Source organism: Pelodiscus sinensis, chromosome 3 (genome assembly GCF_049634645.1).
Source record: "Pelodiscus sinensis isolate JC-2024 chromosome 3, ASM4963464v1, whole genome shotgun sequence".
NCBI classification, from domain to species: Eukaryota; Metazoa; Chordata; order Testudines; family Trionychidae; genus Pelodiscus; species Pelodiscus sinensis.
Window position 1 is genome coordinate 176,766,043 of NC_134713.1, and position 144,179 is coordinate 176,910,221.

Genomic DNA, 144,179 nt, shown 5'->3' on the forward strand with positions numbered 1-144,179 from the left:
ATTTTCTTAGCCAATGTTCGAATCTCTTGAAACCGGCTCTTATCCAGTTGGCGGTAAAAGTTCACAAGAGAGAGCTGTTGGTGACGACTGCGTAACTCGCTGTCACAATGCAGCTCAATGAGCTCGAGCTGCAGCTGATCTGGAGCATCATCGGGGTCAACAGAGAATGGAGAGGAGAAAAGGCTGATCTCCTTTTCAATAGCTGCAAAATCCTGAAAGCGCCGTTTAAACTCCCCAGCCAGAGATGCAATGTCTGCTGCATACCTGCTCGTTTGCGCACTGATATTGTCCTGTGGAAAACTGTTCATTATTTCCTGCAACGCTGAAAAATGTATGGTATTGGGCTGTGTTTGTGACAACTGCCTTATGAAAAGTTGCAGCTTTGTCCCAAAGGCTTTGAGGTGTGAATAAAGCTGGTTCACCGCTGCATCTTTCCCCTGAAGACTCGTGTTCAGTACATTCAGATGCTTTGTTATGTCAACTAGAAACCCCAAATCAGCCAGCCAAATAGGATCAGATAGTTCTCGCATTGGTTGTCCCTTTGTTTCCAAGAATTCTCCGATTTCCTTTCTGAGAGAGTAGAAACGCTGCAGTGCAGACCCCCGACTGAGCCATCTTACATCGTTGTGATATAAAACATCTTCGTATTCAGCCTGGATGTCCAGTAGAAACTGTTTAAACTGGAGGTGGCACAGGGCTTTAGAGCGAATAAAATTAATAGTCTTTAGCACCGGTTTCATAACATGATCATATTTGAGATGTTTAGCACAGAGAACTTGTTGATGAATGATACAATGGAGTTTAATAGCTTTGCCTCCTTCTTCGATCACCTTGTTACAGATTAGGGTAGATAATCCACTTCGTTCACCAACCATGGCAGGTGCCCCATCAGTAATAATCCCAGTAACTTTGTTCCAAGGCAGTTTCATGTCATCTATGGAGGAACTAACAGAAACAAATAAATCTTTTCCTCTTGTTTGGTCCGTAAGGCTCTGAAGGTCAAGTAGCTCTTCAGTCACATTCATTTCATCGTCCACCCCTCTCATAAAAATCAGCAACTGAGCTGTGTCAGATAGGTCCGTGCTTTCATCACAGGCTATTGAAAAGAAGTCAAAATCCACTCCTTTGGACGTCAACTGTCTCTTAATATCTGATGAAATCTCTTCAATTCTCCTTGCTACAGTGTTACGAGTCAGGCAAATGTTGGCAAACTCTTGCTTCTTCTCGGGACAGATATTCTCAACCATTTTCATAACTCATTCTTTGATAAAGTCACCCTCAGCAAAAGATTTGCAATTTTTAGCAATTAACGTTGCCACCTCATAGCTCGCCCTTGTGGCATTTTCATTTGACTCACGGGCTCTTATGAAAAATTGCTGTTGTGACATTAAAACAGCTTCAAGTTGCTTCAACTTTTCACTGCGGTCGCGCCCTGTTAGCTTGTCGTATGTGCTATGTCTCGACTGGTAGTGTCTCTTGACATTAAATTCCTTATAAACAGCCACAGTCTCTTGGCATATCAGACAAACACAGTGATTCTGTTTTTCAGTGAAGAAATATTCCACTTTCCACCTGTCCTGGAAGCGGCGGCCCTCACTGTCAACTTTCCTTCTCTTATTTACAGTCGCCATTTTTTTAAATTGACCAGGAGGGGAAGGGATCATGTGAGCGCAGTGCCAGAGGTTTAATACACTGCCCAAGTAATACACTGCACTAATACACTGCCCAACAAGAATTCTCTTGCCTTTGTGGCTGTTTGTGGTGAAGTGTCTAATGATGAGCTCGGGCGTGTTCGCAGCTCCACGTGCCTGAGCCCGCCAGGAAGCTGACAGTGCGCAGGGCCAATCACAGATACTGAGATATTTCCTGATCTCAGCAGCTGCGGAGTCCGTCCCCGCACTCTCAGCCCCAAGGCAGAGGGCCCACCGGGTCGGAGGCGGGTGGAGAGCGCAGGGCACGCCGGCCTCACGGCGGCACGGGGGCAGGGCGAACCCGCAGCCAAGCAGGGGAGCGGGGCTGCGGAAGTGCCCTACAGGGCAGGCTTTAGGACTGTGGCGGCCGCCATGGACGGCGGCGGCGCGGCCGGAAGCGGCGCGCTGCGCGTGCCAGTTCAGAGGCGCACCGGGGAGCCAGGAGAGGGGGAGGAAGCGGGGGCTGTCCCCGCACTCTCAGCCCCAAAGCGGAGGGCCCGCGGGGTTGGAGAGCGCAGGGCACGCCGGCCTCACGGCGGCCCAGGGGCAGGGTGAACCCGCAGTCAAGTGGGGGAGCGGGGCTGCGGACGTGCCCTACAGGGCAGGGTTTAGGACCGCAGCGGCGGCGGCAGCGCGGCCCGATGCGGCGCGCTGCGCGCGCCAGTTCAAAGGAACATCGGGGAGCCAGGAGAAGGGGGAGAAACGGGGGCCATATTAAATCCAAACGCGGGCTGCAATTGGCCCGCGGGCTGGACTTTGGACATGCCTGCTGTAACAGAACCAAGCACAATTTAAAAGAACTTCAGCCCGTCATAAGGGAAAGATATAGGAAGAGCTGGGGCATTTGGATCGTGTCGCTTCCAGAGGACAGATCCGTAGGGGCATCTCTCAGTCTTCCCTAGGCTGCCCGCTGTGAAGGGATCCTGTATCCTAGCAGTTAACATCTGAGATGTAATAAGCTCTTCCTATAAACTCTGGGGCATCTGTCAGCCTATTGGCTGCCCTCCGCGAAGGGATCCCGATCCTAGCGGACAAAGACATGGATGTTAAACTCCTCGGGGTGCCCGTCAGTCTCTCCTAGATTGCCCACTGCGACGGGATCTTGTGTCCCAGCAGTTGAAGACTCGGGTGTAACACACACACGCACTGCCCTGACCATCGGCTGACAAGATATAAAAGGGAGCATCTCAAGTCAGTTGAGGCAGATGTCTGTGTGAGGAGAGGACAGCTCATTCCAGGCAATCCTCAGCAAACTCCCAGGCTGACTTTTGCCATCTTCTGGGCATATGAGTCCTCAGGACATCCCTGTACCACACCTATCCCTGTACCACAACCAACAAACCGTGCAGGACTTTGCAACTCTGGCAGCTCCCTTGACAGACTTAAGAAGGACATTGAAACTGCAGAAAGGCCAGTGGTCAAGGGAACGTGAGGCAGGCTTTCAGGCCTTAAAAGAATGGCTGACCCAAGAACCAATCTTGGCTCACCCCAACTTCCAGAAACCCTTCCTCCTACAGATGTATGAATCCAAGGTTAAAATTGGAGCCATGCTATGCCAGGGAGGGGCTGGAGAAGGGCAGCTGATAGTATATGTGAGTTGAAAATTGTTCCCTAGACCAGTGGTTCCCAACTGTTGGCCCATGAACCGCTGTCTACTGGGCTGTGGCACATTGCCAGGCCACATCCCCAGCTTTTATTTAGCTTTGCTCACTGGGGTTCCCAGAGAATTCCCTTCCTGCCCACTTCCCCACTTCCAGTTTCTTTCCTGCTGGCAACAGTTCTATCTTCTTTTTATTATAGTCCATAGTCTGTTTATTATTTTCTGTCCTTTCCCCCATGTGTTTCTCCCTCTTCTTGTCCACCCATCTCCTTTCTCTCTCTCCAGGGTTTCTCTTCTCCATGTACCCACAGAAACCCACTCGGTACCTTCCAACAGGGCTGCTCCATAGCCTTCTTTCTTGGCAGAAACTGTGTTTGAGATGGTGATGAGTGCAAGACTTCAGAGTCTTATTTCTCCAACTCAGGAACAGCTTTCCGGCAAGTGCCTAATAGCTCTCTCTTGTAAGGGAAATGTTTTCCAGAGAGTGAAGGTTTATTCAATCTCTCTACCTGGAATGATGGCCAGCAACCTTAATGGGTATTGGATCCCTCTTCAAAGCAGCTCCAGTGGCAGTACATCCCCTGGTAGGCACCAAGGGACCACACTTCCCTGAACCTCATACATCTATGTTAGAACCTGGGTCTGCAGCCAGACTAGAGAAGTGGTCTCTGTGGTAGAACATGTTTGTTAATATGTAAACAGCCATGCTCACCTCAGTGAGACCACATGCTGTGTTTGGCCTACTGAAGCCACAAATCATGTTTTCCTTTTCTTTATTAGAAATTTTAACAAGAAAATACATTAATCTGTCCTTCTAAGACTACAGTTTAGGGAGGGTAAATGGGCCTGTGATGGGGAAAGGGTTGCCAACTTTCTAATCACAAAACCAAACACCCCTACCCCACTTCTTCCACCTGCCCTTGCCCCTGCCCTGTCTTTTCTTCAAGGCTTTGCCCTCAACTTGCTCTTTCCCACCCTCACTCACTTTCACTGGGCTGGAGCAGCTGGGCCAGCCCACAACATTTTGGCACCTGAGGCGGGGAGCTCAAATGATGCCCCATGCCCCCCCTCACTTGGGCCAAAACTTTGAAAGGTCTTACTTCTGCCTTCTTCCTGTTCTACTCCTCTCATGGTAATGCAGAGAGAATACATATGCACCAGCAGCAGACACAATTTTCTACACTCTGGGTCCTAGTGGTGCCCCGCCACTCCCCCCCCCCCCCAGTCTGGCATCTGAGGTGCCTCAGTTCGCCTCATGGTAAGGCCAGCCCTGTGGAGCAGGCAGTATAGGTGCAGGAGATGTGTGAGGGCTATGGCTGGGGGTGCAGGTTCTGGGCTGGAGCTGAGGATATGGCCCCTTGACGCCACTCCTTCTGCTCGAGGCTCTTTCTTTCACGGGGGGGGGGGGGGGCAGAGCCAGACTCCCCCACCTCCTACCCCCGGGCCTGCAGTGGCTGTTGGCCTGGCTGCAGACACCTGGCACAACGGTATGTGAGGTGTCCATCCCACACAAGGCCTGGAAGGGTTAAAATTGTGTATTAATTGCTCTGGCTGCACCTGGAGAAGGAGACAGGGAGTGGTTATTTAGTTAGCAGATGCTCAGCTCGGCAGGAAGAGGCAGAGCATTGGTAAGCCAGGAAGTTGACAACAGAAGGGTCTGGAGGGAAGGAGTCTTTAGTCTTTCCTTGGGAGGAGCAGGGAGTGGGTTAGGGCTGCCAGGAATTAGGCTGTAGTTACTCCCTGAGAGGAGTGAGTTGGGAGGCTGGTGAACCTGGGTGTGGGGGAGAGGGAAGCCTGGAAAGAAGGCCAACTCAGGCCCTGGCTGATGATCAGAGGGATCTTAGGCTGGAATCTGAAGTAGTGGGTGGTCCCAGGTTTCATTACCAGCCACAGGGAATGTGGCACAGGCCAGGCAGAGGATAGCTGACAGCTTGGGAATCCTGGAAAGACTATGTTACACCTACCCCAAAAAGGGGGAGCACATCTGGTGACTAGGAGGGAGGGTTGAGTCACAAAGAGGTGGCGGCAGTTACGGGAGGACGCATTGCTAGGCAGAGATAATCTGCAGGATAGCCAGGAGGAGGGCACCACTAGCAGTGAGTGAAACCTGTGACAAGGGCTGAGTAATTTTAAAATATTCCTTTAGAGCTAGCAGTGATGGAAATTATAATCACAGTGCCATAGCATTTTTTTTTTAAAATCTATGTATGTATCAAGCCATTTTACATAAAAGAACATATTTCTCCTGGATTGAGTAAATGTTTGCTGTGGGCAAATCTTTTTTCTCCCCAAAAAGCAGATTTGGGACAATGGAAGCATTTCATGAATTCATGACACATTTGTCAAACATTCCAGCCAAAAGAATGTGTTGTTTTATTATTATAGAAATGAAATATTCCAATATTTGATTCATAACAACTTGCTAATTTTGCTTTATTTTTTTTAAAGAAACTCCCCATTGAAAATGAAATATACAGTTTTGTTGACCTGAACCCGGTTTTTGTTTTTGGGTTTTGTTGTTGTTGTTGTTGTTGTGGGATTTCTTTTTTTTACTTCTTTGGTTCATCAAAAACAAATAATGCTTTATATTGACCCAAAATGAATTTTCCACATTGAGTTTTTGGTGTGGCCTGCAATAAAATATGAACAAAACAGCCCCTCCCACCGACACAGTTATTTGCAAAGCTCCAGTTCTAGTGCATAGTGCTTTTGTGGTGCTTAAAAAGCTACAGCTAGGGTTGGATTTAATTCATTAATCACACTGTATTTGTGGCATAAGACACATTTGAAAGAATAATGCAGAAAGCTAAGACCAGGCCATTATTAGTTTCCCTGTAAAAATAACGATTAATTAGGTGGAGCAGATCAACAATGTCCCAACTTCAGGAAATAATTCTTAGTGTCTAGCTGAGTAAGTACCACAACCACAGAGTCAGGAGAATCTTCTTTAATTGACATTAAGAAATTGTTATGACAAAAAAGTAATGCAGTCAAGGAAAATCATATGGACATGGAAGAGTATAAACTGGATTTATTGGGAAAATATTTTATTAGAAGAAAGCTGCTGACTTTCCTAGAAAGAAATGAAGATCCAACACACATTTTCTTCACTGAAATATAGTTTTATTTGCCATATGAACAACTTAAAAATCTGAATGAAATGTTTATTGCTAGTTAACATATGAGATAGTGCATCTTGTATTACTGAGCATTTGAAGGGCTAAAAATCTTATACATTTCCCAGTAGTAATTTTCTAAAAGCTGTGCATCTCAGAACTGCTAGACACTCTCAATAATTTCAGCCATTCTAATTCAAGAGGCTTTTGCATGTTGTGTTTTAATTTAGAGCTATTACCAAATATAGATAATTACTCACAGGTAATTTGGAAGTTTCAAGCTATCAGTTGTTTATTGGACTGGACCAATGAAGTACTAAAAGCTAAATTCTATGACATGTTAAATATTAATGAAAGACATGAGGAAAGAAATTGCTTCTCTTGCCAACACTGTGGTCAACAGCAGTGCCCTGACCTGATTACTTAAGATGATGTTTTTCCTAAATCTGACATGAATCAGTAATTATCGCATTTTGCAATACTCAGTGATTCTCTTGTGAATAGCAAAAAGATGTGTTCTTATACGTTGGGATGTTCTACAAAAAGGCATTCAGGCTTTTGTAAATGCAAACTATATAAAATAGATTTTGCTTTTCCCCTCCCTGCACACTGTGGAATGCTGCATAAAATCCACTGAAGACCTTCAGAAAATGTGAGGAAAAATTCAGTATGGGCTAATCTGGAAATGACCTGATGGATGTCTTTTAAATTAAACTGTTTTTGTTGTGCTTTTTCCATTAATCACTGGAAGATATCCAGATTAAGTATGAACAGTTTGATTTGTAAGGGGTTTTAGCAGAAGAAGGAACTTGTACAGCATAGTGTTATTAGCAGTGATGTGCTCAGGGCCGGCCCGAGCCCTTTTGGTGCCCTGGGCCTGGGCACGCAGCGCTGCCCCCGGGCGCATGGAGCATGCATGGGCCGCCTGTGGAGTGCGGGCCCACCCTCCCCCAGGGTGCACAGGCCCACCCCCCCCAGGGTGCGCGGGCCTGCCCCCAGGGCTCATGGCGCATGTGTGGGCCGGCCACGGCCTCTGGCGCGCAGCCCGGGGCCCACCCCCGGGGTGCACAGCGCATGCGTGGACCAGCCACGGCCGCTGGCACGCAACCCGGGGCCAACCCCGGGTTGCACAGCACATGCACTGCCCAGCCCGGTCCAGCCAGCGCTGCTGGCGCATGTGCCGGGGCGTGCAGGGCCCCACGGCCATGGGGAGGAGGGTGCTGCTGGCGCTGCGGGAGCTGGGCACGCGGTGCCTGATCACAGCTGTAAGGGACGCCGCATGCCCCTTACAGCTGCCATCAGGCGTCCCCCATGGGTTGGTGCCCTGGGCAGCTGCCTGGCTCGCCCATGCCTCAGTCCGGCCCTGGATGTGCTGCAGAATATTTAACAAAGTACTAGTGCAAGTTTTTCTCCTTTTCGCTCTGAAAAACCCAGTTGATAGAGGGGTGCACTGTGGAGAAGCAGGGGTGAGGAATTGGGGTCTCTGTAAGACTCTGTAAGGGAAATCATCCCAAACTCCCTTCAGTTTGGTGACATAACATGAACGACTGGCTCCTGGGAGTTCCAAGTTGTCCCTCTAGCACAGAACCGAGCTAGTTGTAATGATATTAGAGTACTTTGGATCACTGCTATGATCCCTTGGGTCTCGGACAAAAAGACTGTTCTTTAAGAAAAAAAAATCAGGGACTAAAAAACCAAACTTAGGAGGGACCTCTCAATTAAAGAGAACTACAGATGCACTAGTACGTGCGTGGTCAGTGCAAAAATAGAATATCTGATGTGACCACAGAGCCTCTCCAGAGATTACTTAACATGGCTCCCTAGAAAGGATGTACTTTTGATTTATGTTCTCAAAGTTCCATGCTTAGAGCTCTGACTTTGCTGTAACTCCCTCAACTGCTGGGGAGCCTGCCCTACCCCTATGCTTATATAAAGAATGCAGCTGACTATGATGTCAGTGGGACTGCACTCAACATGTGGGAGAGTTCTTGCATGCTGATTGACAGCAATCATTGGTTGGCTCAGCATGGTAGAGCCTTAGAGAAGAAAATACACAGACAAACAAACCTAAATGAAAATATTGATTGAAGGCATGGTCTGATGCTGGAGAAGATACACTCAAATGGCACAAGACTTGATAGCAAAAAAAAAAAAAAGTAGTAGCAGTAGTTTTAATCAGTCTGTTCCTTTCTGTTGAATGCTGACTAAAATAGATCTCTGGTTTTAAATGTAAGTGTGCCTTTAAGTTATAATGATTGTTTAAAAAGACTTTTGGTAAGGTGTCATCATGGTCATTTCAGAGTTCTTTCTTAACAAACAGCAAAAGTGTGATAAGGATGAGGAGGAAAAGGAAGATGCATGATTAATAAAAATAAAGAGAATTTTTGAAAAAACATAAGTTTCCTTGTTCAGTGGTTGCCATAAAAAGTAAAAACACCATAGTTACTTTCCAAGTTTTTATATAGGGCTGTTACTTGTGTGCCAGAGAGCATGATGCAGTAACTGTAGACTTTTAATGGCAACCACTGCAGTTAGCTGTTAAACAATGAAGGGTATTTTGGAATACTGACCTTAAAATGTCAGGGATTTTAGGGATTACATCAAACGCTCTGCTTTGAGTTATCAGAAAGGATATAAAAATGTGACAGCTACCTCCTAGTGGCAAAATGGCAGTACTGTCTGTTTTTGTATCTCACAATAATGCTGTTTGAAAGGTAGCAAATTTACTGTCAGGCTAATTAAAACATATAGTAACTTTAAGATGTGGCTTTACCTCTGACCTTTCCCAAAGTTTGGAAATATGACTGCTTTGTTTTATTTAGTTTGGCCTCTGCTATGTCATATGGAACAAGCCTTTCTTAACAGAAGCATAGTCTAGATCAGTCATGCCCAACCTTATTATACAGGAGTGCCACAGAAATCTAAGAACAATCTTGTGTAGGATAGATTCGACATATTTTAATAAGATTTAAGGTCACCTCTATTGATTTATATTTTAAGTTTACCTTTTTTATATGTAACTAGGTTGTTTCTATGTACACTATTGTTTATTTACATACTTGTGTAAATGAAAACGATGTAAACAAGACGATGAAATGTTAATGAATTCATATATTATATTAAAGGAGGTTGTCGGCCTTATGAAATGCTGTAGTGTGCTGTGATGAATATTCTATGTGATGGTGAAAGGAACTTTCATGAATAACTTGAGCCAGAACTGATGGGTTCAACTGGAAAGAACAAAAGAAGGCTGTATCTTTTAGGTAGTGACTGCCTACCATAACATAATGCCTACACTGGGCTTCATTTTCCTCTCACTTCATGTAAATAAACAATGACATCATTTAAGTCAATTTACCAAAGTAATATTGGCACAAATAAGAAGAAAGTCAGTCAGAATGATTTGGGGAGATATAAATGAGCTACTCTATATAAATAGAAAATTTCTTTTGTGAGGCTTCATTTATCAAAGCTGTTGACTCATCTTCTTGTTGTGCTGGCAATACTGGTGACTGCATGCATTGCAAACCCTCTCTGAGATGGGGTGTGAGTATTCTCTTCATTTAATGTAATTGTAAAGAAAAGTTAATCACAAATCTAAGGCAAAAAGGGGTTTCAAAACCACTCAGGAGTTTTGAACAGAGTGGGAAAAGGGTTTGACTGAGGATTTGTTGTGGGGGTGAGAGAGAGATAGAAAGAAGGCAGGACATGCAAAATGAGACACACACAGGGCCAGATCAAGAGCCAAGCAGCAGCCTGCAAGGACAGTGTGACCTTGGAGAACAGCGGGGACATGTCTTGAGTGGGTGGTGCTCACTAACCAAAGCATGGGCCTCTTAGCTAAGACATTGCTCCTTTTGATTTTGGTCCCTCAAGTGTTCAGAAAAGCCAGACTTTGTACATTCCTTGTAAATAAAACTAATCAAAGGAAAAACAGACTTCATTCGCTATTTCTGCTTGCAACTGGGACATCCCTAGGGGTCTGAACTTTGACTAACTAGTCAGATCAAAAAGGGTAACACTATAATCTTACAGTTACTCAGAAATATGTGGTCAGTTTCCATGATCGTAATGAAAACTATCATTGCACACAGTGTTAGAAAAAGCTCTGGTGAGGTTAGTTGGTAAAGATGGAGATTTCCTGGGTTGGCTTGGTATTTTCTGAAGCTGCTACAATACCTACATGTGATATTTATTGCACTTTGATTAAACAGAAGGCTGGATAGGTGAGTGATTCTAAACAAAAATTGAATCCTTCCCAGTTTGGCAGGGCCAGGAACCCTGAGCCCAAAGATTTGTCTTAAGGTTCAGGCTCTGGGAATAACAGAACATTTCAAGATCATGAAGGGTACCAGAGGAGGGAACATGGGAGTGGCTGAATTGCTCAGTGTATTTTTGAGATGACAAGAGGCAGGGGTGCTGGAAATATTTGTATAATGGGGGTGCTGAGAACCATTGAAACAAGCTGTGAACCCTGTACATAATGGAAACCACTTCAAGCCAGGGGATGCAGCAACACTCCCCAAACCCCTCAGGCCCACCGACAGTGGGGGGAGTGATTGGGGGGGGGGAGGGAGCAGTTGCTCTAGGGCCCAGTGATTCAATGGGATCTGGGGCTCATAGTCACTGCTGCTACTAATGTAGCAGAAGTGGCGACCGGAGCCCTGGTCCCTTTAAATCACCACTGGAGCATGGTGTGGCACTCTCCTGGCAGTGCTAAGGGTTGGGGGGAAGGGGAGAGAGCTGCACTCCAGGCGGTGCCGAGGGCTGCCTTTGGGCCAGCCTATCATGCTCTAGGTGAGTTACCTCCAGCCTGGCCCCTTCAATCTGAACCAGCCCCTTCCCAGAGCAGGAGCTGCCCCCCTTCTGTGAATGGGAGCTGCCCCCCCCCATACACCTTGCCCAGGGACCCGTGGAGGCTGTTGGTGCCCCTGACACCCTTAGTTCTAGCACTGTGACAAAGGGGTGTGTGTGTGTGTGTGTGTGTGTGTGTGTACAGGGAGAATCTTTTAGAAACATATTTTTAATTTCTTTTATTATTTTTGTAAGGTATTTTATCTTGTACTAATGCTGATTTTAAAATGTGTGGAAACAGAAAATAAAGAATATAGATAAAAAGCACAATTTATGTCACCCTTCTTTACCCATGTAAGGGTATGTCTACACTACAGCGTTATTTCGAATATCTTATTTCGAAATAGTTATTTTGAAATAGCTTATTTCGAAATAACGCGCCTAGACACAAAATGCATTTCGAAATAGCGTTTTGCTATTTTGAAATAGCGCATCCACACTGATAGGACGCTGAATTGCATTTAAGGCTGTCTGGAACCGGTTCTGGCAGGGCATCAGGTCATGAGTAATCTTGTGTGACTGCTGCCTGAGGCTATCTGAGACCTGTGCTTAAAGGGACCCCCCCCCGGACAGCTGGTTCAAAGGTTTCCCTCCTTGCTTGCCGACCTCGCTGAGGGACAGCAAAGCATTTTTTTCTCTCCGTGCTCTGGTTGTCCTCACTCAGGACACCACAGCACTCTGCAGCATGTAGCCAGAGCCGCCCCTGGGCACTCTGGTGCTTCTCCTGGACGTGTTGCTGTGAGCCTGGCAGCACGTTCTGCAGGCAGTAACAGTCTCCCTGGTGAGCCCCACTGGGGGCTTGTGCCTCATTCCTCCCTCACATCCTTCCACTTACCCCTTCCTAACCCCCCCTTCCTGCTGTACAATAAAAGACACATGTGTTCATTTCAACAAAGCCTCTTTACTGAACACAACTGGGGTGTGTGTGGGGGGGAATGAACTGAGGTGAGACTGGGGAAAGAAGGTGGGAGAGGGGAGGAGGAAGGGTGGGAGAGCTGAGGGGGAAACCTGGGAGGAGGAAGCTGGCAGGGGGAGATAAGGGGAAGAAGGGGGAGGAGAAGCTCAGGGCTCAGGGTTGGGGGGGGGGGTCTAGCCGGCTCAACAGTCTCCCAGCACTGTGGGTACAGGGGCCTTGGAGTCTCTGGGGATGTGGAGAGGGTGGGGAGGAAGAAGCAGGAGGGGGAGAAGGAGTGGGAGGAGGAGCGGTAGCTGGGGAGGCAGCAGGGACTGGAGCAGCAGGGGGCAGCAAGCTCTTCCCTACGGTAGATGACCACCTGCTGGGCACAGACAATCCTACCCTCCAGGATGCGGCCCACGGCAAGTGCAGTCGGTCTGATGGCTGAGTGGTGTGATGTGCCCAGTGTGGGTACTCTGGGCACTCCAAGCCAGGACTGCTTTGCAAGCGGGGCACCCAGAGAACTGTCTGTCTGGGGTGGGAGTCAGGACCCTTTAAGCACAGCCCTCGGCTAGCCTGAGACAGCATCTCCACTCTCTAAGTCCTCATCTGATGCCCTGCCGGCACTGCTTCCAGCCATCCTCAAGCCTGGTTCAGGGTCCACTTAATGTGGACGCGCTAGTTCGAATTAGCAAAACGCTAATTCGAACTAGTTTTTTAGTCTAGATCCGTTAGTTCGAATTAGCTTAGTTCAAATTAGCTAATTCGAACTAAGTTAGTTCGAATTAACGTTGTAGTGTAGACATACCCTAACATATTATCCCTGGGTAGTACAGAAGTCCCCTGTTATCTATTCAACATATGTAGCAGTAATACAAGCTTCCAGAGAGCCTCCTCCACTTCCCTCCCTGAAACTTGTAGAGGTACTTATAGGAATCTGGGTGTGACACTGAGGCTATGTCCAGACTCAGGGTTTTTTTCGAAAAAAGTATCCTTTTTTCGAAAAAACTTCACCTGCGTCTAGACTGCAGCCACATTCTTTCGAAATTAAATCGAAAGAACACGGCTTTTCTTTTGATGGCGGTAAACCTCATTTCACGAGGAAGAACACCTTTTTTCGAAAGTGCTCTTTTGAAAAAAGGCATTCTTGAATGCCAACAGGGCTTTTTAGAAAGAGAGCATCCAGACTCACTCGCTGCTTTCTTTCGAAAAAGCGGCTTGCTTTTTCGAAAGTACTGCTTGCAGTCTAAACGCTCTTTTTCGAAAGAGGCTTGCAGTCTAGACATAGCCTGAAAGAGGGGAAAGCGGATGTGTGGACTGTGGGGGAAGTGGATGGACCAGTGGAAATACACATCATCCCCATGCCCCATGAACCATACATACTTAGACACAGTACAGACAATATAGCTTAAGGTTTTCTTAAGGACTTCCAGGACTAAGGAAACCTTGCCTACAGTGTAACTGCCCTGCCAGGGAGCTATGGGTAGACCACCGGGGGACATGGTCTATGTGGTGACATGGGCTTCTGCCCAAATGCCCTTGACTTCCACCCTCTTCTCAAAGGGAGGAAACCTTTCCTCATGGAGATTTCCTTCTCCAAATCTCTGTCCCATGGCTTTTAATGCAATAGTGGGCAATTTGGCCCAATATTATTAGTTTAGTGATCGTGGCTGTTCCTGAGACAACTAAACAGGTGCCATTTAATAGGGGATGGTGATTTTGTAATGTGGATGCACAAATGGAGTGAGACTGCCAGATTTCACTAATGCCACCAAACTGCCCTCAGATGGCTGCAGTGGCAGATTTTGCAATCTCATGCAAAATCTTTGGCAGAGTCAGTCTTATGGGTGGTCGAGCCGGGTGGTCACCCAGGACTGCCATTTTCAAGGCGCCACAGACAGAGCCAGTCATAGGGGTGGGCCGCGACTGCATTTCGGCCTGACCTCCCGAAACTTCCCCCGCTGGTTTCCCTGGGTTTTTTGCTTGACAAATTTTTGTCCAGTATTTTTTTTGAAACCATCTGGCAACCGGGTCAGGGCCGCCAATTGGTTAGGACCGGCCCTGATCCTTGGGTCCCTACTATATTAAATGGGTTAGGGATAGTGTGTTTTATTCCATGTGGGAGGGTGCTGCACTTCCTACATGAACTAAAAACAGTGTGTGTTGTGGGGAGTAATTAAGGGGAATTGATGAGCCCAAGCAAACCTAGACAGTTTGCCTGTACTGGTTCAAACCCAGTTTTCCAGGACATGTCTACATTAGGAGATTATTTCTAATTTACTAAGTTTGACTTCTGGTCACCTGATTTTACAAATTCGAAGTTCTGTGTCCTCACTACAGGGAAGAATCAAATGTAGTCCGAAGCAGGATCCATTAATGTGGACATGCTACCTTGGAGTCAGAGGCCCAGGAAGCACTCTGGGGAGCTGTGAGAGGCCTCCTGGAGGCCAATCAGTCCAAATTAATGCCACTGGAGCATCCACGCAAATGTTATTTTGAACGTAAAAGTTCAGAAATAGCGTTATTACTGATGAAAAGCAGGACTACAGTGTTCAAATTCCTTGGCCCCTTATTCCGGTATAATAGGATTGGTAGTGTGGACACATCACTTACAAATTCAACCATGTGGGGCTAATTTTGAACTAAGTTCCTAGTGTAGACCAGACCCCAGAGACCAACAGATAAAGAAAGGGATGAGCTTGAACCAGGGCCTTCTTTCTGATCTAGCAAACAGACAGGACCCTTTGTTCAGAATGGGCCCCAACTCTTCCCTCCTTGTAGAATGCCCATGCTTCCACTTGCCTTGTGATATCATCTGGGAGGGGGATATGTTTTGGTTTGCTCTTTTCCCTTTGTTCCAGTGTCTACAATGAATCAGCTACTTTTGCTGCTAATGGTGGAGAGGATGGGTTCTGCATCTCTCATTAAGTAATTAGGGATAAAGGCCAAATCAGTCTGTTGTGGGCAATTAGATCTTGAACTAAGGATCAAATTTACCTTTTATCAAAGCTTTGGGAGCAGCCATGAGGTTGGAACTATTCCCTACCCTAATCAGGTTCCTGCTGTGTTGGTGCCTTTGTACCTTGTGTGAGATGCCTAAGGTAGGCCATAATCATTGCCATGCTACTTGTGAAAAGAGATCCACAAACAGGTTTATCATATACTTTGGACACATGGTTGAAACTGCAATGTTTGAAATCTCTAGAGAGAGTGTGCATTCAGCTACGTTGCTAAAAGTTCTTGTACTTTTCATGGACTGTGAAATTTATATTCTCTTCCACAAACCCAGCCAAGAATATAACTCGTATGCAATTCCCAGCACTGTATCCTATGCAATGGACCTCACTGTAGTTCCAGCAGTTAAAAGTTGTAAATGTCATGAACTGTAATTAGTTTTTCAAAGGACTTGGCAAATTTCCATGAACACTAGGTATTTGTCTAACTGAATGTACAAGTTCCTGCCTTGAGGAGTTTGTAAGTTCCTTGATCCTAGCTCCTGGTTTCATGGGAGTCATGTGAGGTGGCTGTTCCATCAGCAGAGATGGAAGTCTCAGAGTAATAGATATTGGATTCACAAAAATTAGAAGCTACAGTAGCTTGAACTGATAATATCTTTGAGTTCTATGAGCTGAAGCTCCAACTGTGAAGCTGATAAAAGACTTTCAGACAAACAACTATGGTTTGTGGGAATTACAAGATCTGCTAGCACAGTATATAAGTGGGACTCCTGAATTACAAATGTTCCTGGTTTCCTAGCAGTGCTTGTAACCTGTATGAGCCTTGATTTTAAACATTTTCAGCAAATGTTCTCCGTTTATTGTAGAAGATACTACACTACAGGATCCCTTGGATAATGTGCTTGCAACTACATTTATAAAAGTTCTTGTACTTTTCATGGACTGTTAAATTAATCATTAATCACCAGGGCCTGATGAAATGCATCCTAGAATACTCAAGGAGCAGAGAGAGGAGGTATCTGAGCCTTTAGCTATCATCTTTGAAAAATCATGGCGGACAGGAGAGATTCCAGAAGACTGGAAATGGACAAATATAGTGCCCATCTATAAAAGGGAAATAAGAACAACCCAGGAAATTACGGGCCAGTCAGTTTAACTTATGTGCCAGGAAAGATAATGAAGCAAGTAATTAAGGAATTAATCTCCAAACACCTGGAAGATAATAAGCTGATAGGTAACAGCCAGCATGGATTTGTAAAGAACAAATTATGTCAAACCAATCTGATAGCTTTCTTTGATAGGATAATGAGTCTTGTGGATAAGGGAGAAGCAGTGGACATGGTATACCTAGACTTTAGTAAGGCATTTGATAAGATCTCACATGATCATATTATCAATAAACTAGTCAAATACAACTTAGATGGGGCTACTATAATGTGGGTGCATAACTGGCTGGATAACCATTCACAGAGTAGTTATTAATGATTTAAGGTCATGCTGGAAGGGCACAACAAGTGGAGTTCTTCAGGGGTTTGTTTTGGGGCCAGTTCTGTTCAATATCTTCATCAATGATTTAGATGAAGCACAAAGAGTATGCTTATTAAGTTTGCAGATGATACCAAGCTGTGAGGGTATGTCTACACTACCACCCTAGTTCGAACTAGGGTGGTAATGTAGGCAACCGGAGTTGCAAATGAAGCCCAGGATTTGAATTTCCTGGGCTTCATTTGCATCTCGCCAGGCGCCGCCATTTTTAAATGTCCGCTAGCGCGGACTCCGTGCCGCGCGGCCACACGCGGCACGGACTAGGTAGTTCGGACTAGGCTTCCTAATCTGAACTACCGTTACTCCTCGAGGAGTTCACGAGGAGTTCACGAATTCACGAGGTAGTTCATGAGTTCATGAGTTCACGAGGTAGTTCACGAGGAGTAACGGTAGTTCGGAATAGGAAGCCTAGTCCGAACTACCTAGTCCGTGCCGCGTGTAGCCACGCGGCACGGAGTCTGCACTAGTGGACATTTAAAAATGGCGGCGCCCGGCAAGATGCAAATGAAGCCCGGGAAATTCAAATCCCGGGCTTCATTTGCAACTCCGGTTGCCTACATTACCACCCTAGTTCGAACTAGGGTGGTAGTATAGACATACCCTGAGGGTTTGCAAGTGCTTTGGAGGATAGGGTCATAATTCAAAATGATCTGGACAAACTGGAGAAATGGTCTGAGGTAAATAGGATGAATTTTAATAAGGACAAATTCAAAATGCCCTACTTAGGAAGGAACAATCAGTTTCACACATACAGAATGGGAACTGACGTCTAAGATAGAGTACTGCAGAAAGGAATCTAGGGGTCATAGTGGACCACAAGCTAAATATGAGTCAACAGTGTGACACTGTTGCAAAAAAAAGCAAACTTGGTTCTGGGATGTATTAACAGGAGTTTTGTGAGCAAGACACGAGAAGTCATTCTTCTGTTCTACTCTGCGCTGATTAGGCCTCAATTGGAGTATTGTGACCAGTTCTGGGCACCACATTTCAAGAAAGATGTGGAGAAATTGGAGAAGGTCCAGAGAAGAGCAACAAGAATGATTAAAGGTCTAGAGAACATGACCTATGAAGGAAGACAGAAAGAACTGGGCGTGTTTAGTTTGGAAAGGAGAAGACTGAGAGGGGACATGATAGCAGTTTTCAGGTATCTAAAAGGGTGTCACAAGGAGAAGGTAGAAAAATTGTTCTCCTTAGCCTCTGAGGATAGGACAAGAGGCAGTGGGCTTAAACTGCAGCAAGGGAGGTTTAGGCAGGACAATAGGAAAAACTTCCTAACTGTCAGGTTGTTTAAACACTAGAATAAGTTGCCTAGGGAGGTTATGGAATCTCCATCTCTGTAGCTATTTAAGAGCAGGTTAGATGGTAGTGGTTCCTGCCATGAGGGCAGGGAACTGGATTTGATGACCTCTCAAGGTCCCTTCCAATTGTAGAGTTCTATGATTAAAAATTCAACCCATTTTCTGACAGAGCTGGAAAACCCTGTAAATTCTGACAGGAAGGATAACTGGAAATTATGAAGTCAGCTCTCCATTGGTGGGTATTGTGAACTCTGAGTCCTAAACATGATTTAGATGTCAAATTTGCCAGCTGGCCTGTGATTCTAGGGAGTTGCAGGAGCCCTGAATGGAGTTGCTCATGAATGTCATTATTTCCCTCTACTTTCCCAAAGAATGTCTACATTTGAGTCATGAAACAAAAGAATAATTCAATAATATATTTACATTAGAGATGTTACCTTTTGGTTCTTTCAAGGCTTTCAGACAGAGACAGGGCCTTGCAAGGGGCATTACTTAAGGCATTACTCCTGTCCACAGAAATCAGTAGTGGTCAGAAAGGAATGTAGTATTTAAATGCTGTAGGGCAGGGCTGGGCAAAAGGGCCGCTGTGGACTGGATCTGTCGGATCCGGCTTGCGGAGGCCCTGCTGCTCCCCTGTTCCCAGGTCAATTAGGACCTGGGGGCAGGGAGCATCCGAAGCCTTCTTTGCTCTGCCCCTGCCCTGCTCTTAGGGTGGGAGGGGGGGGGGGAAGAGCAGAGGAGGCTTTGCACGCTCCCCTGCCCCCAGGCCAATCAGGGCCTGGGGACGGGGGAGTTGTGTGAAGCTTCCTTCGACCTGCCCCATCCCTGCGAGGAGCCCACCACATTTCAAAGTGCCATGTGCTTCTCTCAGGGTGGGAGGAGGCTTCCTGCGCTCCCCCACCACTATGCCCTGATTGGCCTGGGGGTGGGGGAGCATGCCAAGCCTCTTCCAGGGCATGGGTACCTAGTGGAAAGGGGGAGCAAAGGGGAGTAGCCCCTCCCCTCTCCATTTAGGCTTCACCCCTTCCTGTTTAGACCCCACCCCTTACGGTGAGCCCGGGGCTACTTTAAAAATTTTTTAAGTGGCCCCTGGGCAAAAATTATCACCCTCCCCTGTTGAAGGGAATGCTTCTAGATTATGTTACCAAATTTGCAAACTCCGTGTCAGTGGGCAGAAAATTCAGAAAGCCCACAAGCTAATCCTGCAAAGTTTTTATAGGACAGGCTGTACTTGCAGTCCTTGTAAACTCTGTAGTAATAATCTTGCAGACTACATATGAATAAATTAATTAACAAATAAATTAATTTTACATGCTTTTTCAACTCTGTAATGAAGGTGAATTTTGAATGTTTTGTAGTAGTAAATTGCTACAGTATTTCAATCGAAGGTTGTTGGCTGCCATACTTTTGCTAGTTGTATCTGCAATCCTTCTACAGTTTTTTCCCCAAACTATTTGGAGTATAGCATTTACATACTATAGATTTTTTTTCTGTAGTTTTAATCTCCACAAATTAAAACTCTTTGGTATATAGCAGCAATGACTAGGCTTAAACTGATGCCCCAATTTCAAACATTCATAAGTTTTGTAGCGGTTGAGGTTCAGAATCCAAAAGTGGATTTATGGTTAAATTTCATTGCTATCTCCTCTTCTATGACAGGTGGAAATAAGGCTTGAATTCTAACACCTCTGAATTTTGGAGATCTGGATGCAAATTTTGTAGTTTAGGGCCATCTTTAGATAATGGAGGTTACAAGCATAGTGGTCTATACAGTTTATAAACACCACAACTCCAGTTAAAAGTTTATAAACTCCACTGGGATCTCATGAAATTCTCTTAGATTTGAATATTCACAAAAATTACCCAGCCATCCTTCAATAAAATACAGTCCTAAGCACTTAGACATCACCGTAATTTCTATAACAAGTTTGAGAGATGATGTTCCAAAGAATGCTAAAAAACTGTTCTTAAACTTTTTCTACTCCCCCACTAACTCATGTAAGTCATAAAGCCTTGTCAGATTTCCCCAGTAAACTCCTTTGCCAAGAGACTACACATGCCACGTTTCAGATGGAAAGGTTTTATTTTATTTTTAGAAAGTTAGAAGCGGGTAAAAAATAGACATACAGTGGAAACTTTCTGTCTTACCCTAGTTTATTGTCTTACAGATCTTAGAAATACAGGAGACACTCTCATATGAATATCACTTAAGTATTATAAAAAAGAACTTGAATCTCACAGTTCTACTATCATACCTGCTACTGAAGAATCCCATGCAACTTGGGGTAAGTCTACACTACACCTTTTTCTGATTTTTTCTTGGAAGAGGCTTTTCTGAAATTTGGCCCCTCTCCACTGGGCCAAATTTCGGAAAATCCCCCTCTTTTGGAAGATCCCTTCTTCCTTGTAGAACAAAGAACACTGGGCTCCTGAAAGAGAGTGTTTGCTCTTCTGCAAAAAAAAAGCAGAAAAGCATCCCTGGATGCGGCGGAGTTTTTCTGTGATACCGGAGGTATCCCGGAAACCCCCCACAGTCTAGACATACTCTGGGTGGCAAAATACTGACCCTCTCTCACAACCAAACTGGTTTCAATGTTACAGTGGAGTCTTAGAGCAGAAACTGATTCTGAAATCCTATTCCTGACTTCTTTTCCCTCCATGTCCCATGAAGGCACAGTAGAAAAGAAACAAAACACAACAAAGAATGTATTTAAAAAAAAATCAAAAGTGCATGGTAAGCACAACTTTAATCCAGGCAGTTCCTGAATGTTGAGTGCTTGACTTTGCAACCTTAGCATTCCTTTAATATAGCTTTGTGTACAATTTCATATATAATATATATAATACAAAATAAGAGCACATATAACCTTATGGTATATATATCTAGAGTAGATCTACCAAAATAGCACAGACAACGAAAGGAATAAAAAGAACAGGCACTCAGGAGTAGGAGATGGTTATAAAAAGAAAGAAGAGATCCTGTTTTATATCTGAGAAAGACTTGCCTAGGTCATGATTTCTCAAACCTTTTTAACTGTATCCTTTGGTATATATGGTTGTGACAATTTTCTTCCACTATTTGATCTGAGGAAGTGGGTCTGGCCCACGAAAGCTATTAAACCATCTTGTTAGTCTTTAAAGTGCTACACAGTCCTGTTTTTTCTTTTGCTATCAGTCTTTTGAAGTCCAGAAAGCCACTCAGCACCTCTCCTGATGCAGGTATTTTTTTAAAATGCTGGGGATAAACATTTCTCTTTTTCCCCTCCCTCACCCGCTACTCCCTGAAGAAAATGTATGTCCCATTTTAGCTGTACTTATTTGTAAGTGCACCATTTATTGCTGAAGGTTGTAAGGAGAATAACAACAACAAAAGTAAATGTAGCTACAGGCCAGTGACATAAAGCTTTCAATAAACAAATCTTCCCTTCTGGTGGACTCATTTCTACTTAGAAATCAGCAGTAGCTTTGAGATGTGTGTCAGTTGTCCTGTATGTGCTTAGGCTAGTTTCATGGTGCAGAAAACAATAGCTGAATTATATAGATAGGCTACGTCTATATTGGCAAGATTTTGCACTAATACTCTTTGCGTTAGAGTATTTGAGCAAGGGTACGTCTAGACTACCGGGTTTTGTCGACAGAAGTTTTGTTGACAGTATCTGTCGACAAAACTTCTGTCGACAAAGAGCATCCAGACACATTGAGTTCTGTCGACAAAGCAAGCTGCTTTGTCGACAGAACCCTGTAGTCTAGATGCAACCCTACAGGCAATAACACCTTCTGTCGACAGAACTCTGTCGACAGAAGGTGTTGTGCCTCGTAAAATGAGGTATACCAGCGTCGACAAAACTGCTGAGTTCTGTCGACGTTATGTCGACAGAACGCAGCGGTAGTGTAGACGCTGGTATAGTTTTATCGACAAAAGTCCACTTTTGTCGACAAAACTCAGTAGTCTAGACACACCCTAAGAGAGCATCTATACTGGCATGTGCCTTTGAGCAAAAGATGTGCTTTTGCGCAAGAGCATCCGTGCCAGTGTAGATGCTCTCTTGTGCAAGAAAGCTCCGATGTCCATTTTAAACATTGGGCTTTCTTGAGCAAGAAATTGATGTTGCCTGTCTATACTGGCCTCTTGTGCAAGAACAGTTGCGCAAGACAGCTTATCCCTGAGTGGGAGCATCAGAGTATTTGCGCCAGAAGCACTGATTTTATACATTAGAACATCAATGTTCTTGCACAAGTACTCGCGACCAGTGTAGACAGGTGGCAAGATTTTGTGCAAAAGCAGCCACTTTTGCGCAAAATCTTGCCAATGTAGACGGAGCCATAGTGTACAGAATGTTATATAAGTAATGCCAGTGGGCTAAACCATTGCCACCAGACAGAGCTTTGAGCAAAGGATGATGCATAAGCGGCATGACTCAGAAGTATTCTTGCAAAGTATTGTGACTCTGAGATGCCCCTCAGAAATAAAACTCTACTCTCTGCACTCTCCTAGCTCCAGGTTTGAAGTGGTTAGCTCACACAGAAGTATAAAGGAGGCATTATTTCTCCATTGCTCTCTTGCATTGGCATGTAGGTCAAGGCTCCAACCCATAGTGCATAGCCCTACTGAAGTTGATAAGGTCTGCATGGCTGCTGCAATCTGCCTGCACACTCTGCATTGCAGGGTTGGGGCCTGTAATATCCTAGACAATATCTGGATATAACATTTTTTTCACTAAGAAGCAAATAGTTAAGTTAGCAAAACAGTTTTGTTTATACAGGGAGACCATATTTCCCAATGGTGAATATGTCACACCTAGTAAAATTAATATTCAGGTAAGTTCAAAGGCAATCACACAAACATTCAAATTAACACAGTCCTAGTTAAAAAGAAATGCTGCGTAGTTGGATTCTTTTTATTTACTTTCTTATCTTTAAGGCTTTAGGGTTCAAACAGGAATGAGGAATACACACACACTCCCTTACACCTCTCTCACATAGGAGGGTGACTGACTGACCCAACCCTTCCTGCTTGGTGTTCTTTGCCTTCCACACCTGGCTGGGCTCCCAGAATGAACCCACCTCTCCTGGTACCTGGCACATCTTCTTCCTGGGACAACATGGGGGTTGGGTCATGCAGAGTCACATGCTGCCTCCCTGATTTCTGCCAGGGTGTGGCACTGTGCAGGAGGGAGGTGTTGGAAGCTGCTTCCAGCTGCAAGAGAGGAGGATGGGAGCAAGGGATGATCTGGCAGAACTCATCTCTCCCCCGTTCACTGCTCCCATGTGGCTGGAAGCTGCTTGTCCCTTCTTGCTCATACAGTGTTAAAAGGCAGCTAACAATTCAAGGCTGCTGTTGGCCACCAACATACCCAGCCACCTCCTGTCCCCTGGCCACAGCATGAGCAGGAAGGAGTTAAGCCCTAAGGCTGCATTGTACACTGTGCCCAGGGAACTTGACTGCAGGGGTTTCAGCAAACCCAGACAGAGTGGTGGCTCATCAGAGGATGGAGCCTAGGGGAATGGAGCAGCCCCATATTCCCTGGGAGCAGGGGAACAGGGGGAGGTGAAGAGGGTGCTGAGTCTCTGTTCTGGGAGCTGCTGTAGATCCTGCAGGTTTGGAGTGTGAATAGGCTGGAATTTGCCTCCACCCATTATTCCAGAGGTTAGCTGAAGAGCAGAGGGTTCCCTGTGCCAGGACAGTGCGGGGCTTTGGTGCATGCAGGGCCCAGCTCTTCCTGGCCAGTGCCCTGGACAAGAGGGTCTTGGGATTTCCCATCCCAGCTAGAGGCAGTGGAGGGAAGGAAGGAATCTGCTGGCCAGGTAGTTAGGGAGCTCAGTGGTCCAGTCAGGGGCTGGTTCTCTATGCAGTGCTGGGAGTGGGAAGTGCCTTCTGCCCTATGGGGGGCAAAGGGGTTATGGAGGAGCAGTGGGGTGTGGGTGGGGTAGGAAGGGGCAAAGCAAGGAGAGGACAGCAAGAGAGGAAGAAAGTAAAGGGCTGATGAGTAGGCAGCACAGGTGAGACATAACCAGCCGCTGCCTGACACTTGCCTCACTCAGCAACTACTGTGGCCAGTGCCAGCTAGAAATGGATCGGGGGGTGGGCCTCAACTGGCCAAGTTCCAGCCTGCAGCAGGGACTGTGCTGACAGACCAGCAGGGGGAGCAGTCAGCCCTACATCTTCACTCTACCACCAGCCTTGCACATCCATCACTGGCCACTGGACACTCTTCCCTGCACTGCTGGTGGGTAGGCAGCTGGCAGGCTCCCATTACTGATGCAGGGGAGTCAGAAAATAGGGATTTTTTTTTAAATACTTTTTAGAAAAACTCAGGACACCTGGAGGAGGCTTAAATATGGTAACCCTACAGTTATGAGCCCTTGTATTTGTCCCTTCACAACTTTCTTGGATGAAACTTTTCATGCTTGATCTGTGTTCACAAGTGACATTTTTGGAAATTTTGAGCAAATCTATTATGCTATTTTAAATCATGCATGTGTGCATGAAAAATAATGTTCCCTATGGTAAAAAATGTCCAGTCTTTTCCCTTCACCCCAAAACAGGTATTTAAAAAAGACTGAATTGTTCAATTTGGAACTTGTCATGGATATAGGCCTCAAAGAAGAATGTGTCCATTCATAAGTTAGAAAATATTGCTTGAAAATGAATGATGTTTTGAATGTTGGAAAATTGCCTATGATGACGAGAGCATACAAAATGGCACTAACTCTGACAAACCACTATTCTAGAGAGGTGTATTGCATATGCATACATTTCTAAAAGGTGTATGCCTTTTAGGGCATGACAACAGGCACAAGCTGACATAAACAGATTTTAAATGCTTATGCCACTAAAGAACTGAGGCTAATTAAGTACTTATATCAACTTGAGGCCTTGAGGCATCTTATGGGTTTCTTCCCCCTGGAGGAAACTTGGTTTCTGTTCAGAGTGTAAATTGGATTTTTCACACTCGTTTTCTTTTCTTTTTATTAAAAAAACAACCTAGGAACCCCTGTGCTAAGGCAATGTTTAGCTTGCATGGTTAGATTAAAAAAAGTCAAGAAATGCAAGAGTTTAGTTTTTAGTAGCAGCTTGAATTAACAGTCTCTCTCTCTCTCTCTCTCTCTCTCTCTTTCTCCCTCTGTCTAATGAACAGGCTAGGTTCTCAAATTAAAGATGGTGACCCTGCAGCAGATCATGAGGTTATTATGTTGGGGTTGTGAGCTATCACACTCCACTTCCAAACCTGCTTAACTTCCAGGATTTATAAGAGTATTAAATATTAAGACCATCTTATCAATAAACTAGGAAAATACAATTTAGATGGGGCTTCTATAAGTTGGGTGCATAACTGGCTGGATAACTGTTCTCAGAGAGTAGTTGTTAATGGTTCACAACCATGCTGGAAGGGCTTAACCCGTGGGGTTCCACAGGGGTCTGTTTTGGGGCTGGTTCTGTTCAATATCTTCATCAATGATTTACATGATGGCATAGAGAGTATGATTATTAAGTTTGCAGATGATACCAAGTAGGGTGGGGTTGCAAGTGCTTTGGAGGACAGGGTCATAATTCAAATATGAGTCAAAAGTGTGACACTGTTGCAAATGAAAGCAAACATAATTCTGGGAGCAAAATGCAGGACAATGTAGCACTTTAAAGACTAACAAGATGGTTTATTAGATGATGAGCTTTCGTGGGCCAGACCCACTTCCTCAGATCAAGTACAAGGTCTTGATCTGAGGAAGTGGGTCTGGCCCACAAAAGCTCATCATCTAATAAACCATCTTGTTAGTCTTTAAAGTGCTACATTGTCCTGCATTTTGCTTCAACTACCCCAGACTAACACGGCTACATTTCTATCACTATAATTCTGGGATGCAGGGCCAGACCGAGCCATTCCGGCACCCTGGGCAGACAGGTTAATTGCACCCCAGGTTGGAGGAGGGCGCATGCGTGGCCCCGCCCCCACCTGGCGCGGCAGGGAGGGCGCGCGGAGCTGGCAGTGGCAGGACGCACGTACCCAGCCTGGCTACCACCGCTGGTGTGCAGCCCGGGGCAGGCCGAGCCTGGCCATGCAGGGCCCCGTCACCACAGGGGGAAGTGCGCTGCTGGCCGGCGCTGCAGGGGTTAATGCGGCTCCGCCCCTGGCGGCTGCTGCAGGGTGGCCACTGGGAGCTGCTGCAGCCTGCAATCTGGGAGCCGGGCGCATGATGCCTAATGGTAGCTGTAAGGGGAACTGCCATCAGGCGCCCCCCATAGGTTGGTGCCCCGGGCAGCTGCCGGGCTAGCCCATGCCTTAATCCAGCCCTGCTGGGTTGCATTAATAGGAGTGTTGTGAGCAAGACACAATCAAGTTCACAGCCCCTAGGCAGATTCCCCTGCTTGCCCCAACCCTGCATACTGCTCAGAAAACCAGCTGCGGGGCAGTTTGTTTTTCACAAATTGTAAGCTGAGAGGGGAGGGGAAAGCGATGCTTCATGGCTGCCCATGTCCCCAGCACATTCCCATTGGCCCATTTCTGGCCAATGGAAGTGGCCTGTTTCAAGTACAGGCAGCATGCGAAGCACCAATCCCTGCTTCCCTCAGGCTCTTATTCACAGAGCACATGGCCATGCAGCCTGTGCAAGGGCGGGGCAGCCCTGTGGGAAATGTGCTGAGTAGCTGGCCTGGAGTCTCACTAATAAGTCTCCTGGCCAGGGCCTGCCTCTGGCACCCTGCCTCTCCTTTACCTCCCCCTGCAGCCCTCTGTCCCCCACCCCAACATAACCCGAACCCTCTGCCCCCCCTCCTGAGCCCATACTCCATCACAGACTCTGCACCCTAAACCTCTGCCCCAGATCACAGCCCCCTCCTGCCCTAGGTCACAATACAAACTCCCATACCCCAATCCCGTGCCTCGGGTCACAACTGTCTCCTTCACCCAAACTCAGTGGCCCCCGACCCAAAAATGGTTCCTCACTCATGCCATAAATAAAGACAAAGTTGAAATGTTTTGTGTTGGACATAATATTTTACTTTATTTAAAAAAGAAGCCTGGCCAACAAGCCCACAATTGGGACCTAGCCCCCATCTGGCCGCAGCATCACAACACTCCTGCATCCCCCTCACACTCTAGCCATGAACCCATCAAACACCTGAACCCCCTGCCTTGAATCCCTCATACTTCCACATCCCCAACCCCCTGCCATAACACTTCTGCACCCCCACATAAGAACAACCATGCTGAGTCACACCAAAGGTCCATCTAGCCCAGTATCCTGGCCGACAGTGGCTAATACCAGATGCCCAGAGGGAGGGAACACATCAGGTAATCATCACATAATCCCTCTCCGGTCATCCATTTCCAGACAAACACAGGCTAGGGACACCATTCCTAATAGCCATTGATGGACCTAAGCTCCATGAATCTATCTAGCACTTTTTTGAACACTGTTAAACTCCTAGGCTAGGTCTAGACTGCATCCCTTTTTCGTAAAAGGGATGTAAATTAGACGTATCGCAATTGCTAATGAAGCGGGGATTTAAATCTCTCCCGCTTCATTAGCATAAAAATGGCTGCCGCTTTTTTTCGGCACAGAGCTTTGCCGGAAAAAAGCGCCAGTCTAGACGCTGACTTGCGGAAAATAAAGCCTTTTCCGAAAGATCCCTTATCCCTCTCTGAAATAAGGGATAAGGGATCTTTCGGAAAAGGTTTTATTTTCCGCAAGATCAGCGTCTAGACTGGCGCTTTTTTCCGGCAAAGCTCCATGCCGAAAAAAAGCGGCAGCCATTTTTATGCTAATGAAGCGGGGGAATTTTAAATCCCTGCTTCATTAGCAATTGCGATACGTCTAATTTACATCCCTTTTATGAAAAAGGGATGTAGTCTAGATGTAGCCCTTGTCTTCACAACATCTTCTGGCAAGGAGTTCCACAGGTTGACTGTGTGCTGAGCAAAGAAAAACTTATTTTTGTTTGTTTTAAACCGGCAGCCTATTCATTTCATTTGGTGACCCCTAGATCTTATATTGTGGGAATAAGAAAATAACTTTTCCTTATTCACTTTTTCCACACCAGTCATGATTTTATAGACCTCTATCATATCCCCTCTTAGTCTCCTCTTTTCTAAGATGAAAAGCCCCAGTCTTTTTAATCTCTCTTCATATGGGACCTGTTCCAAACCCCTAATCATTTTTGTTGCCCTTTTCTGAACCTTTTCCAGTGGCAATATATCTTTTTTGAGATGAGGCAACCACATCTATACGCAGTATTCAAAATGTGGACATACCATGATTTTATATAGAGGCAATAAGATATTCTCTGTCTTATTCTCTGTCTCACACACCCCAACTGTGTGCCCTGAGCCAAACATATATCCAAGCCCTGTGCCCTAAGCCCCTCATATACCTCAACCCAGATTCCTGCACCCCCACATCTCCAGCCCCCATCATAAGATTTTATCCCATTTACCTCAGACCATTTCTCCAGTTTGTCTAGATAATTTTGAATTATAATCCTATCCTCCAAAACACTTGTAACCCTTCCCATATTGATATCGTCTGCAAACTTTGTAAGTGTACTCTATGCCATTATCTAAATAATTGAAGATATTGACTGGAACTGGTCCCAAAACTGATCTGGATAGAACCCCACTTGTTATGCCCTTCCATCATGACTGTGAACCACTGATAACTACTCTCTAGGAATGGTTATCCAACTAGTTATGCACCCACCTTATAGTAGCCCCATCTAGGTTACATATCCCTAGTTTATTATTGAGAAATTCATGTGAAACTTTACCAAATGTCTTATTGAAGCCCATAGGGTATATCTACACTACCCTCCTAGTTCGAACTAGGAGGGTAATGTAGGCATACCACACTTGCAAATGAAGCCCGGGATTTGAATTTCCCAGGCTTCATTTGCATAAGCGGGGAGCCGCCATTTTTAAAACCCCGCTGGTTCGAACCCCGTGCAGCGAGGTGTACCGGTAGTTCGGAATAGGAATCCTAGTTCGAACTACCTAGTTTGAGCCCCGCGTAGCCGCGCTGCATGGGGTTCGAACCAGCGGGGTTTTAAAAATGGCGGCTCCCCGCTTATGCAAATGAAGCCTGGGAAATTCAAATCCCGGGCTTCATTTGCAAGTGCGGTATGCTTACATTACCCTCCTAGTTCGAACTAGCGGGGTAGTGTAGACATACCCCTCTATATATCTACTGCTTCCTCCTCATCCACAAGGCTTGTTATCCTATCAAAGAAAGCTATCAGGTTGGTTTGACATGATTTATTTTTGGCAAATCCATGCTGACTGTTAAATATTACTTTATTATCTTCTAGATGTTTGCAAATTAATTCCTTAATTATTTGCTTCCCTATCTTTCCTGGTACAGAAGTTAAGCTGACTGGTCTGTAGTTTCCTAGATTGTCCTTGTCCTTATTTCCCTATTTATAGATGGGCGCTGTATGTGCCCTTTTCTAGTCTTCTGGAATATTTCCTGTATTCCATGACTTTTCAAAGATAATCACTAATGGCTTAGATATCTCTTCAGTCAGTCTTTGAGTATTCTAGGGTGCTTTTCAGCAGGCCCTAGTGACTTGACATTTTCTAAGTAATTTTTAACTTGTTCTTTTCCTATGTTAGCCTCTGAACATACCCCATGTTTACTGACATTCACTATGTTATATGTCCCATCACCACCAACCTTCTTGGTGATGGTGAAAACTGAAACAAAGAACTCATTAAGCACCTCTGCCATTTCCACCTTTTCTGTTTTTTTCCCTGTTGAGTGATGGGCCTACCCTGTCCTTGATCTAAATTTCTGAACAGTGCTGGTTTCTTAATGATGTGTCATGCACCTTCCCTGACCAGCCAAAGGTGATGTTGGTTGGTGATCCACCAGCACTTGCATAACCATAGAAAAGTAGCTACAAATACTGCAGAATCATGCATCCTGAGCTTTCTATGCTCATGATAGTAAAGCAAAGCTGCAATGGTTCAGTGCTTCTGTCACAGATGGTAGACCAGAAGAAGGCCTGCATGAGTTTGTTGGGTTTTTTTTAAGTGTGAAAATTATGGGATGTCACACAGGTGTGAGTAGTCACTGGGCCGCGTATCCCCATCCACTGTCAAATATGACTCTCAGCAGGGCCGGCTTAAGGAAGTGCAGGGCCCAATTTGAACCATTTCGACGGGGCTCCAGCAGGCAGGGCAGAGTCCCACCTTCCCACCAATCCCAGGGGCCAACTCCCCCTCCTGCGGCGCAGAGAAATCCCTGGCACGCCAGCACACTTCCGGATTTAGGGCACGGGGACTTCTTGCTTTAGGGCGCGGGGCCCGATTCGGGGGAATCGGGCGAATCGGCCTAAAGCCGGCCCTGACTCTCAGCCAGCAGGTAGAAGAGAAGATTTATGAGTGGACAGGGATACAGTGTAGAGCAGAATTGTTAGCACAGAAACCACAAGCAGTCAGTACAATCCATGTTAAGGAGAGGGGGGCCCCAAGCCAAGGTCCCCCAGCCCCCAACACCCCTTCAAGCTAGAGTGACTAACTCACACACTCAGCAGCCGGTCTTCCCCTGCAGCCAGTCCCGCTTCCAGTCATTGTCCAGCTTCCTGTGCAAAAGGTGTCATCTGGTCACACCTCCCTTCCTAGGCTCAGAGTACAGAAAGCATCAGCCATTGTGTACAGGGGGGAGTCTGTCACACTCAAATTCCCATAACCATCGCTATTGATGCAGTGCGCAGGGAAACTGAGGCACACACACAGGATTACTACAGGATAGTAGAAATCACATGCAACATAACAAAATGAACAGAGCAAATACAATTCCCTGGTCACATGGGATATAGATGGTATGGGATGGATAATTGCACGCTGAGAAATTGACCTTTTTCTCCCACTCACTTTTGCATGACTCTCCACCATGCATTGCCAAAACTTCCCAAAATACAATGTGCTATATAAAGGCAGGTTGCACAATAGGGGCCTGTCTACAGCGAGCATCTACACTAATAGACCTGTTATTTTGAAATAATGGGCTTGTTATTTTGAAATAATAACTCCTGCTTGTGAAGAGGAATAAGTTTATTTCAAAATAGCTATTTTGGGAGTTTTTTCTAAATAACCTGGTAGTGTAGACATAACCTAGGAGTTTGTAATGTAGACAAGGCCTTAGTCACTGTCTGCTAACTATCTGGTTCTATATTTTTATTCTCATTCCCTGGGTTCTTTTTAAAACAATTGGGTATTGTTGCTGTGGTGGGGAGGTGGGGGTAGGAGGATTGTGGGGAAGGGCAAAGAAAATGATCAGGGATATGAAAAATCCTAGTAATGCTTTCCAACAACAGATCTGTCTTCTATTGGCTGACACAAGGGCTGTTAATCTTTCTCTGGTACAGAGAATGTGGTAATATATCTTTTTTTGTCAGAGCAGCTTTTTGTGTCAATAGCGTGCATTAGATTATTTCAGTTGTGTGCCAATTACATCTTCTGTGGCCTTCTGTTCTGAGGTAACTCCTCCAAATGCTGTGGGCATTCTTCTTCTGGGTGGCTACTTTGCACATGTTTTTCTCATTAAATTAATAGTAAATTCAGTTGGCAGTTGTGAATCTTCTTTTCTGATTTGCAACTCTCATTCTCTTTCACAATTAGAGATTGCATGGAATTTGCTGGAAGCAATGAGAGGGCTGATTTCCTGTGTGTTGAAAATTGGACGGGATGTGTATGACATGAAAGTTAATTTTGTCAAAGCAATTGATGAATAAAACTTTCCCCATGTTTTTACTTTTCTGATTAATGTTAACTCCTACTTTATGAGCTTATTAGGTATTTTGTATAGTCTCAGCTATATTGATTGCAGTGATTAGGGGGATGATTTAATTTCAAAGCATCTGTGTTCTTAAAGGTTCAACTAGAACACACAAAAGTAAACAGATCTGCAGGTAATGGTATAAAAATCCATCCTTAGAGCAGAGTGTCTAGGGATTATGAATCACATTACAATAATTTCTCATTTAGAAGACCCTAACCTCTACAATAGCTAGATGTAACAGTAGGTTCAGGATATAGACTCTGACAAAAGGTTCTAGGTTTGGGATTATAGTACTCTGTTTATTTCTTTTAATGTAAACTGATTCTTTTGAAAGGGTATAGCTAAAACTCATATTAGATAAGCAAGAGACTTCCATCCAGGATTTTGCCTTGTCAAGCATATGTAAAAATGCTAGTTGATATTTGATTCCAAAATAATGAGCAACGGGCTTGATTCTGCTTTTAGTTCTGTGCATGTGAATCATCAAAAAGTACATTAATCTCTCTCTGTGTGAGGGGAGCTTAACTGTGGCTATGTACCAAATAGTTGCTCCCTCAGGATTGTACTGTCATCCAAGAGGGTGTTAGGATAACTATGTGGGTTTTCTCTTTCTGTGGGCTTGGAGATGACCCAAGTGGGTGGTGGAATAACTAAAACCAGGGAGGTCATAGACCTACATGCTAGTTACTCATCTCCAACTGTTTGAAAAAAGCATCTCAGGAGCAAATTTGGGTGTAACTTATTTCATACACTTAATGGAACAAATGTTTCATACAAACATCCTCAGATATGCAGCCAGCAGGGAGGCTGCTTGTGATTTAATACCTCTTTCAACTAGCTAAAATACTCAGAGGCAGACATAAAGCAGATTTGTGACATTCTCTAGAGGACATCTTTGGGTTCATAAACTATGGGTCTTTGCATGATGGATCCCGCTTTTGGATGCAATGGCTTGTTCCCTACTGGCCCCGGCACCTTCTCTGACAGTCTAATTTCTCCCCTTCTGTTCATTCAGTCCCATTTTCTTATTTCCTGACTCTTTCCCTAGATGTGTATGCTTTGCTGTTACTTGCTTTTAAATATTTACTCTTTATTATGTCTTTGGAGCTTCTACTCCCTGTCTTTGCTCTCAGAAAATGACATACTGCTTGAGAGGGATAGTGGGAAATTCATTCTTACCTGCTCTAGAAGGCATCAACAATGCACTAAAATTTCCTTCACTGGTTCCCTTTCACCAGTAGTAGCAATGGTGGGAAAGCTAGTATGGACGGGGCTCCAGGAGCTAGTCAGGGTTATAAGCACCATGTTATCTAACTCTGCTAGGATCGGGTTTATGTGACACACCACAGTGACTCTGAGCACCCCTGAAGGGGAGCTTCAGAAAAGTTATTACTAATTGAGTGGGAGTTAGCTTTCCTGTGTCACTTCGAGGTAGCTGAGATGTGTGTGTGTGTGTGTGGGGGGGGGGGGGGGGGGACGACAACGCACATCTTCACCTTCTCAACCCTTGTCTACCCTGACTCACTCTCTCTCTCTCTTCCTCACAGATTCCAGGAAGAGATGAGGTGAAGGATAATGCCACAGAATTGCATGTGCTCCACTTTGGCGCAGAGCAACAGAGACCTATCTGTGAGGGAGCTTTTCTCACATACATCTACACTGTGGGACAGTCTGGCATTGTATTTGGGAGTCAAAATAAGGTCTATTGCACAAAAAAACGGTATGGATAAGTTAACTGTGAGGGGGGGATTGGTATCCATTAAGGAGCCACATCTGGTGTGTTTACTTTCTATGTGTGACCACAGACATTCATGTCTACAGCCTTCCTCTTATGTACTGTTTCTCAAATGTGGATGTGGGCAACAGAGGATGGTTCATTGATCTGTGGTACAGAAGTACATCCCTTGTTAATATTTTTCATGTGTAAAGCATGGGAAATTATGGACTGGAGTGTCTTGTCTAGTATGGGGTTTAAGCTCCTGGTATTTAATCAGGGAGGAATCAGTAATTTGTCCTTTTCAGCCTAAATTCTGTGCTATAAAGTGAACTGAAGTTCCCTTATTGGCAAACAGAGAGCTTCCTCCCATATTTCTTTGTCTTCTTAGGCAAATGTTGGGTGTGAAGGTTACCCCAGAAAGTTGGGGGGAAGGCTGGGTGGGTGGATTTATTGCTCACGTGTTAATCCCCCATATAGGGACTGTTTTCATTGTGTCTTGCACAGTGAAGGACTTCCTCCTATTCGTACTTAACAAAAAAAATACATGATCGCTACAGACCACATACTGCCCTGGCCTATATTGTGGTGTGCAACAAACAGAGTGAAAACCAAATCAGACAGAAAATAAAGTGAAAAAATAAAGGGTGTCATTCCGCATTCCTTAGTTGAACACGGTACCTGTGCATCTGGTCTAAGCTTTCAGCAGAGAGGAGACACAAGAGAGGTTAAAAAGAAAGCCAAGCAAACCATTAACTGCCTAAAGGGATCAGAAATCAGAGACAAGAGCTTTGTGCCCTTTCCAGCCTGCATTTTCAGGGGAAGCTGCAGGTTTAAAGTCTAAATACTGTTCTGTTTTGATTCAAAAGAAGGCCCAGATTTACACTCACTCAACCCACCCAATTGCATGAACTTGACTGGGGAGCTCAGAGGGTTGGTTTTACTTTAACTGAGTCCATTGACCTCCTCATTTGTTCTCTTCTTCCTTCCTCCCCCAGCTAGCTTGTATCTTTATGGAGAAGTTGGGGGTGTTTCCTTCACCCCCCCACTCAGATTGGCTGATGTCTTTGGACTGCAGTTATTCTTCATCTGGTGCTGTTTGCTGTGACAGCAGCAGCAACCATAGCTTCTCTCTTCTGCAGCAAGTGCTGCCTCTGGATGCTGCATCCCCTGAAATCTCATGTGCAAGTTGGAGGCTTTCCCCCCCTAGAAATAGGAATAAAGGAAGAGATTTGATGGGAGGCCCTGAAACAATCTGGAATTATATTAAAATGTGAGGTCAACAATGTCAACTCCCTTCAGTCTTTACACCCACTTACTCACAGCATTTCTGTCTCAGCTGCAAGGCATTTGGAAAATGACACCATGCCATTTCCTAGGGAGCTGACTGGGCCCAAACCAAGAGCCCAGATCTTCCTGTCTTACTCCTGGTGAAGTTCCCAACTCTGTGAAGTTTACAGTATATCCAGATTTGAACTGAACAAATGACTTCAATGCTATAACACGCCAAAGCTGATCCAACCATCCCTGAATTTTAAGAAAGCTCAAATCTGGAATCAAGGGACATTGTCAACTTTAAATCTAATCAGTTCTCCCTTGTTGTTGCATAAATGACCCACAGAAACAGAGGAAACTAAATACATATAGACTACACACAAAAAGCTGTCATTTGCATATCAACAAACAGTAAGGAGTTATCTTTATGCCCACCCACCCCACCAGAATGCATGGCCTTTACTCGGGAGCTCAGTGGGTTGGTTTCACTTTAAGTACTACTGAGTTCTGAATCTGTGTTATGCTATCAAAAATGTATGCTCTGATTTTGCAGGGTGTGTGTGGAAGGGTGCACAAACAATGGCAGGATTTAGGTCTCAGGCAGAATTGTGACTTTCAAGTTCAGTGTTCACCCTTTCTCGCAGCACTCTCTTTGGCTGAGGGCATGTGTCTACATCTCCTATTTCTAGCTCCAGGAGTGGCTGGTGTCCCAAATGCCCCTTCTTCTGGATTGCCTTGGACCAGGCTTCTTCGTGCCCCCCAGTAGCTAGTTAAGGGATGGGGGGACCCAGCCTCACCCACTCCTCAGGGTCCCAGCCCAGGAACCTTGTAAATAGCAGCTGTCTGCTAAGTGCTGGTCCTTGAAGTTTCACTGCTATTCTCTCCCCCTGGGCCACTTCCTCATGGTGTGCACCATCCTTGCCCTCACCTCAGGGCTTTGTCTCTAAGTACCAGCAGCATCCTGTCCAGGATTCTGCAGCTCTTCCTATCAGCCATACCCAGTCTTCATTAGCAGATCCTGGGCTTCAGCCTGATCTGCAATTCACTCCCCTCACTGACCTGTCCAAGGTACTGCTGCTGCTTTCCCAGTCAGCCAGTTCCTCAGTTTACATAACCTGAGCTCCAGCGAATAACTGCCTGGATCTGGCCTGGCAACTTCTTTATATTGGCTTGCTGGGCCCTGATTGGCTGCTTCTGTCTGGGGGATTTCTCTCCTGCTATTTTCCTGGGGCCAGGTGTGGTGAGGCCACAAGCTTTCAGGAGGGGGATGTGGAGTCTAGTCCACCCCATCACAGTCCATTAAAGTTTCACCCCTATCTACATATAAAAAAGATTTTCCTGTCGGATGGCAGAATGACATCATCACTCTCTCAGGCTGTGAAAGCCCCACCTCCTCTGCCAGGTATTTGTCTGGGGAGCGCAGTGTTGTGGGTGAGAGTCCCACTCCACGCTGGGTGCAGCTGGACAGCCAGGGATTGCTGGGGTTGGCAAACTATGGCTCTTGAGCCAAATATGGCTCTTTTGCAGTTCCAGCTCAGCCCCATTCTTGCTTCCACTGCAGCAGGGAGCCCGTGCTGGTGCTGCAGCCTTGTGGCCATCACCCTTCCCCCCACCAGGTTGACGTGCCTTCCCCCCACCAGGTTGACGCTACACGGGGTTCGAAGCAGCGGGGATTTAAAAATGGCGGCTCCCCGCTTATGCTAATGAAGCCCGGGAAATTCAAATCCCGGGCTTCATTAGCAAGTGCGGTATGCATACATTACCCCGCTAGTTCGAACTAGCGGGGTAGTGTAGACATACCCTAACTCCCACACAGATTCTGCACCCCCGTTCCTATCCCACTCACTGGCAGCCCTGTCCCTCACACTGAATCCCTCATTTTTGCCCCCACCCCAGAACCTAGGGGGCCCACAATAACCACTAACCCTGGAACCCTGGAAGAGTTAATCTGTCCTGAGGCCTTAAACCGCAGTCCTCCCTGCCCTCCCCCAACCATGGGACTGGAGCACCAGGGGAGTGAGGTGTTTCAGCTGGGGGCCCACATGAGTGAGGATTGGGGTTTTTGGAGGGATAAAGGGGGGTTGGCAAGCATAGCGGCCGGGACGGGGGGAGGAGAGGGATGGCAAGCGTAGTGGCCAGACGGGGGAGGGAGGTTGAGCGTTGTGAGCAAGAGGTGCAGTCCCCTAGTAGTTTTTTAAAAAATTATTAAATAAAAGGAAAGGCTCCTTTCTTCCACAGATGGATAACCTACCCTCCAATAATTATATTATACAGTATTATAGAACCAGTAGTAAAGCATATAAAGTTTAAAAAAACAGAGCCAAAAGGAGCTAACCAAAGGAGCCATGTTGCCATTGCCTGTACCAATCACTGTGGGAAATTTAGCCCTGCTGGACTTGGTGCATAGACAGAAGGGAGGTAATTTGTACCTTCCCAGTTTGGAGGCTGCTTGGTGCTAGTGCTATGACAAATGCAGATTTGCACATGTGCAGGATTGTCCCAGTCACATTCCTTTCTGCCTTCTCATCTTCTGACTTTTTGACGACTTGCCAGCAGCTTGACCCTTGAGCATGGTGCGCTTGTGGAGCTTACTGTTCCTTTGCCCAGATCTCCTTTCTGTTGTGATCTTTCAGCACATTTTGTCTATGCTCAGATTGCAAATTCCTCAAGGTGAGGGCTTACCCTATGCTCTACCAGCACAGTCTTATGCACGTTTTTTGGCACTAAATAGATGCCAAAATAATTATAAGGATGACTGGATTGCCACTCCAAAACAAATGTTTTCAAAATATAGAAAATGGGATTGGAAACAAATTGACAGATCACTGTTTTAAATGTGGAAAGATTTGAAAGATTTCCCCAAAGTGACAATAATAAGTAACAATTTTTTTAACGTTTCGGTGCTACCTTTTGCTTTCTAGTGAGGGGAATAGATAGGTAAAAAAAATCCATCACATGAGGTTCTTTCAGATGGTCCTCTCAGGAATAGTAGCATCATATGAAGGGCAGAGGATGTAGCCTCTCAACCCCAAGAATCTGGGATTTTGCAGAGAAAGGGACCCTCAATCCCATGGGAGATTCCAGCCATTCACACAGCTTCACAGATCAGCCTTACCTTTTGACAGCATAACATGGAAAGAAGTGGTGCTGTAATCTGGCTTCAGGCAGAGTTCAGTGGCAGTTAAGGTGTGGATACTCACCAACACAGGACATAAAAAAAATCCTTTAGTGATCAGTTTCTTTATAATAGCTGCCTTTCCATGGATTTCCACTCAGAAATTGGCCAGTATCTTTGCATGTTTTTACTATTTTTTGCTTGGCCAGTTTTGCAGAATAAATATTATACATTTAAGCATTAGAAGGGATTGACGAAACCCAAAACCCTGGATGCCATCACCATCAAATTTTGATGGGTTTCAGAATTTGAACCTAAGTCTAGTTCTGTGACTGTTCCATATCTATGCAGAGTGGAACCCTCAGACCCCAGAACTTTGTCGGCTGGGCATGACTTCATGTTCCACATCCCAATCTGAGTTTTGCAGCCAGGCTAATTTCTGGATACTAGAGAGCACTAACAGAAATACAGTTAGGAAGTAGGTTTTGATTTTCAGGACTGAATAAAAGTAATGACTCAAAGACACATCAAATAACTATATTACACCGTAATTAGATTCATAGCAGTCTGATTTCTGCTCGCATTCATACATGTGAGTAACATGTTTCTGGTGTCCAAGCGTGTCCAAGGGTGGTTCTCACAAATCTTTTATGAAAAGGAATTTATTGTTGAGGAATCTACCTTGGGCAAGAAGATGACAAACAAAAGGGCACCCTACAAAAAAGTCCCACTGCTCACAGTATCATGCTAAGACAGTGAACAACAATATGTCCTATGTCTACTCTAAAGGTTGTGTTGCATTCTTAGGGGAGAGCCGTTGGGTTATGAAATGGGTAAAAAGTAAGAAAATATCTTGTTGTTATAGTATTAGAGCTATTTTTCCTAATGTTGGAAATTCAAAGATGCTTGTTTAGATGCTGAAGGCAATGCATTAGGAACTGATGGTGGCTGATTATTATCCAATCAGTTCCTGATGCAGTATCTGCGACATCAAAATCTCGGTAATAGTTTTGGTTATATCCTGTGTTTTTCAAACATAATGACCCCAGTTACCATTTTGTTCTCACTTTCAAACTTTAAACACAGTCACTCTCAAGCCAAAATGTTGATGAGACTGGAAAACTGCTTACTGCACTTTCACATGTTTAAGGGAAGAGGCTCCTTTTCTTTGGATGAAATAGGTGGATTATTGCAGGATCACGAGTAGTGACTCCAATAAGCATCCCCTGCAAGTCTTATTCAGCTCCAAAGCTTAATTCATTCCAGACAGTTGTGTGTGTAGAATAGTTCAAGGCATGTATATTAGTCGGCATCTTTGCTTCTTTAAAATGCTGTATCTATAAGGTAGGAAAGGATGTAGGTTTTTAGTAGGGGGAGTCTGTAAATTCAGTGAATGTTCAAATTGTGAAAGCCCTTAGCAGTGGCACATACGGACTTTTTGTGTGCAACATGTTGGCAATGAGAACTGTAGACTGAGTGTTACTATCCTGCTTCTCACACATTTTTGGACCTATCGAGCACCAGTGTTAAAATGAATTATCTGATTCTAGATGCAGGTTGCAGTAGCCTACCTATATGTTTCCAGTGCATAAGAATATGCTACATTCATGTCTTGCCTTGGTTCATGACACTGAGGGGCTAATAACATGTACAACATAAGCAGACCCACACATTCAGTTCCTCAGGGAGTGCAGCTTCCATATCTGTCACTGATCAAAAGAGTGCAGCGTGGGAATACTTCACTTCGCAGTTGAATTAAAGAATTAGATGCTCTTATTCTGAGTGAACATGTCTAGAATGAAATAATCCCCAGAGTGTTAGAATTACAGCTAACACTTTACTTAAGCCAGTGTCTCTGCTGCTACTCTCTAGTTGTGAACCAACCAATTATTTGAGAGCTATGTCCTGAAGGTTATTGCAACAAGCACCAACGGTTCAGGGATTTCCCAACCCACAGAAAATATCAATCAAGCAAGGAAAGTACAAGTGACTGTGGACTGGCAAGCAATGTTACTGTCAATGTTTGTATTGCGCACTGTTGGGGATGTGTCAGTGGGGCCTCTAACTGTGCTGGCTGATGCATTTTGAAAGGAGTATGCACCCATTTGTCTGTAGTCTTCTCTCTAGCCCCTTTTTGCTAGGCTGTGCAATCCCCCTGAGGAATAGCCCCTGTGCAGGGGACCTGCCAGCAATGTGTTGCTGCTGCAGCAGCCCTGGTGCAGTGATAGTTCTAGGTTGTGGGAAGATAGACTGAAAGAAGGAGGGAGCACACTGGAGAGTGGCCAAGGCAGATGACTCTCCTAGTTACTAATGCAAGGGGCCATAGGGGCTTTAGCAGGACTGTCAGTTATGGCTGTTCTAGCCTGTGCAGGGGGCCTACTAGCTCCAGCAAGTTTTAATTAGTGGCTGTTGCACAACCGCTTCCATTGGCATCAGCTCTATTGTCCAGCCCAGGCTTCAGAAAGCTCAGCTAGTAAGAAACAACCCTCACCATGAGTCAGATCTGAAACGTGTTTCACACTAATGTTTTTAATCACAACTTGTGTCTGCCAGGTTTCACTGCTGGAGGTGACCACCGTGTTGAAAGTAGAGCTGGTTACACTGTATGCAATGTAAGACTGTGCTTGGGCTACAAATCATTTGTGCGTTGTTCCTGATCCCTCCTCAAGTAGATGTGCTCTTTGTAAGTATTAGCTAAAGAGCTTGGAGAAATAATGTTCAGACCCCAGGCTTTTCATGTCAGCTATTCGTGGAATATTCATCTAGAGGCCCAGCGCTGGACACAAACCTGAAGTTATGAGCTCACTGCAACCATTAGGAATCCTCTAGCACCTTTTGCAAGGCTGGTATCAATGCTTGGCAACGTATACGATACTAAGTTACATCTAGAATTTATCTTCACTGAAACTTTGCAACAGCTTATCTGACACAAATGCCAATTAGTTCATTAGGCCCAGGTGTCAATGTATTCTGCAGCCTTTGTGTGTCCCAAGATAGTTTAGTAATTCTTGTTCTTGTGACAACTAGGTCTGGGAGGAAGGTGTTTACAATGGATTAGGGGATTTATGCATTTAGTGAATTTGATGATTGGTGAGGGATATAGTCAAGTCTCTAAACATACCAGGGACATACTGTTTTCGTACTTTCCATCACAACACAAGTGCATCTCTTTTCATTCTTCTGCAGTAATTATTTAGATGGGAATAAATATCACAGAACCAAGGCTGTTTCAGGCAGCGTACTTTCACCTTAGAATTATTTCCTATTAGGTTTTATAGGGCTAAGAAAGCGTTATAGTCTTTATTCTCAACTTAGCACCAACTTTTTATGCATCAAGCTCAGCCTATCCTTGTCACAGTGCCTTTTCCAGTTGCTGTTGTGCATAATAATGAATGTTACATGACTAAGTTCTGGCAGAATGTAAATCCCTTGTGGACACATAAATGAAGTATGGAAAACATCTCTACTGCTATTGTACTTGGAGTCCATATCCTTAAAACCCAGATGAATATTAGAACTTGAACCTGTCATATATGTGCTGAACTTCTCATATATGAACTTCCTATCACCTTTATTTGTCTACTTCTGATTTAAAAGCTATTAATTTCAATGGGAGTCTTTCCACTGACTTAAGCGGGCTTTAGATCAGGTGCTAAGACACTAATGCAGCAAGCTGTAAATCACAAAATGCCAGTGATGGCTAGAGAATTGATATTTTGGCTTGATGGCTCTTTTAAAAAAAAAGTATCTGCACAGAGATGTTGGAGGGAGCTGGTAGCTAGGAGAATTTGAGAACCTTTGTCTTCTTGTCCATTGAACGTGTGCTGCAGTATAGTAGGCTGCTTTCTTGATTATCTGATATCCTGCTAGTTCTAGTGAATAATGACATCCATCCTGCCTAAGATGCTTGGGTTTGTAGCATATCTTACTGGTTTTTTGATTAATAGAGCCAGTTTTGAGACTGAGGATATCATTTTACTTTGTATTTTTCTAATGTCCTCTCCATCATCACAGTCATTTTAAAGTCAGAGAAGAGCTGCACATGATGTTTATTTGAGGTGTTTAACTTGTGGCATATAAAGGCAAGTGGCCAGACCTCACATTTCTAATTTCCAAGCAATACATCACCTGCTCGTCCCCCTGCTGATCCGGGTTCCTTCTAAGCTGAGCGGCAGCACAGCTTCACAGGTGATTAATCAGCCCCGTCAGGTCAGCGGCTCAGGGCTCCGTGAATGGAACTGACTGACTGACGGGTGTGTGTGTGTGTGTACTGATTAATCACTATGAAGCTACGTTGCCCTACAGCTTAAAGGGAACACTGCTGCTCATGGACATAACTTTTTTTTCTAGGAATGGGATATTATTGGCATTTTATCCTAGTTCATGAAGATTTGTCATCTACTTAAAACAGGATCCAAGAATCACAATTGGTTTGCATTGCAAAAGCTGGTTACAATTGCTTAGAAGAATTTACCACTTGCACCATTCAGGTAGAGAATGGCTTATGTTAGCATGTTAGTCACTTTTGACAATCCAGGGATCTGAAGTGTGATGCAAACCTGAGCAGAGGTTTATACCGTCTGGTGAAATGGGACCAAGAACAACACTCTCCAAAGTTTGGTGCTAGACCAGCCATTTCCAGGACTCTAACAGTGTTACCATCTGTCATTTTCTCATGAGGGGGAAAATTGATTGTACTTTAGGAAAAGTGATAACTAACTGATGGTTTTTCTTGCCTTTCCGTGAGGCTATAACTACAAAGCAGGGAATTATGTGAGTTATCACTAGTGGGAATCTGGAATCCAGAGTATATATTTCATGACAGGAAAGAGACATCAAGGCTAAACACTTGTCTTATGTATATAGAATTTTTTTAATGCATCAGAAACTCTTGGTGCTGTAACTTAGCTGGCAGCGGAGGTCCATTGATCCACTAGAGCAAAGAAATTGCTGTGTTTAGCATAATCCCAGATACCACTGTGAGAGAATTTATTAATTGCTCACAGTTGCCAGCTGAGATTAAGCCAATTCACAGCCATCCTGGTTAGGCTTGCAAGTGGAATCATGTCAACTAAGTTCCTTCTGTAAATGCCTTTGATAGGAAAAATGGCATCAAGCCATATACAACACCTGGTACTGTGAAGATCAGTCATTAAAAATTTAGGATTTCTCTGTGTCCTTTATCAGTAACTTGTTATCAAGCAGCTCTCTTTGCTGAACTGAAAGTCAGTTTTGTGATATTTGGCTCACACTGATCTACATGTAAAACTGTTACTCAGACTTGGCATTTCTGGTCCAGTTAGTGCTTTATTTAGTTTCTCTTATGAAATAAGGACTACAATACAATATTAATCCAAGGGAACTATTACACAGTTGGATATGGAAAAGGTTTATTTAAGCAAAGTGGAAATCTGCCCTTTTTCTCCATTGCATAACACTAGCCTTACGCTGGTGTCATCCTGCTGAAGTCAGTGGATTTACACCATGGTCAGAGCAGCCTGGCAGACTGCAGAACTAGGTCCAATCTACACTTGTATTTGATGGTCATTATAAAACTTGTATCCAATATGGAGAGAACAGATAGATATTTAAACTATTTATTAAACAAAATGAGGAAATTCTGTAAGAATATAGACATAGGAATATGGTAGAGATGAAACCAAGATGCTTGTTTTGGTTATAAGAAGAAAGTTGTGGGTTGGGAGATGGGCATTTGAATAAAAGCTGCAGAAAAGTTCCTTGAGGTCGAAGTAAAATATGAGCATATTGTCTGTAAGTGGTGACTTGCTTTTGGCTGAAACTTGTGGAAGATCATGGTAAAGCAAGATGAATCACTTCATCAGCATTCAGCCATCAGCAGGTTTCATCAGCATTCTGCCATTTTGTTGCATACCATCAGCGGAAGCAAAATACTGTGGCAAAGAGGCTCTCAGGGCAACATTCATTTTTTAGTATCTAAACTGTGACTATAGTATCACTAGACCCCCCCAGGAGGGTTTAATTTATAGAAGACATTAATCAGTATTTGCACTGCATTGTAAACTAGATTCAGTGCACATCTGATGTAGATTGTGATGGATGATGTTAAATTTGCATACCAAACCCCCTCTGCATCGCTGTCTCCAGGGCTTAGGCCTTAGTGACACTGGACAAAGAGGGGAAACCAAGAATAGAGCAAATACACAGTCAGGCTGCAGTCCCCAAAAGGTGGTAGATACTGTATGTGACTCCTCTTTCAACAACAGAGAGGCCACAACAGAACATCTGCTCGGATTAGATATTCTGGAAGGGTTAAGATGATTTCCTTACCTTGTCCAATAAATTTGGTAGCCATATTGCAAACAGATTTGTGTGTTGTTACTATTACAGAGAGATTGATTTGTATCTGTGGGGAATAATATGCTTCATACAGCCTTGAAGCACATGAGAGGACAAAACAGAAAATTAAGCCACATTCTGTTCTGCTGGAACAAAACAGAGGCAGACTTAGTGGGTTGGCTAGTTCTAGTTCATCAGCCCATCGGGGAGATCTACACTTAAAAAACTGCAGGGGTGCAGCTGTGCTGCAGCTGTGCTTTAGTGAAGATGCTGTTATGCCAAAGGAAGAGCTTCTCCTGTCGGCATAGTTATTCCAACTGGGTGAGAGGCAGAAGCTATGTCAGGTGGAGAAGCCCTCCCATCAACATAGAGCTGTCAGCCCTGGGCTTAGGTCAGTATAACTGCGTTACTCAGGGGCATGAGTTTTTCACACGCCGAGTGACATAGTTATATTACCTATGTACCTTTGTCATGTAGATCTGGCCTCGGGGGCATATTCTGGACAAAGGAAGTCATCAGCTTGTCTAGAGAGTCCTAAGTATATCCCCCAGACTAGGGATTAATGTGGTAGACTCAGATTTGAGAGTCCCAAGTATAGTTTTTGTAACATATGAACATGTTTCCCCAATGTGATACAAGGGTTAAAACCAGGTGTCCTGAATCCCAGTTAGCTTGCTTTAAACAAAACTTTATCACCAATGGTGCATCTGGCTCAGCAGCATTCATTTATGTCTATGTGTCATACAAACATGATTTCAATGCACTTCCTCAAATGATAGTCACAGATGGGGACACACTGAACATGACTTTTAATTACTACTGATATTTTGATTCAAACAGTTTGTCCAACAAGTGTGTGTTTACATGACTTTTGTTACAAAGACAGAGTTTAAAGGAGAAACAGGAAGCTCAGAAAGGACCATTTATAAATAAGAGGATTAGTAGACAGGGGATATGGGATGGTTCAAGAAGGATTTTGAATCACACTCTGCATAAATAAAAGTGGTGAACATTGCAGGAGGTGTATAAAAGGATTAGAAGCCATCCTGAATTTCAGTTTAGTTTTCTTCTCTGTTCCTTAATTTAAACCCATTCTAGGTATTGTTTGAACAAGATGCTTTTCTCCAATTCAAACTGAATTGGGCAACCTCTTATTAAATGATATTATATTTAAAAAATCCTGGATTGAAAGAACATTAATCTTCTGTAAAGTATGTGACCATGCAGGTAAAGACTATATCATAATGCATAGGCACAAGGGGACTGAATTAAGGTGCATGAGCAATCTTAAATTTCACATTGCCTAGTATTTCATTGCTTGAGTTTGCAATCTGATTGTTCTTTAAATGTCGGGTTTGAGTGTAATAAGATTTCAGGGATAAAAAAAAAGAACTAGATACATTAATAGAACATAGAGCATTCAATAGCTGTTATGAAGGTTGTAGTATGATGGTTTCTCTATCCTCTATTTCCCAATATCCCACCATGACTACTTGAAATATAGCTGGCATTGGCAATTTTTGACAGTCCCTATTTGCCTGAAACTGGGAATGGGTGACTGGGGAGGGATTACTTGATAATTACCTGTTCTATTCATTCCTTCTGGGGCCCCTGACATTGGCCTCTGTTGGACCTTTGTTCTGAACAAGCATGGCAAATCATATATGGGAGCATAAGGATGTGTGAGGGTGGGTTTAGATCAAGCTTTGACTTATTTTGTGTATTGTGACTATAGTGAAAATGACTTATGCAAAGTTCCTTCACAGCCTGGCTCTTTACTTATATTCATAACTGGATTAACATTATATGGGACCAGAATCATCTAAAGTTTGGAGCCCCTTTAACTGCCTCCACAGCTTCTCATGCCACACTTACTCTTGTGTGATTGCTGGCTGGTCATAGAGGGGAACGCATGATGCACCTTCTGCCAGGGTGTCAGAGCAACTACTGTGGTGCATACATTCCAGTAGGAACCCAGGTGAAATTTTGGTCCCTTAGCATCCCCTATTGAATACTTTTGCTCTCAAAAGACAGCACTTAGCCTTAATTGAAAACTCTTTATGGATGAATTAATGTTAATAGTGCTACGAGATTTTTTTCATGTCTTAATCTCTTGTACTCCTAATCTACATGGTGTTAAAAAAAGAGAACCCGACATTTAAAAATGCAGGAAGTAACAGATGCCGTTTGATCACTATTTGAAACGTGGGCAAATGCAAAGGAAAATTTATCTGTATTAACAGGTGACAGTTGCTACAATGCTCTATTAGTGCAAGAGTAAGAAAAGCATGTGTTAAGATTTAATTTGTTTTCACCAGTGATGTCTTTAATAATGGAAGCCCTGTGTTAAAACAGATTATTGATCAATGAATTATAATTATTATTATTTGAAGACAGAGGGCCATACCAGCTTAGATTTTTAAACTTTTCACTTTTCACAATTTCTTGATATGAATATTTTCCTATTCCATACACTTGGGCTGCGTCTAGACTGGCAAGTTTTTCCACAAAAGTAGGTACTTTTGCGGAAAAACTTGCCAGCTGTCTACACTAGCCACTTGAATTTCAGCAAGAACATTGACGATCTCATGTAAGAAATCAGTGCTTCTTGCGGAAATACTATGTTGCTCCCGTTTGGGCAAAAGTCCTTTTGTGCAAAAGCTTTTGCATAAAAGGGCCAATGTAGACATGAAAATGGCGATCAGGGCTTTTTTGCGCAAAAGCGCGTCTAGATTGGCCACGGATGCTTTTGCGCAAAAGCATCTATGCCAATCTAGACACTCTTTTCCGCAAATGCTTTTAACGGAAAAGCTTTTCCGTTAAAAGCATTTGCGGAAAATCATGCCAGTCTAGACGTAGCCTTAGTGTAGCTGGCTGATCTAGTTTTTAAGGACCGGAGGCCTTGAGCAACGTTATCTCTCTTCATTAAATATGTGTAGCTGAGGAGGTGACAGGTGTGCCACCCAATCCCCTCTTTCCCGCCCTGAAATCCCTCCTGCACCTCAAACCTTTCATCTTGGCCCCAGTCCAGAGCCTGCACCCTTATGTGGAGCCTGCATCCTCCTACATACCCCAGGCCCCTGCCGCAGCTCAGTGAGAATGAGTGAAGGTGGGGAGAGTGAGCGATGGAATGAGTGGAGTTGGGGCCTGGAGAAGGCGCAGAGCAGGGGTAAGGCCTCAGGGAAGGGTGTTTGGTTCTCTGTGATTAGAAAGGTGGGATCCCCATCCCTCTTCCGAAGCTTGAGTCAGGCAAAAACACCTTTACATTCTAACCAGGGCTCCCTGGGAGCACCCCCATCGGAGCCTGCCCAGAACAGGCACTGAATCTTTGCATATCCTTACCAGCTCAGACACATCGTGAGCTTGCCTCCATTCACTTTAGGGGCTGTGTTAGCCCGTTCTAGTTGCTCCCCAGTGCACTGAGTGAGAATTGCAGGTGGCTTGGGCTGCTGTCTTCCTAGCTATTGGTGGCATTTCTGCCCCCAAAGCCTGGGTTCTGGCACAACATGTGAATCTGGCACAACAGCTATGAAATCCTGGCAACAAATAACAACAACTATCTACAATACCTTGGAAAACAAACTCAATTAAAATCATCCACTGAGGCATTTCACCTGCAAGTTGAATTGTAAATTCCCCCAAACTGCTGGAAATAATTTCCTGCCACTCCTACAGGATTCTTTCAATGCCAGTAATGCTGACTTCAGGTTGTCCTGTTCGCAAGGTAGGCACCAGTAAAGTCCAGCAAGAAATACTGCTCATCACTTCTTAAAAGATCTCACTTCCCTCAGTCTCCCCACAATAATAAACTCTTGATACCAAATAGGAATTTATTGACTACCATGCAAAAGGAAATAAGTTACAGTTATATATAGTCATGTAGATCTGAAGTAAACAAAATTATTTTTCTTTTCATAAACAGTGATTTCATCTTCTCATCTGTCCTGGGAAAGAACATTCTTTCTCAAAGCATGTTACTATCCCTCTCTCACTTTCCTATAGATGAATTTTAAAAGACTCATAATCCAAACATCTTCTGATGGAGCCATCATCATATTCAAATAGATGAACTCATCCAGGGACTGCATGAAGTAATTATATTACAGAGATTTAGATTTAGTTTGGACTCACCCAGCAATTGGCATCGCTTGTTAATGAGGCCTTCATAGTTCAAATATAAATTAAAATATTTTTGTCCATTCGTACGCAACTATAAACAATACATTTTCAATTTTCAGTTATTTTAACCACATAACAATTCTATCTATGACTCATAAAATGTATTATCAAAAAGTGTGCTGTAAGCAACTGTATGCTACCATTTTGGCAATTTGGCTTGAATTCAGGTCAACTCATCGGAGGTTCAGTAGATGAAGAACTGAATGCTTATAGTTACTGTGCATGAAGATGCCAGATTGCAGAAACTCTACAGGTAATTGTGAGATTGCTATAAATACATCACATTTGCCTGCAGAGATTTCCCAGTCTATGACTTGTATCCTGGCTGAGGATGCAATAGAAATGCTTTCATTTGAATAGTTCACCTTATAAATGCTCTGGTTTTCAAAAAGTATGGATTTTTAACAGGATCTCGATGTAAGTTCTGTTGCCACAAAATCAAATATAATTCTCTAGAATCCTGCAGGAAATACCAGACTTCCATGCTCAATCAAAGAAGAAAGTGTTTGTTTATTTCAAATATACTTCTGTTTTTCTGATCCATGTGGCTCAATCTCATTTTGGATGTCTCACCTCATGTCAACTTCAGCATAGCTAAAGCTGAGATCATTATCTCTACATTTCTGTTCTCCACTATGGTTGACAACATACTCTTCCTCCCTATCACCGAGATCAGTTACCTGGACTTTTCCCTTTCCTTTTACCCTGTCCCCCATCTTTTTCCACATGTGCTTACCAAGCACCAATGTGCCATAATCACATCTTTCCTAAAATTAATTTCTTCTGTAAAGCCTTCTGGAAGTAAAGGGGAGAAGTAAAAGAAAGAAGAAAAGAGGCAGCAGCAAGGGGAGCATCTGCACTGTACCGTAACTCAGAATAAGATATCTTATTTCGATGCTATTTTGAAATAGCTTATTTTGTCATTTGGCGCTCTCTACACAGTGCCAAATTTTGAAATAAAGCACTATTCTGAAACCTCCCTTACTCCTCGTAGAATGAGGTTTACAGGGATGTCATAATAGCGAGCCCGAAATAACGGGCTTGCGGTAAAGTCGTGGAATACCTATTTCAGGATGCTCCAGTCTCCTGAAATATATGGCTATGTCTACACCACAGGCTTCTTGCACAAGAGATCTTCCGCAAAAACTTTTTGTGCAAGAGAGCGTCCACACTGCATGGACAGTCTCTCGAAAGAAAGCACTGATAGCTATCCACAGAATGGCCACCAGGGCATCTGTGCATTTTCCTCTTTCCTGGTTTTGCGCAAAAAACCCGTTGCCCATCCACACACACTTTTTTTGCACAAGAACTCTTGCACAAAAAGGAGTTATTCCTCATAGAAGGAGGAATACCTACACTGGAAAAACCCCTCTGTTCTTACATTTTACTTGCACAAAAACGCACTTGAGGTGTGGACATTCTGCGAGCTTTTCTGCAAAAGTGGCCGTTTTTTCACAAAAACTCTGTAGTGTAGACCTAGCCATAGTCCTGCACTGTAAACATAGTCAAGTTGTGTTCATGTCTTAAGTTTTAAAATTAAAGTCTACTGAATTCAATAGGAATCTTTCCATTTACTTTGAAGGAGATTTGGATCAGTCCCTTAGGCCCTTATTGAGTCACCATGACGTTCTTACTGTTGTTACACATGTCCTTCCTCTCCAGTTCTTGTTTGCTTTGCTTTATGACTCTCACTTTTGTGTTTTGTTGAATTTAGATTTTGTGTTCTTTGAGGCAGAGATTGTGGCTCATCTTGTCCAGTGTGGGTGTTTGAAAAATAGTAGCCAATGCTAACAACATAGAGGGGATTTTGTATGCTGAAATGTATGCTGATTCCAAACAGTAACCACAAGACAACATTTATATCAGATAAAAATGGAACTGGGAATTTGAGATAGAGTAGGACTGGGCGAATGCCTCAACATTAATTTTATGAATAATTAGCTCAACCGAACAAAATTGAATGAGTTTTCCTGGGTCTGTGCCCTGTCTATGCTCAGTTTCCACACATAATTATTGTGCTTGCTGACAGCAATGTTCATGGAAATGGTGAATTGTCAGGAAGTATTTCAGAATATTTACAGAAAGGGTATGTCTAGACTGCACCCCTCTGCCATCAGAGGGATGCAGATTAGGCAGGTCAAAATTGCTAGTGAAGTGGGGATTTAAATATCCCATGCTTCATTAGCATAAAAATGGCCACCATGTTTTCCAAGGTATAAGGGATCTATCAGAAAAGGCTTTCTTTAGCAAAATACCAGCTTCTAGACTGCCGCTTTTCTCTGACAAAGCTCCATGCCGAAAAAAAGCGGTGGCCATTTTTATGCTAATGAAGCACGGGATATTTAAATCCCTGCTTCATTAGCAATTTTGATACATCTAATTTACATCCCTTTTCCGAAAAAGGGATGTAGTCTAGAAGTATCCAAAGTGAATTTTCAACTCCTAAATATTCACACTGGAAACTTATATTTAAGTTTACAGTTAGAGAGTTATGAACTTGAAGGAAAGCTGTCTGACCTATATGTCCAAGCAAAAACATCTAGCACAGGTAAATCTTGAATTTCAGTTAAGATGCTCACAATAAACTGCTCATGAAAAGTCCATTAGTGAATTAACTCAACCTCAATGCTTTAAAAAAATGCAAAATCAGATGAAATCACCTCAAACCTATTTGTTTGATTTCTCTCTGTAAGAAACAGTATAGTCATATGAAATTCGTATTCAGAACTAGATACTGAGTGATGATGATTATCTGTTTTCATGGGCAAATTATATGGGTCCTAAACCAAAGAACAGACCAAGAATTACAGATCTATGTTTGCATCAAAGAATAAGACTTTAGTATGGGGTCATTGGTTTAGGACTTTTACTGCTATTACTTGTCCTTCCGTTTACATTTTAAAATGCCTGATTTTATGTTGTTTTGCTTGTATTTATTGGTTGTGATGAAGAAAATATAAACTTACATAGGGGCTAGCTTGTCAGCTATTATTTCATGATGATCTACAACAGTGATTATTCAGTAACAGCTGGCATATGTCCCCTTTAGACAAAGCCACTGTGGGGCTGTAGACCTCCTATTGGTGAACCATAACTGTTTCCCTGGTAACGGTTAACTAGCACGTGTTTTATTGTTTCATACTGCTTTCCTAGGGTATTTGCAGGTGGTGGAAGATGCTTTCTTAAAGGGGGGTCATAACCTCATGAACTTTCAGATGTTGCAACAAATTGAGGGACAAAAACATCTTTTTTCTTTCAACCAGATTAAGTAAATCTTATTATATATCATTTAGGAGACAGATGTACCCCACAGTTTGATTTTTAGCATTCTATCCAGATGTTGATGCAATCATGTCTGCAGTCAGGGTTTTGTTTTCAGAATGTAAATTAGGATCATATTCTAATGGAAGATTTCAACTGAGCATAGATGAAAATGTGTAAATACTAAAATACAATTTTTCTCTAATTACAGCTACTTTCTTTTGTCCAGTTTTTAAATTATTACAGCTGGGGTCCTTGTGTCTACTATTTTCTTTTAATTAGCAATTTGTTTTTTATTGATCTTAATAATACATTTAACTACCCCAGCCCTGGTTGTTTATTCTCGTATCTTTTTAAGACAGTCATAAACATCTACTGCGGCGATCTTTTACTATGATGATGATAATGAAAAGAAAGTATTCAGCAAATATATCTTTATGTATGCATTTATATACATATATACTTTGTATTTGTAAGTATGTGTATGCTACTGTATTTATATCAGTAATGGACAAAAACAATTTTGTAAGGGTGAGTTGCATCCTTATAGTATTTCCTATACTTCTACTGAAAGTTTGGTGTATTATTAGTTGCTTTCACCAAAAGGCATTCTGTTGTATACATATATATTTTGATATTACAAACTCCAGTTTAAAGGGATAAAACCATCTTAATACAAAAGAATAAAAATGACATTTGACATAGAATAAGAATTTTGCTGCATTTTAATGTACTTAGTAAGATCATGTAAAAATAAAATGGGATGAAGAGACAGCTCCCTCTCCTGTCTGCTTCATAGAATTTTGACAAACTTAGAATATTTGCTCTGACTGAAGAATGTTGATTAAATTACAGAAGTATTGTAAATCTCGTACTGCATCTGGTGTCTCTAGCTTATTGCTCTGAAAATGTAAGAAATCTGGACCACCAACTTTTTGTGTGATGACCTATTCTGAAATTATTTTGTTCAAGCATATACATCTGATTGTATCACTTAGTATCTAACCAATAATTCAACACAATGCTCTTGAGAGAGGGATTTATGATCTATTCGGAAAATGTTAATTAGCAATAACATAGAGCAAATGCTATATAGTGTTATACACTACAGGTACATCTAGACTACCGCGTTTTGTCGATGGAAGTTTTGTCGACAGATACTGTCGACAAAACTTCCGTCGACAATTTGCGTCCAGACACATGGAGTTCTGTCGACAAAGCAAGCCGCTTTGTCAACAGAACTCCGTAGTCTGGACGCAGTGTTACAGGCAATAACACCTTCTGTCGACAGAGTTCTGTCGACAGAAAGTGTTATGCCTCGTAAAATGAGGTATACCAGCGTCGACAAAACCGCGGAGTTCTGTCGACGTTATGTCGACAGAACTCCGCGGTAGTGTAGATGCTGGTATTGTTTTGTCGACAAAAGTCCACTTTTGTCGACAAAACTAAGTAGTCTAGACACACCCTAAGGATCAAATGTTACTTGCCAAACTAATACAAGTAACTCCACTGAGGTTAATAGAACTAACTTTCATGTGGTGAACAGCAGTTAGCCCTCAATATAGTGGTGTGGCATGGTTAATAACTTGTGATTTTTTTTGAGAATACAGTATTTTGTAATGCACCGATGAATGCGCCTACACTAGTCAGCTAGTCTTCTCTTTGTCAGAAACTACATACCTCGCGTGAGGCTTAGATCCCATGGTGATACACGCCTGAGAAGTATCTAAGTTATACATGTAGTTATTGAGTAAAAGCAGAATTTTCAAATCTGAGTCTACTCAGTCTCAAAGATTTTAAAGCAAATGTATTATAATGAAGGATTGTCTAAGACCACAGTTGACTGAATCATGTAATCAGAGAAAAATGAATGGAATACATTCACACATCTCTGGAAATTGTATATCATTGCATTGCATGCAACTCTGAAGGCCATGCATTTTCAAAGTCAGATAGCTGGGTTTTGGCCAGGAGTTAAAACACTGATTTTTGGCATATGTGGGATTTGTTCAGAAAGACCCAGGCATTTACCTGTACTTGTCAAAGCAAATATAATTTACTTGCTAGTATGGCTTTTAAGAGATTTAAAAAAAATTGTGCCATTAAAAATGTTAATTATGATTATTTGCACTATTAAACAATAGCAGAATACTATATATTTAAATATTTTGGATATTTGCTAGATTTTAAAATAATTTTATTTCAATTACAACGGAACACAAAGGGAAAAGTGATCACTTTATATTATTTTTTATTACAAATACTTGTGCTGTAAAAAACAGAGAGTATTTTTCAGTTCACCTCATACAAGTACTGTAATGCAATCTCTTTATCATGAAAGCTGAATTTACAAATGTAGAATTATGTACAAAAATAACTGCATTTAAAAATAAAATAATGTAAAACTTTAAAGCCCTGCAAATCTACTCAGACCTACTTCTTGTTCAGCCAGTCTCTCTTGCAAACACATTTGTTTATATTTGCAGGAGATAATGATCCTGATTCTTATTTACAATGTCACCTGAAAGTGAGAACAGGCGTTCTCATGGCACCACTGTAGCTGGCATCGCAAAGTATTTATGTGCCAGATGCATAAAGGATTTATATGTCCCTTCATGCTTCAATCGTCATTCCAGAAGACATGAATCCATGCTAACAAGGGCTTCTGCTTGATAACAATCCAAACCAATGCAGAGAGATGCATGAATCAGATGCCACCAGCAGAAGGCTGAGTTTCATTTTTGGTGGTTCATGTTCTGCAGTTTCCACATTAGAATGTTGCTGTTTTAAGACACCTGAAAGCATGCTTCAAGCCTCATGCCTCTCAGATTTTGGAAAGCACTTCAGATTCTTAAACCTTGGGTTGGATGCTGTAGCTATCTACAGTGAAAGTGGCCTTAAAATGAACGTGACCTAGATCATCATCTGAGACTTCTAAAACATGAAATATATGATAGAATACAGGTAAAACAGAGCAAGAGACATACAGGGATCCCCCAAAGAGTTTACACACAAATTTAATCAATACATTATTATTTTAATGAACCTTATCAGCTCATGTCCTCTGGAATGGTAGCAGAAGCATGAAGGGGCATATGAACATTTAGCATATGTGGCACATAAATATCTTACAATGCTGGCTACAAAAGTGCCATGTGAACACCTGTTCTCACTTTCAGGTGATATTGTAAATAAGAAGTCAGCAACAGTATCTACCGTCAATGTAAACAAACTTGTTTGTCTTTGTGATTGGCTGAACATGAAGTAGGACTGAGTAGACTTGTAGGCTCTAATGTTTTCAATTGATTTGGTTTTGAATGCTGTTATGTAGTAAAAAAAATTCTATGTTTGTAAATTGCACTTTCAAAATAAAGAGATTGCAGTATGGTACTTGAATGAGCTGAATTGAAAAACACTTTCTTTTATAATTTTCAATGAAAACATTTGCAATAAAATAATATAAAGTCAGGATTGCACATTTTGTATTCTGTATTGTAATAGAAATCAATATATTTGAAAATGTAGAAAAATTCAAAAAATGTTTAATAAATTTTAATTTGTATTCTATTGTTTAATATTATGATTAAAACTGACTAATCATTATTCATTTTTAAAGTGAAATTAATTTGAGTTAATCATGTAAGTTCATTAATCAAGAGCCCTAGTTGCTAGCCCTTACTTTAACAATGGTGAATATGACGCTTACTGTGTCCAAGTTCTTTACTGACAAGTTTAATGTATTTATTTGTGTAAAATGACCTGGGTTATCTTAGTTGTTAGTGCCAGTTCAATAGTATTCAACATCACAAAATTGCCACAGATAATATGCTGCATTTAGGTCACTTACGAATGCTCAATTTTCTTAGTGGAAAGTTCAGGACTGAGTTAACATGAGGATCAATCATCACTAATCCCTATATTTATTCATATTTATCTATATTTAGCCCTGCAGCTCCCCTGTGTCTGCGGTGCTCAACAGGAGCTGTGGAAAGTGGTGGTCCAGCCCACACCACTTCCTGCAGCTTGCATTGGTTGGAAACGGTGAACTATGGCCCCTGGGAACTGTGAGCATCCATGTCTGTGGTTGTTCATGTAAAAAAAGCATCCGGCAGCTCACCATCAGTTAACCCTGGGGAACCATGTTTGGCCAGCACAGCAGATGTTCTAAAGGACTCCTCCCTTAAAAGCCAACAACAAACTACATGGAATCTTAACATTTAGGCAGGCGCATTTCCCCCTGAGAACTCTAAATAATGTATTAGGCAGATATTGGAAATAAAGAAAAAGAAACCAAGCTGTAGTTGGGTAGACTAGGATGGAAAGTTACTCCATCTCAAATGTTGAGACTTTCTTTTAAATAAAATTAGCAAAATTAAAAATAGAAAATATTTTTTGCATTTGGGAGCAGTCTGTATTTTTTATGTTTTCAAATTATGCTTAATAAGACAAGCAGAATCAAGTGCGTTAACACACTAGAACATAATGCCAAAAGTATGATATGTTACTTAATTGTAAATATAATTTTGATGTGAAGCCATCCTAGTATTCACAGTCATTGCCATTTTCCTAAATCACAGCACCTAATAAGCTATCAGGATGCCCCTGGGAAGTATTAACACCAGTCAGAGAATTTTTGGCTGCATATTTTGTTTTTTATGCTAATTGTTAGGCAGCAGGGTAATTGAAATTAGACACGATTATGCAATTAAACTAGCATACATTTGTGATATTGCTCTATAGTAAATTGGGTTCAATTCTTAAAAAAATATTTGCTAGATTATATTGTGTTTCGTTAAATAACACTGAAACAAAGGCCCAGTAATGAATCCATACTGAATTAATTATAATCTTCAAAACTCCATTAACTTGTTTCATATTTCACAACTCTAAACAAAAAGAGAACAAGTCAATGACATAGCATTGATGTGTTAATGACACTAATATAATTGATGATAATATACTTGAGTGTTAATGATGCTAATATAATTTTAATAACTATGTAATACAATATCATTAACACTTGCTATTGAAGAGCAGCTGATACCAATTCAGCACCAGTTTATTCCATGAGCAAAACCATGTATCAGGCTAATAAATTGTTTGACCTGCTTTTCTACAATGAAGTACTATCTACATTTACAGTGCCAACTCCAGCTTAGTATACCTGTACAGTAACATTATATTTACCAACAAGACACAAAGTTAAAGATGCAGACTTACCAATAACCATAGGTTTGAGCTGTAAAACATTGCGTTGCTCCTGATCTCAGTATTGCTTGTCATCAGGTCATTCAATGTGACAGTTTTAATGTCTGGAGGTATTTATACTTGGTGAAATGCTAAGTAATATTAATACAAAGTTACTTAAAAAGCAAACAAAACTGGCAAATGTTGCTTTATGATCAAACCTTCCTCACATCCTTTAGTTTATCAAAGAAATCCCCAAATCCAGATATTGAAACCAACATTAAATTAATATAGATAGAGGACTTAAATTTCACTTATTGTAAAGAATTATGTTCTTTCCTACGGATTTCAATCCTTTCTGACAATTCCAAATCTTGCTACCAATACAAGCATAAGAACAAAACTTCCTAGAGTCAGGCCTACCGTATTTCCTTCTGTTCCTGTGACTGCTACGCCCAACTTGTTTCTGAAATGGTTAGCATATATCTGCTGGATGTAAAAACCTGATTCTTAGAAATTTTTGAAGCATCCACAAGATAGCTAAGAATGACACACAAAATCTAAGTTTTCTATAGGAAACAGACTGGCAGTCTACACTTTGTTATTCACTTGATAAGCAGAGTCTTTTTGACAGTCCTAACCTTCTAAACCATAGGTCCTGCTGAGCCCAGCAGGAGTCAAACGCTGAGTACCATCTGTCAAAGCTTTAGTGTGTTTTTTCTATGTACGCTTTAACTTCAATCTACTAAGAATAGTGAATGAAAGTTATTTTACTACATTTAAATATGAAGTTAGTAATTCACTGTTTAACAATGCCAAAGCAATTCTATGAGTATCAAAATATTGTGAAGGCATAGAGCAGGAAGATATAGTGATTCTGTGGATCCCCAATCAGGGAACTTAACCAAACTTTTGAACTTCTATGTAATACACAATTAGAAACTAAAACTAAAGAGTTAATTTTACAATGCTAAATTATAATAATATAATATGTGAGATTATGAACAGTTTTGAAAATGGTACATTATTTATGCATTTCTGCCCCTTTTCAAAGAAACTCACTTGTAATTTATTCTGATTTTTCTACAGATTAAGTTTTAATAAGAGTAACCAACTGAGATGAAATGGCACCCTGGTCTCTGGTAAAATCATTGCCAAATAGACATTTTTATGTCTCACTAGTTTATTTCTACCCATCATCTTAGATTGACACAGATTTGGCCCAAACTTGGTCTAGGCTCATGGAAAGTTTTGCAGCCCATTTTGGTCAAACAGGATTGTAAAAATACATCAAACTAGGGATGCTAGGAATTTAGTTATAGAAATTGTTCACAGCCCTAAATATTATCAGGTTGCCACATTAAAACAATTATGTAAGTGAAGCAAAATATTTCCTAGTTTTTAGGGACACTGTTATTGTCCATTTACTGACCAGATTCCCAGCTGTACCCAATACTAGCGTGTGTGTGTGCATGTGCGTATGTGTGTCAAATGCCTTGATTTTGGAGTTGGGTCTGTATCAGCTTTGAAGTATTTTAGAGAAGCCTAAAGTCTCAATCAGACCCTCTAAAATGAAATCTGCAGGATGGGTATAGTATAAAATTCAGATATCCTGGCTCTATGACAGCTGAAGATTCTATTATATAGATGATTTTCAGTTAAGAAAATCTAGTGGTTTTCTGGCTGCTTACTGTCAACAAAAATGAGATATATCACACAATCTGCCCCTTATGTGTCATTTGCATGTTTCATTGTCAGTTTACACATGCAATCATAATAACTGAGCATGAAAAGTAGAGTTTTTGAAAATAGCTATCTAAATATATTTTCCAATATAAATGGGCCTAATTTTCCTCTCACTTATCCCATGCAAGTGTATTGGTGCAACTACATTGATATAGCTGCACTGCTGTCATGTATCTGGTGAAGACATACTATGCCAATGGGAAAGCACTCTTCCATTGACATAATTTCTCCACCTCGGAAAGAAGTGTAAGCTATGTCAGCGGGAGAGTGTCTGGTGTGGGCAGTGCAAAACTTGGGTCATTGTGTGTGTGTGTGTGTGTGTGTGTGTGTGTGTGTGTTCAGACACCTAAGTGAAGTATATTAGATCAATTTAAGTGATAATGTAGACCTGCCCCCACTTTAGCATTGGTTTAATTCCATTATTTTCTGTTAAGTTGCTTCTGATTTGTGCCCATGTAACTGGGAAGAGAACCAGTGATATAATTTTACATTCTCTTCAGTTACAAGTGTATTGTATTTTCACTCTGAAGTTCCAGTAATATGATGTGATTGGCGATGTGCAATATATGAGAACTTGAAGGGAACTTTTGGGTCACTTGAAAGGACCTTTTAATCCTCCACTGTTGCAGGCAACCCCACTTTATAACCCTGTTCACAAATTTATCAAGCTCCATCTTAAAATACACTATCTGTTCTGCTCTGGTTTCTGTTTCTCTGATTCTTATATCATACCAATTTTAAACTTGTGCTGCATTATTTACTAGAGAAGTATTAGTTTGGATTTACACTGGTGTTTAGGAGATCAGAATCAAGTCCTAGGGATCCATATGAAATACTACTTCTCTAGTATCTTCTTCATGACAAATTCACTAAAAAAAATATCTTTCAGAAATATGAGTGCAACATAGCCATTGACATCTGAAAAGTCCCAAATTTGTATAAGACCAGTTCATTACTAATAAAATAATGATTTTTGCAGTATGTGCATGGACATAACATTATCGGATGATACCACATACTATACAAGCCTTGAACGACAATGAGTAGCAATAAGTCATTATCTGTTTCATCCTGATTGATATTAGGAAGATGTTATCATAGTGTTTATTATAGTAGTGCCCAAGGAACAACTGAGATGGGGCATCACTATGCTAGGGGCTTTACAAATACAGAACAATAGACAAATCCTCACCTCAAACATCTTATAATCTAAACAGACAAGACAGACATGAGGCAGGGGGAGGCAAGGCGCAGAACGTACATGCAGAATGAATCCTGCAATGGTGGCAAATGTCATGTTAGTTCCAAAATGTATTTCTTTCTTGGAAGTGAGTGAGGGGAAAGCTGTGGTTTAGTTAGGAGGGGATAAGCTAAATGGAAGGAAAAATGAAGGGAAAGGGAACATGAAGGGAAGAAGAGAGTGGGAGACAGAATAGGTGAGAAGAGGACGATAACGGATTTTTATTATATTGTATATATGTTATTGCTGTATTTTCAGTAACTGGGATTTTTTTAAGGTTTGTCATTCCCAGTACTGAAATACTGTACTAGTTTAGTATTGCCATTGGAAAGTGTGATTAGCCCTTCCTCATAATATTATAATATGCTGCCACATTGATTAACAGGCTTATTACACTATTCAAAGGCTTGCTGAGCCCCCTTTGCAGTTATATATTTCCTTGTGCCAAGAACATCTCTGATTGAATGCAATGTATTCTATACCATTTTTCAGACTCAGTTATAAAAGTGTTTACCAATACTCTCATGGAGAGATAAAGAAAGAGATGTAACCAGTAGATTAACTGTTTACATGCTATGACATCTAACAGCATCTGCAATAACATTATCTGTAAGAGAAAAATTAAACATCTTCAGGTAGGGGTTATTTTAGAGATGATGTGCAACAGCAGTGGCTGCTTTTTCTCTTTTCTCTGCATGCAATATAGCCAGGATAAGCCAGAGCACCTGTTCCTTGCACATTCCTGCTGATTTGGGTTGTTTGTAACTGCTGCCCGTAAAGCCCCAGGAGACTTACAGGAGCCTTGTAATGGAACAAGAAAGGCTGGGACCGTGGCCGTTGCTTAACTAATATGTAGTTGTTCACTTTCACAGCAGTTGTCTCTCCACCTCTTAATATGACCACAATTCTGAGGTCAAAATCAGATTCTTTTTATATGATTAATGAAATTGGGTAGGGAGAAATTAATTACACTCTTCTCTAGCATGTATAACATTTTTATCAGAAGAAAGGACCACTTATCTGAATGTAGAAAAGTTTGCTGGTTAAGCTACTATAACGTGTGTATCCGATATGTAGTTTTTAGAAACTTCAGTGTAAATACACAGAAAAAATAAGATTGTAGGACTGTCAGACCCGGCTATGTTTGATTAAAATAAATATGTTCCCCATTTATTTATTTTTAGTTTAATATAATAGTTAATTTCAATAAAGATAAGAAGTGCACATGGTTCAGAAAGATACATACACAAAAAAGCAGCCTAGAAAGGCATCTCCCTATCTTGTGAGATTTGGAGTAAACAGATTTTTAAATTAAAATTAAAGTAATTTAAAACTGTTGCACATATGAGAATGGCATTAAAATACGGGAAATCTATGTTTTATGCTGAACCTCAGTTATTAATGCTGATTTAACAGTCTTATGTCAAACACGAAACTAACTTCAGGGAAGCATAATTTAAAAATAGAAAATGTTTTCAGATCCTTATTTGCTTGTTCCAAAGGGCCCAAACCTGTGTGGTCAAAACACCTCTGATGTGCTGAGGCTTGTCTAGTCCCAATACATTATGGGGGGGATGGTGTGGGGGTATGGGAGATAGTGCTTAGTGAATTGCAGGCTTGGGCCCTTAAATTGTGCAAACAGTTTTTAGTTACTGGAAAATTACAGGAGGCCCCAGACTTGCGATGCGATTCGTTCTGGAGGAAGCGTCGCAAATCGGGGGTGTCGTAACTCGAATCCGTGCTTATGGTAGGCGCCGTGCACTGTCGTAAATGCAGGCCGAGGATTTAGGTCAGCGGTTTCTGGCCCCTTCCGCACTTATAAAAATGGCTGTAAGTGCGGGGAGTTGGAACTCGAGCGGTCACATCTCAAGGGCCTCCTAGTTAATCCTAAAATATAAATCAGTTTTTTTGTAGTTTTGATCACAATAGTCATAATGAAAGTGTATTATAGAAAAACGGAAATATATGGCAAATTTAAGGGCAACATCAAAATGCTACAAGTTTAAATGTACTCTGTGAAGGTTATGGAGAAGAACATACCCATCTACGTGTTTGTTGTGATGCAACAAAACATCACAAAGTCACCAAAATTAGAGTTCAAACAAGTTAAGTCTGAATCCTCAGCTGTGGTTAAATGGAGTTGCTGTGGTATTTGTACTGTAGGATAGCAGTCTTGAAAGGGATATTTCACCATCCAGGGCCCAGTAATGGTCTGGCTGCAACCCCTTCTGTCATTCCTCCAACATGTCTTCTCTTTCAGTGTATATGTGTCCTATACTGGCCTTCTTTATTTAACGTGGGAATATTCTGTACTGGGAATTTCTCAATTAGCTTATTAAACTCATTTTCCTACCGGTTTGTGCAATTGAAACATTGCACAGCAGTTACAACAAGAACCCAAGAATTGGGGATGTCTGCGCTTGCACTTGATAGACAAATCTTTTGGTGTTCACGGGCATTTAAACCTTGCACGACAAAGTTTTGCCACCACAAGTAAAAGCATAAACACTGCTTTGTTGACAGGAGAGCTCCTGTTGACAACATAAAACCCCTTAATAGGGGGTGGAAGTGTTTTGTCTGCAAAAGAGCTGTAAAACAGTGTTCACACAAGCTAACTGTGTTGAATAGACATGACCTTATATGCTGCTACCCTTATAGATTTTTATATAGTATGGGAAATGCAATGTATCTTCAACCTGTAAGGGCCCATCTACGCAGCAGAACTAAACTTGAAATAAGCTACACAACTTGAGCTATGCTAATTGCGTAGCTTAAGTTGAAATAGCTTATTTTGACTTTTGGTGCTGTCTACACAGCACTTATTTCGAGCTAGAGCACTCTTCCCCCAACTTCCCTTACTCTTCATACAATGAGCGTAACAGGAGTCAGAATAAGCAGTCCTCCAGCTCAATATCACTTTTACACTGTTGTAATAATGGCTTGTGTGTAGATGTGGGCTATGTTATTCCAGAATAATGTCAGTTACTTCGAAATAATGCTGCTGTGTACATAGTGCAGCCCACACACCTACTGGGTGTGGTTCATTGTCCCATGTAGTGGCACCTAGACCACTTACAACAAGAAATAAGAATAAATGATCTCTACAGCCTAAAATGAGAAAGAGCTAGCTTTTAGCTCAAGTGGTAGAGACTCCACTAAGTTCCAGAGACCCGGGTTTGAATCTGCTTGGTGATGGTTACAATAGCCTGCGTATTCTGTGTAGTTTCCAACATACCTCAGAACAGGGGACTCTTTTAAAATGTTGAACACAGCTTGACTGAAAGATTGTCATATAGATTGTCTCCCCTCCATGATCACTTAAGGAAAGTGATATTAGGAAAGGAAGGCAATAGTATTGTCAATTCTGATTTTTATTGTGTTAGTGCCCAGAGCCCTAGGCTCCAGTGTGCAAGGCACTGTACAAACAGAAGAAAAATATCATTGGAGCTGCCTTTTAATGCAACTTAGCAACTAGAAATAAAAACAAGAGTTAGCATCCTGTGACTAGTCAGCTTGCTGTGGGCCCACTAGCAAGAACTCTGCAAGCTACTAGAGGACCACTGGTTGGGAGACTCTGTAATAACAACAGTAAGAGAGCAGAGATGACTTGTGACAAAATATACCCCCTCCACTCTGGGATGCACAGGGCAGCAAAAGAGAAGAACCACTGGTAGAAATTTGCAGAAAGGGATTTGCAGAAAGGTGCAAGGGGAGGCCATTTGGTGTTTTCTCCACTCCCAATGAACTCCCAGAAACAGCCACATGGTTTGGATTCTGCTACAATATTACTATATGTAATAATTTTGAAAAACACAGTGAAAAGATCCTTTTCTTTAGGGAAAATAATCTAATTTATCTTTATATTTGTAATGTTCAAAAAACCTATTACAAAGATGGGTTTTTCAATCAAAGTTTTAATTTTTTGAAAGAACAAAAACATGGAACAGTCCTTTAAATTTCATTTTGCATAAATCCCAATAAAAGCTTCAATAGTAGCCTGGAAATAAAGAACATATCTTAATTTGCATGCATATTTAGTGAATATCTACAGAACCTTTAAAAATTTGCTGCTAGAGTAAAATGCTTTATGACATTTATGTAGCTTGCAAAATAGATTTGTGCCATGCAGTATCTTTCCATATTACTTGTAAAACATAATTTATTTCAGCATGCTTTATAGGATTATGCAGTTCCTCTATGCTTTTCATGTAGATAACATAATGTAACTGATAGAGATATGGCATGATTAAATTTACATATCGCTGGAGTACTTTACACTTTCAGCCTCATGCAAATTACTAGCATTCAATTTGGTGCAAGTAAAATTACTGACCTTTCAAATGTTCATTTGATTTCAAGTGTCCATAGCAATCAATGTACACATCATTGTCTATATTTTATGCCACTGATTTCATTAACATATGACTACACAATGACTTGGAACAGCTTGAGTTCTATAGACTTCTTTACTCCCTATAGATATTAGGCAATATTATTCATTGGATGTCAGTGTTTATTGATTTCTGACAGACTTTTATTTTTTTTCTTAAATTCTGTGTTACACTTTGGGAAAAGTCCATTTATTTCTGACGCCTCTCCAATTAAATAATAATACATTATTTTTATTCTTTTTATATTACTGCCTTGCAATCTTTGCTGGATGTATCTTCACCAGAAGCTGGTGTCTGAACAGAGTTGTGCAGGTGGTCTGTCTCCACCTGGTCAATTTTTTTTTTTCAAGAGTCCATTTGGGCCTATCAGTAACTAACAGCTGGTATCTGAACCACAGTCATTCAATCATGTAAGTTGGGCATTTACCAGTGATCTACCTGGAACTTGTTGAATTTGTTAGAAATGGAATTTCCCACAAATTGAAAAAAATGTCAATTGTCTCATTTAAAAAAAAAATAGAACTGAATTGGATAGGTGGATTTCTACTTACAAAAGTTCTCCACTGACCTGTTTCCAAGTTTAGAGCAATTGGATGTAGTCCATCAAGTATTCCATTTGATAGTTAGAATTTAAAAAATTCTCCATTTGATAGTTAGAATTTAAAAAAATGTGCTCCGTTAAGCAAATATAAAAGTCCCTGTTTCAACTCCGATAAGATGAAGCTGTCCCAATTACTTTCTCCCACTTTTTAGCCAATCTATATTGTTAACTGTAAACTGTTCATTTTAATTTTCACTTGTACTTCATTGATTTATAGTGGACAGTTTTCTTAATAAAAAGACATAATTTACAGAGTAGGTCAAACTGTAAAATACTCTTTTCATTGGTCTAAAAAGCTGAACACAGTGTTCTAAATATTATTTACTTTAAAAAATCAAGACTGGATTGAAAAAAATGTTCAGAGATCCTCTTATTCTTAGCATAAATGGCAATGAAGCTCAATGTCTGTAGTAGTTTTTTAAAATTTAGCAAATGTACCTTGTTCACTGTCACCAAAGATAAACATACTTCTTAGGGCAGTTTCTTAGTTGGTGTAAGTTGTCACAGCTCCATAATAACAGCTATGACAATTCACACCAGCTGAGGATACGTTCCTACTTATGTTAATAATTGTGTATGTAAATTAGACATATATTGCAATTGAAAGTTGTAAATACTCATAATTTACTGAAGAGGCATTTTAAGAAATATCATAGGAGCTACAACAAAATAAGAGAAAAGATGTGCATGCACACACACACACACAGAGGGAGAGAGAGAAAGAGTGCAAGCGAGAGAGAGAGCACTACAGCAACTGGCTAATACAAAGAGAAATAACAGTAAGATTTTGTTCTTACCTGTACTTTTCAAACTCACTGTTTTTGCTGTTATTAATATTTCTAACTCCTTTAACTTTTATTTAAAAAAATAAGTTGTCCAGGTTCACTACTGTACGACTATGAATGTTAATTTGCTCTTATCAGCTGTGTTACCTGCTACAACATGTGATATGCCAAAGCAAAATAATATCAGCAAGTTATTAATACTTCAGGGTTGACCCGCCCTTTATCCCAGAATTCTTTCTGCATTTCTTTTTATTGATCAGACTTATGCAGCATTTTGTCACCTGGGAATTAACAATTCAATGTTTTATTTGACCATTTATCTCTTTAGCAAAATTGTTGCAATCGCTTTGACCTTTTAAAATGTTTATGACAAGATGTTTGCAGTTAATTGCCCACATAAAAGGCCAAAACCCTGTAGCCAAGTCAAATACCTATGAAGAACTAACGAAGGCTTCCTTACAAAAACATGCTGAGATTTTATGTGACTATTTTAGTTCTTTACAATGTAGCTCACAAAAATAATACCTTTCAATATGGCATACTAGGGAGAGCATATCTTTCTATAAAAATGCAGAAATTTAGGAGCCCCCCAAAAAATGTGCTGGCTATGCACTTCTTCCCCAGTTATTTTAAAAGAACCATTGGTATACAAGTGCAAAAGCACCTTAAAATGACTCTATAATTAAACCTTCAATTTATAAGTGGATATTGTATTACTTGGTTAATACTGGAACAAGTCTATCTGGTTTGTAACTCTTCCTAAATGCATTATGGGATTATAATGCAAATTATACGTTCAGCAAAGCATTTTATACATATGTTTAATTATTTTTTATAGGACCTTACACTCTGGAGTCCTGATCCATTATGGGAGCACCTCTGTGCTTCCACAAGACAAATGAATAATAATAATAATAATAATAATGCACTGGCTCCCCTGGTACTCTTCACTTGCTTAAAGATCAGCAAGTGATCAAGTGCTTTGCTGGAGCAGGGTCCCAGAGCAGGCAGAGTTTCTGTGGTCTCATTGAAATACTACCACACGCTAATATGTATGAAACACAATTATTTATCTCTATGATTGGGATTTTGAGCTCATGGATCCACACCTGACGCTTGGGATACTATAAGCTGCCCCCTTCGTCTGGTTATATTTTTTAATAAAGTTTTGCATAGACAGGCCCTCTCCCAATAGACAGGCCCTCTCAGACAATTAAAGGAATTGGTATCAAAATAAAGCGGCATTTAACACTAGGAAGGGAGGTTAATCCAGGATAACTAAATGTGATGAACAACAGAAGTATGATATGATGAACTAACATACACATATATATATATAAAATGTTTTTGTTGGTCTCTAAGGTGCCACAGGACTACTTGTTTTTTTTAAAGATATTTTTAAAGTTACAGCCTAACACAGTTACCCCTCTGAGACTGTTAGATGTGATGAGGTTAAGAAAGGAAAAATGTGGGGAACAGTGTTTAGCTGTTGGGGGCATGGTCTTTTTCATCTTTAAATATGGCTGTGTTTAGACTGGTAAGTTTTTCCGCAAAAGCGGCTGCTTTTGTGGAAAAACTTGCCAGCTGTCTACACTGGCCACTTTGAATTTGCGCATGAACACTGACAATCTAATGTAAGATTATCAGTGTTCTTCCGCAAATACAATGACTCTCCCGTTTGGGAAAAAGCCCTCTTGCACAAATGCTTTTGCGCAAGAGGGCCAGTGTAGACAACTGAGAACCATTTTGTGCAAAAAAGCCCCGATGGCGAAAATAGCAATCGGGGCTTTCTTGCGCAAAACCGCGTCTAGATTGGCACGGACGCTTTTCCACAAAAAGTGCTTTTGCACAAAAGCGTCCGTGCCAATCTAGACGCTCTTTTCCACAAATGCTTTTAACGGAAAATCTTTTCCGTTAAAAGCATTTCCAGAAAATCATGCCAGTGCAGACGCAGCCTATATGTTTGATGTTCTATTGTTGTCCACATAGTGCAGTTATTTACAACTATGTTAAACTATGTTGCCAAATCAGCATGGTGTTGTTTTACATCCACTTTGCACTTGCTTTGTGACTACACAAGGCAATGAAAATCTGGTTCCCCGATTTGTTTTAATATATTTTCACTGATAGGTCAACACTTTAGTTCAGCGATGGGGAGCCTAGGCTAGTAAGTGGGTTGCATGGGTGGCCCTCCATCTCAGTGGACTGCAAGATTGTCATAACCAAGATGATCTCTTGGGATAGGATAGTTTTGCTTGCTTACTTGGAATTTGTGAAGCAGACTGGTTGAACTGTAGTAGCACTTTGATTGTATGCAGAGGGATTGCAAGGCTCTCACAGTCAATGTTGTGTGCAATCAGCACAAACCTCACTTCACATACCCTTGCTTTATGTGCATGTCACTTTAGTAATACCGGTAGGAAAAAAACCCCTACACTGATGGAAACCAGTGGAATTTGGCAACCCTGCACTTAGGTTATAGTAGAATTCTTGTGGGCCACACATAGACCCCCCAATGCCCACAGGGTGCAGATTGTCCACATTTAAAATCTGCAATGGAAAAAAATCACAAATGAGAAGTTCTCACCAGTGATTTTATCTTGTTATTTTCTTTTTTGGCAATCATGTTTTAAAGGTCAAATACTGGTCATGAGGAAGGCAATAGGCATTCTATCAGTCAGGATTTGTACGTGAATGAATACATTTACACTACTTATTTTTCGACTCCTTGGGGAAAAGCACCACAGTATAAAATGTCAGAAGTTCAGCCATCTCACCCCTCCAACTTATCCCCATAATACGCATCTTTGGTTTGGAGCCCCACAAGAGAAAATATTGGGAACAACATTCTAGTTTTCTCTTTAAAACCTTTGGTCATCCTGTTTCTTAGATGCTTGAAGACCTCAGTATTCTGGCCCTTTTATGCCATTTAAATGGTCTGGTGCCAGGCGGGAAGGATTCCCCTGATGCAGGAGCTGCATAAGGCAAGTCATAAGGATGCTTTGGTAAGTCTCAGGCTACGTCTACACTGCACCCTTTGTCAGCAGAGACAATGCAATTGAAGCACTCATTAGCATTTCTCACGCTCTCATTTGCATAGTCTCTTCCGATCTGTTTTGCGAAAGAGGTTTTTGCGCAAAAAAATGCAATGTAGATGGGGCCATTTTGTGCAAAAAAAACCCTTTTGCGCAAGAACCCTTATTCCTCAAAGAAGCAGATATACAGGATCTTGCGCAAAAGGGTTTTTTGCCCCTTCTACACTGTTTTTTTTGCGCAAAAACCTCTTCCACAAAACAGATCAGAAGAGACTATGCAAATGAGAGCATGAGAAACGCTAATGAGCACATCATTTGCATTGTCTCTGTTGACAAAGGCTGCAATGTAAATGTAGCCTCAGTGAGGGGAGCGAGCTAGGGACAGGGTTGGGGCTAGGATGAGTGGGGCCACAGGACTGTGGAGATTCCAGGCAGTGCTTGGGCAAGACTGCTTTAATTTATGCAGCCCCTAGGGCTTCTGCAGCCTTCTCCATCTTCCAGAAGAGCCAGGATTGGGAGGGTTTAAAGATACCTCAGCTCAACTTCCCTCCTGGTTCTGCTTTGTAGAATCTCATGTTAGATAAATAGGCCACAATCCTCAGCCGGTGTAAGTCTTCATACTTCCACTGAAGTTTATGAAACTACAACAATTTACATTGGCTCAGGATCAAGCTGTACCGCCTATCCAATATGTAAGGGCACGTCTACACAGCAAGGCTCAAGCTGAAACAAGTTACTCAACTTGAGCTACTTCAATTGCATAGCTTGTGTTGAAATAAGATATTTACACAGCAGGAAGTCCGAGAAAGAGCACTCTTCTACCAACTTGCTTTACTCCTCGTAAAATCAGGGTCACAGTCATTGGAGTTAGAAGTCCTCCAGCTCGACATTATTTTGACATTATGTTGAAATAACTGCTTTTAGTGTAGAGGCGGCCTATGTTAACCTCAGTTATTCTGAAATAACGCTGTTGTGTAGACATAGCCTAAGAGTTTAGGAATATACACAAATGCATTGAATATAACAACATTAAAATTATATAGTAGTAAAGGCAGTGGGAACAAAGGTTTAAGGAAAATTCAAAACTGTATTTTCACAATCATCAGTGACATTACGGTATGGGATTTCACAAAATAAAGCAAAAAACTAAATCAGACTGGTACTATGAAAAAAAACCCTCCAGTCTCTGTTTTCTTTACAAATTGAATATTATTTGAAAAAGTAAATGGATGGCTAATCAGGAGAATCTCTTTTGACCACATATAGGCAGCTTATTCTGCCTTATCAAAGCAGTTTGCAGCTTCTCCAGCTGTTTATTTCCCACAGCTAACCAGCACATGCTCAGTGTACTTTTTCTGTAATTTTCAAGGCCTCTCTTTAAATGATAAGGCCTGAGGTGATTGGCTTATTCACATCTGCTGCTTTCCTGGAGCTCAATCAAACAGTTCTTTATTCTAGAAGTAATGGGGTCTTACAAGGAAAATAATTATTTCACTTGAAAAACTATTGATTTAGGTTCTGTAGTTTATGTGGCCTTTTGGGTGCAGTGTGCTTGCTTGAAACAATCTGAAAGCAACATTGTCTACAGTTTGGTGTTTCAAATGTATTTATTTGCAGTTTAAAAAAAGTGGATTCAGTGTTTCTGAAAAGTGCCAGATTAATACAGTAAACTTCTGATAATCCGGCACCTTTAGGACCCAGGGGGTGCCGGATTATCAGATATGCCGGACTATCAGAAGAGGGGGGCTATGAGGGGTCTGGAGTGGGGTGGGAGGGGATGCCACCCCAGACCCCTCATAGCCCCCCCTTACGATAGTCCGGCTCTGCCCCAGGTGTCCCTGATTCAGCCGCTGCTGGTCAGTTTCAGCAACAGCTGAATCGGGGATGCCTGCAATAGAGCAGCTGGGGTGCTGCCACAGCGCCGAGGGACAGTGCTACGGCACCAACCCAGGAGCACTCCAGCTGCTCTTGGGGACGCCTGGGACAGAACAGCTGGGGTACTTCCCGGTTGGTCCCGTAGCGCTGCCCCTCGGTGCTGCGGGACCAACCCGGCAGGACCCCAGCTGCTCTGCCCCAGGGGTCCCCAAGTCAGCCGCTGCTGAAACAGATCAGCGGCTGATTCCAGGAAGCCCGAGGCAGAGCTGCTCTGCCCCGGGCTTCCTGGAATCAGCCACTGATCTGTTTCAGCAGCAGCTGAATCGGGGTCCCCTGTGGCAGAGCAGCTGGGGTCCTGCCGGGTTGGTCCTGCAGCGCTGTCCCTTGGTGCTGCGGGACCAACCCGGCAGCACTCCAGCTGCTCTGCCCCAGGTGTCCCCAAGAGCAGCTGGGGTGCTGCCGGGTTGGTCCCACAGCCCCGAGGGGCAGCTCTACGGGACCAACCCGACAGCACCCCAGCTGCTCTGCTCCCGGCTTCCCTGATTCAGCTGCTGGTCAGTTTCAGCAGCAGCTGAATGGGGGAAGCGTATCCAGCTGCCCCAGCACTTCCGGCACCATCAGGAACCCGGACCATCAGGAGTCCCGGAGCATTGGATGCCGGACTAATGGAGTTTTACTGTAGCTTGGAGATAGATTATCTCTAGTGTGTCATACTATGAGTTTGTCTTTACTATTATTTTTTTCTTCTGGATTTCAAACTGTGGTTTGGGGCCCTGGTTTTTAAAAATATTTAGGTATTGCTGCACTTAGCATTACAACTCTTAACTAATTTTGGAGACTAAGTTTCATTTTCAAAAAGGATTTATGCACTTGGGAGCCAAAGTCCCACTGACTATCAGTGAACTAGAACATAAAAAAAATCTGAAAATTCTGAAAAACTGAACATTTTCTGCAAAAATATTTTAGAACTAAGGGCTTTTTGGTAAAAATGTTGACAAACTCTTATGCTAAATAAGGATTGTTTTAAAAATTCCTGTATTGTTTTCAAGTTATTAGCATCTTGATTATATTATGAAGGGAAGGAAGTGTCTCTTACTATGTGTTTGTATAGTAGCCAGTACAGGGGAGTCTCAATCTTGGTTGAGATCTCTAAGCATTACTGTATAAATGATAAAAATTACAGCAGACAGGGTGTAGCTCACCCCCTCTGCTGCAGGAGTCGCTCTGAGTACTGCATACACCGCTTCTTTCTAGGTGACTAGTAACTGCTCTGTGTACCAGGAGATCAAGAGCATGGGCTCTGAGCTCTTGCTCTCTGGGAGTATCCATTAAAACATATTTCAGATAAGTAACAGAGGATTCTTTTTTGCAGTGTTGTTGTAGCTAGGTTGTCTTTTATTGGACCAATGGCTCTGTGTGGAAGAGACAAGCTTTTGACTTACACAGGCCTGGAAAATACAGAACAGAATAGTTCAGGAGTTAATGGGTGTTGCAACAGCCCATTCATAATGAAGTTGCTATCTAACACCTCCACTGTTGTTGGGCAAAGGAAGGTTAGTAGGTTAAAGGTTATAGATAGTTGCAATTAGCATGTTTATTAAATCAATGATTTTATGTGTCTTGCAGAGTTATGTCCTGTCCATAGGATGGTTTGAAGCAGCCACTCCAAGCCCCATGCTTTGGGGTGCCTGGTGGGGGCCTTCCTATGGATGGGTCCCAGGTCAGTTTGGAGGATCATGGGGGAGAGGGCAGCAGCAGGGGTCACCCCATCTATCACTGCAGTGGAGGGAGAGTGCTCAGCTCTGCCCTTCTGCTCTCTTCCAGTCTATTGAAATGAGTGGGAGAAGTCCACACTTGTTTCAGAGCTGATAATCAAGGCAAACACCACTGCATTGATTTAGTTTCAGCAAAAATTCTAACTATTGCCCACACCAGTTGATCTGCAGCAATATTAGCAACATCAGGAGCCCTAGTGTAGCTGATTCTCTGGCTACAGAAGACACTTTCCACATTATACTGATTAATTTTTTATCCCTCTGTGGTTAATCTAGTGTAATTCCCCTGTGAAATCTTATATGGGCTGGCAATAGTCTTGTAGCACAGGACTACAATTTCCTGTTGCCTGTCAGGAACTAGAAAGAAGTTTTCAGCTAGAGGAGAGAGAAGAGGGAGTTGCTAACATTATCAGGTACACAAAAAGCCAAGCCTCATAGGAAGCGGAATAATAGAATCATAGACTACTAGAACTGGAATGGACCTCGAGAGGTTATCAAGTCCAGTCCCCTGCCCTCATAGCAGGACCCAGTACTGTCTACCATCACTGATAGATGCCTATCTAACCTGTTCTTAAATATCTCCAGAGATGGAGATTCTACAACCTCCCTAGGCAACATATTCCAGGGTTTAACCAGCCTGACAGCTAGGAAGTTTTTCCTAATGTCTATCCTAAACCTTCCTTGACCATTGCCTCTTTTGCTATCCTCAGAAGCTAAGGAGAACAATTTTTCTCCCTCCTCCTTGTGACACCCTTTTAGATACTTGAAAACCACTATCATGTCCCCTCTTAATCTTCTCTTTTCCAAACTAAACAAGCCCAATTCTTTCACTCTTCCTTCATAGGTTATGTTCTCTAGACCATTAATTATTCTTGTTGCTCTTCTCTGGACCTTCTCCAAATCTTTCTTGAAATATGGTGCCCAGAACTGGACAAAATACTCCAATTGAGGCCTAATCAGTGCAGAGTAGAGTGAAAGAATGACTTCTCGTGTCTTGCTCACAATACACCTGTTAATATATCTTAGAAACATGTTTGCTTTTTTTTGCAAGTGACACACTGTTGACTCATATTTAGCTTGTGGTCCATTATGACCCCTAAATCCTTTTCTGCAGTACTCCTTCCTAGACATTCACTTCCCATTCTGTATGTGTGAAACGGATTGTTCTTTTCTAAGTGGAGTACTTTGCATTTGTCTTTATTAAACTTCAACCTATTTACCTCAAACCATTTCTCCAGTTTGTCCAGATCATTTTGAATTATGACCCTATCCTCCAAAGCACTTGCAACCCCTTCCAGCTTGGTATCATCTGCAAACTTAATAAGCATACTCTCTATGCCAATATCTAAATTGTTGATGAAGATATTGAACAGAACCAGTCCCAGAACAGATCCCTGCGGAACCCCACTTGTTATGCCCTTTCAGAATGATTGTGAACCGTTAATAACGACTCTCTGAGAACAGTTATCCCGCCAGTTATTCACCCACCTTATTGTAGCCCCATCTAAGTTTTATTTGCCTAGTTTATTGATAAGATCACTCGAGACCATATCAAATGCTTTACTAAGGTCTAGGTATACCACGTCCACTGCTTCTCTCTTGTCCACAAGACTTGTTATCCTATCAAAGATAGCTGTCAGATTCATCTGACATGATTCGTTCTCTGCAAATCCATGATGACTGTTACCTATCACCTTATTATCTTCCAGGTGCTTGAAGATGAATTCCTTAATTACTTGCTCCACTGTCTTCCCTGGCAGAGAAGTTAAACTGACTGGTCTGTAGTTTCATGGGTTGTTCTTATTTCCCTTTTTATAGATGAACACTATATTTGCCTATTCCAGTCTTATGGAATCTCTCCCAACTTCCATAAGGGTATGTCTAAACTAACCCCCTAGTTCAAACTAGCGTGGCTAATGTAGGCATTCAAACTTGCAAATGAAGCCCAGAATTTAAATATCCCTGGCTTCATTTGCATGTTCCCGGGTGGGCGCCATTTTTAAATCCCCTTAGTTCGAACTGACTGCCCGCGGCTACACGCGGCAGTCAGAAGTTAATCCACACTAAATCCTTAGTTCGGATTAACTGTTACTCCTCCTGAAATGAGCACTTTGGAATAGGCAAATCCGCGGGGGATTTAAATATCCCCCGCGGTATTTGCATTAACATGGCTGCCGCTTTTTTCCGGCTTGGGGAAAAGCTGGAGAAAAGCGCCAGTCTAGACGTTATTCTCCGGAAAATAAAGCCTTTTCTGGAGGATTTCTTATTCCTACTTTCAAGGAATACTTTCAAGTAGGAATAAGAGATCCTCCGGAAAAGGCTTTATTTTCCGGAGAATCATGTCTAGACTGGCGCTTTTCTTTGGCTTATCCCCAAGCCGGAAAAAAGCGGCAGCCGTGTTAATGCAAATACCGCGGGGGATATTTAAATCCCCCGCGGATTTGCCTATTCCAAAGTGCTACATTAGCATCCCTTTTCCGGAAGGGATGCCAGTGTAGACACAGCCTTCGTGTTTATAGCCACACCTTATCTCAACCGCATCATAGTCTAGGAACCTGCAAATTAATCTGTTAAAAAAGCCAGTTAATATACTCAGTAAAACCATACACACAAAATCACCTTGAGGATTAGCTGTCAACTGTGCTTGGTTACTTATTTTAGATTCCAATTTGCACTTGTCAGATGTACAAATCACTACTTCTTAATGTAAATTATTAACAGCAGGAATGCTGAATCATGAAGCAGAATATCAAGAACTTTTTACTATTGAATATATTGATTCCACTCAGCTGTATTGCCTGACTCCACTTACCTGACCTCAGTCAGGAATATAAGGGTTAATCCCTCAATGCAGAACAGTCATATACACTGACCTTGGGATTTTTATACCAGCCCTGATAGAGTTTGCAGAAGAAAAGAGTTTTAAGGATATATTAGTGTGAAGAGAAGGTGATGTGAACATATGTCCTTCACTCTCAGCCTTATAGTGAGACTGCTAGTGAGAGAGTATGGAGGAAAGTAAAGAGGGAAAATTAGGTGAAGGGACTACAACAATCAAATAGCAGTGGCAGGGGAACGCAAAAATACACCGAAGGGGGAAAACCCCCAATATGTGTAAGGTAAATTCAGTACAGACACAAAACAGGACTGGAGAGAAGATTCAGAAAAGAGAATAGTAACTGTATCCCAAGCAAATACATTTTAGGAGGTTTTTTTTTAAAAAAGCTGGGAATGCATCACAATCAAAGCATAAGTATTATTTTTACTCATCCTACTAGTGCAGTTTATTCATATAGTACATGCTGAATGCAACAGGTACCCTAGAATGCTCTGCTAGGATGCAGGCCAGAAAGAGAACATTGTCTTTTTAAGCTTCAGAGGGTAGCCAAGTTAGTCTGTATAGGAAAAAAACAACAAATGGTCTGGTAGCACTTTATAGACTAACAAAACATGTAGATGGTATCATGAGCTTTCGTGGGAACAGCCCACTTCTTTATCTGAAGAAATGGGTTGTGCCCACGAAAGCTCATGATACCATCTACATGTTTTGTTAGTCTATAAAGTACTACCAGACCATTTGTTGTTTTTATTGTCTTTTTAAGTCTGACAGTTCATAGCATAGCGGTACTGCTGATTATTGTTGTGCAGTCCTTGCTTTCTCTAGTGCACTAAAGCTACTTGGATTTTTGTCTATTACTGGCACTTCCGCATTAGTCCTGAAGAATCTAGGGACAATTATGAGCTCCTTTATTTAATTAGTTTCTCACATAAAAATGGAGTGGTGCATAAGGTCTTCAAGTATTAAACCTCACTGTATGATCTGAAGCAAAATGCAGGACAATGTAGTCTTTAAAGTGCTACATTGTCCTGCATTTTGCTTCAGCTACCCCAGACTAACACAGCTACATTTCTATCACTATTCTGTATGATCTGAAACATTGAAGAAGGATTTGCAAGAGTATGTCTACACTGCAGAAATGAATCCCGCACTCTGGGTCAACTAATTCAGGTTTACAGTGCTTGTGCCGGTGCGGTGGGGATAAAAATAGCATTGTTGAAGTTTTTGCTCAGTTTGGCCACTGTGCTGTTGTAATCTGGAGACCTCATCACTCCTGATAGTGCATGGTCTGTTAGCAGTAGCAGCTGTGCCAATAGAAGATACTAAATGTGTAGCTGTGTGTGTTCATGGATTTGACACCACTGTACAACTGGCAGTCATATGGCTGAACCTTCCACCTTTACTGAGGAGGAAAAAAATCAGAAAGGAGAAAATAGAGAAAAATAATCCAGCACCAAAAGGCACGACAAATCTTCAGTCAGAGTCATAAGAGAGCAAAGAATGCCTCAGCCTGTGTGGATGAAATGTGAGAGCTGTTTTTCTTGAACTTGTAAAGCTGAAGTAAAATGGTTTCCTCGAAGCCTGCGATTATAGAGCTAGAAACACAGTGCTGTGGACAAAAGAAGCTAACAGGAAATTTTTGTCAGACATCATCGTGAGCAATTGTTTACAGCTTTTAGCAGTAGAAGATTCTGGAAGCAGTCCAAAAGATAAAGCTCACAGAATCTCCAGTAATAAAGTTATATGAAATAGTACACAAAGAAGGAAGCAATATGTGAGACAAAAGCTGGAAAGAAAATAATATAAAGATATTAAAAAGGTAAAACAACATCCTAACATTTGCATTGCTTAAATTTTCTGCATTTAATCTCCAGGAGGGTGCTTGAGTTGTTTTATGGTGGCAGAAAGGGACAAACAGATTAAAAAATCTGTTGAATGCATTCAAAATGGAAAGTCCAGAAATGGAGGAGGAAATAAATATTTATGATTCACTGCTGACTGAAATATCATGCAGAAATGACAATTTCCTTGACTAAGCCATTAATGTTCTTAATAACCACCTATTTCCACGAAAATAATTTGCTCTATGATGCACTGGTTTTCAGGCAGGTCACAAAGAAACCAAATGAGACACTGACTCATCTCCATGCCAGATTACATTAACTAGCACTCACATTTGAGTATGTTGACTGTGATTGTGAGATCAAAGGATATAAGCTTTTTGACATTATTCATGACTGGTCGCTTCTGGGATTCAGTGTGGTACCCCAGCACAGGCAGGCAACAGGCAGCCTGCCTTAGTGCTGCTGACCAGACGCTGCCAGAGCCATAACTCCTTGCCACAGCCCCTTTCCCCTGCCCCAGCCCTGAGCCCATCCCCACTAGAGTCAATTCTAGCATCCCAGCCCCTCATCCCTGGCTTCACCCCAAAACCCACACCCTCAGTCCAGAACCTGTACCTCCTCTTACACCACACCCACAACTCCAGAGCCCTTCCCCAAAGCTCCAGCTGCCTCTTGCATCCCAAACCTTCATCTCCAGGCCCACCCTAGAGCCTGCCCCCACCCCAGACCCATCACCCCTTCCTGCACCATAACCCCCTGCCCCAACCCACAGCCCCTCCTGGATTTCAAATTCCTCAGCCCACACCCCTCAGCCTACAGTGCCCTCTTGTACCTCAAACCCTTCAGCTCCATTCCCATGCCAGATTCCACACCCCCAGCAGGAACCCTCATGCCCTCCTGCACCCCAACTATCTCCCCCAGTCCAGAGCCCCCTCCTGCACCCAGAGGTCCCATTTAGCGCCAAACTCCGATTTAGAGCCTTCAGCTCAACCTCTTGCCCCAGTCCAGTGAAAATGAGGGTGGGGGAGAAGAGCGAATGAGAGTGGTGGAATGTAGTGAGGATGTGTGTGTGCAGGGCCTCGGGTGTTTGGTTCTGTGCCAATAGTAAGTTAGCAGTCCTATGCAGAATATGCAATAGCTATCTGCTGTGCAGACTAAAGAGAGAATTTTTCTTTCAGACATTGCCATGTAAGTTAAAACTGTGCCAGCAATTTTAGAGTTGCAGATTATGAGGTACCAAGCATGTGCTGATCTATGATCTTATCTTGTGTAGTATTTTAGCTTGTTATAAGTAGAATGATACTGAAAAGTGAGTTGCTTATTAGGCTGAAACATGAAATAGGGCAAGTAGGGAAGCACAAACAATCAGGTTATTAGGCTTTGCTGTGATTAAAGACCTGTTTTATTAATGCAAGGCCTTCAAAAACTTATAGAAGTAGTCATGCTAAAGGTAGGATTTTAGCTAAAAGGTTCAGAGGCCCAAGAAGATAACCCGAGGATAAGTATTCAAAGAAAAAACTTCTGTGTTACCAAATTTTGTAAAGAATTTGTAGTAAATTGTTAAATACTATAAGCGATGTGATTATCAGTAAATATCATAAATGTGGAAAGTTTATAGTACCATTGATTGTTGGGGCTATATCTGTATAGTGATCCTCAGCAGTACCTAAGTCTATAACATTATGAATAGATCTTTGAAGTTAAGAGTCTTATCCTGAGGAATATATCTGGACAATATGCACTGCGGGTAATTTCCAGCCTGCTTCATTTTCCTCACTCCTCTATTCATATTAATGAATTTGACAACATAAAATGAATCCAGTAAAAGAGTTTGGGATTTAGTTAGATCACTCAATTAAAATAAGCTATCCTGGATGCAAAATTATTTTACTGAAAAACAAATAATTTGAAGGAAAAATGTGTTTGCATTTAATGTTACCATTTAATGCATTAATCAAAATATAACAATTCATTTAGTTAATAAAACCCATCACAGTCCCTAATTAGAAATTTCATGAAAGTCAGATATCATAAGAGGTAGCAAATCCCCTCATTAGCCATGATTTAAAAAGCAGACAGAAAATCATGATGCTGAGGGTCAGACAGAGTGAGACAGAAATGTATTACATCTGGGTAAGCAGAGGGCCACACACAGGTCCACAACACTCCTTTACATATTTGCTCACATTAAGATACACACACACTGTAGGATATATAATTATATATCCTTAAAGAGCGAAACGACTGCATATTATGGTTACGTTGATAGCTTTCTTCATTGTTTGTTAGGAGAGAGTTATCATGTCTCTGACATTATATATCTCATGTTGTTTATGGCATAGACCCTGAAAGAGTGATTGGGAATGATAGATGAGCGGTGTATCTAATGTTTCTGTGTGAATCAGAGGTATCCTAGACCTCTGTGAGCTACATTCTGGTCAGATAATTGGTAGGACAAGCCAAAGTCATTCTCTTCCTGTCTCTCAGAAAGTTCAGTATTCTATGTCCTTTTAATAACGTCAAAAAAGGCCTTTTCAATGGATAGCAATAGCCAGTGTCATGCAGGGCTTGGAAGATTATGACTTGAACGAGATTCAGTATGTGATGGAGAATTAGTGAGGATGGGAAAGCCTTGCAATAACAAGCACTTGTCAGTTTGTTTTGCTAACTCAGCAGGTTTGTGGGTTTTAAACCTATTGTTTAATACGGGTGGGAGTTTTTTCTGATAAAACAAGGCCCAATCGTTAAATTTTCAGTTTCCTTCTTTCCCCAATTTATTTTTCACAGCACAGTTTCTTGTGCATTTTCTTTCATGCAAGCATATTCCAAGAGGAGTCTCCTGGTAAGCTTGAAAGAACACATTTACTTTTCCATTTCTGCTTTGGGAAACTTCCACTCTTTCTGATGCTTTTTTGGAGGTGTTTTCAACAGACTTGCTAGCTGTTTTTGTGCCTGGGTATCCATGAACAGCATATGTGTATCACCTTGATTGATTGGTTCTTCAGCCCTCATAGAGAGAGCACCGATCACAACACATCATTTCTGTTGTTATAGCCAATTCTTCAGTCGCCCACTGGCTAGGTTGTCAGTGGCAATGAACACCCAATCAGCAGAGCACATTGCAGCTGAGACTCCCTGAACAATCCCAGCCTCCTAAATATCTGGGATTATAGGCACATGCCACTGTGCCCAGCATGTATGTATATACTAGAATATATATGATATTATAATAAGTTGGTCCATCTTCAGATAATGCTATATATACACTATATGTGTAAATGTATAGACAAATAAAATACAGGAAATAAAACGAGAAAATATTCTTGTTTTGCTTTCCACTCTCTTAATCTTGCCTCTTCAGAGCCCAAGTTAAATGTGTCCCAGACATACAATAACATACATTTATTGTTGTGTTGCCTGTAACATTTTCTCTCTTTCTTTCTTATCATATACCTGGCCTATTGGGTATACAGTGTGGAGAGAGAGCAAAGAAGCAACTGAGGCTAATAAAACAATGATTGCATATTAAATATTTATTGCCTTAATGTCATATTGGAACTAAATTTAGAATAGTAATTTTTTGTCACATTAAATGATTGCTTTTAAGTGTGTTAGAAGCCACTTTAGAACATTTAAAATAAAATGTTTTTTCTCAACTTAATCTTTAGTAACACTAATGCATTAGTTGATTCAGGACATAACCACAGCTCAGCCTCTAAGTCCTGGTCTACACTAGGGAGTTAATTCCCCTTATTTCAAAATAATAAGCAGAACATCCCCACTATCAAGACCATTATTTTGAAACAGGGCTGGTTATTTCGAAATAACAACTCATGCTTTCCACAAGGAATACAACTTATTTAGAAACAGTTATTTCGAAATAGCAGTAGTGTGAATGCTCCATTGCTGTTATTTCAAAATAACTACTCCCCACAGTCATTCAGAGTAATTACTCTCCAGTGCTTCCTGGGGTCTTAAGTCGATGTGGTGTGTCCACATGGAGGGTAGAGCTACACAGCAGAGCTAATGTTGAATTAAGGTACGCAACTTCAATTAACTATGTCAACTGCATAACTTAAGTTGAATAGCTTAATTCGGCTTTTGGCGCTGTCTACACAGCAGGAAGTCAAACGAAGAATGGTCTTCCTTCGACTTCTCTTTCTCCTCATTAAATGAGGGTTACCATGAGTTGGAGTCAGAAGTCCTCAAGCTTGACATTATTTCGGAATAAAGGCTTATAGTGTAGATGTGCATTTGATTATTTCAGAATAACATCAGTAATTCTGAGATAATGCTACTGTGTATATGTACCCTAAGGGAGCCTGCCTCAGACTAATTTTGAGGCTTCCCTATAGTGGACACACTATTTTGAAATACTTATTTTGGGTGTTATTTCAAAATAAGTTATTTTGAAATAATTTCCTAATGTAGACATGCCCTAAGTAAATAAGACACCTCCTCAGGGGTGTGGTATCATACCAAAAGCTAGCAGTGTAACTCTGAATTTTAAAAGGCAGGATTAACTCCCTCTTCCCCCAAAAAGGGGAAGCTAGTAAGAAACATACTCAATTTAAAATCTTTACATCTAACAAGGAGTTAGTTTAAGCATATCAACACGGAAGAAAATGTATACCAAAACACCAAAAGAAAGAGGAAGTCAGAAGCCCAGTATAGATAAGTGGTAAGAGACAAAGTATCCTTCAGAAAATGGAAATCCAATTCATGAGAAACCAATAGGAAAGTGCATAGTTTGTGGCCAGTAAAATGGAATTAGAGGTGTGGCAAAGGGAAATCTGAAGAGTAAATAGATACATTTTGGAGAATGCTGTTATTTTTTGCACACTGGAAGATTATCAGAGAAACTGTTTTCAGACCTTTCATTCATCATATAACAATGCTGAGAAACTACAAATGACAATTTTGATGCAAAACAAATGTTACAGTATTATGTCTGACAGCAATCTGAACTGTCTCGGAGGGGTAGCTGTGTTAGTCTGTATCTATAAAAATGGAATCTTAAAAACTAACAGACTTGTTTAGGTATAAGCTTTTATGGGTAAAAACCACTTTGTCAGGCTATTGACAAAGTGGTTTTTAACCATGAAATCTTATACCCAAATAAATCTGTTATTTTTTAAGATGCCAGAGGGCTCCCCATTGCCATCACTTTCCTTACACAGAAAATGTACCCAAATAGTCATTAAAATGTAATTGTGGATAATTATATTTTGCAAAATATTTTGTAGCAGATTTTAAATGGGGGGAAATCTATCAATTTTGTAATTTTCAAAATATTTAATTACCAGAACTTCATGTTTTAAACAAATAAAAATCCCTGTTTCAGAAGTATTGCATATAGTATAGTTTAGAGATTATTCTGTGGATAAAGTGTAAAAACCCGCCTTTGCTCATATGAAAGTTCACTAAAGTAAAACTAGTATAGCAAATATTCCAAACCAATGGTTAAAAAAAATGAGTGAATGGCTCTTGGCTCTTTGGCGGTGATGGGCAAGAATGCATGGCTCTTTTCATTAGTATCCAAAGTATTAATCAACCATAGTTCTCTGAGGCTGTGTCCAGACTCAAGGGTTTTTTCGAAAAAAGTAGCCTTTTTTTGAAAAAACTTTACTTGTGTCTAGATTACAGCCGTGTTCTTTTGAAATTAAATTGAAAGAACGCGGCTTTTCTTTCGACGGCGGTAAACCTAATTTCACGAGGATGAACGCCTTTTTTCGAAAGTGCTCTTTCAAAAAAAGGCATTCTTGAATGCAAACAGGGTGTTTTTGAAAGAGAGCATCCAGACTGCGTGGGTGCTTTCTTTAGAAAAAGCGACTTGCTTTTTCGAAAGTACTGGTTGCAGTCTAGACGCTCTTTTTTTTAAACCAGTTTTGAAAAAAAATGCAAAATAGCTTATTTTGAAATAAGTGTGCTGTTTAGATGTACCCTTCAGATACGTCTACACTGCAAACCTATTTTGGGATACCAGAAGTATCCCAAAATAGCTATTCCGCCTCTATTGAAGTTGCCTGTTCCTGGCAATCCTTGTTCCACGAGGGTTAAGGGGAATTTTGAAATGTTGCACTGTGTATACAGTGCCAGATTATGAAATAAGCTATTTTGAAATACACTCAAAATAAGCTACGGGATTGCATAGCACAAATTGCGTTGCTTACTTTGAGCTAAGGGTGCTGTGTAGATGCACCCTTAATGAATAAAAATCACTTGGGTCCACTGTGGACAGTGGACCAGAACTCCTGTATATATCTTACTCATCTCTCTTTTCTTATCTCAGCTGTTCTCAGCTGAAGTCTCCAGAGGGATGCAAGAGATGGCTTGGGAAAAGGGAACAGTTGCCTCAACTCACTTGAGTGATTGAGGAAGTAGCAATATAGGGACATGCAGAACTTGGGGAGAAGGGATGGTAAATGGGGTACTGGGATATTAATGGAGGGACACAGCAAGAAATGGCATCCTATTACTTCTGCCTATAGGCAAGATAAAGAAGAAAAGTCCATTGTCCCTTGCTGAACTGTCGTTGATGAATATGGTGGTTTGGGCCTGAAACAGCATAGCAGGAAACAGGAGTGTCTGCAGAAGGAACTTTAAGGGACAGGAATGAGGAGAAAATTTGTGTGAGTTTGGGTGTGTTGGGGTGATTGGTTGGAGGAAATGTGGAAGTCTGCTGCTGGTGGAAACTATTATGATCTGTGCGTTGTACTGCTGTAGGGTGCTCTCCCTTGTAGTGACATATTGAGAGAGAAAAATAAAAAGCCTAGTGTTTTTAATCATGAGTTTGTTTGTTTTGAGAATGCAAACACTATTATGCACTAATCACAGTTATATGGTTATTACATGGTATCACTAACTGGAAGATTTAAAGTTGTTTAAGTGGTTTAACTGTGCTTTCCATACTGTAAGGCCGCATCTAGACTGGCATTATTTTGCGCAAATACTTTTAATGGAAAAGTTTTTCCGTTAAAAGTATTTGCGCAAGAGAGCGTCTATACTGGCATGTGCTTTTGTGCAAAAGATTTGCTTTTGCGCAAAAGCTTTCGAGCCAGTGTAGACGCTCTCTTGCTCAAGAAAGCTCCGATGACCATTTTAGCCATCGAGCTTTCTTACGCAAGAAATTAACTTGGCTGTCTACACTGGCCCTCTTGCGCAAGAATAGTTGTGCAAGAGGGCTTATCCCTGAGTGGAATCGTCGGAGTATTTGCACAAGAACCACTGATTTTGTACAGTACAAAGTCAGTGTTCTTGCGCAAATACTCGCGGCCAGTGTAGACAGGCAGCAAGATTTTGCCCAAAAGCAGCCGCCTTTGCGCAAAATCTTGTCAGTCTAGACGCACCCTAACAGGTTTGGATTTCTGTTAAGTGAAACTTAAACTCTGAATTTTCATGGTCTGTAATGCTTGTTTGTGGGATAATTACAACATCTGTGTCAAGTTTTTATGCTCAATAAACTGATTTGTAATGAACCTTAACTCTACTTTAACACAGTTTTTATTTGGAAATTAATATCAGTCCCATGTGCTGCAGCAGTGCAAACAAGGGACTTTAAGCTGAGAATCTGTGTTTCTGATGCCCAGGTGAACAGAGAAAAACCTGCTCATAATAAAACTATGAAGATAAAAGTATCAATTGGAATGTTACCAACCTCATGTGTGTACAGCAGATGGTTAAACAGTAGTACAAGGCTACAGTCTGATAATTCTGTTTTATGATTGGCTTTTTGTCTGCTATATCTTTGATGTGAAAGCTACCAGTGAGTACTCAATAATTTATATACTGTACTATATATCCAAATATAAATGAAACATTATTCTTCAATTTAATCCTATTTAAATTGATTACCATGTCTTCCATTTGCCATGTTTATAAGCACTGTAAGTATTTATAACTTGCTGAGTTTGAGGATTTGTTGTACCAAGCAACGCATCAGTCAAAAAGCTGAAGTGCACTTTTCTGATTTATAATTGATATTTTAATGTCCATCATTTGAACTTTGTCAAAAGTATTATTTATTACTATCTAATTTGTTTTTCTGATACTGATGTTTAAGCTGGAATTGGTAAATTTGAAGCCAAACATAAGATAAAGGTTTATTTCCCATTTTGCTTTTATTATTTGAAAATCATGTGTATTATGAAAGGGAAAATCCAGTGTCGATTGTTTTAGCAACTGAAACTGACTATTGAATAACTGGGCAGGAGGGGGTGAATTTCCCCTAAACTAGTGACATTCTTCAACCCAGTGGGAATGAAACAGTCAGTTACACAAAGGAGCAGCAGCAAAGGGATAAATGAAGGTCGCCAACCCTCCAGGACTGACCTGGAGTCTCCAGGTATTCAAGATTAATTTTTGATTAGAGATTAAGTCATGTGATGAAACCTCCAAGAATATGTTGAACCAGAATTGGCAACCCTAATTTCACTCCTGTGACACGGAGAGCTTCACAACACTACCGATAATGGATGTGGGATTGTGGTTAGGCAGACAACCAGGCTGATAGTTGTGCCAGCATCCTGCTGGGAGTGACTAGGGGTTCTGTCACACTGCTCCAGAGATTTTCCTCATAGAACAAAAGCCTTTTAGATGGGCTTTTTGCTTCTTTCCCCAGGATTAGACTTTAGATAATGTGAATTTTCATGACTGAGAACTTTCTTTGCAGATTATTTTATATACGCATGCCACCTGCTACCTTCCATCTGTGCATGTAGTTTGAGAGCCAAATATGGCACAAGGGAGCCTGGTGACATCAGAAAGTGGTTCCCTTTTTCTCTCTTCAGCTTCTACTACCAGAGTCCAAATTCTTTCTGTTCATAGTAATTTATGTCATCTGCATCCTGGCTTTCCCCTCAGTCACAACCCATCCTTTTTCTTCCTCACAAAACCATTCTTTACCTCTAGGCCTTGTAATTAGACCAGAGGCAGTTGAGAGTGGCAGCAGGACCTGATAGGTTTAAAGTACCAAACACTTCTCCTAATTAAACACATTGAACCAGATTCATCCTTTAGAAGTTAGTGGAATTACATCAATGATTAATTTGGTTCTAGCAAGGCATAGAAGATATGGAGGTGGGGGTCGGGGACTCTCTACTTACTTTCTTGCCTTATTGAAAATCTCTTCGGGAAAATTATTGAAGTTGGGACAATTATGAATATCAGATTAATTGAATAGGGAAACCACAGAACAGATGCAATTTTCTGCAACTGATGGCTTTTCTATTTAAGGGATATGAAACCTTTTGTGGATTGGGTTCACCCAATTGATTTTTTTTGTAGATTAAGTTAATAGATGGTAGCATAACTAAAAAGTGTGCTGGCTGTCTATATTGCATATAGATCTTTCGGCTTTTACCCTATCCATGATGCTTATTACCATTTGCTCTGGTAAAAAAAAAAAAAGAAGATTTAACATAAAATGCTGAAGGTCATCCATACAGTTGTCCCAATATCAATCTGTGTGACTTTAACCCTGTTGAGGAAAAGTAATTACCCTTTGGCTTCTGTTGACCCCAACTAACCTTTGTTGAAGGACCAGAGAAAATAAAGGCTGACCAATTGCCTGCCCTTACTGCCCTGTGGTTAACCTGCTTTGTGAATGAAGAACACCCCCAACAATAGAATGTGAAAATGTTGCCATGGAAATATCATTGGAAGAAGAAACAAAAATCTATTACAATTAATAGTGTTTTATAGGGTGTCTCCCACAGAACTGTTTAATCCATGAAACTTGCTCAGTGTTAAGATCTGGGATCAGAAAATTCAGCAGGAATAAAAGAAGTGGGGAGGATTTGCCTCTTTACAAATGTGAGGGCTGTTGACAGAGCTAGGATGATTTGCACAAAATAAAAGAATCACTTGTAACTTGCCCCATATAAACATGGAAAATGGAAACACAGAATAACTGCAATTATAGTAACTACAAATGATTGCCACTGACTATCCAATTGGCCAGGAAGCATAATGGCATATGTGTATTTTGCTTCTGTTGTATGGCAGGTTACAAAAGCCATTTATCTTTTAATGTTATTCACAGTGTGGTCCTTGTTCAGAGCACACTTGGATTATTTGGAAAGTGTAGGTAGTATTTGTATTTTTGGGACTTTCAACATTGGCTAGGACAGATACTTCATTTTTTTTCTTTCTTTTTTTACATACTCATATGTAACATTAAATAAAATACAGTTCTGTTATATGCACTGGTTTACCTATGTTTGTTTTGGGCCTAATCTTGTACTTCTCACTCCAATTCCCACTGGATTAAATGGGAACTGATGGTGCAGAATGTCAGATAAAGATAATTAGTATTGGTTGGTCTTATTTTTAATGTTAATAACATGTTATTTTAATATTAAACCTAGTTTTTTAATGTAAGAAAAACATTTTTAGGATTATCTCTCTGGGTATGAGTGTTTGTATATGTATGTGTAATCTCACAAAGGTAATGTATTCCATTACTCTTAACTGAAATTAGTGACTATTATAAATATGGATCAACTAAGAAATTATTAAACAAATAAGCAATAATATTTGTAAGAGTCTCATTGGTACCAAAATAATTCAAAATACCACATTAATTTTATAGAAAAATCATGCACACACATTATTCTTCCTTCCTTTCTTCCTTTCCAAATTATACACTACTAAAATGCTGGAAAGCTGTCAGTTTGCTTGATACTGAATTGATTTCGAGGACATGATCCTATTTTCATTGATATTAATCGTAGTTTTGCCTCAATGGCATCAGTGGGAACAGGATTGGGTCCTACATTTGTATTTTCCTCATTGTGAGCTTAAAAATATATGACGATATGAGCTTTAGTGAGCACCAAATTAAGGCCTTTTCTTACTCCTTTTGTAATTCTATTGCAAATTCTTTTAACTTTACTAATCTTTCAGTAAAAGCTTATATGTCTTAAGTCCAAATGCAACAGCTGTAGATTTCTAGCATGCAAATAACCTTCATTTTAATAATACTTGGAAATGATAATGGATGTAATTCATTAAAATGAAAAGGAGGCATGCTGTACTTGATAGGAGTAAACTTTTATTTCTGAACCAAAACAAATCTCACTCTTTATATTTCATTAATTTAGTACCCAACAAAATGTGGCCATGTACCAATTGTCATTTAAATATTTCCTAATTGCAGGTCTGTTACAAGTTTTCAAAATTTAATTGCTATTCAAAGCTTCAGAATACACATTGGGTTTTATTCAGCTATAGTCCTTGTCCTACAGATTTACACATAATGCTATTTATTTTTATAAAATAAACTTGAGCTTGATTATGACTATATATTGTAGCTAAATTAATTTAAAATTGTGGTGACACATAACAATTTTGTTTAGTTTTCTTTTGCTACGGAGGCCTATTTGCAGAGCAGCACTTTGTTAAAAAACTGAAAGAATTTAGGCCCAGGAACAAGGCAAGGTGTTTACATTAATTTTCATCATTAATGTTCATGTCAGTAGCTATAAATCATTGCTTGCTTGTATTACCTACCTGTTCTTGGTGCCGGGGTGATCTTTTACCTGTTCCATTTCCTTTGACATAACCACCTTTTCACTTTTTATCTCTGGGTTAATACCAAGTCCTTCCTGTTAATCCCTTTCCATCTGCAAAAGGTTCAGGTCCATGGCAGTCTCGCTGGAGCTCAGAAAAAGAGTGAAGAATGACTATCAACATGAGTTGGATTTTGTGTTGCTGTGTATATTAAAGGAGACAAAAAACAGACGGGAAGCATTACAATTTGTTACTCAAAGGTAAAATTATTCATAACCTGTCCTGCCCTGTAGTGCAGATAAATAATCTGGAGAATCTTTGAGGATCTTGAGCAATAATCTATGCATCATATTTTTTTGTAGATTAGAAGGTACTTTTAAATGTCTTCATCTTTACTTGCGCACTGAGTTTCTGAATTAATATGTATAAGTTACATCTTTATTTCCCTACTTGAGCATAACATAGCTCTAAGGCCTACATAGTTAAAAAATGCTTGTATTAACGTATGGGAGTTTATAAAGATATAAAACCAACAGATCTTCAGCAGAATTATTGGTTGATATTTCTTATTATAGGATGTTCCTAAACATTTTCTGATTGGGACATTAATGATCTGTATATACTTAATTTGAAAACGAATTTATTTTAACTTTCTAAAATGCATTGCAGCCTACAGTGGTAAACTTAATTAAATTAAACATAAATCATGCATTGTGCTATGATTTTAATATATAGCTAGTAAGCATGTCACTGGTATAGTATTCCGTATACCAAAAAGGCAAGTTAGGTAACATCAACTCAAAACCACAGCAAAATACTCTAAGAGATTGCCTTAATTTAATTGTAAGATCCAACATGAAACCAAATCCTTCTGAGACTTAAAAAATAGTTTTTCTTAAATCACATTTTAATAGTGGTTTTGTTCATTTATTTATAAATTAATAGATATTTTCTCCTTAAAACTGAAAAAAGACAGTTTTGAAGCTAATCATTAATATCACTAATATATTATTACAGATAGTAGATAGTAGGAATGGTTATAATTTCTGTATTATTTTGACATGATAAATTCTTAGCCATATATAAAAATGTAAAGAACTAAAATATACTACAATTATGAAAAGCTTGCTAGATCAAACATTGCCTTACTGGGGTACTTAAATATTGGCCTCCTATTGTTCTCTAGTATTTATCATACTAATATTGTGCCTGTGGTTAAAGAAGGATTAAAAATACCTGGATTTAAATGTTATATAGATATTATTCAGGCAAAAGAGACATAACTTGGTCATCAGTGCAGATTGTGACAGAAATATTAATGTTGTCAAAAGCTTACTTCATGGCAAAGTACAATGTTGAAAGTACTGCATGAGCTTTTATTTTTAAGAAATCTTGATAGTCTGAATACCATATTATAACATTACAAACACACATTTAGGGTAGACTGTACATATTACACAAAGTATACAGAATTCATTTTGGCACTTGAAGGAATTGTACAAAATAGTATGCCAATGTGTAGCAAATTACTCAGTTTAAAATCCTAGAAGAAATGCTTTAATAGTAACACACAAATAAAGCTCTGAATGTAGTTGGAATAAGTGTTTATTTGTTTTAGATCATAATAACATATTAGAGAATCTTTATCTTGGATTGTTTGGTTTCTTAAATCAACAATAATATTAGATATCCTAAAAGTTACCATAGTCATTAAATACCTTATAATGCTGTATCCCTGGGAATCCAATTTTTTTTAAAAACAACTATATTCTCAGCAGAAACTCCTGTTGTATACAGTAGCTCTCTTCAGTGATCCCTTCCTGCTTTTTCTTGTAATGAAGCAGTGATGGTACATTTTTATCCTGTTGATAATTTGACTCCCTTTAAACTATTTCTTGTTGACCCACTGGACTAATCTTTATTAGGGTGGAGGTAGCTGGAAGGTTGAAGGACTGCAGACTATGTATTCTTCCTTTTTAACTGTACCTTAATATCAATATAGCATCATTATTCTGAAGCAAAAAGAGAAAAGCTGATCCATCATATATTCCACACATTGCTAGTCTTTCCCCTATGTCCTGCAGTGCTACAGAGGGGATTATTGCTGCAGAAAAAAAATCTGGCCATACTGTAGGAATAATCACTGCAGTCCAGATCACCCCCACCTCTCTCTCTCTCTCTCTCTCTCTCTTTTTCTTTCTCTCTCTTCCCCTCTCTCTGTTCCAGGCCCCAGCTGATTCAGTCTGCATCCATCCATACATAAATCATTGCCCTTATTCTATTGGTTACATGGTACATGGCAAGTATTGATTTTTTCTGTTGCCTCATTGCTGGAGAACCCATGGTTTTTGTGAGACTGAAAATGCAAAATTTTTTTGCTGGAGTTCTTGTTAAGATACAAAAATGGGAAAAGCAGGACGGTGTATTTTCAAGGTTTGTGTCACTTAAAAATCTCTTCCTATCTATGCTGCTACTCTGCATTTGCCTGTGCTTCCAGAAGTCGTGTTTTGTTTAGTCACTATTGCTTTAAATAAGCTCAGTGGCTAAACAGCAGGAGAATATGCACATGGAAACAGGGCCTAATTATTCAACAAAAGGCATCATGTAATTGGTCATGGCTAACTTCAAACATAAAGTTTAAATAAACCCAGAACTATTCCCAAAACATTAATAAATGGACAAAAAATAATGTATCGAGAAGGAATGACATTTTAAGGGCACAGAGTCTCAGGCACAATGTGATAATGTAGCATGGGGAAATGGAAATTTGTTTCCTGTCTGTATTACATATAAATAGAACGCTCCACTTCATAGCATTTTGAAACAGATTTGCTGACCTCTGATTGATATGAATTTCTGTAACCTGTCAGCACTTCTCAGTATCCTGAACTGAATGAAATGGCTTGCAAAGATGGCACCTGGCTTCCTCAAAAAGACTGGTAAGATTATATTATGAGATCTGGATTATAAAGAGTTCTATCAGTATTACAGGATATCATGGCATAACACTTTCTGTCAGAGGGCCTGATCCAAAGCCCACTGAAATCAATTGAAAGCTGTCCACTGACTTCAGTAGGTATTGAATCAGATTCAGACTGCACAGAAGCAGTATTTTACTTTGCTGGTTTCCCTCCTCACTCCTTGTGTTGAAAGGAGGTGTGGAAAAGGACTGAGGTGGGTGGAGCATATATAGATGTGGAATATTGGCATGCTTTTCACGTTTACTTTTCTGACCCTTTGTCATAAATTGTAGACATTTGTTTCTATATTTTTCTCTGAAATTTTTGCTGAGAAATCAGTACTGAAAAGTGTCTGTAAATACAAAATTCCTGCATGGTTCTTTGTAAGAGTTTCTCTTGGTTAAGAGCCAATGGAAACTACTGTGTGTCTACTCCATTTTTAGACCCTAATCTTACAAATGCTAATCCCACTGAAATCATTGTGTGCACATGCTGTCAATTGCTGGATTGTGGCCTTATTCTGTAAGCTCTTCTGGTCAGAGGCTGGCTTTAGTGTTTTGCATATGCCAAGCACCACTGGTGGTAAATTTAAGAAATAAATTAGTAATAATACAGCTATAGAGCTGTACTGCCGGAGTGGTGCAAAGGGAGCATAAAGCTGTCCTAAAATGGGCATAGGAAGAAGACCACACTATCCTCTCCCAGACGTCTTTGGTTTAGGAGACATGTTGAGTTTAGGAGAAAAGCAGGACTGGAGCTTTCTAACATTAATTTAGGCTAGAGATCAAGCCAACCCTCTGCAGCTCCAGTGATGTTCAGAACACTGTGTACTGAGCAGAACCTGGCTCAGTTGAGGATCTGGGTGCTGTTGTTCTTAGGTACAATAAAGGACATGTTTGAAGAAAATGAATCCTTACCAGAAATACTAATTTTTCACTGATTTATACTGTAGCTTTTTAAATTATATGTATGCAAAATATTAAGTTAAAAATCAGAATGAGGGAGGCATGAATATTGGATGTAAGCTGTCATACGTTTCTCTTGCCCAGGGCATTGCCTTAAGCAAATGAGCTCTTGATTCACCACAAAGTTATTACAGATGATGATGTGCCAACCAACTGGATGAAGAACATAACTTCTCCCACTGCATTTTATTATATACATAAAGGTCAGACCCCATTAAATTTGGCCATAATTCGTGCAGTAGCTCAAGTTAGGACTGTCCTTTTCTCCTTGTCAATGCCTACTTAAGGGCTCTGCTTTAAATTTCTCCCTTTAGATCATGTATCATGTTTCCTGCATGTCTCCTGTTGGACTGAAGGATGCTGTGGTCAGTATGACATACAGCCAGTAAACATAAAAAGCTCACATCAGTCCCTGGGAGGGCTTTGCCGGCTAACTCTGGGCGGAATACTGAGACACAGCTTTCCAATATGGGCATGAGGAATCTTCTTTTTATCAAACAAGGGAACAGTGCATATCCTAGTATGTTAAATTCACTTTAACTGATAATCACCTAGGCTACGTCTAGACAAGGGGGGTATTTTGCGATACTGGAAGTCTCCCAAAATAGCAATTCTGCGTCTTTAAATGCTCCCATCATTTCAAAATATATTTTGAAATGATGGGTGTCCTATTCCAGCGTCCTGTAATCCTCCTTCCATGATGGTTAAGAGACTTGTCGGAATAGCACTTTATTTCAAAATTTGGCGTTGTCTTCAGAGCATCAAATTTCAAAATAAACTATTTTGAAATTACCTTGAAATAGTTTATTTTGAGGTAAGGGTGCTGTGTAGATTCACCCCTACAGAGAGACAGCCTATCTGTTTGATATTACCTGAGAACTGTCTGGGTATGTCTACACTACCCTGCTAGTTCGAACTAGCGGGGTAATGTAGGCATACCGCACTTGCTAATGAAGCCCGGGATTTGAATTTCCTGGGCTTCATTAGCATAAGCGGGGAGCCGCCATTTTTAAATCCCCGCTGCTTCGAACCCCGTGCAGCGCGGCTACACGGGGCTCGAACTAGGTAGTTCGGACTAGGGTGCCTATTCCAAACTACCGGTACACCTCATTTCACGAGGAGTAATGGTAGTTCGGTATAGGAACCTAGTCCGAACTACCTAGTTCGAGCCCCGTGTAGCCGCGCTGCACGGGGTTCGAAGCAGCGGGGATTTAAAAATGGCGGCTCCCCGCTTATGCTAATGAAGCCCGGGAAATTCAAATCCCGGGCTTCATTAGCAAGTGTGGTATGCATACATTACCCCGCTAGTTCGAACTAGCGGGGTAGTGTAGACATACCCTAAGTTAGGATTCAAAATAAGAAAGTGCCTCTACAAAATCCTTCCTTGTATTAGCTCCTCATGATGTCGGATTGCTAGCCCTTGGCAGCTTGATATCTTCCTTTCTTTGGGTTGTTGAGGCCACTGTGTGTATGTGTGGGATGAGACAGTGTAACATCTGGGATTTCTTCATACCAGAAGAACTCCAGATTACTCTCAATCTTCCCTAGTCGAACTAAGGTTGGAAAATTACAGAAGTGTTACCGGTTACTTCTACCAACAAGTAATGAGTAATATTTGAGTTCTGAGTATGTGAATATGCCATCGGTATGCTAAGATATTCTAGGAGGAATCCTGCTCATTACTATGCAGGCTTATTAACAGATACAAACAGAGTGCAGGATTTCCCCTTAGCAAGCCAGAGATTGCTAGGAAGGGGAATTGGCCAGTGTGCCAGCAGAAGCATGCATCACTTGAGCAGTGAGAGCAGCTAGCTGGGATACATTTCTAGTTCACCAGCCAGTCCGAAGGAATTCTGTAGTCAGAAACACATACCTCTTAGGGCACAAGCTATACAGCAGTGGTCTCTAACCTTTTCAAGCATGAGATCACTTTTTGAATTTAAGTGCAATCCAAGATCTACCTCAAACCCAAATGCCCCTGCCCCACCTCCTTTGTGCCCCTTCTCTGCGGCCCTGCCCCTGCTAACTCTATCCTCTCTCACTCCCACATCCTCCCTTACTTTCACCAGGCAGGGGCAGTAGGTTGGGGTGCAGGCTCTGGTCTTGGATTAAGGGATTTGGAGTGCGAGAGGAGCTCTGAGCTGAGCTTAGAGCAGGCCATTGGGGTGCAGGAGGGGATTATAGGTGCAGGGTGTTTGGATGCAGTGGTGCTTGGGGCTAGGGCAGGGGCTTGGGGTTAGGAGGGGGTTCATGACTGGGGTAGGGTTTCAGGATGTGGGCTCTGACTGGGCACTGCTTACCTCAGGTGGCTCCTGGGTGGTGGTGCAGTGGGGCTAAGGCAGGCTCACCCCTGCCCTGGCCCTGCACCACTCCCAAAAGCAGCCAGCAAACTCCATCCCAAGTCCTGATGTGCACCCACTCTCTGCTCTGTGGAGCTAGGATACAGGGTGGGAGGGGGCACCTTGACATCAGCGCCCCTTCCTCTCCCTCTCCTGCTTTGCACAGCAAGCAGGAGGCTCCTGGGGATGAGGGGGAGGCAGGTCCAAGGCATACGGCAGGAGATGCGCGGCAATAGGGGGAGGGGCAGCTGAAGTAGCCTCTTGGTAGCCTCTTGACCAAACCAGTCAGGATCACCTGTCAGAGGCTTCAAGATCTACCAGTAGATTCCCAATCTGTTGGTTCGTGACCACTGCTGTACAGCAACAAAGAGCATCCAGAAGCTCATCTCCCACCCTGGGCCATTCTGCCCTGTAACAGCAGGATGATTTCAGTGCAGGTTGTGCAGCTAATAGTGCTCCAGCCAAGTCTGTTTCACAGATAAAGGAAAAGCTTTGCATAGGAATGGGAATGATAAATTATGATGATGAAAGGGGTTTTCCTGTGCTAGGCTCTATTGACACATTTGTCAAGAAAATATGTTAAAAGAACTGAGAGGAATACCTGCTGCATAATAATACAGGCTAAGCCCCCTCATTATCCCAAGGTGACTCAAAGTAACCTTTGAATAACAGAAGGTTCAAGAAATTGGGAGTCCACTGAGTGCAGACTTCAAAGTGTGCTGGTCCATTTCTGCTAATTGTTGACAGCCCTCCAGCTTAGCTAGAGCTGCCAGCTTAGCAGGACTCAGCACAGGGTTAGAGAAAAAGTGCTTGAACTAGACCTAAGATTCTCTGCTGAGTCAGCCAGTCTTAGAGAAGGGCCCCAGCTGTCTTTCTCACCCACCTTGATTTGAAATCTCCAGAAGCATGACTCAGATTTCAGATAGCATGGTATCAGGTAGTTTTGAGTCCTCTGTCTTGATAATTGTGCAGTGTTTTTCCTCTTTAAAAACCTGTATAAATATGAGCTAATTAATTCCCATGACACACCTCGGGGTAGAGAAGGGTTGTTAGTATTCCCATTTTATAGGTGAAGAAATGGAGGCACAGAAATTAAATGACTTATTCAAGGTCACAGAAAGACTTGGTATTGGAGATGAGGTTATGTTTTAGGAGTTCTTTATTTTGCCAAATATATTGGAAAAATTGATCAAGAACAGTTCATATTTGCAGACGTATGACCCCTATTATGCTGTCAAGGTCAGCAAGCTCTTAGTGATTAGCTGAGTAAGTTTTTGTCACAAAGGCATTTGGGACAATTCTCATCTAGGCCAATTTTCTCTACACTTAAAAAAAATGGTAGAGAAGAAAATACAACCATAGAGTGTTTTTTGTTCAGGGCCTCTTCCTTTCTTTGCTTTCCTCAGCTGCTTATGTATTTTCATCTGTACCTGGTAAATTAGGCAAGCTAAATGCTTAAAAAAATAAATAAAAAAAGAAAGCTGCAGGAGGTCTACTGTGGATTTGAGTAAGAATGTCACGTAGTGCCACTTCATTTAACCTGTAACTGAATGATCCAGGTGAGAGCAATGTAGATCTCAGAGAAGTTATTTTGTTATCATCATAAATTCCTAGCCCGGCATGAAAAAATTCCTTGAGCTGTAAAATTGGAGCCTATAGTTACAATAAAATCTAGGAAAAGGTTATTTTACCTGAATTTATCGCTTAGCAACCAAGAATCTACCTCCTGAGAATGCTGTTCTGTGGGTTACCAAGTAACTGACTATGACAATTACCAAACAGCTGGCCCATTAATCTACATACCCTTTAACCTTAGTCAGCTGAAAGATGGGCTGATGACAGCTAACAAACAATAGAAACATACCCTAATATTTTATTTAAGAGATGAGGGAAACCACAGCTATATGGATCACTCAGCTAGTTGGATTTAACTGTTTCAACTTGTGTATCTTGTTTTCAAGAAACTGTAGATGAGAATAAATCATAACATGTATTTTTAAAAAAGCTTCGTATTTTTCACCCTCCAAGCTATGTATATAGTGATTATATCCAATTAAGCTAACAGATTTACTCATATTTTAATATAGGAATGCAAAGCAGTTCATTATAAACAATTGGATTATGTATATACAAAATCGTCATCTTACTGTATTTCCATGTATGTAGTTAATGCTCTAAATTTGTCATAGTTAAATTTTACAAAATTCAGTTGTTTGACTGACAGCCACTTATAAATATCTGGAGTGTTAAATACCAGGGTGAAAAAATAAGTTATTTAGGATCAGGCCTGCTGATACAGGGTGGGGGCAGGCAAAGGGTGCAGTTGCCCCAGGCTCCTTTAAATCACTGCCAGAGAACTGTGCCAGAGTGCCAGGCTGCATGCTGTGAGCAGCACTAAGAGCTGGACAGGGTGGCCAGTTGCCCTCAGCCCCACTCTCTTTCTGGGAATGCAGAGCTGGCTCTCTTTCCCCATGTTGTCCAAGGACCTGCAGAGGCTGTTGGCTCTGCTGGTTAGAATGGTATAAGCAGGCATAACAAGGAATGAAAATGAAACTGAGACAGAGAAAATATAGGCCCAAAACAGTGAAACTCCCTGATAATGAGATGTATTATATTGTAGAGAGGTCTCCAAAGGGAATTGATGAAACTACAGTCACTTCAGAAATTTAAAAGTAGACTGGACAAAATATTAGAAAATATACAGCAGGACCGATCCAGCACTGGTGGGGCAGTGAATCGGGGGGATGGGGCATGTTTGCAATATACAAAGACATATAACTAATATCATGCAACAGTTTATCATGATGCTTTGGGTATTATTCACTTTGGTCCTATCTCTGCAAAGATTTACTCACACAGCGTTATAACCTGTGAGTAGTTTGTTTCAGGGTAAAATGAAGCATGTGAAAAAGCTATGTAGGATCAGGGCCTTCTGTTGCATATAAGAAAATGAAAGACTTAAACAATGGGTATAAAGTTACTGAACTCAATTCCTCTCTGAAGTGAAGTCGTGTTTAGTGCAGGTAGGGGAAGCATATTAGGGAGTCTACTGTATCTCACTTACTCTCTACTAGAAGATTTAACTGGTGTTTTTAGGTCCTTCACAGCAGGGGCTGAGAGGGTATCTCTACACTACAGCGTTATTTCAAAATATCTTATTTTGAATTAGCGATTTGAAATAGTTAATTCAAAATCAGTTATTTCGAAATAATGCGTCTACATACAAAATGCATTTCAAAATAGCGTTTTGCTATTTCGAAATAGTGCATCCTCACTGATTGGATGCTGAATCGCATTTAAGGCCAGCTGAAACCGGTTCCAGGAGGGGATCAGGTCAATAGTTACTTTGTGTGGCTGCTGCCTGAGGCTATCTGAGGCTTGTGCTTAAAGGGCCCCCTCCCCCCCCCCAGACAGCCGGTTCTCAGGTTTCCCTGCTTGCTTGCCTACCTCGCTGAGGGACAGCAAAGCATTTTTGTCTCTGCTTGCTTTGGTTGCCCTGACTCGGGACACCGCAGCACTTGGCACCATGGAGCCAGTGCTGCCCCTGGGCACTCTGGTGCTCATTTTGGATGTTTTGCTGCAAGCCTGGCAGCAAATGCTGGAGACTGCCTGGCAGCATCTGCTGCAGACCAACCCCCAGGCCTTCTTCGGACCCCCCTGGGGGACGTGGAGGAGCAGCAGCAGTGCCTGAATGCCAGCGTGCCCCGCTGCATCTGGCGTTTGGACACCAGCAGTTACTGGTGGGACCACATCATCCTGGAGCGCTGGGGAGACCAACAGTGGACCTAGAACTTCAGGATGAAGAAGGACACCTTCCTCGAGCTCTGTGAGTGGCTCGCCCCTGCTCTGCAGCAATGGGACATGCACATGAGGCCTGCCATTCCCCTCCACAAGTGTGTGGCCATCGCCCTCTGGAAGCTCTTCACACCGGATAGCTACCAATCCATGGGGAACCAGTTTGGCATGGGGAAATCCACCGTCAGAGCAGTGCTCATGCAGGTATAGCAGTCTCCAGCCACTGTGCCAGGAGGGGTGTGTGTAAAGAGGGAATGGGCTGCCCTAGGGAAAAGAGGGGGAGGTGGTGCAAGTCCCCTCCCTTGGAGGCTTTTTTCTGTCCCAGTCCGTGGTGGCCAGGATTGCAGGGGGGGTTGCTCCTGAGGAGTGGGGCACGGGGCAGTGGTGGGGAAGGAGCACTGTCAGCCACCCTGGCAGCCCAGTGACTCTCGGTTTTGTGTGTCCCTCTGCAGGTGGTCAAGGCCATCAATAGAGTGCTGCTCCACAGAGTCATCTGCCTCAATGATTGGGATGTGGTGATTGAGGGGTTTGGCGGCCTGGGCTTCCCCAGCTGCAGGGGGCAATCGACGGAATGCACATCCCCATCCATGCCCCGGAACACCAGGCTGCCCTGTACATCAACCAGAAGGGATACTTCATTGTCATCCTGCAGGCCTTGTCTGACCACCGGGGCCAGTTCGTGGACATTAATGTGGGCTGGTCCGGCAAAGCACATGACGCGTGGGTATACCGCAACTCCTCCACGTGCCAGAGGCTGCACGCCGGGACCTTCTTCCCCGACCACCACATCAGGGTTGGGGACATGGACATGCCCGTGTGCCTGGTGGGGGATGCAGCCTACCCACCACAACCCTGGCTCATGAAGCCCTACATGGGACACCTCAACCCCTTCCGACAGGCCTTTAATACCAGGCTCAGCAGGGTCCGCATCGTAGTGGAGAGTGCCTTTGGCAGGCTGAAGGCCCAATGTAGTTGCCTCCTCACCTGCCTGGAGCTCTCCAAGCGGAATATTCTGCATGTGGTGGCAGCGTGCTGTGTGCTGCACAATTGTGTGAGTGAAAGGGGGAGGCTTTCCTGCCAGCCTGGATGGCAGAGGCCGACCACTTGGCTGGCCTGTATGCGCAGCTCCGCATGGCTGCCAGCCAGGAGGCCGTCGGTATCCGGGAGGCCCTGTGGGAGAGCTTCCTGATGGAGGAGGAGTGACGTCTCCCTGGTGTGCCCCACTGGGGCCTTGTGCCATAATCCATCCTCACTTCCTTCCACTTCTCCCTGATGTCAAATAAAAACACATGTATTGCCAAAAAAGCCTCTCTTTATTGAACATAACTCGGGTGGAGGGGGAATGAAGGTGGGAGAGAAGAGGGGGAAACCTGGGGGGAGGGAGCTGAAGGGGGAGGCAAGAGGAGAAAGGGGGAGGAGAAGCTCAGGGTTGGGGGTCTTGCAGGCCGACCTGTCTCCCAGCACGGCGGGTGTGGGGGCCTCAGCATCCCTGGGGAGGGAGTGGGTATGGAGGGTTGGTCAGGTGGGGAAAGGGGGAGGAAAAAGTGGGAGGGGGAGCAGGAGTGGGAGGAGGAGTGATAGCTGGGGTGGCCGCAGGGACTGGAGCGGCAGCAGGCACCAATCACTGCACCAGGGTCTGCAGGTAGTCGCGGATGGCATGGCCCTGGTCAAGCAGCTCCTGCAAGCTCTCCCACCGCAATGCTCCTGGCTGCAGACCTGCCTTCGCAGGAACCCCAGGTGCTGCCGCTCGTATTCCTCCTGGTTCCGGGTGAGCCTCCTGGCCCGGGTGCGGGAGGATGTCCTGGGCGGGGTGGTGCGCCCTGCACTCATAGCTGGTGCGGCTGTGGAGAAACAAGAGAAGTGGTCAGTTATCCATGGGGACACAGTGGATGAAGCCCAGCCCCCAAGACGAGGACGGCAGGTCTCCGCACCATCATGTCCTGCTATCCCCGGGAGTGTGAGCTGGCTTGGGACGGCACCCATGCCCCTGTGCTGTATATAGTGTGGGTATGGAGGGAGAGGGGGGAGAGGAGATGTGCCCTGCTTCTGCGTAGAGGGGGCTTCTGGAGGGAGGGCATTGCTCAGTGTCCGTCCCTGGGATCGGGAGCATGTCATGTGCCTTCACACATACATGTGTGTGGGTAACAGGCCAGGGCCCCTGTGTGGCAGCCAGCCAGGGCCACATGCCACGACTGGCATGACACATGCACAAGTTGGTGCGTGATCTGTGGTCATCAAGGCCCACACATGCGGTCCCTGGGCTCCCTCTCCTCCCCACTCCGTCCCACATAAGGGGACAGTAAGGGCACTCACATGTCGAGGCCTCCTTGGCCTCAGAAGACAGCGGTGACATAACTGCTGTGATGCCTCGGGGGTTCTGAGTGAGTGCCACGCTCCCTCCAGGCTCCTGCAACTCCTGGCCATTGTCCTCTTCCGTGTCCTGGTCAGGGCTCTCTGCCCCAGGGTCGATGACCATTTGGGGAGCATGGACCATCCGGCCCTCCAGGATGCAGTCCAGGGCATCATAATAGGGAAAAGGGTCTGTGTCTGCCCCTGGTTGGGAGATGTCCCCTGTGGCCCTGGCATAGGCCTGCTGCAGCGCCTTTATTTTCATGTGCACCTGCTCCTGCTTGCGTGTGTGGCCTTTGGTGGCCAGGCTGTCAGCCATCCATCAGTAGACGGCTGCGTTTCTGTGTCTAGTGCAGAGATCATGGACGTTGGAGGATTCCCCCCAAACCTCAATAGGTCCATGATCTCTGCACTGGACCAGGAAGGTGCCCGCCTTTTGTGGCCCCTGGCAGGTTCCTTGGAACTGCCAGACTGCTCCTGAGGAGCAGTGGAGGGCTGGTTGGCACTGGCTGGCTTGCTTATGCTCGCAACTGGGTCAGGGGCAGCGCCTGAGGGCTCTGGGCTGTCAGACCTAGAGCTGACACAGGCCCTATGGCCAAACAGAGTCTACCCCTTTAAGGGCTCCGGGGCTTTGGGGGGGGAGGGAGCAGGAGGAGAGGAGTTTTCCTGGTGTGGCCCAGAGTGGCCACCAGGGCACCCTTGGAAGGGCTGGAGGCCCCCTATTTCAAAATAAGCGTCTACACAACACTTATTTCAAAATAGCTATTTCGAATTTGGCGTTATTCCTCATGGAATGAGGTTTACCAAATTCAAAATAAGCGTTCCGCTATTTTGAGTTAATTTCAAAATAGTGGTTTGGCGGTGTAGGTGCTAGGAAAGTTATTTCGAAATAACGGCTGTTTGTAAAAAACCCAGGTCCTGCACAGAACCTTGAGACACCCCATTGTTAACAATTTATGGAAAATGTGTATCCTTACATTTTGTTTTCTGTGTGTTAGCCAATTTTATAATCAATGATCACGCTGTCTGTGTATCTAATGTCTATATTTGTTAAACACAGAAAACTACATTATAAAAATGTTAAAGTTGCAAAAGTCACGCTCTCATATGTTTTGGTATGCCAGAAATAAAGTTGCCTGTGTGACCTTATTCAGCCCCATCATGTGTATGCATGAGGATACAGTTCTTTAATTATGTGATCACACACACTTTCCCATAAGACTCCCTTCTTCCTTCAGTACTGGATGGATAATGCTCACGTAGTCCTGGTCTACACTAGGGAGTTATTTCAAAATAACATGCAGAGCATCTACAATACCAAGCCTGTTATTTTGAAATAATAACTTCTGCTTTCCATGAGGAATAACACTTATTTTGAAATAGTTATTTCGAAATAGCAGTAGTGTGGTTGCTACACTGTTGCTATTTTGAAATAATTACTGAGAATCCTTCAAAGCAATTACTCCCCAATGCTTCCTGGGGCTATAAGTTAAGCAGGCTCCCTTAGTATTTCTGACATCAGGGCAATTCCCATGCCAAATTTCAGTTACTCCAAAGCTTCTAATTGAAACAAGAGTAAGTATTTTTAACATAGGCAAAACATTGTATTAAAAAAAAAAAGGTCCAACCTGAGGCAGAAACCCGGGCATGGGAAATTTCAGAGCAAACAGAGCACTTTGTAGTTTCATTCCAGGACTGCTTAGTTTCCTTAACAGCCTCTTGTTTGTATTTTTATCAAAGACTTTTTGAACACTCTAATAACTTAAAGCAACCAGTTTTCTTTGAATCATTTTTAAACGAGCACATTCAAAGAATCTTGGTCTTGAGAGGCATGCTTTTCTTTTACACAACCTCTCTTTCATGAAATTCTATTTTAATTATTGTTTCAATGAGTTTACAAAAAAATTACAAAAGCACAGGTACTGGCTTCCTTCCAGACCCTGCCTCCACCTGACCCCTTCTTCCAAACCCCCTTCCACCTCTTCTCACCCCACACAGTGCCCTAGGCTCTGCAGCCCCTCTTTTTCTCAAGCCTCCGCCCTGCCTCTTCCTGTCCAATGCTGCACTCTCACCTGAGTGTTACCTGTCCTTGCTCCTCCTCCTTCCTCCTAATGCCTCTTGCAGGCTGTTGAACAGCAGGAGGGAAGCTGGCTGCTGGTGGATGCTAAGCACTCACTAATTTTTTTTCTGTGGGGCTCTAAGGCTGGATCACCCATGGAATTGCACCTATGTACAAAAGAAAGGCTTACTAGACTGTAAGTCCCAGGAGCATACCAGTGCCTTTTAAAAAGCTGTGTACCAAATGTATTACCTTCCAATCTTCTTCAATAATCATGACACATGAGTGTATATTTTTGTTAAAAATACAGCCATTTCATTTCAAATCCCTTCAGATGTAGTGGCAGTATACCTGCCAGGCCCAGTGACTTGTTGGTTTTTAGTTTATCAGTTTGTTTTAACATTTTTTCTTTGGACACCGCCTTATTATTTGTACCTTATTATTTTTATATCGTTGGCTATTTCCTCTTTAGATGTTCCCCTTCCTAATTTACATCTTCTATTTCACTTACCATGAACTATGCCACTTTCTAATGTTTTGGGTTGGATTGGATTTCCATTTTCTGAAGATATTTGGCTTGAATTCCCAATTGAATTGTACCATTTAACCATAATGAATTTTGTTTTGCCTCCATCCTTTTTTCCTTATTTGTTTTGTTTAGGGAGATATCAGTGGCTCTATCGCAAAGAGCTTAAGTAGCCTCCGTCCTGAGTTTTAGAATTTTAATTTCTTCTCTTTTGACTTTAAATGACCTGTTTTACTAACTGTTGCTCCTTCCTTTTTAATTCAGATTGATAAAGGTTAGAGCTGTGTTTCCTCTCTTGACTTTAATAAAGCAATTCTGGTATTTTTTGGGGCATATTCCCTGCCCTGAGGAAGTTGAATTGAATTACAATGTGATTGCTGTTAGTGGGCTAACTATAGTTAGTTCCTAAACTTCTTGAATTGTCTTTGGTCTGTTTCTTTTGTTAGGTGATGCTATACAAACATCACACAGAAGCTCAAACGCAAGAACAGTGAAACATGAAAAATTGGTTGTCATCTAATTTTCCTGAATACGTGCCGTCATGGGAAGATGAACCTTTGCCTAAATTGGATTTTTGCAGAATGGTCTATTTAGTGCAAATCATGTTATCAGACATTCTTGACAGAAAAAGTCATTAAGCTCAATACAGAGCATCTAAACTCTTTATATATAATTAGCCTGGATGTGCTGAGTGGCTATTTCTCTTTATTTATAAACAATCCTTTTACTTCCTTTTCGGTCTCTGGAGGTGTTTTTAATCTGTTGGCAGATTAAATAGTGTAGTAGTTTCACAATATCACTTCTGAAACATGCTTACAACAATTGTACTAAAATAATGGTAAGCATTTCTCTCCAGTTAAGAATGTCAAAGAAGGTAAATATCCACCTTTTTGCTCACTGTGTTCTGTGCTCCACAGGTAAAATTCAGACCTCAGTGACTGGACTTTGTAGGGGGAATTAAGTGAGCCTTGGAATTTGCTTGATTGCCCTCAGGAAAGCAGCCCTAATGCAGACTCTGCTGCAACCTGTGGGCTGTGATCATGTTTGTTGCACAGATATACAATAAATGGCAAGTGTTAGGTCACTGCTTGTCTCAGATCTACTTGCCTCTCCCTTGATCTGTCTGCAATACCATGCAACCTACTTAGAGCTAACACAGTACTTCACTCCCCTCCCACCTCAGCTTCCAGAAGTGTAAGAGTTACTTTTGCAGTACACAGGACCTAGAGCAAGCAAGCCCTCCTGGATATGTGCTGCACAGTGCATAGGAACAGCCTGGTGGTACACCTAGCTTTTGATTTCCATGGTTTTGGTGGTTTGAGTAAAAATCTTAGCAGAATGGTAGTATTCTTGTGAATATTCAATGTACGATACAGAGAGCATAGAAAAAAAAAAGCAAAGTGGGTAGAGAGGTATCCCAGAAAAGCTCTGCTGCGTCTAAGGAACGCGTCCGCTTTTCTGAAAAAAAGTTGGAAAAGTAGACGTGTTTTGTCAGCCTCCCCATAAATCTCATTTCATGAGGAAGAAGAGGTGTTCCAAAAGAGGGCTTTTTTCCAACATTTGGCCCCGTGTAGCACTTTTTGCGGAAAAGCATCCGTGCCAATCTAGACGTGCTTTTCCGCAAAAAAGTTCTGATCGCCATTTTTGCGATCGGGGCTTTTTTGCGCAAAACAAATCTGAGCTGTCTACACTGGCCCTTTTGCACAAAAGCTTTGCGCAAAAGGACTTTTGCCAGAACGGGAGCAGCATAGTATTTCCACAAGAAGCACTGATTTCAGACAGTAGGAAGTCAGTTTTCTTGCGGAAATTCAAGTGGCCAGTGTAGACAGCTGGCAAGTTTTTCCGCAAAAGCACCTGATTTTGCGGAAATGCTTGCCAGTCTAGACACAGCCAATTTGTGTATCATTTTCTGACTTTTCTTTGTAGTATAGACATAACCAATGACTCTTGCAATGTGTTTGTAGTGTCTTATTGCTATGATATCAATACAAGAGTATTTCTATGAAAGAAAAATCCTTCCATTGACATTGTATCAGGTTTGTGACCACATACACCTAATCAGAGGTCTAGATGGAAACAGTTCTGTGTCTGTGAACATCATCTCAGACATTTTGCTGACAATATTAACTATCTCTGGTAATTCTGGACCATGGCAATTTCTATGGAATTCTTAAAATACACATCACTGCCTGAATGCTGATTATGTATGGGCATATCACTAGAAGATTGGCACCAAAGATGCATTATCTTTGGGCTGCTGATTGACTTAGACAATCATATGGGAAGCGATGGGAGTTATATGGATTTCTGTGTTTCGATCCAGCCTATTGCCTTTATGGATGTCCCATTGGAGGTAGCACAATGCTTCACTCCTCTGCCACTGTACCTTCCAGAAAGGTAAAGAGTTACTTTTGTTTTATTATCTCACATACATACTATCATACACATTAACACACTCTCTCTTTCCACAAAAAAAGATTAGCTGGAAATTTCATCCATTGAAGCTCTCCCTAGCTTGGAGTGACCTTATTTTGATTTTGGTAGTTTGGTTTATTGAAGGAAAATGAGCCCACACCGGGTGCTATTTACTGCTGAGAATTTTAATTTGTTGTATTTAATTGTGTCATAACAGTTGCCAGGATGCCCTCCAACCAAGATGCTGCCACGTACCTAAGTGGCTCCCTGAGGGTGAATTTGGCAGAGATGGGGGAGACTTTGCTTTACTCTGGACTGATGCCTACAATGCTGTGAGATGTCTGAAGAAATGAATAGGCTGCTGCTGGATGTGGTGTGAGGAATACCAGGAGCTGGGAGTCCTAGTGCCACAAGTGAAGAACAGAGTGCACCATCATCACTCCGACAATCAGAACCAAGCTGGAGAGGACCCTGAAGGATGCCATCCACTGCTACTATATCAAAAACCCAAAATGGAAGCTTAACCAGGGAGAGACCTTTGAGCTGATACAAGTAACCACTTCCTCCCCCAGGATAACGTCACCCAATTTGCAGCCTGGAGATTCATCCAATGGGCCTGACTCAACTGCAGTCCACTGAATGGAGCCATCTGCCACGAGAATTGGAATAAGTGACAAAGGAAGTGCCATTATGCCAATGAGCCATTACCCCCCATTTTATGTAACTGCAAGCTCCACTCCGGAGCCTGGTAGCTGAGATACTTTGCCATCCAGGACTGCCTGGTCAGAGCCATCCTACCACCCATGGGAAAGGTTGCCATGAACTTTTCCATCCCCAGAATGGCAGCCAACTGTGATCAAACATTGTCATCGCTAATGAGGACTGAAAGATCATCGTGGTGGATATCACAGTTCCTTTCAAGAACAGGACTTCCATGATGCCCAAGCCTGAAAGCTAAAGAAATATGATCTTCTGGCTGACATCTTGAAAGCTAAGGGCTACAAGATGCAAACTCACACACTGATTGATGGAGTCAGCCAATGCTGTTCTTGTCTGATCTGACAACTCATGGATCAGACTCACTGAATGCCATCAGGTGGCTGAGAGACATCTATCTGGAACACATCACCAGACATTGGCAATACCAGGAGGGATGATTTGGAGTGATGAAAAGAAGTGCAGTTTGGATAGTAACTCAAATATTTTCCGGATTGACTGTATTTTCTAACAGACAACCTAATCTAAATTCTGACTTACTGAAGGACAATCTCTACTTAACAATGTATTTGCTTCTCACAACCAACTCTCCATTAATCTTTCTGTGAGTGATATAGCCGAATATTTGATTCAAAGATCATATCTGTATTGTGATAATTACACATCTAAATTTGGGTTATTGCTGATTGTGTAATTATACATACCATATGACTTTTTAAGGAAAAAAAACTATTTGTAGATAATCCAAGCGTGACAACCTGATGTATAGAATCACCTTTTATTTAACCTGTGCACTATGTAAATTTTTAACATTAGCTTTAAATTTTTTTTTAACCAAACATAATTGTTTGGAGTCTTTATTTGAGATTATCAGGGTGACCAGGTAAATATTTACAGTGGTGACATTACAGTTGCTCTGATATAAGATGTGCGTAATATTTGATCAGAATATATTTTCTTGGTTGAAAACACAAACTAATATATTATGAGAAGTAGTTGCTAAGAGTCCCCAATTCATTCTGGGAACACAAGGTTTGATCTAGTCACATCCTTTTCAAACCACATCAGTGGGAGTTATTGGATGAGAAACGATAATCTGTGGCAATCTGTGTGAAACATCCTTTGAAACTTGCTGACATTTGGTGGCTCTTCAGAACTTTACTTAGTTTGAGGAATGAAGCTTTGAAGTGGAAAAAAATGTTTTACAAGAGGGCTAATTCATGTGTTTATGAAAAATACATTCAATATAGATATGTCCTATTTTTATGTGATGAAGAAAGTCTGAAGTTGATGAAAACTTGCAAAGGTGGGTAAAGTTATAGCATTTGCATGTAAATACTTCTGTTGTGCATACAAACCTTGTGTTTGTACCCACAAATTATGCAATTGCTTGTATAAATACCTATTTCCATGCACAAAAAAATGATACTATCAGCACAAGAGATCCCTTTTTTTCTTGTATATATGGGCCATATTCACAGCTCACTTGGAAAATATACAGTGTCTATAAGATTAACAGGAAGGTAGTAAAATATGATTAGCGAGCCTTTGAAAACATTACATCCAGAGTTTGTCTCAAGAATCAAGGGAAATGTAGGCATTCAAAGTTGCAAATGATGCCCAGGTTTTAAATATCCCGGGCTTTATTTGCATCTTCCCGTCCGGTCACGATTTTTAAATTCCACTAGTCCGAAGTAACTGCCTGCGGCTACACGTGGCAGTGAAACGGCAATTCAAACTAAGTCCTTAGTTCGAATTAACTGTTACACCTCATTCCATTGGATATACAAGAAAAAAAGGGATCTCCTGTGCTGATAGTATCATTTTTTTGTGCATGGAAATAGGTATTTATACAAACAATTAACAATTTGTGGGTACAAAGACAAGGTTTGTATGCACAAACCTTCCATTGGAGCTGTAACAGTTAATTTGAACTGAGGACTTAGTTCGAATTGCTGTTTCACTGCCGTGTGTAGCCGCGGGCAGTTACTTTGGACTAGTGAAATTTAAAAATGGCGACCGGATGGGAAGATGCAAATAAAGCATCTTAAATATCCGTGGGATATTTAAATCCCGGGCTTCATTTGCAACTTTAAATGCCTACATTAGCCTCCCTAATTCGAACTAGGGGGCTAGTGTAGACATATCCTATAAAACATTTTTGCAATTTCAAAACTTTTTACAAACTTTTTTAGTTGAAAAATGTGTCTAACTTGATCTATTCTGATAAAAGCTTCAGGTTTGATTAATCAGCATTTTCTGATGTGGGGAGGGACAATTAATTGAACAAATCCTAATCAGCTCTAACAAGAATCCAGGAGGATCCAGTGGTGTTTAGACACATCAGAATCTACTAATAAGGTATATCTATCCAAAAAGTGAATGTATCTATTCAGGCATCTAGAGTAAAGCCACAAATATGCAGTGATCACATTGACTGGATTGTACATCTAAAAGGACAGTTTTACTGTAAATATATATTAGTTGAGTTTTGATATCTGGTTTATGAAGTGCTATAACTTATTACATGTTTTAATAGTTCTGATTCCCAGAACTCCTTTACTTTCTCATCTATTCTATGTGGGTTTCTTGTTTTTCTGGACAGTGCCGGATTAAGGTATAAGATAACTAAGCTACAGCATAAGGCCTCACAATAGGGGAGCCTCTGATTAAAAAAAAACCTGACCCCATTTCAAATGTTATCAACATTAGTTTATAAATCAAGGGGATGTAGGTAAAAAGTAGATTTTTTCTAAATATAGACATTTTCATTTAAATATGATAAACATGTACACATCTGGCTACACAAATACCCTTACCCTATCCTTGCCCTTCACTAATTGTTCATTATTGACAGGCAGGAGGCCAGAGCTGAGAAAACACAGGATAATTACTCTTGTAAAATTGGTATTTCTATGAGTCACTCTGCTGTCAGTCTCCTAAGGCGGTGTTTAGTTGGCCAACTGCTACTGGTAAAATTCTGACTGTGCTTTCATAGCTAATTTAAATAAATAAAGAATCTCACTGCTGATAAAATTGGGAAAAATGTGAGGTTGGAGACAGGAGGTGTGGTGAAGCAATCCTGCTGAGCTCATACATTGACGGGGTTTGTCTGAGAAGTATCTTCAAGTATAGCATTCCCCTTGGCTGGGAATAGCTGGAAGGCTGCCATCTTTTGTTTACAGTCCAACATACTCAGTTGCCTGGTTCCTTCGCACCTGTTTTCCTTTGTTTTCTGAAGTATTAGTGTGTTCTTATTTTCTTTTGATCTGTACATATATACTGTTGTGTATTTTAGTGTGCATACCGCTTTCTGTTTTAAGTGCTATCTATCCATATGTCACATGACTGAGTTTGCAGTTGGTCATCTTATGGACTTGAGTTGATTGGATTGTGAGGAGGATAAATTTGTGCTGGCTTTACTCCGTCAGTTTTGGGAACCTACTATGTATTTTTATAGTATGGCAAAAGAAAAATACCAACAATTCATTGTTTTGTAGCAAAAAATGAATTGGAATAAGCATTTGTAAAAATATTTTAGATATAGTCTGGATTAACTTTGTATTTCCCTAACAAAATTAATCAAACGTTTTTTATTTATTCATATCAAAAGAAGGAAAATTTTCATTATTCGTGTGATAATAATTATGTATCCTCTCTTAATTTCCTGTGAGAACATAATTTTTTTGTTTGTATCAGTGTTCTTTCTATGAGAATAATACATTCTTTATCTTTATGGCATGGGGCCGCTTACACTTTAGCTCAGAATGTCATAAATACAGACCTGTTTCTAGACTTCGGTTGGAGTTCACTCATTCTAATCTCCATTTGAGTAACCTCATTGCGCAATGCCCAGAATCACGCTTTCCGAACGCCCCTCAGAATTGTTTGTTCTGGATAAAAGTGCTTAATACATGCTAACCAAGCTTGCACTTTGCTTTTTGAGCACAAAGTAATCAAAACTTGTATGGCAACAGGGTAACAATTTTAAAGGAGTCGGATCTATAAAAATGAAACAACCTTTCATTCAGACTCATTAATGTCTTGCACAGTCAGCTGGGAATGTGACCTGCAAGCCAAGCGCTTTTTTATTTCAACCCGTGCAAAAGATTTGAAGTGGCATAACATTTCTTGCTTATTTCAACAGGTTTTAGTCCAGACAAACACCTGAGAGCAGATGTTTCTGTATATTTTTAATGTCTCTCTACATTGTCCACTTTCACTTACCAGAATTGGAAAAGACAAACTCTGCTAAAGTCAACAATTCTGATCTGTTGATTTCTGACAAAAGGGCTGAAGAAAAAGGAAGTATTTCTTCAGTATGACATGTAGGCCTTGAGTTGTCTCTCGGGCTGTGTCCAGACTCAGGGGTTTTTTCGAAAAAACTTCACTTGCTTCTAGACTGCAGCCGCGTTCTTTCGAAATTAAATCGAAAGAACGCGGCTTTTCTTTCGACGGCGGTAAACCTCATTTCACGAGGAAGAACGCCTTTTTTCGAAAGTGCTCTTTTGAAAAAAGGCGTTCTTGAATGCCAACAGGGCTTTTTAGAAAGAGAGCATCCAGACTCACTCGCTGCTTTCTTTCGAAAAAGCGGCTTGCTTTTTCGAAAGTACTGCTTGCAGTCTAGATGATCTTTTTTGAAAGAGGCTTTTTCGAAAGATACTTTAGAAAAAGCCTCTTTCGAAAGAGGCTTGCAGTCTAGACATAGCCTCAGAATAACTCTGAGATGGCTCCCTGCACCTGAATTATAAGAGTGGCTTAAACCAAGAGATAATAGTTCACCTTCTCCAGCTTCCAAAATGGAAGGCTCCCCTCTGTGAGCAACAAGTCTTTAGAAAAGTCTTCAGCAAGAAAGGATGTAAGTACTGATAGGAAACCTGAAACATCAAATGAGCTTTTGACAAAACCCTCGTGGAGGCCAAAGAGTCTTCAAAAGAAGTGGTCTGCTGCTTAAGCAAAGATAAGTTCCCTTTTCCTCACCAGGCCTCATAAATGGACTATAGAGCAGCACTCCTGTGTACACGAATGAAATCAAAACATAAGTCTCCTCAGATTACTGAGGAGAAATGTGACCTCTCTCCTCTCAGAAACAGATTCCAAGTGAGAAGATACTTCCTTAGCAAGCTTTTTTTTTTTAAATGATGAGGAGAAAAAACATCTAACTACATTTGGTGTGACTCTCAAAAAAGAAAAACTAAACCCAGGCCCTCACAAAAAGGGGGTGGGGGAGAGAAGTCATATCCTTCTGCCCGCTAGCTGGAAGAGAAAATAGTAGATGTGGGGGTATGTTAAAGCAATGGTGAGTATGCTTTGTCCAAAAATAACATGCTGTGAATATTGCAGTAGGAAAAAAGTGGGGTTAAGTGTTTAAAAATGAATCTCATGTAGCTGGATATTTAAAGGAAAGTTATACCTTTTGAGAAGGAACTGTCTTCCATTTTGATCCCTCCAGCAGAAAGATGGAGTGTGCTTTATGAAAGGACGAGGGCTATAGATTGAAGATGTGAGGTGATCATTCTCAGTAACTCTTCTGCTTTACAGGGTTTCTCCTTCTTTGTCAGAAAATAATGTAATTTAAAAGAGTATTGAAAATAACTAGGCGGGAACGAGCTTCTCTGTGCTAATCACAGACTTTCGAGTGGATGGTATTTGTTAGATCTATGGCTACCAGTGTTACGATTCAGAGGATGCATAACTAAGATCCTGGGTCACAGAATTAACAGATAAGCAAAAGCAATTTCCCCAAACTTTCAGAAAGGGATTGATTGTATAGGGATGGACTTCTTTGGGGGGATTTAAGAGTCCATTCTATTGCTAGGTGTAGTCTCTAAGACTAACGTGCTTGCTTTCCTGTAGATATATAGATTTATTATTTTGTTATGGTTTTGATTATATGTTATTATAATGTTACAGTAGGTTTATATTGGCAGTTTGGCTGTAACACAAGAGACTTATAGGCCACATTTTGAATGGTGAGCTAAGGCAAAGTTAGCATGCAACCTTTCAAATAACAAAGACAATACTCAATATATTTGGGACCTTTCATCTAGCTAAAGCAACCTTCAGTGGCATAAGGGCTTCCAAGAATACCCTCAAACTTAGCAGGTATATCATTACTTGGAAACTCCCCAAATAACCGGTTTAGGCCATACTGAATAAGTGAGTAGGACATGATAACAAATGTGATACATAACCACAAAAGGACCATTGTAAGAAACTGATGTATATGATAGTAAGTTGCGGTCAATGATATACTGACCTAAGGAAAAAGACACATCACCATCAGCAAGGTAAGGAAATACAAATAAGGAGAAAAGAAAGCATCCTCCACTGAGTATATATCAAACATAACAATGTGAACGTAACATATTATAAAAGTGTCATTGAAGCATAGGAGGAGAAGTAGTCTTTGAGAGGTGCTAAAATGATGGCCCCAGGTGATGAAGGGGAAGGTGATGGTGATGAGGAAAATGACAGCAAACACTTCAGGCTGTTCTAGAAGGAATGGTAGGAGTAGAAAGGTATGTCTACACTACAGTGTTATTTTGAAGTAGCTTATTTCAAAATAACACATCTACACACAAAATGCATTTCGAAATAGCATTTTGCTATTTCGAAATAGAGTGTCCACACTGAGTGGATGCTGAATTGTATTGAAGACTGGCCGGAACCAGGACATCAGGTCAGGAGTTTATTTGTGAGGCTGCTGCCTGAGGCTATCTGAGGGTTGTGCTTAAAGGGACCCCACCCCGGGCAGCCGGTTCTCAGGTTTCCCTGCTTGCTTGCCTACCTCTATAAGGGATGGCAAAGCAATCGTGTCTCTGCGTACTCTGGTTGCCCTCACTTGGGACACCACTGCACTCAGCAACATGGAGCTGGAGCTGCCCCTGGGCACTCTGGTGCTTCTCATGAACGCGTTGTTGTGAGCCTGGCTGCACTTTCTGCAGGCTGCCATCCAGGAGGTCCATCAGAGGGGTTGTCAGTATCCAGGAGGCCCTGCGGGAGAGCTTCCACCCTGAGGAGCACTAAGAGCCTCCCTGGTCTGCTCCACTGGGGGCTTGTGCCTCATTCCTCCCTCACATCCTTCCATTTACCACTCCTTAACCCCCTTTCCTGATGTCAAATAAAATACACATATTTTCATTAATACAAACTCTCTTTATTTAACAAAACTGGGGGGGGGGGGGAGAAGAAACTCTGGTGAGACTGGAGAAAAGAGGTGGGAGAGTGGAGAAGAGAGAGTGGGAAAGGGGAGGGGGAAACCTGGGAGGAGGGAGCTGGAAGGGGAAGCAAGGGGAAGAAGCGGGAGGGGATGCTCAGGGTTGGGTATCTCACTGGACCAACTTGATTTTCATGCAGACCTGCTCCTGGGTTCGCATGTGGCCAGGCTGGCAGCTATCCTGCCATAGATGGCTATGTTCCTCCATCTAGTGCAGAGATCATGGACGTTGGGGGCATCCTCCCCAAACCTGAGTAAGGTCCACCCTGATCTCCACTCTGGACAAGGAAGGCGCCCGCCTTCTCCAGGCCCTGGCAGGCTCCTGGGAGCTGTCAGACTGCTCTTGGGGAGCGGTGGAGGGCTGGCTGCCAGTGGCTTGCTGGCTCATGTTTTGGGGCCACAGAGTCAGGGGCAGTGACTGCTGGCTCTGGGCTGACAGGCTTGGAGCTGGCACAGGCACTGTGGCCAGAGTCTACCCCTTTAAGAGCTCCAGGCAGGGGAGGAGGGTGAGGAGTGTTCTTAGTTGAGGCTGGAGTGGCCACCAGGGTACCCTGGGAAGGCTGGAGGCCCCCTAATCGAAATAAGTGTCTATACAGCACTTATTTCGAATTAGCTATTTTGAATTTTGTGTTAGTCCTCATGGAATGAGCTTTACCAAATTCGAAATAAGTGCTCCCAAAAACAGTGGTTTGGCTGTGTAGATGCTAGTAAAGTTAATTTGAAATAACAGCTGTTATTTTGAATTAACTTTGATGTGTAGACATATCCTAAGGAAATACAGACGTGCATTACCTATCTATCTTGTGAAGTTGGGGTGTATAAGACTGTGCTAAATGTATTAATAAACTACATGGCTGTGTCTAGACTGGCAAGTTTTTCCGCAAAAGCAGCTGCTTTTGCAGAAAAACTTGCCAGCTGTCTACACTGGCCGCTTGAATTTCCGCAAGAACACTGCCGATCTTATGTAAGAAATCAGTGCTTCTTGCGGAAATACTATGCTGCTCCAGTTTGGGGAAAAGTCCTTTTGCGCAAAAGCTTTTGTTTACCAGTGTGTCTGCAGGCACGACCACTCATAGCTCCCAGTGGGCGTGGTTCACTGTTCCTGGCCAATGGCAGCTGTGGGATGTGGCATAGCATAGGCACCACTCCCTGCAGCTCCCATTGACTGGGAATATGAACAAAAGCATGGAGGGTGAAGTAAACTGCTGCTGGCCAAGGATTCCTTCCACCTTAGAAACATTATGTTACCTTTGGGGGAAAGGGGAAACCACAAAACAAATTGTTACTCCAGTAGCAGCTACATGCCACTCTTTATTGAGGGCACATTGTAGGACAGCAATATAACACAGACTGCTGCAACCCATACCGACAAGGGAGCTGCTGTAATGACAGTTTGATAGCAAATAAAATAAAAGGCTCCATTTAATAACTAGTCAGTAGAGCAACATAAATATAGCATAATCCACTTTACCAGACACCTAGAGAGAAGACATTATTTTAAGAATTAGTTTCCCCAAAACTAAAACTAAAATCCTGATCTTTATACTATTGCATGGATCCAGCTTATTTATTTGATCTTTGTTTCTTCTTCCTCTATCTTCATTTGATAATTGTTGTTGAGGGCTCAGAATTTCACATTTATTTAACACTTTGAAAGTGCCACTTTTTCACTAGGCACTGACTGAGGCCTGGTCTACACTACAGCAGGAGATCGAATGAAGATATGCAACTCCAGCTACATTAATTATGCAGCTGGAGTCAATGTATCTTAAATCATGTTTCCATTCCGTACACATAGCAGGAAGGCGACGGGAGCAAATGCTCCCTTCAAACTTCCCTTACTTCTCATGAGGATACTAGACAATACTAGACCTGCTAATTTGAACCCCCGAAGAGTGACCATGGCAGGTTTGATCTTCCACTTAGTGTACACAGTCCCTGGATGTGTCTCCATTAAACAGAATTTATTCTTCCCCGATTAAGCAGAATTCATTCCTATTCACGATCATTAGACTAAACTGACTCCTTGGGACAGGTCCCATTTCAGCAGCTACACTGGTCAAGCATGTCTTGATAAAGTAGCCATCCCAGGAAAAGCAAAGGTCTGGTAATCCCAGATGGTATAAAGAAAACTGCAGAACTATAACAACAGGGAGAGAGGCCGAGACTCCTGAGAAATGGAAGATTCCTTGAGACAGGGTGTAAATTTTTTTCATTTGAAAAGCTGTCTGCAGCTCCAGTCTCATCATGCTGTGACATTTATTTGGCTCTCAATATAATAACCAGAAGAGCAGTTCTGTGAATCTGAGTGTGACCTTATATTTTCCAGATGCCACCTTTGTTGTTATTGAAATATCTGGAGCTGCACTGATGCCAAATGAAAAACACAGTTTAAATACAGTCTGTCTGTGGACAATTCTCTTAACTGATAATATTTTTTTCTGCAGTTGTCTTCTATTCTTAAAAGTAAGGTATTTGCATGTATAGAAAATGTTGGTTGCTGATTGATTCATCTGCTTCTATAGTTTACTCTTGATGCCATCACCTTTTGTAATGTCATTTAATTACATTGGAGATTATAATGATATTATAATCCTCTATTTGTACTTTGGATGGTCAGTTGGAGGAACGGTTAAGAAACAAAGATTCTGCATGCAGATGTGTTCTTGATGGTTTAAAAGAATGGGAAATATTCTTTTTATACTAATTCTTCATTCTCTTGTTTTCATGCAAAAATAACATTGAATACATCATGGTTGCATGTAAGCTCCTATCCTCAGTGCACATGCATTTTAATATAATCTAATTACATGAACACATGCTATATTTAAAATACAATAGCATATATGTAAATTCCATAATCTGGGACTATTTAGCTAGAGACTACATAAGGCTTTGGCCCATGAGGAGAGAGTTCCTGTTTTGTTCACTTTAGGAAGCGAGCAGGAGAGAACCACTAAACTGCTAAGCTGCTAAACTTAAAAAACAACGAATAGTTTTGTAGCACCTTAAAGCTTCAGAGGCTCATTTAACTGCACATCCACTAATATGATCTATGCCATCAAGTCATTAAGATGCGGAAGATAATGTGCCAGCAATGCCCCGCCGCAATGTATATTGGCCGAACTGAACAGTCTCTATGGGAAAGAATTAATGGACACAAATCAGATATCCAAAAAGGCAATACACAGAAACCTGTTGGAGAACACTTTAATCTTCCTGGACACTCATTGATGGATTGCCAAATCGCCGTTTTGTTTCAGACCAATTCCACAAGCCAAATACACAGAAAAGGGCTGCACTTTAACTTCATTCACAAGTTTAATTCTTATGCAAATGGTATGAACCAGGATATCGGATGGCTGGCACATTATCTTCCACATCTTAATGACTTAACCAACCAACCAACCAATGAAGGTGCCCATGGTTCTTGATGTCTGTGTAGAATCTGCTGTTGGTTGTATCTATTTAATCTTATAAGTGCTACTAGTTTATTTGTTATTTTTAAGTTTTTCCTGTTACAGACTAACTTGGCTACCCATCTGAAGCTTTATAGCTGCTGTGCAGCTCTGAACCAGTATCAGAGCAGGACCTCTGCCTATGCAATTTATCAAATGTGCAGGAAAGCCCCCTCGCCTCAGCTCCTTACAAAAACCCATCTTCCTCCCTTTTGTTGTAGTTTCTTTGACAGGAGTGTCAGCAAAATGGAGCCATAAAAGTATAGGGGTGAGAGGAAAGAGAGTGTCTGCCCAAACACCTACAAATGTCTTAGGAATTCTCACTAGGTTTGAGTAGACTTTTCAGTATATGGCTCAACTAGCCAGATATACACATGCAGGAAATCTATCCTTAGTTCCCTGCCTTGCTTGCTTAATGAAAAAAAAATTCTGTACAAGCTGTGTATGCATATTATGATGGGGACTATTTTAGCTACAACTGCTCAAGAGTAGTTATTGAGGATAGTTCTCTGAAAACATCCACTCAATGTGCAGCAGCAGTCAAAAAACAAATAAAATGCTAGAAATAATTTTAAAAGGGATAGAGAATAAGACAGAGAATATCTTATTGCCTTTATATAAATCCATGGTACGCCCACATTTTGAATACTGAGTACAGATGTGGTTGCCTCATCTCAAAAAAGATACTTTGGTATTGGAAAAGATTCAGAAAAGGGCAACATAAATTATTAGGGATTTGGAATGGGTCCCATATGAAGCAACATTAGAAAGACTTGGACTTTTTGGCTTAGAAAAGAGGAGACGGGGGGGGGGGGGGGCAGAGAGATATGATAGAGGTCTATAAAATCATGACTGGTGTGGAAAAAGTGAATAAGGAAAAGTTATTTACTTATTTCCACAATATAAGAACTAGGGGTCACCAAATGAAATTAATAGGCAGCAGGTTTAAAACAAACAAAAGGAAGTTTTTCTTCACTCAGCGCTCAGTCAACCTGTGGAACGCCTTGCCAGAGGATGTTGTGAGGACTAGGAGGGCTCGTCTACATTGGCCCCTTTTCCGGAAGGGGCATGGTAATTTTTGAAATCGCAATAGGGAAATGCGCGGACTCTGTGCCTGCGGCTACACGCGGCACGGAGTAGGTAGTTTGGATTAGGCTCTCTAATCCGAACTACAATTACTCCTCGTGGAACTAGGGTGGTAGTGTAGACATACCCAGAGGGAGTAAGAAGATAATACACTTGGCAAGCTGTGCAGTATTCCAAGCTAGTACACAGGAATAGGCTTCTACATGAATGATATTACTCTAGATATAGAGCTTACACCATACATATTGCTAGTATCACAAGGTACGTACTGAAAATTTAATCTTTTAAAAATGGGATGCTGATGAAGGACCACTGGGTACACCAGACGTGTGTGTGTGGGAATATATGCAAAGGGGTTGGGAGTGAATCAGAAACTTGAGTGTTGGAAGTTCAGTGTGGGGAGATGATGTTGGGGAGGGGGGAAATGGGGCCATCTGAAGATGGAATTTTTTGGTAGAGCCTTCTGTATTTTCTGCAGCTGACCAGCTCTGCAAAGTAGGCATGCCCCTGCCTTCTCCCCACTCTCTTTAAACTAGTCATTCTCCTGAAGTACCCATCCAAGGACAAAGCCCAAAGTGGTCCAAATGACCAGTTTCACCAGCTTAGGAGCCAGCCCATTTCTATCCACTGAATGCTTTAAGCACTAGCTAAAGACAGGCTAATTGAAGAGAGGTACAGCCTGTAACAGTAGCATACCCAAGCATTTGGTTATGATGAGAGGCATAACATAGAAACCTGAATAAAACAACATATCATCTTCTAGCCAATAGGAGCATTGTAACTAAACCTCCAGCTTGCGGAAGTGCAGGTGTTGTGAGACACATTTGATTACTGGACTAAAACAAGGCTGTACAAAACCCTGGCAATGCAGACATCACAGCACCTTGGAATAAGATGCAAAGATGCAGTAGTAGGTCTGTGTTCTCCTTTCTTATTCCAAGACACTGCTATGCAAAAGTTATAGTGTAGCTGGCCCCAAGAAATGAAGCAGACCCTTTGGCAGGTGCTGCCCTGAATCAGAGCAGAGTCAGACAGTCAGATGGAGTAGGTGGGCACTGCTAGAAGTCTGGAGATGGTAGAAGGAAATAACTGGTGATTTCCCAGAAGATGGCTGAAGGCAAGGAGAGCAATAAGTGGGGTTTTCTCCGTTACCTTATTCAGCCATGGCTAGAAAGGGATGAAGGTAGGAGGAAGAGCAGAAGCAGGAGGAATTATTTGTTGCTCCTAAGCTAGAGCTAATGACTAAAAGTAGGGGAGCAGCAGTAATTTACCTGCTGACTTCTTCCAGCTAGACTTGGGCCCACGAGTGAGGAATGTTTCCTTGGTAGGAATGATCACAGAGCCCATGGGGAGTTCCCTGGGAACAGTGGAATTACACTCTGTCTGGAGTGACTGGCAGGACAGAATAGGGCTGACAAAGCACCTGTATGTGGTGGAAGACACTGGAGAGTGATGTGGAAGCTCCCAGCAGATAGGTTGGTGTGGGTCCCAACTGGGGAGAGTGGAGTTGTAAGGACTCTATACACTGGATGTGGGAAGACTGTCTGTCTGCGACTGTCAATGGGGATTATTTGAGCTGTTTTGGCACTAGCGATTGTTGCTAGACTAGAGCTATGGTGCCAAACTTCAGATTGTCACCTGGTTTTTGAATTTCAACTTTCCTAATCTTTCTCTGATTAGGAATAACTTCTATTTACTCAGCCTGGTCTCATCTCTTCCACTAAGAATAAATTGCAGAATCATCCTGAACAGTTCTAAAGCAGGAACAGTAATGGGCATGTCTTCACTTCATGAGGAGGTGCAAACAGATGCATACTTCCTGTGCTTCAGGTGGCATGCAAAAAATAGCAGTGTAGCTAGGGTAGCAAGGGCCTCACCTCAGGTTTAGCGGCCCCAGTATTTACTAGCACTGTACTCAGGGAGGTAGCCAAAATTGTTGCCCATACTCCCACAGCTACACTGTTATTTTTAGGGTGTTAGCTCAAAACAAAGCTAATATGTAGTTGCCTATCCAGGCTGGCAAGAACTCTGCCACCTGCAGTGTAGACATACTGTAAGTTTCCATCTTTCTTCCAGAAGGATCTATCACACAGATCTAGACTGATGCACCACAGCGCTCTATGAGGCATAGTGGGTTGCATTCAGCATATGATTAAGTAATGCATACGTGATGGTGAAGGCAGGTGAAAGCCTGGCCTGTGTGCAGGCAGTACTCAGCTGATGCCCAGGCAAAGCTGGGCTTCATTAGCTGTAGAGCTAAACAGTGAATATGGTGTGGTGCCGTGAGTGGAACCAGAGATCCAGGAAGAATGTCAGGGTCTTGATGCCTTTGGAGGTGAACTTGGCATATTAAGTGAAGGCACTGACAGAGCACACCTCTTGGGTAAGACATTGAAGGAACATTGAATAGGAAGTGCAACTATTGCCTTTCTCATGCTGCAGTGCTGGGCACTAGTGTCAAAACAGTATGTTTAAGCCCACAACTCTTTTATATTATTGACATATGTAGGCTTGGCCCCTCTAATCTGTTCAAGGGGTCTGTAAGGATTCTGCTGTGCTAGGGAGTGCCAAGGTCTATAACAAAGAAAATCTTTCATATGTGTTCATTTTTTTAAATTGTATCCTTTGGTATATATGGTTGTGACAATTTTCTTCCACTATTTGATCTGAGGAAGTGAGTCTGGCCCACGAAAGCTCATCATCTAATAAACCATCTTGTTAGTCTTTAAAGTGCTACATAGTCCTGTTTTTTGTAATAGTACTAGCTTTGACATAGGCAAGGCCAAACCAGAACCTGGTAGCTATCACCAGGAAGTGCTCAGGGGAGCAACACCTCTTTAGTTGCTGTTGGTAAGCTCCTTTGGGGCAGGAACTTTCTGTTTGTTCTGTGTTTGCATAGGACCTACTACCATGATGGCCTGGGCCTAGGCATCCCAATCATGATAATGCAAATAATGCAAATAATCTCCCATTTTGGACAGTGGAGATACTTCCTTCCATAACAGGAAGGTCCTGTGAAGAGGGCATCAAGGAAATGCATAAGACAAATCCATCAGCTCTTGTTTGTAAATGGGTAGTATAAACCATTTCCCTCCTTTCTATTCTGTAACACTATTCAAACCAAGAAATAGATGAAGTAAGTGAAAAGTGCATAGTGCACTTAAGGCAGGAGGTACTTAGAAAATTCAAAGTGAGAATCAGTCATTGGATTGTATCTGAGATTTGTCAAGAGTACCCTTGACACTGCGGAAAGACAAGGAAGAATACTCTGTAATGTAGCTTCACAGAAAACTCACAAATAAATCCCTGCTTGCAAGTCATTATTTTGGAATAACTGACCTTATTCGGAAATAATATAGTGCACATCTACACTACAATGATTTATTTCTAAATATTGTCGATCTGGAAGATTTCTTACTCTGTCTCATGGTAATCCTCATTTCACAAGGAGTAAAGAAAGTCAAAGGAACAGTATTCTTCCTTTGACTTCCTGCTGTGTAGACAGCCCAAAAGTCAAGTTAAGCTATTTCAATTTAAGCTATGCAATCGACATGTCTGAAGTTATGTAGCTTAATTCGCCTTTAGCCCCACTATGTAGACATACCCTTTGTGAGTGTACTTGTCTAATATGCAATATTACGGGATTTGTACTTGATGTATTTCTCTCTCCTTAGCTACTTTTCTTCTGATTAAGGATGTGACTGACAAGTTATTAGAGCTCACTACCCACTACTTATTTAAACGAAGAAACTTCCTCAATTCTTTTTCTCCCCTGTATGTATAGATTTTGATTAGAGTCAAATTGCTCTTTATCAGCATGGTAACAGTAAGTGTCCGCTGTACTTTTATTTGTGGGTATGTCTAGGCTACACGCCTTTGCTGACAGAGGCATGTAAAATAGGCTACCTGACATAGTCAATGAAGCGGGGATTTAAATATCCCCGGCTTCATTAAAATAAAAATGGCTGCTGCTCTGTGCTGGCTCAGCTGATCGTCGGCACAGCATGTGAGTCGAGACGTGGATCGGTCGACAAGGGAAGCATTTGTCGACCGCTCCTGTAAACCTCGTTTCACGAGGCATAAGGGAGCGGTTGACAAAGGCTCCCCTTGTCAACCGATCCGTGTCTCGACTTGCGTGCTGTGCAGATGATCAGCTGAGCCAGCACAGTGTGGCGGCCATTTTTATTTTAATGAAGCCGGGGATATTTAAATCCCAGGCTTCATTGACTATGTCAAGTAGCCTATTTTACATGCCTCTGTCGGCAGAGGCATGTAGTCTAGACATATCCTAAGTGCTGGATGTAGTTAGAGAGCTACCAGAAAAATTAAGCAGACCATATGTCATAATAAAAGTAGGATATTATTTTTATTTGTTGCGATATTAACTCTCCCACTACAAAGCCTCTCAAAGTTAATAATTATTTCACGTGTCATTATGGGTAAATTTCAAGATTCTTTCTTCATTTGAAAGATGTGGTTTTCATTCATGCCTATCTTCTAGTTTCCTCCTCTTCATGCAAATCTCAGTAGTCAGTAGGCACCATAGGATTTTTTTTAATCCTTCCTTTTATAGACTTCCTTAAATCTGATGAATTTTACAAAAGCTAACTGGTAAAATCAATTGGATGAATCTTTTACTTCAATGGTAATGACAACTCACAACTTAATTTTAATAATGAAGAAAAACAAATCAAGATACATAACTCAGTTGCTTTGCAAAATATGCTCATTACTGCTTAGCAACTATATTAATAGTCCAGAATTAAAAATAATCCATGTCTTTCCTGAAGATAACTTGCTTTGATGAATAAAAGCTAAAACCACAGGGCTTTTAAGAAAATTTACAGCTATGTTTTTACAGCAGGTTTAAACTGATTATAATAAGTTCATAAAAAGATTTCATTTGATAAGTTTAGAGTTAATATTTTGCTCCCACAAAACTTCAGCTTTGCCTGTATTAAATATAAGTACATTAACCTCACCATCTGCTATACAGCTTTGGGGTTTGTTAGTAAGTTCAAGATGAAATGCATTACTGCAAATTACAGGCTAAGTCGCTGAAATTTGGTGGGACCCCTGGAGTCTAATCCAAAGGAACCAGCCAATTCTTCCTCAGTTTTTTATGTTTGATTAATTGTACTGCAATTAAATAAATTGTTAATATTTTTGTTTGGGTGTGATTAACCCAACAAGTGTCCATACCTACATTTTCTAAGATTCAGTATATGCTCACTGTTTAATGTAATAATTTATAATAGTGGCTGCATTTTAAAGAAATAGAATGGCATTTGTTTAAATAGATACATGCTTTTCAGTAGAACAATTAAACAAGAACAGAAAGAAACCAGAATATTTGATTCCAATCTGACGATATGAATCATTGTTTGGGATGCTGATCTTCCATATGTATGGAGATATAAATGTGATAATCAAATCTTTGCCTTTATGTAGACTTTTTAGCTGTATTTTCCAAGATATAAATTTCACCAAAAGAAATCATAACTCTAGCCTTCTACCTGTTACCATAGCCTTTATCACAAAATTGAATACACAGTAGTCTTGAATCCAAGAGAGAGAATGAGCAGTTCTGTAACATCTTAGAGACTAACAAAAATATACATAGTATCACAATCTTTCATGGGCAAAGCCCACTTCTTCAGATGAGCTGGAAGCTGAACTCGCCCGCATATCTGAAGAAGTGGGTTTTGCCTGTGAAAGCTCATGATACTATGTATATTTTTGTTAGTCTCCAAGGGTATGTCTAGACTACCACCCTAGTTCGAACTAGGGTGGTTAATGTAGGCAATCGAAGTTGCAAATGAAGCCCGGGATTTAAATATCCCGGGCTTCATTTGCATCTTGCCGGGCGCCGCCATTTTTAAAGCCCCGGTAGTTTGGACTTCGTGCCCGCGGCTACACGCGGCACGGAGTAGGTAGTTCGAATTAGGCTTTCTAATTCGAACGACCGTTACTCCTCGTTCCTAATTCGAACTACCTACTCTGTGCCGCGTGTAGCCATGGACACGGAGTCCGAACTACTGGGGCTTTAAAAATGGCGGCGCTCGGCAAGATGTAAATGAAGCCCGGGATATTTAAATCCCGGGCTTCATTTGCAACTTCGATTGCCTACATTAACCACCCTAGTTCGAACTAGGGTGGTAGTGTAGACATACCCCAAGATGCCACAGGATTCCTTGTTTTTAAAGTTAGACTAACATGGCTACCCTTATAAGATTAAGAGAGAGAGAGATCCTGAATTCATCCCTATGGTGTTCTAACTTTGAGGCAGAGATTTTAGAGGTAGTAGGCCATGGCATTTGCCGAAGCTGTCCAAGTTGATTTGGCATTTCATGCCAGCAGAAATGTGAAGTTTTTGTTTGTGACCTAATCTAAAAACCACTGTAGTGAATAGAAATCAACTTCACTGACTTCAGTTGGCTCCAGTACTTGGATGAGGAAATCTTTTCTGGTCCCTACTGCCTTTCTGCAATCTCCATCCTGGATTGAGCCACAGCCCTACTCTGAATGCCTTCTTACTTCCTGATGTTATCACAGACATGTTCCCCTTACTGCATTGCCATCTATAGAATTCCAAAATCTGGTCCCCAATCCATCACTCTTGTATACTCCAACTCCACGTGGTCCAGGAATCTCCCTACCCCCTTAGCTGGCTAATGTCTGACAAGGCCTGTTTGGAAGGGGCATAGAAGGGAATGAGCAATGTTTAACAAAAGCTCTGCTCCTGCAGTTATACAGCCCTTGTAGGAGTCCGGCTGTGCCGCTGTTGATTCAGCTCTCTGCCACATACCGAGCTTCCTTTGACTGACTGATGGAAAGCACCATCTGTGGCAGCACAGACTCACTGCAGCTGTGGGACTAACAGACTAACACCCACTGAGGGGGCAAAGTAGAAAGGTCTTGAAATACTGTTTTTAAAATCATTTAACTTTCCACAGGGTGGGGTAATGAAGGAGGGCTGACAAGAAGTGGTGAGCAGTTTGATTCAGTTAAATATATGCCAACAGCATTGATGCTTGTTCTGCATTAATCTGACCTGAGGCAAACCATCTGTACAGCTAAGAGAAAAGGAGCCAACACTGACCATGATGCACTATCCCTCTGAAATTGTACAAGTCACTTAATGGCACTGCCTCCATTTTCCTACTGGTAAAATGGGGGTAAGAATATATTGCCCCCATTCCTGTAAAGGCTTGCCTGTTTTTGAATTAAATTGTCTTAATTTGTCCATGGGCTTATAGTGCAGCATGTGCCAATACTTGCAGGAAGATTGATGCTGCGCTGGTCGATCTTCCGGCAGTCGATTTTACAAGTCTAGTTAAAATCTTCTGATAATGGAATGCTGAGGGAGCCCTCATTGACCATAGCACTCCTTGCTTTCCTGAAGGGTAAGGGAAGCTGACGGGAGCATTTTTACCATTGATCTTCTGCTGTGGGAATGGCACCAAAGTTCGGCTTAAGGTACTTTGAGTTATTTACATAGCTGGAATTGCATACCTTAAGCTGACCTTCTCCTATAGTCTAGACCTGAGTGTTTGAAGGATTGGGGCTGAAGCTGCTTCAGAGAGATTTTATAAATACATTTGTTCACCCTTTGGAAAAGGCTGTGGATGTATCAAGTTTAGCATTGTTGAAATAAGAGAAAATGACCTAGATTCTGTATTTGCATATGACAGGTCTGCTAAGGTTCCAACAGCTGCACTGACTTGGCCACCTTACATGTCATGTATGTTTTATGGTACCCATTCCATGGTTCAGAGTATGTATTAGGCTACATATTTAACACAAAGAACAGGAACATAAATACAGTGTGATCATTTCTATTTATTATTAAGGTTGCAATCCCAGTTAGGATTGATACCCCATCACAGAAGTGCCAACCAAAGTCCACTTCAGACAACAGCATGTTTTCAAGAGATTTCACTGGATTTTTCTCAGGCTCATAATAAGGACCAGCTCCTGGCCCGAAGAGACTTTATCAAATAAGAACATGGCACGTGCACTGTGGCTGATGGAATCTTAATTCTTGCAGTCCCTGACCCCTTGTGATTTTTTAACTGTACTCATTTGTGCCTTGTCCTTGCACAGAGTATGGTAAGGTATAAAGAATGCTTGGTACTCACTGGGAGGGAAGGTCTGCACTATACTATACCTCTAGCTGCAGGAGCCACATGAACTGAGTTAGAAAGGAGGTGTAGTCACTGTCCTTACAATGCTCATCACACTAGCCAGTAGATGGAGTGCAAGCTTATCCATCTAATAGGAACAGATTCTTCCTGTCCTGGCTGGTTGGTGTGTGTGTGTGTGTGTGTGTGTGTGTGTGTGTGTGTGTGTGTGTGTGTGTGTGAGAGCTTGGCTTCAGACCAACTAGGAGGGGTGTGGCCTTAGGTGGAAGGGGTTGGGCAAGGAAGCAGCCAGTCCCTCAGCGCCACTTGGACTGTGCTATGCCTCTGTCAGCCAGCCCTCGACACTGCCCAGACCAGGCCGCATGGAGTTCCAGTGGCAATTTAAAGGGCCTAGGTCTCTGCCTGCCACTGTTGCTACTGTTGTGGCCCAGAATCCCAGGCCTTTTTAAATTGCCAGGCCCTGGGGCAACTCTCCCCTTTTCCCCCCTCCATCGGCAGCCCTGCCCTCTAAGGGCTAGTACAGTGCCAACCTCCCTCTCCTAGCATGCAGTTCTGGGAGGTATTTTACACAAGTTCACACAAGCAATATATCATCTTTAGCAAGAGCTCTACCATCAACAAATTCACACCCCAGAGTGAGTACTTAGGGAAAGTTAAGAGTGTATAGAAACAGGGTTATAATGGAAACTGCTTTGTGACCTTGACAGTTGCAGTTGCTATAGGCATGATCACAATAATAAGAGAAGAATGAGTGATATGGGAGCATTGTACATTTGTGTGGAAAACCCTCATGGTCAAATGAAAGTGCTTGTGCGCTGATGCTGGGAAAGAGATACAAAATCTCCTTTGGCCATTAATAAAGCAGTGCCTAATACTGTATATAAATTGGATTATGTTTAGGGAGCAGCTATTGAAACTGCTGAAGTATTTGTAGCACTATTTGTACTGCATCTCAGCACTTCACAATGTGTATCTCTTGTTCCAGCTCAATAACAAACTTAACTAGAAAGAAAATCACCAAGCTGGGGAAAGCAGGGGCATCTTGCTAGAACTTAATATGTTAATCTGCTTGCCCATATTTCTATACTTTCTTTGCAACCGTTAAATGCACTAGTTACTTGCACTCAATTTTGTGCTACAGAATGATACATACTAATGGACTCTTCCAGTAAATACAATTTAAATGTTTTATTTCCTGTAGCATGTAAATATAAATTCCACAGTGTGATTTTAAATGAAAAAAGCAGCTTCCGTAGCATATATCTGACTATTGATTGGCCTCAGGCTGTAAGAATAAGAAAGACATTGGCTAATCAAGTAAATTTGTACGGAAAGCATTAATTTGTATGGAAAGCATTAATATATTGTGCAAAATACTCTTATAGGGTATGTCTACACTACCACCCTAGTTCGAACTAGGGTGGTAATGTAGGCATACCGCACTTGCAAATGAAGCCCGGGATTTGAATTTCCCGGGCTTCATTTGCATAAGCCGGCCGGCGCCATTTTTAAATGCCGGCTTGTTCGTGGAACGAGGTGTACAGATAGTTCGGAATGGCTTGCTAGTTCGAACTATCTAGCCCGTGCCGCGTGTAGCCGCGCGGCACGGGGTTCGAACTAGCGGGGTAGTGTAGACATACCCCAAATTACTATGTGACAGACTGGGCTATACTGATGCAACTCCCTGGCCCTCTAGAGCCTCATAGCACACACAGCATGGGGTAGTGCACTACAGTCTCATAAATTTAAAACAAAAGAGAAAAGTTTTGGGGGTGGAGGGAATGATGGGTGGACATGCTCTCATCTAGCTTAGATGCTTGTATAACTCCTAGAGTGGTAGTTTGTGAGCATCTCACAATCCTTAGTGTGTTTCTCCACAATAGTCATGTTAGATAGGGAAGTCTTATTGTCCCATTTTACAGATGGATGTCTGAGACTAAGGCTAAGGTTTTTTCCGGAAAAAGCTACTCAAATTGCGCTCTGCAATTTGTGTAGCTTTTTAAATTGCTTTTCTGGAAGAGGTTTTTCCATTATTTGGCTCAGTCTAGACGGGGCCAAATGACGGAAAAGCCTCCTCTTTTGGTGGAGCCCTTTTCCCTCATAGAACGAGGTATACAGGGATACCCAACAGAATGCGTTTTGTCTTCTGCAAAAAAAAGCAGAAGAGCAAATGTGTTCCTTCAAAGCGACGGCATTTCCAGTTGCAGGCTAGCATCCTAACCTCTGAATCATCTATGGCAGGCATGGATTCCTGCCTCAAAGTAGGTTTCAGTGTGTGGAACGGATGACTGTGCAAGATCGTATTTATGAAATCTCTATTATTCCATGTGTGACTCTCTTGCATGAGTTTGTTCAGCAGGAGGGTAAGGATGCTGTGTAGTGCAGCCAACCTGACCTCTCCTGGTTTGCTTTATTGGTGGGGAGACTGATAGAAGCAGTGGTTTTGGCTGGGTAACAATATACAGCTGATCACACCTGAAAAATGCATTCAAATTCAGCACAGAGTGGTAATATTTGAAAATTGTTACACTGCAATAGCTGCTTAGAGCAGAAAATCTCTGATCTGTTAATAGCAGATGGGCATTCTCATCACAACATTCTTTACATTGAGAAAGACTGGGCCTGTGGCAAAAGCACTGGGACTCCAGAAATCAGCAGTCTGTCTCTAGCTCTTCTGCAGACTGTGAGTGACTTGTCCAATGTCACACAAATTTCTCTATTCTTCAGTTTCCTATTTCTGACGTGGTGGATAACAAAATTTTTCTTCCACTCCCTTTATGTTGTCTATTTAAATAGTCCCTGCCCCAAAGAGATAACAGTCTTACTATGCATTTGTATAGCTCCTAGCAGAAGGGGGATCTTGTTTGGAATTATAGGAATCAGCTGAATTCAAATAATGAAAAACAACGCCCCCCCCCTTTTTTGGAAGCCTCAGCAGAGAGTCCATGGGCTGAATGGGAGTAAAGGTTACAACTGTTTCTCTAGATCCCGTACAGTGATCCTTCCAAGTTACATTAGTGAAGCTGTTTGCAGAAGCTTATGTTTTCACACCCTGTGCTGTACTTCCTCTGTGCATGCATGCACAGTAGGGCTTCAGCCAGGGGAGCTCTCAATGTGATCCCTCTCATGAGATCTATGTTCTTCTTTAAGAATGAGATGGAAACTTTGTGTAGGGAAAAAAGTATTCAAGAGAGGAACTCACAAAAATGGGGCACATACACTGTTTTTGAAAACATAATGTACATTGTTCATATCGTGTTTATATAGTATAAAGTTGACTGTTGGAACTAAGGTGGCCACTGAATTTTGTAGGGACATACTTTATTTTTCTTGACATGATAGCATTGACTGTTAAGACAGCTAGGAACTCTGCAGAAGGGACCATTTCAGAAGGAAAGCTCACAGTTTTCTTTAAGAAACAAAATTCATGAGAGTTGGCAGATGATGATGAAGGTTCATGAGATGAGTGCCCAGATTGTCTCCAAATCACAGGGAGGCTACTTACATTTTCAGCAGAGGAAGACCAAGTCTGGTGGTTGTGAGGAGAATCTGCTATTTTTGACTGGAACAATTGATGCTGATCTTGTCAAAGACAGGATAGTGTACTCACTGCCCTCTGTTGGTTGGACAGTAACTATATCCTTCACTGTTTGACTATAAAAGCCTTTATTGCAGTGGTCCCCAACGTGGTGCCCGTGGCACCATGGTGCCTGCTGGGACATTTCTGTGTGCCCGCCGAGTGATCGGGGCTGGCCCTGGGCACGCGGCGGTTAGGCGGCCCCACTCCTGGGTGCGCGGTGCGAGGTCTGCGCCGGCCCCAGGCGTGCAGCACATGGGCGGCTCTGCCCCCGGGTGAGCAGTGCGAGGGCTGTGCTGGCCCTGGAATTGCAGCGTATGGGCGGCACCGACCCGGGCGCGCAGCATAGTGGCGGTGCCAGCCCCGGGCACACAGCACATTGGTGGCCCCGCCACTGGGCACACGGCGCATGAGTGCTGCCGGCTCTTGGGCGTGTGGCACAGGCACTGGCCCTGGGCACACAGCACTTGGGCGGTGGTGGCCCTGTCCCCAGGAGCACGGGACATGGGCTGTTCCATCCCCGGGCGTGCGGCGTATGGGCGGCCCCACCCCTGGGTGTGCAGCACAGTTGTGGCTCCAGCCCCGGGAGTGCAGTGTATGGGTGGCACCAGCTCCAGGCACGCAGCGTATGGGTGGCCCTGCCCTCAGGCGCGTGTGCAGCCCCACCCCCGGGTGCCCAACATGTAAGCAGCCCCGCCCCTGGGCGCCCGGCAGCCCCAAAAGGTTGGGGACCACTGCTTTATTGTGTTTCAGCAGAGCTGGACCAAAGAAACCTACCAGCACAATGTCCTGTAAATGGTATCATGGTGTTGAAACTGTGCTCTCATACCAAAGAACAATGGCTCAAATGGTTTGCTAAATGCAATGGAGCCCAAACTAACCAAGTAGCTGTTAGGGAGGGATGAATTAATTCTAACTAGGCTTTGAGTTTGAAAGGCTAATTCAGCCTTTCTGGTTCATCTGGTCTGATGCGCGTGTGTTGTGTAAGAGGCGGCTAGAGGTCAGGAGCTTCCATTTATTTGAACCCTTTCATCTTTTGCTCAAGATAAAAAAGACATGACTTTGGGAGCAAAGGAAATACTCCTGTTATCTCTGGGTATTTTTATGTCTTGTAAAAAGAAACAGAGTCAAGAAAGAAACAAATGTGGGAAGGAAGACCGGCATTTTCATTCTGCAGCTCTGTCCTGTCCACTGCTGCTAAAACACTGGCAGCCATTCATAGAAAACAAGATGAAAAATTGATCCGATACCTGTACATGGCATTGTTTGCAAGCTGTGTGTGAGACAGACTTTTGATTTCATTCCTAACATTTTACATAAAAATAGAGACCAATAAACTCTTATTAACCAATTCAAGTCTTGTTTCTACTTTTAATATTTCACTTGACATTTTTTTTGTTTGCAACCCCCATTTTTTTTGTTTGCTCCACTGTTTGTGGAGCAAGTTGTAAGATAAATGAAATGAGATTGGTAATATGTTAGATATTTTACCTATAAGATGCATAATTTTTGTTTAAGCAGTAATATTTTTAAATACTTTAAACTTTTGCATGTAAAACTTTCTGCCCCTGAGGAGCATCAGCATCAATATCTCTCCTTTTATCTTGTTACATTAGTGAACAAGAACTGAAATATGGAATACTTGTCACCTCCATCCTTCCTGCATTTCTCAACTAGGTCTAATCAAACAGTAGTTGAAATAGAGGCTATGTGTAGACTACAGGGTTTTTCTGGGAAACTGGAGGTATTCCGGAAAAACTCTGCTGCATCCAGGGAACTCGTTTGCTCTTCCACTTTTTTTTTTTATAGAAGACCAGACGTGCTCTTTTGGAAGCCCTCTCTTCCTCCTCCCACATGGAAGTAGGGTCTTCTGAAAGAAGTTTTTTTCCCCAAAGTTTTGCCCAGTGTATATGGGCCAAATTTTGGAAAAGCCTCTTCCAAAAAAACTATTGGACAAAGGTATGCAAATTGTGGAGCACAATTTGCGTACCTTTTTCCAATACAGTCCTGTAGTGTAGACATAGCCAGAGAGAGCTAAACAATTGAAAAGCTGTCTCTTAAGTCATAATTAATTTGTTTAGTTCTAATTTACCAGTTTACCTTAACAAATGTTCAGCAATAAGGTTCAGGAGCCTGAAATTATGTATGTTGCCAGATATAACTTTCTAACACCATATGACATTCTCTGCTACCAGGGGAAGTAGAGGTCCAAATCTGAGGAAAGGTGACTTGATCTAAATACAACTAACTGCTAAAGGGGTTTGACATAGTAAAAGTGCCTGATGACAACATTAGAGTTTTAATCTTCCAAAGAAGAAAAGCAAGGCATCTCAATACTGACAGTCTTGCCTTCTAAGAATAAATGTGAGGAGTAGAGAATTGTGATTGAATAATTTGTAGTGAGAACTGGCTAAATTCTCTGATGTTAAAGACCTGTGGTACATTTGCATTAGTGTCCCCAGCCAAAACTTCCCTCATGTGGCTGCAGCTGTGCAGGCTGCTTTGTCCAAGTTGGTCACTGCCCTCTACCCCACATTTGGCTGGTATCCTGTATAGTAGGCCCAAATCTTACTCTAAGAATCCAGAGACATGTGCACTTGTATAGAAACTATGGGATTCCTTCTGCAAATGCTTGCTCCCAGGAGTAATTTAACTCCTAATATGACTTCAACGACAAATCCCATTGTTTTCAGTGGAACTATTCATGTGAGGGGAAATTACACAAGGTAAATTTCATCCCTTTGTAAGAGGGCTGGCAGGAAGCCTGTGGAACACTTGAGTTTCATTTAAGCTGTAAAATATGTTTGTACAGTGTTTCATAGAGTGAGATCCTGCCCTATGACTGGGATTCTAAGTCCTATAATAATACAAAAATAAAATATGACTTCAGAGCCATGTTTGCAGATTTGGGGTCACTGATCATATAATATACCACTGGGTTTTAAACAACTGCGTATGGAAGTCCAATGAGGAGTTCTGCTTAAGAAGGAATGGCACAAAGTGGTCTATTGTCTGAAGTGCTTTGGGATCCTATGTGATGAAAGGCACACAGTTAATGTAAAATATTATGTAAATGTCTTTCCTTCACTTTAAAAAATTGCTATTAAGTGGTCTGTTTTATATGTTACCACTAAAATTTAGTAATGGAAATAAACAGTTTTGTTGGATATTCACTCTACTGTGCACTATGTGTGCTAATGTTTAAATGGGATTTAGAGGAAAAAAATCCTCATGCCTTTTTGTTTAGATAACACATTACCCCGTGGCTGGTTAACTTTCTGTGATACTTGTGACAGAAAGAGAACCCTGTACTGAATTTAAACACAGATGTTTGTTAGTAAAAATATCCCTCTTGATGTTGTTTAAAATAAAACCCTGTTATGCCTACATCCTGGAGCTGTTTGAAATACAAAATCCCTTTCTGTATTGCCATTGGAAAACATTAGTGGATAAAGAGCAGAGCAGGTCATGGTATTTCTAATTCAGATTAATGACCCCATTCAGCCCTGTCTCCTTAGCAGGAAATTAGAAAGTGCTAGGAAGGAGAAAATAGCGATTCGTAATGTGTGACTCTTTGTATTGGCAGTTGCACTCATTAAAAGCTAAAATACTGTTTTGATATAAAATAATTGACTCTGACTTATTTTATGACATACAGCTTTCTTCATCTCCCCTACAGAGTCATTGAAAAATCTGCTGGTTCTAAGCTCAGCTTGAGGATGAAGAAAATGATGCCTGGCATCAGACCCCGTCACGTTACTAATATACTGAAATAGCTTTTAAAACTGCAGAAATTACCAACTTCCCTTTCTTCACAAAGGGCTTATTTGAGCAAAGTTCTCAAGGACATGACTGAAAATCACGAGGAACCTGGTATTAAGTGTGATGCGTATATTTCTGATGGCTAAAATGCAGCTGAAGTGCAATGGGTCCAGCTAGTCATGTGGCTAAGGAAACAGTATGCCAGCACTCTCTTTGTAAACAAGACACACTAGACTGGATTCACACAGAACAGGTGCGAGAGCAGTTTTGTGATTTTTCTGCAATAGCAGAATGCATGCATAAGAACTGATTTTTTTTCATATGTCAGAGAGCTGAGCACTAATGTGAAAGAACCACTTAAAGGCCACTTGGATATATTGAGCTTCTCCCAGTGTTATTACAACAGAAATTAATTGTCTCCAGAAATCTATAGGAGCATAAATACTGCCTTTGGTACATAACGGGTAGTATGTAACTACCCTGGCAGCAAGCAGTTCATCAGGGACTTACATACTGTTCATCTTCTCAGGTAAGCGTTGAAATCATCTTTGCTGGCACAAGAAGAAGTGCACCATTAACAGTATGCAATCTTCTGCACATTTGCTAAAATATCTTCTCCCTGATCCATAAGTGAAAGTCAATACAAGAGAATGTGTTGAAATATTGCCTAGATAAACAGTTTTACTTGGAAAATATTTAAGGCTAAGGTGACATAGAAACAGAGGGATCAACAGAGAAGATCTTCCACATGAGGCTGGTGTAAAGTGTTGGGGGAGGGGTGCCAGGTTTTTTTATATCCTCCATTTTGAATTCCTCTTTAAGATGGCCGCCAGTCTCCTGGTCATCATTTCCTGTCAGAAAAGAGCCGAGAAAAAAGAGGAAAGATGGGAAAGAGGAAAGGCAAGAAAAATGGTTCACGTGGCTCTAATCTGTCCGGTAACCAGAGGGCTCATAAGGGGGATTCACAGACCCCTAAGGGCTCTCTGTGTATATGTCATCAGCTAGTAGGCTGTTTGGCTTAGTAGGCCATTTGGAGCAGAAGCCAGCCTGATTGCTGACAGCCCTTTGTGGTGTAGCAATCCAGTTTCACAGCTGTAATGACTGCTAGCACAGGGTTTATTTGTTTTTAGGAGTCTGCAGCAGGACCAGTCATACACACATGCATACGTATCATCACATCCTCCGGTCTGAACACCGAAGAAAGGAAGCAAGAAGACTGTCTACCTAACTGGGTCTCTGCAACTCCATCTCATCTCCACTTGTTCCTTTTCCTCAGCCTGAAGACACTCACCCTCCTCTCTTCTCCAGACATTGAGACAGTGGTATGACTGTTTAGACTATTCCTATTTTGGGTTCTGGCCTCATGCCAGGTTTCATTTGTTACAACTGGATTTTATGCTTGCTTTCTAAGTTTAGTATTTTGTTAAATAAAACAGTTGTTGTTCCAGCTATTTTCATTTGTCTTGGTTAATATACGGTGATACAGATACAGTGCACGTGTAGAACCCGTGTTCCAATAAGCAGGATTCAGTCCTGGTCCAACAAAGAGGCTATGTCCTGGGAACCAGAGCACAGAATTAACTCTTTCCCTAAACGTAGGATGATGAAAGGGCTGTAGTGTCCCTACTTTTCCGGTCAGCGGATTGGAGCCTCTTCAATCCAATTTGAATTAGCACTGGTGAACCTCCCTCTCCTTATGTGGATATAGTGCCCCTCACATTGTATTTGTTTGTAGTTATGTAGATAGGAGCTGCTCCTAATTGCTCTACTTGTATCAGTTAGAGTGTGTCTAGACTACATGGCTCCGTCGATGGAGCATGTAAAGTAGTTTACTTGACACAGTCAATGAAGCAGGGATTTAAATAATCCCTGCTTCATTAAAATAAAAATGGCTGCTGCGCTGTGCCGACAATCAGCTGATCCGGCACAACACGGCAGTCTAGACGCGGCACGGTCGACAAGGGAAGCCTTTGTCGACCGCTCCGGTATGCCTCGTGAAATGGAGCCATGTAGTCTTGACACACCCCCAGAGAGTGTAGAGTCCTCACTATCTGGCCAACGAATGTACATCCTGCATCCCCATCTCCACGGTGGGGCTGGCTACTGTGTGGCACCAGTAGCATTAAGGGCCTTGCATAGGCCCCTCTGCAAGGAGAGGTGAATTTACCCAACCAACACAAAAGAAGTCTCAGTGTCCAGGGGTTATCCATTAAAATTTCCCTTGCTGCCTCAAATGCAAGTTTTAACCAGGGTCTGGACTTAAATAACTTTGATTAACATGCTCGCAAATTCCTGTGTAAGTGTCCCAGCCAACTAACTTGTGTGCTCTTTTAAGATCATTCTTGAAAATTGTGCCGAAAAATGGGCCTCACTGTGCCCATTTTTAAAAAATCGGTAGCAGGCACCAATTAAACAATCAAACAAGTAGAATTTTACTCTCACCTATCCAAGTCCACCAGGCAGAAGAGGACTCAGCCTTTAGAGCTCTAGCTATTACATACCACAGAGTTCACACCACCATCGCTTGCTTGCTGCCAGCTTGATGGAAACACTAAGGTCAAAGGTCTTTGAAAACTAAATGTACACACACAATCTCCTGGCTCTTCCCATCTCTGTGTCATGAAGACAAATTGTATTTTTTAAAATTCTCCCAGTGAAGCCACATTCATTTTCTGGCTTTTCCTCCTCCTCCTCTGTCATTTTCTAACAAGCTGCAATCCTATCACCTAATGCTTTCAAATCTGCATCTACCCTGCTGCAACGAAAAGATGGAAATTGACTCAATTAATTAAATCAGCCTTTCAGATGAAATTGGTGCTCATAATATGAGAGTCTTGGGCTACATCTAGACTGCAAGTCTCTTTTGAAAAAGAGTGTCTAGACTACAAACAGAACTTTCAAAAAAGCAAGCCGCATTTTCGAAAGAGAGCACCCAGGTAGTCTGGATGCTCTCTTTCGAAAAAGCACAGTTTGCATTACATAGCGCCTTTTTTCAAAAGAGCACATTCAAAAAAAGACATTCTTCCTTGTAAAATGAGGTTTTCCGTGGTCGAAAAAACTGCCGCGTTCTTTCAATTTACTTTCGAAAGAATGCAGCAGCAGTCTAGATGCAGGGGAATTTTTTTCAAAACAAGGCCACTTTTTTCAAAAAAACTCTGTAGTCTAGACACACCCTTGGGGTATGTCTACACTACCCTCCTAGTTCGAACTAGGAGGGTAATGTAGGCATACCGCACTTGCAAATGAAGCCCGGGATTTGAATTTCCCGGGCTTCATTTGCATAAGCGGGGAGCCGCCATTTTTAAACCCCCGCTGGTTCGAACCCCGTCCAGCGCGGCTACACGAGGCTCGAACTAGGTAGTTCGAACTAGGATTCCTATTCCGAACTACCGGTACACCTCGTGAACCGGAATCCTAGTTCGAACTACCTAGTTCGAGCCCCGTGTAGCCGCGCTGCACAGGGTTCGAACTAGCGGGGTTTTAAAAATGGCGGCTCCCCGCTTATGCAAATGAAGCCCGGGAAATTCAAATCCCGGGCTTCATTTGCAAATGCGGTATGCCTACATTACCCCGCTAGTTCGAACTAGCGGGGTAGTGTAGACATACCCTTTCTGTTTAAACAGGTACTCAGTGCAATAGTTTCTGGGTCTCTTTGCAGGCAATAGAGTTAGGAGTGGGCACAGAATTATCCCCTTGCTTGTTAGTCACAGGGATAATTATGTTAACCGAGAAACATATTTCCTTCTTTTTTGGCAGTTTTTTGGAGGGTCTAACATTAACATAGCTTTCTTTTTTTTTAAGGTTTGCAAGGAGTGTTGCATACCCAAGGGACCTTATTTCTCCCTGGTCATTATTCGGAAAAAGGAAGAGGTTCACAAAATATTCACTCAGCCCTTCGTTCTGAACTGATCTTATGGATTTTTCCCTCTTATTCCTTCAGTATTGCTTTATTAACAGCATGACCCTTCTGCCATAGGGAGCAGGGACTATAAAGTCAGACATCATCTGGGTGTCCTACTTATGTGAAACAGATGTGCGAGCTGCTACTCAAGGCCATGCACCATGGACTAGCATCCAGACTGCATACATTCTGTAGCTTTCCTGTTGTATCTTGGGCTTACATTTGATCCTACTTCTACTGGTTGTTCCACTGGTTGTTCCACCAGCATTTCTGCATTGGACTGGATTCTCACTTGTTTTAAAACTATGAAACTCCACTGACTTCAGCGGAGCTATGTTGATACCCCCTCCAGCTTCACAGTTGGCTAGTTTTCCCTTTAATTGTTTCTATCCATGGGCAAAATACATTTTGTTATGTGCACTGAGACATGTGGATGTGCACCACCAGCAGAAAAACATACTGCTGGTTGTGGATGCTGCAGGTGCTCTTCTAATCAGATAGGCAGCATTTGAATCTCTCTTGGGTGCCCAGCTAAGCTTACAGGGAACATGGTTGTTGGCCCCAAGTAAGTCACTTGACATCACTGTTTCAGGCTGCCCATCTGTAAAGGCATAGAACACCTTGTGTGGGTTAGTTAATTTAACATCTAAATAGCTTTGAAATCCTCTGATAGGTTCTGGAGAAGTGCAAAGTACTGTATTATATTGTAATTCCTGAGGGTGCACTTTCAGGGGATGAAAATGGATCTAAGAAAATGGATCTAACTCTTACCATTTCCTAATATCTGCTATTGACTGTCTACACCCACTGCATATAAAGCAGTCAATGTGGCAAGCCTACTCTTTTGTAAAATATTGTGGCTTCATCACCAGAAAGGGGCTCATGCTTGGAGACGGCAAATAATAGATATTTATTTGTTTTATGTTAGTAATGTTTTGCCATTCATCCTCATACATGGTTGTATATTATTGTATTCCTTTGATTGGTTTTCAAGTGTCCCTGTAGATAGTCCCTGTAGGTAGAGAGCTTTGGCTCTCACAATCTGACTTCTAAGACGGAAACTATAATTCAAGATTTTTAAGTAATATTTCCTTTCATAGTAACCATATTACCAGGTGAAAATGTAATGACTTGTTTCCAACTATGCAAATAATTTTGAATAACTCTGTTGAAGCCTTTTTCAGAATCTTTTCCCATTTCTTCCTGCTCTGAATTTTCACTCTGAAATAATAAATATATGGATTACTTTTCATAGCTTAATAATGTCTCCCTTCCCCTTCATTCCACAGCTCATCCCTTCATAGTATCCACAAATATATTTCTTCTCAGCAGAATACAGATTACATAGTGGTGTAATTTTATATTTGTAAAAGAATTGTATCTGAAACTCCACATAATGTAAATATAACGTATGAAATTCCATGCACTGAAATGTTGTTTTGGGTCCTGATTTTAATCCTATTTCCATTGCTGTAATTCCAGTAACTTTAGTAGAGTTAGTCAAATAAGCTTCAGCCTTTATAGCAGTCTTTTAATACCTCCTTAATCCATTATGAGCCAACACAACACAGAGGAGTGGTATGCTATTTTTTGTTGGTTTCTTAATGTATACAGAATAGCATATATAACGTTACCATTATACAATTATAATAAAGTGCAACATACGGTATCTTTCAACTGTGTATTATTTTATACCCCTGCTGTAGTATAAGCCAATATAGGTCAATTAATATAATTGAACTCATTTGTTAGATCACTAAAAATATTTTTTCCTCCACCTTATTCTTGGTTATAGCATAATGGTGATAATTTAACAAGGTTTAGAACTTTGCTGGGCCTTTTCCCCAAGGATCTCAAAGTACTTTGCACATTTTAATTGATTAGATTTCATAACAGCCAGGAAAGTTGTGAAGTAGGTGTGATAGGTTTTATGCCCATTATATACCCAACAATGGTGAAGTGCATTGCAAGATCCTCATGTGCTCATATAGCTATGCAGAAATAATGGTATTTGCAATCGCTGAATTATAATAGTAGCACTCATCTGAGCTGCTGACAAAATGAGCTGGTTGGCATTTTAGAAGACTATTACTGTTATACTTTTCACAAATGTAAAGGTTGGATGGTGCAAGGCACAACAAGAAAGATCCAATATATAAACCAGGTTTTACAATCATGCACAGCAAAAAACCCAAACAAATAAACTAACCAAACTTCTATTCCAAAAATGCATGTGCACACATAGACATGAATATTTAGGTAAGGGCATATTTCAAATCTGGTATATTGGTAAGAACAATAATAGTTATATAGAGATAAACTGTGACTCCTCTTCAGACTCATAGGTTATGAGAGCATAAATGATGCTCTTCTCCATACTTCTTTCCCCTATGAGATGTCACAAGAGGTGCCCCGACTCACAGCCCCTACACTCAGTGGAGTACAGGAAAATCAACTGAAAAATTAGTTGGAAATTGGTGGCAGAGCAGAGCTGGCTGACCCTCAGAAAGAACACTCTCTGAAAGCTATACAGGAATAATTCCTTACAGAGAGGGAACACAGAATACATGCTGAAGTATCTTTCGCAAGACCACGCCGTGTGCTATATCTATTGTGTGGTGAACTAAAGAAATTTTGTCTTTGCACCAAAGTGCCAGTTAACACTTTTCCATGAAAACCAGATACGCTAAACTTAAAAATTAACAAACACAATGTTAATAGAAAGGCTAGAAAACTTGGATGAGATGGTAAAGAAAAAACATACCATCATTTAAGTTTCAGGGTTTCTAAAATCAGGCCACTTACATAGGTGCTTTATACTGTACATTTAGGGTCCTTATTTTAAGTCCCTAAGCCTGAAAATTGTGAATTTATTGTAAAAATGGAGAGTGAATGGAGGTTAAGATGCAGCAAAACCAAGTGGTAGAATCACTGATATTCTGTGTTTATTGTAACAGTTCTCAATAGTTTTATTTTTGTTCCATACGTTATATTCTTGTGGCTTTTTATACACTTTATAAAGAGGTGAGGTGGAGATGTTGTCAACAAGCCTGGGGAAGGGATGTGCAAAAAGTGAGAGCAGAAGGACAGCAGAGAGGGTTGGAGTGGGAGTCCAAGGTTGCCTGGCATGGATATGAGAGAGTCAGAAGGTCACAAAACAATGAAAAAAGGCTGAATGTGTAGATGCAGTATGTGAAAACCTGAGTGATGTATCTTGTGGAATGAGGTCTTAGTTCGGATTAACTTTAAACAGCCGCGTTTAGCCGCAGGCAGTTCATTCAAACTAAGGGGGATTTTAAAATGGTGGCTGGACGGGAACATGCAAATAAAGCCCGGGATATTTAAATCCCGGGCTTCATTTGCAACTCCGGTTGCCTGATTTGCCTCCTAGTTTGAATTAACGAGCTAGTGTAGACATACCCCAAGAGAGTTGAAAGTGAAGTATATGGGTAGGGGTTAGGAGTGAAATATCAGAATTACACATCTGAATGAACACAATTGTGTCTTGCAGCTCTTCTCATGGGAGCAGACATTGCATAGAAAATGCATCCTTGGGTTTGTGACACAGTGCTTTTCCTTTTACATCACAAGGAAATACAATAGGAGGAAATGAAAATAATGGCAGAGATGCAGCCTCAGCTCCCAATCCTGCAAAATACATGTGCTTAAATTTACTACAGTGAGTGGTGTTACTGAGATCAGTGGGGCTATTCATTGCAGTAAGCTTAAATATATGCATAAATGTTTGCAGGATCAGGGCTTTATAAAGTGAGCACAGGTCAGGGTCAGAAGCTTCCAACTTATTAAATTTGCCTGACAATGATTCTTTTTGTAACCATGGGCTGCTCTCTTGATCTCTTTTTCAGTGTCCTCTTGTAGGGCATGTCTACACTAGGAAATTATTTAGAAATGGCTGATTTTGAAATAATAACTCCCAAATAACTATTTCAAAATAGAGTGTCCACACTACAAGGAAGCCTTGAAATTAATCCAATGCAGCCTCCCTTAATGTGGACATGCTACCTCAACTTAGAGCCCCAGGAAGCACTGGGGAGTATTTACTTTGAATTACAATGGGGGGGTATGTCTACACTACCACCCTAGTTCGAACTAGGGTGGTAATATAGGCAACCGGAGTTGCAAATGAAGCCTGGGATTTGAATTTCACGGGCTTCATTTGCATATTGCCGGGCGCCGCCATTTTTAAATGTCCGCTAGTGCGGACTCCGTGCCCCGCGGCTACACACAGCTTGGACTAGGTAGTTTGGATTAGGCTTCCTATTCCGAACTACCATTACTCCTCATTCCTTGTGGAGCCTAGCACCTAGTCCATGCCGCGTGTAGCCGCGGGGCACGGAGTCCGCACTAGCGGATATTTAAAAATGGCGGCGCCCGGCAATATGCAAATGAAGTCCGGGAAATTCAAATCCCGGGCTTCATTTGCAACTCCGGTTGCCTACATTACCACCCTCGTTCGAACTAGGGTGGTAGTGTAGACATACCCGGGAATAGTTACTTTGAAATAGCAGCAGTCAAGTGTTCACACAACAGCTATTCCAAAATAACTATTTTGAAATAAGTGTTATTCCTTGTAGAAAGCAGGAGTTATTATTTTGAAATAACCAGCCCCTTAGAGTATTTTGAAATAATGGGCTTAGTAGTGTGGACACACTGTTTGTTATTTCGAAATAAGGGGAGTTAGTTTGAAATAGCTCCCTAGTGTAGACCAGGGCTTAGAAACAAAGTCATTCTTACTATTCAGTAGATTGTCAGAGAGTGTTGAGAGACATAATTAGTCAATGTTTGTCGAACACTTTTAAGATAAAAAGAGCTAAATATTGTTATTCAGGATGGCAACAAAACAAAACAAAATATGTTCCATGCACCTGCTAGAGCCAAATTTATTTTCAGTCAGTCTTCTCTGTGGCCATCCAAATCAAAACAAAAAGCCTTGCCAAATGGAGTAACTTGATGTGAATCTTAAAACTTACTTAATTTTCTTTCTAAACAGTTGTAACCAAATTGTGTGGCAGCAGCAAATGGCATACTGGGCCAGACTCTCTCCCCCACCAGCTAGAAGCTATTAACCAGGGCTTATTTAGAGAAACCTGTTGCAGAAAAGAAAACTAACCATGCCAACTGGCATGACAAGTGACAGACCTTAGGAAACTCCCTGCATGCTCTTTGAAAATGTGCACACTTCCCATATCACGTTGTGTCTCTTTTTAATAAGACTGAACTTTAAAAAATAGGGAAATTTATTTGACTGTTAGTAAATCTTGCCAGTAATGGCCACAAGAGCACTGGAGTGCCGAATTGCCTTCTCTTTCCAAACACTACAGGCCTTTATCTATCTTTCCTTTCTTTCCCCAAAGGACTCTTTTAAGGTTTGTCTCCACTATGCCAGGGATCAACACCACAGCGATCAATACACCAGCTGTTGATTTATCAAGTCTGCTTAGATATGATAAATTGACCTCTGAGCACTCTTCCGCCCAGGAAGAGAAGAGTAGCTGCTGTGTACAGGAAAGCAGCCCCCGCTGACCTTACGACACACAAGATGCCTGTCAACTTCAGCTATGCTCTTTGCCTAGCTGATGTCAGGTAGATTAGATCAATGGCAGGGATTAGTGTAGACAAGACCTAAGGCATGCTCACACTGTTGCTGAAACAAGTGCTGATTTCCTGCACCTTTTGACTTGCCAGATAGCTTCTGATCCAGGATCTACTGTTTAGTGCAAGCACCAACATCCTTTGGTGGTGTGCGGTCTTATATATTTTGTATGAATTGCAGTTTGTATTCGCCCAAGCACATAGATCTCTATGCTTGTTCTAGACATCACTGTGGAGCGTCAAAGTCCATGGGTACGTCTACACTACAGCGCTAGTTCGAACTAACTTAGTTCGAATTAGTTAATTCGAACTAAGCTAGTTCGAACTAACGCATCTAGAACTAAAAACTAGTTCGAACTAGCGTTTTGCTAGTTCGAACTAGTAAGTCCACATTGAGTGGACTCTGAACAGGGCTTAATGATGGCCGGAAGCAGTGCCGGCAGGGCATAAAAGGAGGACTTAGAGCATGGAGATACTGTCTCAGGCTAGCCGAGGGCTGCGCTTAAAGGGTCCCGACCCCCACCCCGGACACACAGTTCTAAGGGGTGCCCCGCTTGCAAAGAAGTTCTGGCTTGGAGTGCCCTGAGTGCCCACACTGGGCACATCACACCACTCGGCCATCAGCCCGGCTGCACTTGCCGCAGGCTGCCATCTGGGGAGAGGGAGTAATTGGGGGGCTGCAGGAGAGCTTCCACCCCCAGAAGCCCGCAGAGCCAGCCCAGTCCTCCCCATCGGGGGCTCGTACCCCATTCCTCCCTCACCTCCTTCCACTTGCCCTTCCCTAGCCCCCCTTCTTCTTGATGTACAAAATAAAGATAACGTTTCTTCCAACATTGACTCTGTCTTTATTGAAAAAAACTGGGGGAGACTGGGA

The 144,179-nt window shown here is 41.9% G+C and overlaps 1 long non-coding RNA gene across 1 annotated transcript; it reads left to right on the forward strand.

Annotated features, from left to right (window-relative positions):
- The first annotated feature begins 20,123 nt into the window (after positions 1–20,123).
- On the forward strand, positions 20,124–107,379 carry LOC112545635 (uncharacterized). Its single transcript, XR_012902399.1, has 3 exons — positions 20,124–20,241; positions 33,277–33,449; positions 106,046–107,379. It is a non-coding gene; the product is annotated as an uncharacterized LOC112545635 (long non-coding RNA).
- Positions 107,380–144,179: the final 36,800 nt, after the last annotated feature.